At 36.7% G+C, this 144179-nt stretch overlaps 1 protein-coding gene across 6 annotated transcripts; it reads left to right on the top strand.

The window, feature by feature from the left end:
• The first annotated feature begins 56773 nt into the window (after nucleotides 1-56773).
• Nucleotides 56774-136600, top strand: LOC131044045 (aspartic proteinase oryzasin-1). Of its 6 annotated transcripts, XM_057977319.2 has the most exons (14): nucleotides 56774-56847; nucleotides 57043-57390; nucleotides 108119-108179; nucleotides 109036-109130; nucleotides 109229-109341; nucleotides 109766-109934; nucleotides 110038-110077; nucleotides 110171-110235; nucleotides 134839-134952; nucleotides 135183-135247; nucleotides 135394-135553; nucleotides 135639-135758; nucleotides 135951-136039; nucleotides 136179-136600. In XM_057977319.2, the coding sequence occupies exons 2-14, from the start codon at nucleotides 57064-57066 to the stop codon at nucleotides 136261-136263; spliced, it is 1503 nt and encodes a 500-aa protein (XP_057833302.1). In that variant the 5' UTR covers nucleotides 56774-56847; nucleotides 57043-57063; the 3' UTR covers nucleotides 136264-136600. The 6 variants fall into 6 exon arrangements, with proteins under 6 accessions (XP_057833302.1, XP_057833295.1, XP_057833319.1 ...); XM_057977312.2 differs by lacking the exon at nucleotides 56774-56847 and having other exon boundaries at nucleotides 56890-57390; XM_057977336.2 differs by lacking the exons at nucleotides 56774-56847; nucleotides 57043-57390 and adding an exon at nucleotides 107401-107500.
• Nucleotides 136601-144179: the final 7579 nt, after the last annotated feature.

Raw genomic sequence — 144179 nt, 5'->3', positions numbered from 1 at the left:
TGAGTACTGATGTCAGAACAGACAGATAGAGGATATCAAACATTATATGAACCATCAAAGAATAAGTACCTACATCCATTAGCACACACATTGACACATGATGGGATCAAATCATCAGATGATAGTGGGTACACTAGTAGGTGCAAATACAAGTCTTAGAGCATAAAGTCTCTCATGTAGCAGTTGTGATAGTTTGAACACTTCATAGATAATGAGTAAGAAATATAACAACATAAACAAGGGTTTCATAAAGAATAATGGACAGTGATGAAGACCTTTTAAACATATACCAGTCAAGAAAGGTTTTGTCACAATCATGTGAATAACATAAGCTTTGATCATAAAGATACAAAAAAATACAATGGTAAATCCATAAGAATCGTGAAAAGATTCATTGGACAATGAATCACTCTTGAGAGGATTTGCAGTAAAGGGTCATGGCCAAAAGACATTCATATTTACATGTATGATTGTAGACAATCACAGATAATTCTAAGACAACCATAACATAGTCCAAATACATTGTCAAAAGGGTCTTGATACCTATAAACACAATGGAGCCCAATAACACTGATAACAAAGTTAGAATACAAGATAGTCACAGGGGATATCAAGCATTTACAATAATCATATGGCAAGGCATCAAGAACACAACAGTCAAGCATAAAGCATGAACATCCTTCATTGCCCAAAGGAAAGCATTCATGGAGTAGCCATATGTTTAAGAGTTTTTACATGCGTTCAACAATATGATATTCACCTACAGCAGAGATACTTTTCTTAACACTATGAACAGTCCCTAAAAGTGCATTAAAGAATGCATATATGATGAAGTAAGTTGTAATATCAACTTCAAAGTACAAACTAGTAAGATACCTATGTACAGAGACAACCGATATTGTTGGCACTTTGGAGGAATTGAGTATTTGTTGCATTGATGTCAACACTAGATGTTTTTTTGTCTACCAGGTTCCAGTAGAGTGGTTGGACTTTGATGATGATCTAAAAATTTGTCTCCAGTATGCTCCAGTTGTTGGAATTGGTTTGGATTGGTTATTCATGTGTTCCTGATGCGTATCTCATTTAGTTGGTTTGGGATTTGATGATCCAGAAGCTATCATTTGTTATAGTAAGCCTTTTGGTTACCGGTAAGGGTTTTACTGGAAAAGCTTTGTTGAAGATCTTTTAATGAATCTGATAAGTGGTGATGGTGCAACTTCTAGAAGGTTATCGAGATGTTGGTGGTTGTCATGTTTGTGTTCCAGTTGATCGGTGGTGTTTCATTTGGCTTATGGCGACCTATTTTAGGTCTGGTCCTATTCTGCTAGGTTATGGACATGTTTATGTAATGTGTTGGTTGATGCTCTCGATGCGTTACTGGTTGGATTTATTGATTGGTTTATGTTGTTTTGGTCTTAGGCCGACTTGGTTTATCATTGGTTTGTGGGTTTATGTAACGGATTTATTGTAATATCTTCTTGGTGACCAACCTAATTGTTTAGGTCCTAGATTGGTATATATATGATATAAGATCTCTTTGTAGATCATGGTTATAGATGGTTATGGGATTATCTATGTGTGAATAAAGTTTTAATCATATGCAAAAAAATTGGTCGATCATAGGTGATCGAATTGGGTTTGTGTAAGAGGTATAAGACCTCTTGTATTGAGCTTAACCAAAACTATACTCAAGCATAGAAGATGTTATTCTTGCAGCTCATTCATCTTTCCGGATTCTAGTCTGGATTTCTTTTGTAGTCAGTGAGGCTCCTTTGTAATGAGCAATGCGCTCTAGGTTGTTGGCCTTCTTGCATATGCAAGCCCCTCTTATTGTAATCACATACTTACTACAAAAGTATTATTTGACTCTGGGTAGGCTTCCCACCATGGTTTTTCCCTTTATCAGGTTTTCCACGTACAATTCTTGGTGTTATGTGTTGTGGATGGATGGTAAATGTTCTGTGATTTATGTTTATGCTTAACTTATATATTTGCTATTCCGGTATTTCATTTATGTGTTCTGGTAGAAGGTTTTGTGTGCTTAAATTTTCATAATCTATTGACAACTGATTCCCCCCCCCCCCTCTCAGTTGTCCACCAGTTATCCTAACAATTGGTATCAGAGCTTGGTCCTCTTTGCAAAAGCTTAACCACTTGAGGAAGATCCTATGGCATCTAATAGTTCATCTACAACTATTTTTTAGAGAGAAACCCCTGAGCTTGATTCAATAAATTACAGAGTATCGAAGATTCAGATGGAGACTCATTTGAGATGTATTGGGAAAGAGATTTTGGAGATCACTCAGAAAGGCTATACCCCTTATAATCTAGCATCTAGCAATCCTCCTCCAACAGACTTGGATAAGAACATTCAAAATGATTGTAGAGCTAGAGAATACCTCTTGAGTGCACTTTCTGATTAGCAAATAATGGGATTAACGGACAAATAATCTACAAACGCTATATGGGATAAGTTGGAGACTCTGAATGAAGGTGACCCTTTTGTTAAAATTTCTAAACTTGATGGTTACCAAGTAAGCTATGAGAACTCGAAGATGTGATGAAGGGATGTTTCTTGGTTATTCTAATGAAAGCAAAGCATATAGATGTTATAACAAAAGATTGCAGAGAATTGTAGAGAGTACTAATGTCAAGGTGGATGAGCAGTAGAAAGGTCAAATCAGAACTTATGCGAGAGAACCAGAAGTGGAGATGATCATAATTGAACCGGTAGCACTTGTACCAGAACAAAATGTTGAACCAGTTACCCTGGTAGTATCAGAAAATTCAACAGTAACTGAAGATCAGAACAAAGAAATAGAAAGTCAGAGGACTCCTAGGTATGTAAGGTTAAATCATTCAGAAGATCAAATCATTGGAAACAAGAGAAAAGGAGTAATGACAAGAAGAAGGTTGGTAGCTGAAGATGTATGTTTAATTTCTCAAGTTGAACTGACATCAGTTATTGAAACTTGTAAAGATGAATGTTGGATGAAAGCTATGGAAGAGGAATTAGATCAGATAGAAAAGAACAACACATGGAATTTAGTTCCCCAACCTAAAAATAAGAATGTTATTGGAACTAAATGGGTCTTTAGGAATAAATTGAATGAGGATGGACAAGTTGTGAGGAATAAGACTAGATTGGTATGTAAAGGATATTCTTAGAAGGAAGGAATTGATTATGATGAGACTTTTGCTCCAGTAGCTAGGATTGGAGCTGTGAAATTATTTCTTGCTTATGTTGCACATAAGAAATATACGGTTTATCATATGGATGTTAAGTGTGCATTTTTTAATGGAGAACTTGAAGAGGAAGTTTATATTGAGCAGCCTGATGGATTTTCACTTTCAGATGACAAAAACATGGTTTGCGGGTTAAGGAAAACTTTACATAAATTGAAACAAGCCCCTAGAGCTTGGTATGGTAGATTGGATAAATATCTTTTGAAGCTTGGTTTCACTAAAGGTAATGTTGACAGTAACTTATATTATAAGATCACTGATGATGACACATTGATTTTGAAGTCTTTGTTGATGATATCATTTTTGGAGGTGAGGATAAGTTATGTATGGAACTCTGATAATATGAAGAATGAATTTGAGATGTCTATGATTGAGGAGATGAATTTTTTCTTAGTTTTGCAGATTACTCACAATGATAAAGGTATTTCCATTTGTCAAACTAAGTATGCTAGAGAGTTGTTGAAAAAATTTGGTATGGAAAATTCTAAACCGGTTGGTACTCCTATGGTTACAAGTGAGAAATTGACAAAGAAAGATGCATCAGCTTTGGTAAATCCTACAAGGTATAAATCTATGATTGGAGGTTTGTTCTATTTGATTTAGACTAGGCCGGATATAATGAATGCAATTTATATTGTATCAAGATATCAGAGTGATCCTAGAGAAAATCATGAGAGTGTGGTGAAAAGGATTTTCAAGTATTTGCAAGGGACAACCAAGTATGGTTTGTGGTATCCTAAAGATGATGACTTTACACTATGTGCATACACAGATGCAGATTGGGTTGGAGATGTTGATGACCAAAAGAGCGCATCTGGTGGAGCTTTCTTTCTTGGAAAGAAAGTTGTTTCATGGATCAACAAGAAACAATCATGTACTTTATCTATAGATGAACTTGAATATGTTGCTACTGCTACTAACTATACACAAATTATGTGGATGAAGCAAATGTTGAATGATATAAGGGTAGATTGTGATGAACCGGTATTTATTCACTATGATAACTCTATTGCTATTGACATATCAAAGAATCTGGTATTTCATTCTAAGACTAAGCACATTTCTATCAGGTATAATTTTTTGAAGGAGAAGGTGGAAGCAAATGAAGTCAAACTGGTTTATGTGAACACTAAAGAGAAGATTGTAGATATCTTCACTAAACCTTTGCTTAAGGAATCATTTGAATAATTCAAAGACAGATTGGGGTTTTTTGCCCCTCTAGTAGTGACTTAAGTGATGTTTATTGGCATCAGTCTGGTATGCATTTACCAGAGCTATCATTCATTTCAAATTGATGTGTTGGTGCTAGTACTCAAGGGGAGTAGTCAACTATGTGGTTCAAAGGTTTTTATGATTTTTTTAATGTTTATGTAATATTTTTGGCATTGATGTCAAAGGGGGAGAGATATATATGTGAAAAATAGAGCTTGACAGAAATATCAGTCATTGGACAGAGATCAAAGCTTAACCGAGATATCTTTCATAAGGGGAGTTTGATCTATTGGTTCATAACTTCATTGTCATATCATTATGGGGAGATTGTTGGATGTCTTCCATTGGGGGGACTTGTTTGGCATTTCTTGGAACTTGGATGTTTTTCACATCTAGTGTTGCCATCAATGCCAAAGGGGAAGATTTTTGGCACTTTGGAGGAATTAATTATGTGTTGCATTGATGTTTGTCATTGATGTCAACACTAGTTGTTTTGCTTTCTACCGGGTTTCGGTAGAGTGATTGGACTTTGATGATGATCTGGAGATTTGTCTTTGGTATTCTCTGGTATGCTCTGGTTGTTGCAATTGGTTTAGATTGGTTATTCATGTGTTCCTGATGCATATCTCATTTATTTGGTTTGTGATTTTGATGATCCGAAAGCTATCATTTGTTCTAGTAAGCCTTTTAGTTGTCGGTAAGAGTTTTACCAGCAGAGCTTTGTTGAAGATCTTTTGATGAATCCGATAAGTGGTGATGGTATGGCTTATAGAAGGTTATCAGGGTGTTGATGGTTATCATGTTCATGTTCTAGTTGATTGGTGGTGTTTCATTTGGCTTATGGCGACCTATTTTAGGTCTGGTATTATTCTGATAGGTTATGGACCGGTTTATGTAACGTGTTGGTTGATGCTCCTAATGCGTTATCGATTGGATTTATTGATTGGTTTATATTGTTTCGGTCTTAGGATGACTTGGTTTATCATTAGTTTGTGTGTTTATGTAACAGATTTATTGTATTATTTTCTTGGTGGCCGACCTAATTGTTTAGGTCCTGGGTTGGTATATATATGATGTAAGAGGTCTTTGTAGATCATGGTTATGGATGGTTATGGGATTATCTATGTGCGAATAAAGTTTTAATCATATGCAAAGGTTTTGGTCGATCATAGGTGATCGAATTGGGTTTGTGTAAGAGGTTTTAGACCTCTAGTGTTAAGTTTAACCAGAAATATACTCAAGCATAGGAGATGTTATTCTTGCAACTCATTAATCTTTCCGGATTGTAGTCTGGGTTTCTTTTGTAGTCAATGAGGCTCCTTTGTGATGATTAGTGCACTCTAGTTTGTTGGCCTTCCTGCATGTGCAGGCCCCTCTTATTGTAATTAGATACTTATTACAAAAGTATTATCTAATTGTGGGTAGGCTTCCCACCATGGTTTTTCCCTTTATCGGGTTTTCCACATACAAATCTTAGTGTTATGTGTTGTGGATGGATGGTAATTGTTCTATGATTTATGTTTGTGCTTAACTAATATATTTGCTATTCTGGTATTTGGTTTATGCATTCCGATAGAAGGTTTTGTGTGCTTAAAGTTTCATAATCTGTTGACAACTGATTCACCCCCTCCTTAGTTGTCCACTAGTTATCCTAACAAATATAATCATCATACACTACAAAAAGGACAGAGATCATAGTATCAAATATGGTAAAGGAACAAGAATGGATGACAATTAGAAAGATATAGTCCTAAGCATGTATGCGGTTAGCATAGAGGTCATGGTATGAATTAAGCATCAAGCCATGATAATTAGCATCATGAGGTCATTAAACCATATGATTCTCAAAAGAGAAAAAATCAGCATTGACAATCAACTCAACATTATAGTGCACTCATAACACCTTATAAGTTCATGCAGTTATAACACCATTCGTAGTCAAGAAGAACAAAAGGAGAAGATCATAGTCATTAGGACTATTGTAAAGTAGACTATGGTAACGATGAAGTTAGATACAATCCTCACAGAGGATATGATACTAAATACAATCCTCACTGTGCAATACTAATATAGTAATGCACAGTGAAGCATTTTTTACAATCCTTAGGGTATTTTGAAGATACGATGATCAATACACAGTGAGCATTTTGGAATTCAAAACCACAAAGCAGCCAAGATGACCTTATAGGTTGTCACATCAAAGTATTGAAAATCCATGCAAATAGAAAATGATATATTCATTCGATGATGTCACAATAATAGACACCAAAAAATCACAAAAGGAAGTGTAGATAACAGTCATGATCATTAAAGAGCAGTTTGGTTGCAACCTTCCATATCATAAGAACAAGCTTCAAGAGAAATATCAAATAAGGACAATCATCAATAATATGAAATAATGCTCAAGGCACCATACTAGTTATAAGGAGGTCAAGCATCAAGGTAGTTTGGATACTGAGCAGGGTGTTGAAGAGCTCAAAAGATATGAAAGGCGGTCTAATGGTTTTGAGACTTGAGAGCCTCATAATGACAATAAGACCATATTGTCACAAAACCAAGCTTATCAAAGAGAACACAGAAATTTAGAAGTACTATGTACAAATACCTCATCATTATTGTAGTCAAAGAAACATTGAAAAGATAATAATGTTGCTGCTAAAAGGACAGTAACCACATCTACAATAGTCTAGCATCAGGGGTTTGTATGTTCAAAGTTCAATAAGTCCCAATAGTCATAAATTAAGTGATCATGACCAACACCAAATATAAGAGAATAGTCCTATAATAGAGCAACCAGCAAAAGGGACTGTTTTTCTGATTTGCAGCTGTGACCAAATTTTCAATCAAGGTTGTAAAGGAGAAGGGTTTTACCATGAATAACAGTCATAATATAATATATGAGCACATAAAGTTTTCAAGGATAGTAAATAGACCTATTCTAGATAAAAGAAGCCTTAGCTCAAGTAATGATGGCTTAACACATACAAATGGAGCAATTCATTAGCAATTCATCATGACAGTCACTCTCAAAGGGATAATTATGAGGTTCATAGAGTATTGGGAATGATAAAATGTGAGCAGCCTTGAAGAATAGTGATCCTAGAATAGCAAAATGTTTTTTTAGATGCAATAAGATCAACCAACAAAGGAGACTATCAAAGACAGTCATCAAAAGGACACATAGTAGATCATAAAGATGCAGTCATCTTATTAGGGCAGAAAGGTTGTAACAAGTAGCACTCACAGAGGTTATTGTCATCATCAAATATTTAAGGTTTCACATTATACAAAAATAACATTGAAGAAAATCAGTCACCTTACAAGAAATATAGCATAATTTCCCAAATAAAGACAGTGATGTCTGATACACTTCTTGAGCAGCCAACAGGGGTTTCTATGTCATATTTGAAGTAATGGTAAGTGTACAAGTCAAAGATAAAAATGTTTGACCAAATTTTTTCAACCGCAAAACAAAAGACTGAAATCTTTAAAGCTATAGTAAATTCATAGTCACATTCTTAGGCGACAGTCACAATATACCAGTCAAGGAAAGATAGATTTGCATCCAAATAGAGAACAGGCTTAATTTTGTTAGAGGTTATTTTCAAATAATGGAAGTTTGATATGTATGATATCAAAGTCACCAGAGGAAACAAATGAACCTATAGTAGCACTAAATATTTCAGTCAAGAAGCCTTCGGAAAAAAGACATAACAATGTCATATAAAAGATGAAGCCAAACAGCCTCTCACAAAGCAAGTCACAACCCAACAGTTGTAGTTGAAAAAAACAGGCTAGTTGATGCATCAAGCAAAGTTTCACAGCCTCAAAGCAATGATTTATTTAATGTGTAGGAATATAAAGACTGTTACAAACACCTTATTTGTTGTCCAAAGAGTAGAACAAGGTGTGAGAGGCTAGCAGCCATTCCAAGGAAAAGACTGCTTTCACCCTCATCTAACAATCAACAATGTCAGTACAATCACAAACCTATTACCCAAGAAGCAAAGGTTACAAAGTGGAATGCCATAATAAAGCAGTGAAGTCATGAAGACAGTCATTAATACACAGAAAGGACAGTAATGTCAAAGGAGGGCAGCTAAACAATGTAGACAGTCTTCACTCAATCAAAGTAAGGTGTAAGAGAGATCACAGTCTTAAATCAAAGGCTTCATAATTATATATTTGCAATCATGCATTAAGTAACAGTGAATAAAAACATGACTTATATAGTTGTAAGCTTTCCTTTTGCATCAAGAGATAATATTGAGCCTGATAATAACAGTCATATGTTGAGATAATAGACAGTTGATATAGCAAAAATCATTTATCAAGACAGTGAATATCATTCTTCAACACATGAAGTAACCCTCTTTCAAAGATAAAAGGTGGTCAAGCATAGTCATAAATCTTTTCAAATAATGAATAGTGCAAGGCTTGAAGACTCCTATTAGTTGTAAAAGTAGCAGTGGTTTATGACAATTAGGAAAAGCACAAATAATATGTCAAAAGCATCAACGAAAATATAGATCAAAGCTACAATATCTTACAAATTTGTGACAAATCACAGAGATGGCCATATTAATCAAGAAGTCATGGCCTTGTGTCCATAGTTATGTGTCATGGCTAAGTCACATAAAAGGTTCTTGAGAGGCTTAACAATGTCAAAATGCTATGGTTTCAAAACAAAGTTATAATGATTGTTCAAAGCACACAGTTCTATGTAAACTTGAATCTATAACATAACCTTAAAGATTCAAAGATAAGATGGTGAGTATATACTCAGGAAGTGATTACATACGATGTGTCTCATTATAATGAAAAAGCAGAGATAGAAATTCAAGCCCTAATAGCGATATTATCCTCAACATAGTTCATGATTATAACTGATAAATAGTGATAATCACCAATGTTTTGAATGGCCACAATCTCAATCATAGGTCTGAGATAAAGAACCTAGGTCTAAGATACTACAAAGGAACCGTGGATACAAGAAGTCGAATAGGTCATGGTGAGCTTTCCTTATGGTATATATGAATGCACATAGCCATCTAAAGAGTGTCCAAAGATCCCAATGAAGAAAACACCGGCTATGACACAGCTTAAATATAGTGGAAATAAAGAAGATCAAGCTACAATAAAGACTTATAATATGTCAATGACCATCTAAGCACACATCCAAAGTCATGAAGATCAAAAGCTTATACGCTGTCAAGGAGATGGTGAACATTTGTGACACTAGATCATAACCCTGACCAGTCCCTTGTGTGGGATTTGAATATTGTAGGTGCAGTGAAAGGAGCCCTTGTGATATCAGAAAAAGAAATGATTCACTGTTAAAAAGAAGCCAATACCATAGTGACATTATGGAGTATAAAAGAAATCATCAACAAGGAGAAAATTCAGTGCATACTATGTCTCCTCATGCAGAAAAAAGCTTTCCAATTTGACTCAAAATATGAAAAAGCCCAATTCAGGCCCGAGTCCTAGCTTGAAACCTTGTCCAAAGCCCTAGCTTGATCAAAGAATCTTGCTTGGTAGCCCAAAAAGAGGAGTCTTCTCAAAGAAGACAATGAATAAACAAAATGATGCAACAGTTTTTAGGGTTCAAATATTTTTCTATTGCATGCCCTAAAACTTATGCATGGGGGATTTTTTATTTTTATAAAAGAAAATGCTTTATGGATGAAAAGAATGCCTCTTGCTCACGGCTTAAAATGTAAATAACATAAAGCTAAAGGTTTTTAGCTCTTTGTTTATTATATATTATAATTTAATATATATTAATTAAAGATTTTTAATAAATCTTAATTAAGATATATTAAATTATAATAATTATATGGAATATAATTTAATTAAGATTTATTAATTAAAAATCTTAATTTAATATCATTATAATTTAATATGTCTTAATTAAGATTTATTAATTAAAAATCTTAATTAAAATATATTAAATTATAAAAGATAATTATATTTAATTTAATATAGTTTTATTAAGATTAAGTCAATAAAGTAATCTTAATAAAATTATATTAAATTAATAAACCATGCAGATTTCAAAAAAAGAGATGCGTTTTTTAAAAGCTATATTTAGCTTCAAAATACATGCAAGACTACAAAGAGGGGATTTCTTTCAGGACTATATTTCGCAATGCAGCATGCAAATTAGAATGGGGACACTTTTTTAACTTTTTCTTTATGGTTATATTTAGATAGACAACATGCAGATTTTACAAGCAGAATAGTGTTTTTTGAGGGGGTTATTTTTGACTTTCCATGCAGCATAGAGTTCTTCATGCATACAGGTTCAGTTGGGGAGCTATTTTTAGCAACAGAGGCTATTTTTGAAAGAGTTACACATGTATTTTGCATGCTATTTTAGGCAAATTCTCCTAGGGTTTCTTCATGCAGACTTTCAGTTTAGAGTTCAGTTATCTTCTATATATTATTGTCTTTTCTTTATTATTAAGGAGTTATTTGTCTTTCCTCAACATGATTGTGTACTATTTTCAGACCCTTTCATGCTAAAGGATGGCATTGTAGCTTGCTTTTTCTGAGTTTTGTAATAGCAGATTCCTTGATTTTCAATAAAATAGCAGCAGATTCCTTCCTGGTACTTCTTGTGTTATATGGGGAATGAATGATTTGATGATTTTCTATGATGTATATCCTCTAATTTGTCTCATTCAATAGCTTTTAGGGTAAGGAGATACATGGTGAATGCAGGTTTTAGATTGTGTTAACTGGTTTTAATAGCTTGAAGTTGTGAAAACCTGTCGATTTCCTTCAAACAAGCATTAAATCCAACCCTTTCTAAGAATTATTTATGCATCACATGTTCAGTTGACTTGTGAAACTTTAAGGGTTATTTGTTGAAGGTTTTTGTAAGTTAAACAAGTTGTAGGTTTCAGGAATAATATTTGGTGCATCACCTCATAGGATAGGTTTAATTTCAGTTTCCTTCTATATCTTTTCTCAAAAGAGGTTAATTGCAGGAGATTCATCAAACAGGAAGCTGGTCTGATCTCTAAAGGTCTACTTTCACGATAGGCATAGCCACAGGCCTGAAATTATTCTCATATTTCATAGGATTGTTGACTTTTACACTTAGGACATCAGGTACAATCCTTTGTGACAACAACAACAACCTTCACCAATTCATTTTTAGATAGAGCACTAAAGATACCATACCTTGGTCACTCATTTTCTTCATAGGATTCAATCTCATTTGGTGTAGTAGGTCCATTTGTCGATAATATATACTTTGTCTCCACAGCTTTCAAGGTCTTGTAACTTAGAGAAATCAAATATCCTCAGATCTTTACTTTCTAGAAACTATAGTCACATCCTTCAAAGGTAGGAATAGTCAATTTATGTGCCATCGGATCTCCTCAAGCAGTTAAACTCACTTTCTAGGAACCAAAGCTCTGATACCAATTGTTGAATATTTCAGACAACTGAGAGGGGGGCTGAATCAGTTGTATATTAAAAATTATATTACTTTTCCCATAGAAATAGATCTGACAATTTAAAACTTATCTTACTTAACCATGAATAGACATGAACATGAAATAACACACACATGAAATACCAGATATGACCTGGAAAACCCAAGAAGGGAAAAACCATGGAGAATGTTAGTTCTCAATATTAAAACACATGATAGGGTGACACTAGTTAAGGTAATTTTTACAAAGATGGCTCACTGTCAGAATTATCACTGCAAGTGGGCTCACTGCTTGGCTAAAACCGCCAAAAAAAGGAGGGCTCATTGCCTAGAGGGCTCATTGCCTAGAGGGCTCATTGCCTAGAGGAAGAAAGAAAGAAAGAATCCACCACAAAGCCACAACAACCAAACTATTGCAATGCCAAAAGAAAATTTAGGATCAAACAAAATCAACATAAAACCATATTGATCAACTACTTTGCATCAACAAAGATATATCTTCTTGTTACAATTAACTTCCTTTTACAATTCATTCTCCTTATCATACTTCATTACAATTGTTCTTTTTATATATATACCGATCTCCAAACTAGATTTTCCAAGTTGTCTAAGGAGATAAAAAAACATAATTCAAAATAGGTCTTCACTAAGCATTCTTGCAGTGGAAACGAATGAGAAGTGGACCACACCACAATACAATTGTAGCATCGTAAAGTGTACACCCTTGCTAGGGTGGTGCAATTCTACACTTAGTTTAGCACCCACCTTAGTGTGTTTGCATCTTGCATTGTAATTTCTCTTTAATAATTTAATTAATTAATTTAATTAAATCTAAAGTCATATTTCATCACTCCCCACATCATAAAATTGGTCCCTTTACCCTAAGTGTGCCCCTTTTTATTTTATTCCTCCAATAAATCATTAAATCATAAACCTTAATTATGTCTTATTTCGACCTTTAAGGCCCGATTTCGCATATAAAAACATCTAGAAATCAGCTGTAACTTTGGGATTCACTCAAATATCATCATATCTAATGGCCCTAAAAATTTGGTGAAAATTTGGATGGACCGGGTGCAAGTTTCTCCCTGACATTTTTCTCAAAAGATTTCGGGAGCGTAATTCTATGATATTATAATGCTTAACCCCAAGAAATTGGCAATAAATTCAAATACTAGGTCAACCTAAAGATGAAATTAAGATCTAGGGTTTCATACATAAGAGCTCTCTTTCTTCATTTGAAGGCGTCTACAAAAAGGAAGTTTTTGGCTAAGCGATCACATGGAGCCTTCTATGTAGTGAAAGAGAAGCTTATGTAGAGTCTTCAACAACATTAAACAACATTTATCAAGCTTTCATCAGGTATTCATCATGAATTAGGAGCCTTGAAGATATTGAAGAATAATAGGAGATCAAGTGACTTATATCTCTCCCTTGGGGATTGGTATGGTTTCATTCTATTTTCATGTCTTTGCATGACCTTCTTTACACTCATCTTCACATTTACATTCATTCTTTACATAATTTAGCATATTTGATTTAGAGAATTCTCATTTACATTTACATTTATATTTACATACATTTAGGGTTTACTCTCCAAAGTGTGAGGTAGCTCTAGTTTCTTATCTTTCTCATTTTAGGGTCTTGCACACACACAAGATTCCTGCACACACTATTTTACTATACAAATCGGCTATTTGTTGAGGTGGAAATAACTAAAACAGGGGTTTGACTAAGGCAAAACCCCATATAGCCACTCAAAACCCTATTTTCAGTCATAAGTGCAGGTATAGAATCCAATCGTCGCTGCAAATTTCAAGTCCGACAAAGCACACAGACACAGTCCTAAAGATCAAATTTGAGCATAAATCACTGGGACAGGGGCATGGGGCCCTGGTCCTGCGCCTTGGTCCTCCCTGGGCACCCTGGCCCTACACCCTGATCCTCCTTGGGCATCTTGGTCCTCCTTGGGCATCTTGGTCCTACGCTCTGGTCCTCCCAGTTTCAGGTGAAATTTGGCAAGGTGAAAGCTCGAAACATCAAATTTGTAAGCCTTTATTGCAGCTTTCTGTCAAACAAAACAGGACCAGAGCGTGGCATCCCTATCCAGGTCAGTTTGGTTCATTTTTCAACACCAGGTACACATTCAAATTCCTTCAACTTCTCTTCTTTCAATATCTCAGTTTCAATCCTACAAGTTTCTACAATTTTAGTTCATATATGCTTCATTGTTCATCTCCTAGTCTAGTTGATCAATCACACCCTATTTTTCACATCTTCTCTTCATATACAACAATATGAATAGAAACCCTAAGGGATCATCCTTGTCTCTCTCTTCCTTGCAATAAGTAGCCAAAGTGAGCTATCTCCCTAGGCTCTTTCATATTTCCAATGTGTTGGCAGAAGTGGGATTAGGTCCTAGTCACCCGGTCTCGCTTTTTCTCCTCCACATTTTGGTGAACTTGACGTGGATCCAATATTCTTTAATTATGATTTATGTTCTCAGATCTGAGTGTTTTTTCTATTTCAAATTCAAATTTACATTTACAAGTTTCAATTCCTTACAAATTTCAAAAATTTAGAGGTCAATTTTGTTAAAACCCTAATTTTTCAATTCAAAATTGAACTTGTGGATAGCTTAATTTGGATCATTAATTTAAGATCTGATTTGAGAACACATTTCACAAATAAATTTCATTTTCTAAATCAACATTTAGAGTTCTTGTATTGGTTAAAATTGAACATTTCCTTCTATTTTGTGTATGTTATTATTTGAAAGAGGAAAATTATTGTCAAGATGCATTCATGTCATAAATGTGATAATGGGTTAGCTTCCCTTGCTTAAATTTTTCCATCTCTTAAAGAACCTCCTCCTATCTATGACAATATTTTAGTACCTAAAAGATTTGTTACCAACCCCTTCAAAACTCTCTGATGCTCTAAGGATGAAGATTTGAAAAGTGACCTTGACAATTCTCCTAAAATGTGCCCTTGCCATCTAGCTATCTTAGATGAAGAGGATGATATAATAAATACCTTTCTTAGTGTTACTTTACCTTCTTTACATTATTCCTCTCTAAGTGAAAAGGTATTGATGGACATTTACTTATCTCCTCCTAAATTTGGTCTTACCAATGGCGGCATGTTAGTGCAACAAGAGGTTATGAGCACTTCTTTCAAAGATCTCCTTCCTAAGCATGAATCTTTGGAGAAATATGTTCATCTCCCTCCTAAAGAATACTCCCCTTGTGAAGATCATTTTGTGCAAGAAAATGGTATTATCCCTACTTTTCCTAGTGATGGCATTTCCTCTTTTAACTTCAACAAAATTCCCACTAGAGATGATGCATTAATGAGAAATGGTTCTCCTTGCCCTGAAGCTTGTCTTACCCATAAAGATGCCTTAGAAAAAGAAGATGAAATCATAATCAATTTCATTAATTCTCTCTCCCCTAAATATCCTATTGAACACATTTTGATGAAGGAGGATGATTTAACACATGTAATGATGCTCTCCCTCCTAAGGAGGAAGAATTAATGAACAATGTTATCCCTTCTCCCAAAATTGGCAATAACAATAAGGACATCTTTGTGCAAGATATTTCTAATCCTTTTTTCAAAGACCTCTCTATTTGGGATGAACCATTAGAAGAAGGTGTTGATTATTCTTTACTCTATGAGAGTAACTCTCTCGATATCATCTCACCTTCCAAGAATCTCAATATTTTTTCCTCTAAAGGTAAGGCATCTCCTTCCCCAACTAGGTTCTATTCATAGGGATACCCTAGTTCAAGAAGAGATTGTTAACATCTCTTTCAAAGGTCTCCCTCTCAAAGGTGAAACTTTAGAGAGTTATGTTGATCCTTCTCCTAGAGAGTCTATTCCCCATGTATATCCTTTGATGATAAATGATGATATGACCTTTCCTACTAATACTATTCCTTCTAAAACATCAATGCCTACTCCTACTCTAACTCCTAAAATTTATCTTATCCATGATAACATTTTAGTGCAAGAAGAGACTATCAACAATTCTTCCAACAATCTTGTCTATCCTTCTTCTAAAATCCATAAGGATACCTTTGATATTCCTAAACCATATTCAATCAATTTGATACATGTGAATGAAACATCTAATAAACCCTTCTTCACAATTCAAGGTGCTTGTCCTTCTCAAATTTCTCAATGTAAGCCTATCTTAGTGGTTCAAGGTAGTTATGCTAATGATTCTTTTTTCACTCCTCAAAAACCTATTATTAATGTGCAAGGAGGTTATCCTACTAAGACCCCTTATGAGTATGCTAATAAAATCACTAAAGAGAGTTATCATACGGTTTATCATACCTACAACAAAAGAAACAATAGGCAACCTAATCCTCTTCCAGTTATCCCAACTTCACTTCCTCCCTCTCAACCTACTCTTCCACAAATCCCTCGTATATCATAGACTCTTAGTAAGGAGTATGATCTCATTGAACAACTTAAAGCTACTCCTACCAAGATTTTTATTTTTTATTTGGTTCAAGCTTCACCTCTTTATCATGGGATGTTACAAGATGCTTTAAAAAACTTAGATGTCCCACCTGCAGTGACACCTAATAACATGGCTTTTTTTATTTATCCTACAAACAAACCCAAAGCTCAAATTGTATTCATGCAAGATGAGTTACCTTCTCATGAAATCCAATATCAATATGATCCTCTTATGTTTGTGGTTATTATCAACAATAGTTCTATAAGATGAACCCTTGTGGACAATGGGTCTGGCCTTAATATTTGTACTGTGGACTTATTGGATAAGATTAATGTGGATCATTCTCTCATTGAACTCGCTTCTATTTCTATTAGAGGCTTTGATAATGTTGATAAACAAATTTTAGGTGTCATAACCTTGCCTGTTAAGGTAGGTCCTATTACTTTATCTACACCTATTCATGTCATGCCTAATAAATTGACATATAACCTTCTATTAGGGAGACCGTGGATTCATAGCATACAAGTTGTCCCCTTAACATTGCATGGGCAAGTCAAGTTCATTTATGACAATAAGACACACCTTGTTAGCCGATTCCAATCTTCCAACTCCATTAAAAGCTAGATCTTATTATTCAACTACTTCCCATTCTTCTCCCAATCCTCCTACTTCTTCAAATACATTTATTTCCTTTAATGATCTTGTTCCTTCTAGTACTCCTAATTCTTTTACTCAATCAGAAATCTCCTCACAAGGATATCTTTTCTCCCGAATGAGTGATCTCATATGATGAATTAGGATCTGTAGACTTTAACCCTACTTTTATAGGAGAGTATAGAGTATCTTGGAAAGAATCTAATACTGAGAAGGAGAAATCTAAGGAGGAGCCTAAAGAGAAACCCACTTTGTCTAAACAACTAAGTAACCACTTTGTGGTTGCTTCTAATTTGAAGAGTCTTCAAATCCTTCCTCTAATTCATATAGCATTCAGACCTATGAGGCATAACCATCTCTTTCTGATTTGGCATCCCTTTATGGTCCTGTTTTAGCTAAGAGTTGCTATAATGGCAATGGTTGTGGCTTAAATGAACAAGGAATTAAAGTTCCTTTAGAACATAACACACATGAAGCTTGATTTGGACTTATATATAATCCTTATAAGCCCACCAAAGCATTTAAAAGACCATTTCTAAATGTGAATGCTATATTTAGTAGTGATGATGACCTCACCTCAATTAAATCATCTTCTACTTCTTTCAACACTCATCCCCTCATAAGGAAATCTTGGTGATAAACAAACCTCTTTATGAATCTCCTCAAGATATTTCTAATCCCACTTATGAGACTTTATCTTCTAGTCATTCTAAAATTCCTTCTTCTAGGAATAAGGCTCTAATTAATTACACTTATCCCTCTCCTAAGATTTCTTGTGTGCAAGAAAAGTATGACTTAGTGGCCTATTCTTCTCCTATAAACTTCTCTCTTTCTAAAGACTTTTAACATTCATCATCTTTTGCATGTTTTTAATCTCACTTATAGTAGAGCATTTAACATGTCATATTCAAATACCTCATTCAATCTATCACGTCTTTAAATAGCATTAATGGCTATTATGTTGCTCATCATTATGTGACATTGGTAGCTCACTTACTGGGGGGCCATTGTCATTCATGATGGTACAATTTCACGTCAATCATACTTTCAAAAATAGCATGATAGCATATTTCTATCTCATCTATTCTCCCTATATATGGGGGGCAAGAGTGATTTCAAACATCTCTCTGATGGTATGATGAACGAACAAGGATCCGGTCAACTATTGAGAGGGGGGGCTGAATCAGTAGATAGAAAAAGTGATAAAACTTCACCAATCTCAAAATCAATCTCTCAAAGTAAACTTACAACTATCAATGCAATATCTTTGTCAAGATAAAAAACTGACAAGCTAAACCGGTTGACTGTTACAACAGATAACAATAATCAACTTGTAACTTACAAATATAAAAAGAACCTTGTCTTACACACATGAACCAAGCACATTGAATTGAAGTATCATTTCTTGAGGGAAAAAGTGCAGAGTAAAGATGTCATCTTAGAGCATGTTTCTACCAAGGAGCAGCTTGTAGATATCTTTACTAAACCTTTGCCTAAGACTACTTTTGAGTATCTTAGAAGTCAGCTAGGGGTTGTACCCCTTCATGACATAAATTGAGCATGATGTAGATTACATCAGTCCCGGAGCTACTTGCAGAATTTTACAACAGGATTGGTGTAAAAGTGGAGTTATTCCACGGGGGGAGCATCAAGTTGCAGGTTGTTGATGTTGCATAGTGAAGTTTTACATTGCGTGTTTTACTTTCTATTTGGCATTATTGTCAAAGAGGGAGAAGAACTATGTGATCATTGTGAGCATAATTGTATGATTGAGAAAGGCAAGATGTATAGCCAACTAGTAACTGAAGACAAGCCGGGGACAAGGAGAGTACATGGTAAAATGTAAACCAGGATTCCTATTCACTAGCTCTTCCTACCGGTTACAAAACAATATTACAACAACATCATTACCGGTTAATTGACATCAATGACAATATAATAAATTAATGGAATCTTTATGCAAATGCCAACACTCTCCTTCTTAAGATTAAAATTTCCCCTTCGTGAAGTAGTGTCTTCTATAAGAATTTCTTATTGATTGTAGAGGTGTATTCATATTTGAATTCCTTCTCTCATATTGGAACAAGCATCCCTAATGGGGATCTTAAGCATATATCCTCAATTGAGACCTCCTCCTTGGTGTTGAAAGTCTTTGATCATTCATCAATTTATTTTCTTTATTGAGTAGTATCTTTTATAATAAACCCTTCTATTTTGTGAATGTGCATGTCCTTGATGAGGATCTCTTGCCTTCTTTTAGAAGAGTGTTTCTATAAATAATCTCTCTTTGATGTCATTTAAATCCTCCATTATTTTCCAATTTCCTTTATGGAGTTGCATATTTGTATTATATCTCTTGCATTTGTTTCCATTCAACTCTTTCATCTTATGTTAGAGAGCTCTCAAATCCTCACACTCTTTGTTGTGTTGGAATTGAGATTTAGTCCTCTTTCTTACCAAATGATTCTCCATTGGTCTTTGATCTTGTATCAAATATTGTTGTGACCATTTCTCATCAATATTATTTCACATTTACATTTACATTTACTTTCATTTAGCGTTTACTCTCCAAAGTGTAGGGTAGCTCTAGTTTCTTATCTTTCTCATTTTAGGGTCTTGCACACACACAAGATTCCTGCACACACTATTTTACTTTACAAATCGGTTATTTGTTGAGGTGGAAATCACCAAAACAGGGGTTTGACTAAGGCAAAACCCTATATAGCCACCCGAACCCCTTATTTTTAGTTGTAGGTATAGGTACAAGATCCGATCATAGCTGCACTTTTTTAGGTCCAGTAGAGCACACAAACACAGTCCCGAAGATCAAATTTGAGCAGAAATCACTGGGACAAGAGCGTGGCACCCTGGTCTTGCACCCTGGTCCTCCCTCAGTGCCCTGGTTGTGCATCCTGGTCCTCCTTGGGCACCTTGGTCCTCTCTGGGTGCCCTGGTCCTCTTTGGGTGCTCTAGTCCTCTCTGGGCGGCTTGGTCCTCCCATTTTCAAGTGAAATTTGACAAAGTGGAAGCTCAGAACCTTCAATTTTTAGTCTCTCAATTATAGCTTCCTATTTCCAGAAACATGACAAGAGCGTGGCATCCATGTCCAAGTCAGTTTGGCTAATTTTTCAACCCCAAGTACACATTCAAATTCATCCCCCTTCTCTGCTTTCAGTATCTCAATTTCAGATCTGCAAGTGTATGCAATTTCAGTTCATATATGCTTCATTGTTTATCTCCTAGTCTAGTTGATCAATCTTTCACATCTTATCTTCATTTACGACAAGGGGAATATAAACCCTAATAGATAATCCTTGGCTCTCTCTTACTCACAAGAAGTAGCCAAAGTGAGCTATCTCCCTGGGCTCTTTTGTATTACCAATGTGTTGGCAAAATTAGGATTAGGCCCTAGTCACCTAGTATCGCTTTTTCCCCTCCACAACAACAACACGTTATCAAAATGCTGCAATCATCAGACCAAAAGATAGAGCATTCGAGGTTAGCTAAACTAGGAAATAACATAGCCAAAAACACAATTCTGGAGCGCATTAACACGTGGTGAATCAGAATAACAAAGATACGTGCATGAGTAGCATAAGCCCAAAAATGCAACAAGAGAACTGAAAAATGTGGAGCTCTGCAAACTTTGCTAGACAATTAACATCACCACTACATAGACTTCCAAACACAACTTTCAGGCCACCGAAACTTGAGAGTAGCATCTCAAAGCAATATCCAACAACATACCAACACATTATTAATATATCTACAACAAGTCAATGATTTCAGAGCAAAAAACAAACACTGAAACACAGAATCAGTACGTTGACATCAATAACAACCATATTGATACATCAATAAACTTCACATTTGAAACATCTTTGGCATTCAAAATTTATGTTAAATTCATTGTGGTCTATGGTGAGAGTATTCTTACATCATCTTATTATAGAATCTTTATTTGATTGAGTAAAAGTGGCGTGAGAAACTATTTCTTATAGAATAGATCAAATTCAATCTTGTAAACTTTGTGTTACTTTTCGGAATTTGAGAGTTAGGAATTATGTGTGGATAACAATATAAAGAATTTGAGTTGTATATTTCTATCTTGAGGTAAATCAACATGGGGTTACAAAGTTATTTATAAAAGGTTGATTAGATTCTAGTGTGTAAAGACTTTGGGCTTTCATTACTATTTTGTCATCCCAAGAAGTAATAGAAGACTTTGTGCTTTTTACGAAAAACTTTTCTTCTTTGTTGTCAAAATCGCATTGGTATGCTTCTAAGTAATTTTTCAATAACTTAGTCGTTTATCGATTACTATTTCCCTCAGTTGAAACATCCTTTTTGAAATAAGAGAAAAGGATAAGAATCTATTATGGAAAAAAGAGAATTAGATGATATAATACCCCAAGATTAGATTAGGATAAATAATCATAATTTTTATTCATAAATTGTTTTAGAGCAATAAGTAAGCAACCTCCCCTCTATGAGGAACAATTTAATCTCAAACACTATGGCAAAAATCACCATTTTGTAAACCTCACAAGTTTACAAAATTTTCATCCAACAATATGCATTGATGGTGTTGATAGGACCCTTATTTGTACTTGCTTAGTATTTCATATAAGATGATATCTTATATCACATTGATGGCGTTGATAGAACTATCACCTATACTTTCTTTGTATTATTTATATTGATGTGATTAGTATATTTATGTATTGATTGATTATTGTGAATCCCTCATGTTTAATTTATTTGAAAAAAAGGTTTATATATGAGATGTGATTATTACGTGTGTTGAACCACCTTCTTTTATGTGATTTTTGTTGGACTACCTAGTCAATTGTCTCCTAGTTTAAAATGGTGGGATTAATAGCTCCACATGTTGGGTGGTATTCAACCATCATTAAGAACCTTATAGATATGCTCATGAGTGCATTCATTTATGAAGCTTAATCCTTTAGTGTTGTTGCGTTCATCTTTATAAAAACTAAAGAAAATGTAATGACCTACTCCAATTTTTTATACCAAATTTCCACATTTTATTACATAAGCATTTCATCAAACAGTTCATGTACATTATTTTTGAAGAATTTTCTTACTACAATGTGTTGGATAAATAATATTTATAATATTGTCAAGTTTCAGTTATATTTACATTCATAAATGTTAAAGGAAATAAATCATACATTGGTTGCCATTAATTACAAAATCAACAATAATCAATGAAAGATTATATTATTTTTTGCACACATACATTAATAATAATTACTTTTTTGACCTTTTTATTGGCAGATATGAGCATCAAGCAATTATTAGGAATAAATCACCCTAAATCCAAGTGTCTTTAAGTCTTATCTTCCTTGTTATCCCTACAATGCTTTATGGAAAATATTTCTAGCATTCACATTAGTCCCAAAATCTACCATTTTTGTAAAAATTCCTTACACCCTCCTGGTGACTAATGCCTAGTTAATGGATTTGTATGGTGATCAACAAAGTGTAGTCTACTACCTAATCCACTAAATATAACCATCACTCAACTATATATTTTCTCCTTATTGGTTATGGCATCCCAAACATCCTTTTGAGTTTAGTGGGTATGTGCACCAAGATGAGGGACCAAAAGGGGGTCTTAAGATGCCACTTTTTTTTTTCTTTTTTCTTTTTTTTTTGAAATCAACAAAGTTTAAACTTTGATAAGAAATTGAAGATAATAACTACACTCAAAATTTGAAGATGCAAAAGGAACAAGATTTCTAGTGCTCTTAATATACTTTCTAAACTACTACCTTTTTTGGCAAATGGTCAAGATTAAGGGTTCCAAAAATGGGGGGCACACAAAGTGGTCCTGTTCTTACAAGAAAAACATAACATTACATCTATTGTAGCCCCCCTAAAATGTTAACTTTTTATTATAATTTTGAAAATTTATCTAGTGAGAAATTAACTAACACCATGTAGTTTTTGCGAGAATTTTTAGCTAATTTTTAATGAATATATAATTTTTTACTAATTTTCAAAGTGGAACATCTTGAAAAGTGGAAATTTGAGCATTGTCCCCCCTAAATTTTTTAAAAACATAAAAAAAAAATCTTCAATATGTGTAAAATGGAGTCTAGTTTTTAATAATTTAATTTATTTAAAATTTGATGAACAAGTAAAACATTATGCCTAAACTAGCACATGTTAGTAATCAACATGCTCATCTCAAACTTCTCTTGCTCTCTCTATCTCACTCTCTTTATCTCCTCAAAACTCTAGATCTATCTCTCACCTCTCTCTCCCCTCTATAGATCTCTCCCACCATCTCTACCTTATCTTCTCTCCTTACCTAATTAAAAACAATTTTGAAATATCGAAAAAATATTTTCATATTTTTTCTAGTTTTTTCTACATGTTAGTAATTGGGATTTTTGAAGGCCTTCAGGGCATTTTCAGCCCTTGAAACTTTGGTCAGTCTGTTAGATAATTTCCATAGGCATGCTCTTTTAGGGCTTCACCTTCAACTCTTGGAGACCTTTCCAACGAGTTAAACGACTCGCAATTTCGAGTCCTAAGTAGAAAGTTAGGTCTAGTCAAATTTAGGACAAAATTTGATATAGTTTTTTGAAAATTTCATAGTTTTTTATTTTATTATGTAATAAACAAATATGACTATTGAGTTTCAATTCTCAAGGGGTTTTGGTGACCCTTGGAATCTCATGAATTGTTATATGTTGGATTTTCAAATAGAATGGATTACTTTTTGGCTTGCTTCAATTCTGTGTTTACCTTGTTTGTGTAAGAAAATTCTTAATACCGCAAGTTCTCACTTAGGGGTTGTTATCCGAATCCATAATCTAGATCAATGGTATCAAAGAAATTTCTCTCTTGTATGTCATATCGCATGTGGTCAACATATCAAAGATTGCAGTTAGAAATAAGAAATCCTTCAGACTACCTTCCTTTGAGACGCACACGATCGCAGATGGCTAAGTTGCAGACCGACAATGACATTATTGGGATATGAGAACACTAAGAGGGGGGGGGGGTGAATCAGTATTCTACCAGAATCAACAATATTTAACCTTCTAAACCATGCATGTATGTACCTGTAAACAAATAAGCATATAACAAGAAGTAAATAAATCATCCACATAAATGAACACCATAACACATAGAATTTATACATGGAAAACCTCAATGAGGAAAAACCACAGTGGGATTTGTAACCCACAATATCAATTCACTAGCCATATGAAAGGATATTACAAAAATAGGGGCCTGCACTTGCAGGAAGGCATACTGCCTAGAGCATACTTCTCATCACTAAAGAGCCTCACTCACTACAAGCTTTTTGCCAAAGTAAATTACTGAAAATGAACTCAAGAGTGCATCTGCTATGCCAGATAGAATTTTGGTTCTGAAACTGCTCTGTACTGGTTCTCAATCTTGAACTATTACCAATATTGCTTCTCCTCCAAGAGTGCTTTCCTAGCTATCCATAGATCATTGCATGATACAATGTTCGCATACAAAAATGATCTCCATACATCTATTTCGCATCTCACAGTTATGCTATATGTATATCTCTTATACCATCATATTGCCGTCTATGTCTGTTTTCTACCATCTATGTACTTCTTTAAATTGACCTAGTGGACTAACTTATATACCTATTACATATGATATTCCTTATGTCGGCTTACAATGCATTTACAAAAGATATTCAATGTCAGCCTCGACAATAATTACAAAATGATTTACAAAATAAATCTTCCTTGATGTCGGCTTCCTGAAGTACCGATGCTGGTATCGGTGTCGATGTCGGTGTAGCCTTGAATGCTTCCAATGTCGGTATTTGTCAGTATATGCCTCCTAATGCCGGTTTGTGACTTCCATCAAGTCATGTTGCCTTCTATCTGATCTTGTTGCCATCAATGACAACAAAATGAATCCAATGAGTGTCAATTGCCAACAATCTCCCCCTTTGGCATTGATGGCAACACTCATGTGAAAAATGGATTCCCTGTCTATGTGCTCCCCCTAAGAAATACACTTCAACTGATAACATATTCCTTGATATTTTTCACAAATGTATATACTCCCCCTTTGACATTAATGCCAAAGACCGGTGAAAGAATAAAGAATGAAAGAATACAGTCAGAGTCATTCTAGCTTAGTCATCTTTAGAATTTATGGGTATCCTTTTTGCAGTAACTGAAGATATGTGTCCCAACCTGGTTTGAAAGTGTCTAATATCGATGCAAGTCCATTGAGTAAGTGGGCAAATGATTCCTTCTCCTAGGTATCTATCAGTGTGGGCTTTGCTATCATATCCATGCATTCTCTCTTGTGAACACCCAAAGAGTCAAGTCTTGGACTCACCAGTCCTCTTAAATTTCTTTCTCTCCTCAGTATTTTATCTTTTTCTTTCTCAAATGCAAAAACTTAGTTCTCCAAGGACAAAATTTGTCCATCAACAGATGTAGTTAGCCCATCAAAAGAATTAGCAATAGTAGCCATTTTGTCATATAATTATTTCAATCCATCATTTATATTGGTTGTTAGACTTCCTATATTACAACATACTTTGTAAATATTGGTGCATTATTTCAAACAAACCACAATAGAGATAAGTTTTTCCTCTATATTCTTCTTCCCAGTTACTATAAGCTGATCAAAAGCTGCTCTTTTTGCAGTAGAGAAACTATCCAAATCCTGTCGGTCTGCAACCTGTCTCAAGGATATAGTTATTTGATATGTGTTCTGTTAAAGCTTTGAGCTTACCAGAAGGGCTTGATCCATCCTCTATTTGATAGTCGGGCATTATACTGTGTAATACAAAGACCGATTTATCAATTAACCATTTTTCTACTGTTCCTTCCTTCAACAATTTCAGAGTGGCCATCATCATTAGTTCTATTGGACTTAACTTAGAAACTGATTTCTTCTCAACCTGAGAAGTGTCAATTGCCAAAACTCTTGCCAATGAATCTATTTTGCCTGTCGGTATGGACTCAATTGATTTAACCTTGTCCATCTCAACCTCTTTTTCACTGGTGGCTTTGCCACTTGGTGCAATATCGGTTACTGTCGGTGGAGTATTATCCATAGTATTTCCAGTGTCATGTACACTCTTTGTGACTGTCGGTTGTGGTTGTGTGCCTGTAGTTATAGCCAGTTGTGATTGTGTCAAAATTGGAGTAGAACTTCCTAAAATACCCTTTCCTTTTGATTTGTCAGGAATTGTAGGGGATGTTGCCTTTTCAAATTCTTTCTGAGATGTGTGAAAGTCTGGGTTTTTTCTGAAAGAATTTTGCCCATCCCTTCCTTGTCTCATTTACCACCTCATTTACTCTACCCAACATAAGACTTATATGTCAGGTTTTACTACTAAAAATTGTCCTATTAGCACTATCTATACATCTTTTCATCTCTTCATGGTTTATAGAGCCACATTGTTCCAAAAGTGCAACTTCCTTGATCTCCTTATCCATCTTGATAGCATCAAGTCTCCTAGATTCAAGTTTATTATATAGAGATAAAGGTATTTCTTTCAAAATTTCAACTAATACCTTCTTATAGATATCTATATATAATAAAATAGCTTCCTCTAACTCATTTTGCTCACTCTCATCAAAAACTTCATAATATTTTGAAATATTCTTTAATATCCCATCTTTTGTTACTTCATCAATAATTTCAACACATGTCATTGATGTCTTACCAGATTTGGTATCATCACCCTTTTGCTTTTTGCTTGTTGTTGCCAGTGTGACTGGTTTCCTCTTCTGCATAGGCTTCCTTACCAGTGGTGGAGGTGCAGTAGGCTGAGCTGTCTTTCTGACAAGTCTCCTCCTTGGTTTCACCTTTTTTTGCTCTACTTGTGGTTTTACCACATTCTTTCTTTTCACCCACCTAAAAGCCAGAGGCTCATTATCCTTAGGGTCAGAGTCATAAGTGATTGGGGAAATGTGAACTTGTGGCTTCTTCACTTCTTCAGTAGAAACCTCTGCCAGTTTGACTGCTTGTTTAGATTGGGAACCTAGCTGAGTGTCTATCTTGTAAATCACATTTTGCACATATGCAAACATTTTATCAATTTTCTTCTCTCTCCTTTTTCTATTGAAACCTGTTTTCACTTCAAGAGCCTTTTCTCTTGCTGTACCGAAGTGCTATGTCTTGTCATCCAATGGGGCATCTAACAACATCTTTGCGTAAAGCTCAAAAATATTGTCATCTACCTCATATCCTAGCTCAGTGATCCAGATTTGCCTGGGTTCAACTGCTTCCATGAGTGTTTCATCAGTTTTCACCATGAAACATATGTCAGTGAAATACTTCTCCACAATGTTCTTAGAGATTCTTTCCCTTTGCCTCATATTTTCTTGAAATGTCTTGAAGTAACCCCAAAGCTTTTCAACCAAGACCGGTGATAGCCATTTTGATTTGCATACCTATCGGTATTTCATGAGCCCATTGTTTCTTTCCTAAACCGGGTAGCTCATTCAAGAAATAGAGCATCAAACAGACAATTAAGTTTCCATATATGAATGTTGCTTTCTTGGTTCCTTTGATCTTTTTAAGGTTTAACATTAACTCACTCCTCATCCATTCACATGTCATATTTCACATTATTTCTCAATATTTGATATGCGGCATGAATGCATGAACTTGCAACATAATTCAATCGGTTGGATTGAGTTACCTTATATCCTAGGATCATGCTTGCAAATTTTATGTCAGAGTTGGTGATTGTGCTTATCCTTATTGATTTGTTATCTGGTGTGGAACCAATAAGTTTTTGAACCTCTGTGTTGGAGATTTTCTTACCAGGTTCTTGTCCAACCCTAGGTAAGTCGATGACATCTTGTATAGATTCCTTTGTGATCATGTAGGGTCTATCTAACCAAATGAATTCGTTGTGAACCCTGCTCAGGACGTATCTGATAACTTCATCCTTGAATTCTGGTATGTACAGAATATCGGTTAACCCTAGATCCTCAATTACCTTAAATTCTGGTTTAATATTTCTGGTGTCTTCCAGTATCACTGATTGATACATGCTTTTTATGTCTTCGGTACCCAAATCCTCAAGAGTGCAATGGATGTATGCCCTCACATCTTCAACATACATTACTCCTTCAGGAACCCTAGAAAACACTCCTGCAGAGTCTTCCTTCTTTGCAATTTTGGGAACCTCCTTAAAGACTAGGCTTAACCTATCCTTAACTTCAACGATTGTCAGATTTACAATGAAAGTAGGAGTGGAAGATCCATATGCCATTGTGAAAAATACCTGAGTGAATGTTAGTGGTTAATTGGAGTGCTTCAGATAATTGCTCGAAATCCTCTCTCAATGCTTTTGCTCGCTATTAGTTTACCTTTACTTCGCTCTGATTGCTTGAATGCTTGGTGAGTGAAAATGAATTCACTTAACTTCCTTTATCAGCAAATAAAACCCTAATTTTTTGTCATTAATGCTTCACCAACAACCCTACAAATGTCGGTCTCACAGTTAAGTGTCGGGGTAACCTTCATCGATGATAAACATAATTTTTCAGATTTCTTTCCAGATCTCCTTAGATCTCTTCCAGAGTAATATGCATAATTTAGCAGTGACTTTGCCAACTCCTAAGACTTATACCTCAGTTACCAGTGGAATTTTTTGTCGGTGGAGGAATACTTTGTTCTACCAGTGGATTTGTCGATATAGATCCATCTCCACTTTGTTCTTCATATTTTCTAACCCATCTCTTGGTGTGATCTTGATGTATTTCATCTACCTTATCCTTTCCTTTCTCATTGTCTTTATCATTATTATTCGGTTGAGTCTTGCTTTTGCATTACTTAGCAATATGACCTATTTTGTTACATACATAACATGTACCATTGTTCTTCTGAATTACCTTGACATATCCAGTATTATTATTATTTCTTGACCTACAATGATTAGCAAAATTTTCAAATTTTCCACATGCATGACATTTAACATTCATTCTGCAGTCTTTTGATTTATGACCATATTTCTTGTAGTTTGTGCATTATCTGGGAACAAAATTGTGGTTTTGATTTGCCTTATTTCTACATTATTTAGCCATATGACCAAATTTATTACAAAAAAAACATCTACCAATGAATTTATAAGCATTAGATTGCCTTACCGGTTTCCTCTGTTCTAATGAGTTCTGCATACCGGTTGTCTGATCTTCATTAGCAGTACCAGAGCTTTCACCTTGTACAAATCCAAGTCCTCTAGAATCATCAATCTGTCTTTATCTTTTCAGTAAGTCATCCAATTGTGTAGCATTGATCCTAAACTTTTCTTTATATTCTCTTGTAGTAGTCAGATCATTTCTCAAAGTAGTTATTTGCCTTTCAAGTTCTTGTTCATTGTTCCGGGAGTGTGCCAAATCAGTTCTCAACAGATTATTCTCATGAGTCAGTCTTCCATATTCATCAAACTTGTTCTTCAAAGACAAAGTAAGGCTATCTTTCTTCTTCTTTCTGTCCTCAATATCTTTTGATAACTACTAATGTCGGTGTCGGTGTCGGTGCCGGTGTAGCCCTGAATGCTTCCAATGTCGGTATATGCCGGTATATGCCTCCTAGTGCCAGTTTGTGACTTCCATCAAGTCTTGTTGCCTTCTATCTGATCTTGTTTCCATCAATGACAACAAAATGAATCCAATGAGTGTTAATTACCAACAGACATTAAAGTGTTGGTTGCAGATGCATTATGATGGAGCAATTCAAGCAAATGCTTGAAAGTTGTGGGTCACAAGCAAACCCACCATTCATAGGGTATACACCATTCAAGGTGTAAGTGAATTTTGATATACCCATGTTTCAAGAAAAGATTGATACATATGTTTTTGATGATTGGGTTTAAAAATTGGAAAGGTATTTCTCTGTCAACCAGTTCTCAGATGAAGAGAAAATTAATTTCCCTCTTCTCAAAGCTGAAAATCACGTGAAATATTCGTGGGAAGCAAAGTTAGCCTCCAAGGCAGAAGAAAATTGCAGTACTTTTATTTTTTATCAAAAACCCACATGGGGAGAATTCATGGAGCACGTAAAGGAGAATGTTTTCTTGTAGATACATATGAACATAAATATATGCAGTGGCAATTGCTTCGACAGAAAAAGGACCAAACTGTTCAAGAATATACTATTATGTTTCATGCTTTAGCAACAAAGCTTGGCATCAAAGATTGTGAGAAGAAGTGAGTTATGAAATATCAAAGTGGGCTCCATAGGTATATCCAAACCGAAATGGAATTCCTGAACATAGAGACTTTACCTAGTGCATATAAATCTGCTACAAAAAATGAGGAGAAATTCAAACAAAAAGGAAGGAGGGAAAACTTCGCAAACAACAAATGGAAGGGTGAAGGTGGCAAAACTGCATGGAAACAAACCTCCAAGGAATCTTCTCCCAATTCACCACCGAAAAAGGCATGGGGTATGAAGAAGGAAAAAGAGAACTGTATGTGGTGAAAATTCCATAAAAGTCCCTCTGATAACACAAAAGATTGCAGAACTATAAAAAATTTAATGATGGAGACGCATGAGGACAAGGAAGAACCTAAGGTGGTAAAATCTTGCACAAAAGAAAGTCATGAACAGGTCATTGAAGTTGATCCATATGCAACAGTAGCTACTACAAAGATATTGCCTCAAGAGGATGAGGAAAGATTGTTCCATTCACAAATGTGGGTCAGAGGAAAAGCACTACACTTTATTGTTGATAGTGGAAGTCAAAAGAACCTAATATCAATAGAGACTGTGAAGAGATTGAATCTGAAAACAATAGCACACTCACAACCCTACTCAATGGGATGGGTAAGTAAAGGGAGAGATATTCAAGTGCACCAATAGTGTCACCTTTAATACTCTATAAAGCCTTTCAAAGATGAGGTAATATGTGATGTAGCTCCTCTAGATGTTTGTGATATTTTGTTGGGACAACCATATATGTACTAGCGCCATGGTATATACGAGTCCAGACCTCGTAGCATGACAATCAGATTGAGTGAGCAGAAATACAAAATACCAGAGGTAATCCCTACATACTCTACATCTTTGATTAGTGCTAAGTAATGTAGGAGGTTGGTTGCCAGAACATGAACATTCATATTATTGATGATTTGTTCTGAAGAAGAAAGGAAATTAATATATAATTCCCATGCCATCACAAACACCACAACACTGCAGAAAAAGATCAATGGATTAGATTTTGATAAAATATGAGAATTTGTTTAAGTTACCAACTGGGGTACCTTCACACTACCAAGTGAGACATACTATTGATTTGATACCGAGAACTCCATTGCCTAATGAACCAGTCTACCGTAGATCAGTATTAGAAAATATTAAGAGGCAAATACAAGAATTGATTGACAAGGGACATATTCGTCCAAGTGCATCACCCTGTGGTAGTCCCATTGTTCTGGCAAAGAAAAAGGATGGAACTTGGAGACTTTGTATTGACTATAGGGCCTTGAAAAAAAGTTTCAGTCAAAAATAGGTATCCACTTCCCCAAATAGATGACCTTTTGGACCAGCTTAGAGGGGCCCGATTCTTCACAAAATTTGATTTGAAATTGGGATACCATCAAGTACCAATTGACTCAACTAATGTATGGAAGATAACTTTCAAATCTAAAGGGATTGTTTGAATGGCTAGTGATGCCTTTCGGTCTAATAAATGCCCCAACGACATTCATGAGAATGATGAATAATATACTTAGACTGTTCACTGATTCCTTTGTGGTTGTATATTTGGATGACATACTCATCTTCAACAAAACTTGGGAGGAACATTTGCAACTTGGAAAAAATTCTCTCAACTTTACAAGATCATGGGCTTTATGCAAACAAAGAAAAGTACTACTCCTTTGGTATGTAAAGTATTGGATACTTACGGTATGTTATTGACAGTGAGGGTGTCCATGTTGATCCTAAGAAGATACCAAGTGATTAAGGACTGGCCATCTCCTAGAAATCTCACGGAGTTACGAAGTTTCCTCGGGTTGGAAAACTTTTATCGCAGATTTGTGTTGGGGTTTTCCCATTTGTCTTGGCCTTTAAATCAATCATTACGGGGGGGAACACAAGCAAAGTTCAAATGGACAGGTGCTCAACAAGAAGAATTCGAGGAGTTAAAATGAAGGTTATGTTCTGCACCAGTTTTTTCTCTTCTTGACTTGCAACAGTCATTTGAAATACAAACTGATGCATCAAAATATGCCCTAGGAGCAGTCCTCATGCAACATGGTCACCCAGTTGCATATCATAGTGATACTTTTTTTGATATAGCGCGTCGATATGCCACCTATGACAAGGAATTGTATGCTATCGTTCAAGCTTGTAAGCAGTGGAAACATTATATTTTGGGTAAGGAAACTGTCATCCACATAGACCACAAACCTCTTCAATTTTTGCAAACATAGGGGAAGTTGCAAAATGATCGACATCAACGATGGTCACCCTATCTTCAACAATTTCATCTCAATATTTGCCACAAGAAGGGAAACACTAACAAAGTAGCATACTGTTTGAGAAGACCTCCGATTACAGCTATAAGTATGGTATTGGACTCATGTGGTCATCAAACTAAAGCCTGGGCTCGCTTGTATAAGAATGATGTTGAGTTTGCAGATGTTTATAATCGATTGGTGAAGGGAAATCAAGTGAATAACTTCTATTTGTAGGATGGAATGCTTTGTCACCTTGGCCAAATCTATGTGCCCAGTGCAGAACACAAAAAGCTGATATGGGAAGCTCACTATAGTAAGTTTGCTGGTCATTTTGGCATAGGTAAGACTACTGATATACTTCAGAGGTATTTTTATTAGCCAAAGTTGAGAAAGGATGTCATTTCATATATTCAAGCTTGTATTGCATGTGTTATTGCTAAGCCTGCCAATTATGAACTTGGACTATATTCGCCACTTCCTGTTCCTGAAAAACCTTGGCATTCAGTTTCTATGGACTTTATGTCTGGTCTTCATGACACCAAAAGAGGCCACGATTGTGTGTATGTTGTGGTAGATAGGTTCTCAAAAATTCCAGTAATAGTGGCTTGTAAAAATACAATTTCTGTAGAGGACACTACAAAGCTTTTCTTTGAACACATTTGGGTTCATTTTGGTCTATCGAATACCATTATTTTAGATAGGGATAGTAGGTTTCTTAGTAAGTTCTAGTCTACATTATGGGAGAAGATGGACACAAAATTAACAAAGTCTACTAGTTTCCATCCTCAAATAGATGGCCAAATAGAGGTAATGAATCAGATGATCATTCACATCCTACGCATGTATCACTCAAAACATCCCCACACATGGGATGAAAGTCTTCCATATGTTCAACATAGCTACAATAGGGCAATTCAAAATTCAACTGGTCACAACTCATTTGAGGTTTGTCTTGGTTATCAACCACTTGAACCTATGGATGTTGCCATACCACTTATTCAACCTGATCTGGTTCCATGTGTTGATAAGGAGGAAGATAAGGTAGCACAATTTATTGATAGAATTCATCATCTGCAACAACAAGTTCATGAAATCTTGGAGCATACTTGTATATGGTGAAAATGGATACAACAATAATGATATTGAAAGGCTAAATGAATTCAACCACAAAACCCTAGCCTAACAACAACAAAGATCCACCATAACATATGAAGATTACCTAAGACAATGCAAATCAAATGAAATCACAAAGATTATACCATCACATGTCCAATAGGGTTTGGATCTCCATTCTTCCTATCTCCATTGATCTTGCTTGATATATTTGCTCTCAGATTTTATGTGCACAAGAGCTCACCAAAGAACAGAATGTGGTTGCAAGTAGGATCGCATATGCCAAGTAGTCAATTGATCAAGTAGTCAAGTCCTTAGGATGATTGATTAGGGTTTGATAATGAAGGAAGCATCTCCTTATATAGAAGACACAATATGAAATGGAGGGATAAGATTGAGAGGTGCAAAAGGAGGTCGGCTATGATTAGAGGGTAGGTAAGAGAAATAATAAAATAATTAAAGGGGTAGGTAGTGTATGAATTAAGAGATGAATGACATGTGTCATAGGTATAAAAGGTTAATGAATTAATTAAATAAATAAAGATTTATTTAATTAATAGAAGAAGTGGGATAATTAAATAAATAAGATATTTATTTAATTTAGGAAAAGGATAATTTAAATAAATAAATGTATTTATTTAAATGAGAAATGAGGCTAGAAGAGGATAAATGAATTAATTAAATAAATAAAGATTTATTTAATTAATAGAAGAATTAAGCTTAGATAATTAAATAAATAAAATATTTATTTAATTAGACTGGACAATTTTAGGTGTCTACATTTTGCCCCTGTTGGAGACAATGCGACTTGTCACGTTGTTTCAAAGAAGATAAGATGAACTGATACAGAGTTGCCCCAAGATGGGAATGATATGCCCCCTCGAGAGATTGGATGAAAAAATATTTGAAAAGATCACAGACAATCTCTCAATAAGAAAGACGAGATAGAATGGACTGATCGAATGAAGTGACAGAGTCACGGGATAATGAAGACTGACTCAGGATACGAGGGCTAGGGCTAGGGTAGTCTATAAGATAGACCACAAGGGAAAATACATCCTCATTGTCATCCACACATCCATGAGAGTAGAGTGCAGAGCGAAAATAGAGCAGCAGCAGTCAACAGTGATGGCTTTTGTTCACATATTCGACTGCGTTCACCAATTCCAAAGGCCAGCAGAGGTAGGAGAGCCGGTAAGTACCGCAAAACCTCCTCGTACTTTGTTGCAATTATTGTTGTCATTAATGCATGCTAGATAGGGTAATAAATGCACTCTAGATTAGGGTCCAAAAAAATGTCAAAAACGTGCAGGCGCGTCTACGTTGGTACCAGGCGCGTCTATGCTCGCTAGTTGCGTCTGTGTTTGTGCCAGGCGCGTTTGTGCTGGAAAACACGTCTGTGCTTAATGCGGCCGTGTCTGCATTATGCAGGCACATCTGTGCTAGGAAGGCATGTTTGTGTCATCCAGGTGCATTTATGCAGAGCATAGGCACGTCTATGTGCTTCAGGCGCATCTGTGTCAAATAAGCGCGTTTATGCAGTCTCTAAGCGCGTTTATGTCAGGAAAGCGCGTTTATGTCCCAAAAATGTGAATTTTTGTCTTCTAGGTCAAATCGGCAGTTATGTGATGAACATACGCTATCAATTGGATAAGCTATTGAGAGGATACACTCAAGCAGGTCCTCTAAGGAAGACTAGGATTGCAAATAGGGCTAGGATTGACAATTTTGTGATAGAACATACGTTGCCAATTAGGAAACTACTCAAGAGGATTCACTCAAGCAGAGGCCCTAGGATAGGATAGATCTAGGCACTTTGTGATGAACAGTGAGTACCAAGATATAGTACTTTGTGATGAACAGGGAGTACTAAAATATGAGCAACACTTTGTGATGAACAATGAGTGCAAATGTGAGCAGCACTTTTTGATGAACAGGGAGTGCAAAACACGTAGTACTTTGTGATGAACAAGGAGTACCACTAGGAATAGAAGCAACACTTTGTGATGAACAGTGAGTGTCACTAGGATAGAAGCAACACTTTGTGATGAACAATGAGTGTTACTAGGATAGAGTACCATATGCACTTAGATAAAAAGTAGCATTTTGTGATGAACAGTGAATGCCACTATGACTGACCTGATTGATTTGCTTGACTGCAGGAGTATTTGCCTAAGTTGGAGTCATGGGGGAGATTCCCATTAACTCAGAGATTGCGACCTGAGCTGACATTCGAGGACCAAGCTGCGATTGAGGCTATGGGTCTGAGACATATTCTATATGTGCCTAAGTTTCGGGCGAACATGGGACTGCTGACTGCACTGGCGGAGAGGTGGCACTCTGAGACTTGGACATTTCATTTGTCGATGGGTGAGATGATAGTCACCCTAGAGGATGTATATAGAATCCTGAGGATATTGATTGATGGGGAGCTAATTCCCTATGATCAAGATGGAGACCGGGAGGCACTGAGACGAGTGTTTCAGGACCCAAGACTGGAGATGAGGGCAGGGCATGTGGCATGGGATACCATGACACAGACAGGATTGGCACTACCGACAGTATTGGCAGGAGTTATCAATGGATTCCTCTATCTGGATAGGGCGACACGAGGATTGGTTGTGGGCTGGGGAGGTGCATTGGAGACACTGGTGACACAACACACCAAATATGCCTGGGGACTGTGCGTGCTGGCACACCTATATTACGAGCTACATCAGTTTGTGTACCATGGGTCAGTGGGATTGGGCTGCGGGGTCACATTGTTACAGGTGTGGGCCTATGAGCATCTATCGGTAACGAGACCGATACACTTCAGGGGCAGAGGTCACGGATGTAGTTTCGTGCATTTGTACGACATGATCACCTCGCAGCCACGGATTGGCAAGTTAGAGCACTGGCGGCGGGTTATAGATGACATTGATATGGTTATATGGAGGTCGTACCTGGGATGTGAGCAGTGGGAGGATGATGCAGTAGAGCTGCCCTGCACCTTCTGGAGCAGGTATCTAATTGGGTGGACGCCCTATGTACTGGAGTGGCAGCTAGTGGACAGGGTGGGCAGGCAGTTTGGCAGGATTCAGCGGATGCCACGGGGTTCAGGCATGTATGCACGGATTGTCAAGGATTAGGTGCAATTTGGGCCGCTATTATCATATGATCAGGCTATTACACAGCTAGTGGAGATGATGCCCTTACCCTGGGACATATGGCCAGAAATCAAGGATGCCGACATGGATGCAGAGTACACAGCATATTGGGTCGAGCATCCATTCCCACGCCTGACAAATCCAGGAGAGTTACTGGATGGAGATGGTGGTGGGGATGGTGATGATGATGGAGATGATGGGGGGAGAGGCCGATGGAGGAGGAGGGGGGCAGTTGGAGAGAGGAGGGTGGCACCACGGAGGGAGGGTGGAGAGGACAGGCAGGCTCAGGTGGTGAGGGGTCGCGGTGGATTACCGCTATAGGTGCCAGCAGCATAGGGTCCTAAACAAGTGCAAAGATAGGGACAGGTATACGGATAGGTACAGGTGCAGCCACCAGAATTGGCATAGGCACAGGCACAGGGGCAGGCACCCGTACAGGGGGAGGCACAGGCAGAGCCACAAGGGGCTAAGGGAGATCTGCCAAGGATAGGCAGATGAGATCCAGGACTTGGAGAGGGAGAGAGATAGACTCAGGAGACGGCTCAGAGATACTGAGTGGGAGCAGGACCAGGCCATTCAGTGCTACATAGAGGCTGAGACAGCACTGAGGGCTGGGAGGCAGGCGGCAGAGGACACAGGGGCTGGATACACCTATGTCCTACGGACAGGGGAGGAGATTTCCTACTGGCGGGATCTCTATTATGGTGCAGTGCCAGCTGATCAGCGGGCGAGGAGCTTCCATAGACCATCATGGACAGCGACAGCTACGGCAGGGAGCTGGAGGCGACAGGCATCCAGCAGTGGGGTTATGGGTCCTCCACCACCACTAGATAGAGGAGACAGGAGGGATGATCCTGAGGCAGGTCCTTCAGGGGCTTAGATTCCATCGAGGCCAGCGGCTCTGAGGGAGGGAGTTCATCATAGCCGTAGAGGGCTCCCTATGTATCAGTATTGTACCATTTTGTATGATGATGTAGACACCTGCGAGTGATTGTAGCCATATGATTTTGACATCATTGTATCATGACACTTTTGATTTATATATATGAGATGATTCTTCTTTGCGGTAGCTATATGCATGTGTACCTATGTGATGTATGTTTCATGATGTATGTTTTTATGTGATGCTTATGATATGGATGCAAATATGTACATGATGCAATGTAATATTTTTGTTCTTTTATGTTTTATATGTGTATGCATGATGCAAATGTGAATGTATGTAATGCAAATGGATATGATAGTGCAAATGTAAATTGTGCTAACAGGTGTTGTGTGCAGGATGTGATATCTATATGTATGTATGAAATGCTTATGTGCGGTAATGCAGGTGCAACTACATGAAATGCAAATGTTTTTGGCGTGTCATTATACTCAGAGATGTGATAGCAGGATACACGGACTCGAGAAGGACAATGGAAGTCAATCAAGAAAAGGGAGATGGAAGATAGAAGAGATGAAATTGAAAGAGCTTCTTGTGCATTATCATCATTGAGCTTTATTATGGCAAGTAGGTTATGACAATTGAGGCATATGTTCAACCCAGAAAGACATTGTACCTGTTTGCATGGAGATAAGACAGTCACAAACAAGGAATGTCCTAGTTCACACTTAGACTCACAGTGTCCTCATATCCTTGGACAAGTCATAGCATTACTAAGAGACAATCCACAGATAGCAAATACAAATAGGTGACGATACCCCATCCTCGCCTTTCTAGTCAAAGACATCCTGGAGATAAAATCTCTAGTCAAAGACATCCTGGAAAAGCTAAAAGACATGTCACCAAAAGATAAAATCAAAAGAAAACCAAGACTCGACACCAACATCCACTGTAGTCCTCAAATTTAGTGTCTCTTGTCACTTGTATAAGTCTTATTTGATTATGGTCACAATGTTTACTTTCACAGAAAGGATAGATAGCACTGAACCATATGTTGTCTGAGTCTGTTGAAAGATTTGATTTGTTGAAGCCCATTGTTGCTGCTATGTCTCATCTGAAACTGACTGAATCCATGAAACTGATACTTTATTGTGGAGAAGATGAAACTTTATTGCGGATTTGTGATGCAAATGTTGCTTTATTGCGAATTGTGTGCGGATATATTGAAGGAAGCTGGAAGAAACCATACTCCTTGAAACATGTGATGTTCTCAGTTCCACACCCATCACTAGACGTAGGATTTGCCTTAGCCACTAATAGGATCTGATTTATTATGGATGGAAAAAGGATGAAAATGAAGGTTATTATGAATGGCGAACCAATCTTGGGTAGATCAATAACAAGCCATGATGGGAATGGGTAAGTTTATTATGGATGAATTGGTCGTGAGTGTGTGCAAAGTGAAGTGATGAAAGAGAATCCTGAAGGAGGGAGGAGCAATGTCTCTACACATGGCACTGGTGACCCAGTTTTCACCATGGTACTTGCCTAGGGCGCCACCAAAGTGGTTTTCACCGTTGGATGAAATTATTTCTCTTTACTTTTTTTTATTTTTCAATGTTTTTTTGTTGTCACAAGGCGTCTGTTTGCCAAGTTTTCACCAAGTAACGATTTTTTTGTTTTATAATTTTTTTGTATTTTTGAATTTTTGATTTTTTTTTTTTGTATTTTTTGAATTAGGATATTCCAAAGAGCTATGTGTAGAACCTGCGAAGGTGCATGCTGTTGATAGGATCCTCCGAAGGTTCACCTTTTGTAGTTGAGAGATGATATGCACCAGATCCATATGTTGTTGTAATGATGTAAGGTCCAAGCCAATTTGGTTTGAACTTGCCCTTCTTCTCTCTGTCTTGTTGATTTTTGAGGTTTTCTCTGAGAACCAAATCACCTACCTCAAATGTGCAAGGCTTGACCTTGTGATTGTAGCTGCGACTCATTCGTTGTTGGTAAGCCTTGAGATGATTAAAAACAGTTTGTCTTCGTTCATCTAGTAGTTCAAGTTCTTGTAAGCGAGAGACCCTATAGTCTTCATCACTGATAATGTTTTGCAAAGAGACTCGTAAAGAGGGTAGCTCGACCTCAATAGGCAAGATGGCTTCAGCGTTGTAGACAAGTGAATAGGGTGTAGCTCCTGTAGGTGTACGGACACTTGTACGGTATGCCCAAAGTGCAGGATTAAGTTGGATATGCCAATTACGGCCAGCGTCATCGACTGTCTTTTTTAGGATTTTAAGTATTGTCTTATTAGACGCCTCAGCTTGACCGTTGCCTTGGGGGTAATATGGCATGGAGAAACGATGGGAAATATGGAAGCGGTCACAGAGTTCATGAACATCCTGATTTTTGAAGGGATGCCCGTTATCAGTGATAATGGAAACAGGAATACCGTATCGGCAAATGATATAGTTGAGGATGAACGTAGCAATATGTTTTCCAGTGAATTGTGTAAGAGGCACGACTTCAATCCATTTTGTGAAATACTCTGTGGCAGTGATAATGAATTTATGACCATTGGAAGAAGGAGGGTGAATCTTGCCTATGAGATCGAGTCCCCACTGACAAAAGGGCCAAGGAGACACAATTGGTTGAAGTTCTTGCGCTGGCGCATATATGAGGTCTCCATGGATTTGACATTGCTTACATTTCTTGACAAACTAATATGAGTCTTTTTCCATATTGGGCCAGTAATATCCAGTCCTGATGAGTTTCTTGGCTAAGGTAGGACCACTAGCATGTGGACCACATATCCCTTCATGTACTTCACGTAATACAATCTGAGCTTTGTCACTTTCTAAACATCTAAGAAGAGTGCCATCTAGACCTTGCCGGTATAGGATATCAGCTAAAATGACATATCGAGAGGATTGGCGAATGAAAGTGCGACGTTGGTTATTGGATAGATAAGGAGGTAGGGTATTGTCACGAAGGTATGTGAAGATGGAACCATATAACTGGGACTCAAGACCGACAACATATATCATCTCAGTAGGAATGATTTCATATGAAGGAACCAAAAGGTTATCCACCAAGAACTCATAGCGGGTCTCATTCGGAGGTAGATCGATCAGTGAAGCAATTGTAGCCATGGCATCTGCGGCTTGATTCTGCTCTCTTGGTATCTGCTCAAAGTCTATCTTTATGAAATGTTGTTTCAGTTTATCCACCATTTTTTTGTAAGGCATTAATTTTTCATCCTTTGTTTGGTAATCATCAGTTGCTTGACAAATTACAAGTTGAGAGTCCCCAAAAACATGAAGTTCCTGGATCTTCCACTGAACTGCAGTCCGTAATCCAGTTGTTAATACCTCATATTCTGCTATATTATTAGTGCAAGGAAATGATAAGCAGTATGATTTTGGTATAGAATCCCCTTGAGGAGTTATAAAGAGGATACCAGCTCCTGCCCCATGCTGTGTATATGAGCCATCGAAGTACAGTTGCCATGGCTTTGCATGTGACATTGTTAAAATGGATTCATCTGGAAATTCTGAACTTAGAGGAACATCATCTATCATGGGTGCATCTGCTAATTGATCTGCAATGGCTTGTCCTTTTATTGTTTTTCTGTCCACATACTCGATGTCAAATTCACTCAGGATCATTACCCATTTGGCTAGTCGCCTAGTAAGTGTTGCTTTATTGAGAAGGTATTTCAATGGATCAATTCTTGCAACCAACTTAGTCTTATGAGTGAGCATGTAATGTCATAATTTTTGTGAAGCAAAGACCACAATGAGACATGCACGCTCAATTGGTGTGTAGTTTAGCTCATATCCCACCAATGTGTGATTGATATAGTATACTACTTTTTCTTTGCCCTCAGCAATTTGCTGTGCTAAGAGTGCCCCCAGTGTTGTTGGAGTAGCTGATATGTATAGTAACAGAGGCTGATCTGGAACTAGTGGCATCAGAACTGGCGGATTCAGAAGATAATCTTTGAGTGTCTGGAAAGCCTGTTGATAGTTATCATCCCATTTGAATTTGATGTTTTTATGTAGCAGGTGTTGAAAAGGATTACACTTATCTGCAAGTTGCGCTATGAATCTTCGTATGGACTGGAGTCTCCCTTGTAAAGACCGAAGTTGACTGATATTTCTTGGTGGTTGCATCTCTAGGATGGCCTTGACTTTTGCTGGATCAGCTTTGATTCCTCTTTTTGATACAATGAATCCTAGGAGCTTCTCGGAGGTTACTCCAAAGACACATTTCTTGGGGTTTAATCTTACTTTGTATTTTTCCAACCGATCAAAGATGACTGAAAGGATGTCCAAATGTGTATTTCTATCTATTGATTTGCCCAAGAGGTCATCAACATAATCTTCCACAGTTACGTGCATGAGATCGTGAAAGATAGTAGTCATGGCTCTTTGATATGTAGCACCTGCATTTTTTAGCCCAAAGGGCATGACATTCCAGCAGAAGGTTCCCCAAGGACAAGTGAATGATGTTTTATGTTGATCCTCAGACGCGATCTTTATTTGATTATAACCAGAGAATCCATCCATCAACGATAACATTTCATGACCTGCTGTGAGATCAACAATCAAGTCAATATTTGGTAATGGGAAGTCATCCTTAGGACAAGCTTTGTTGATGTCTCTGAAATCTGTACATATTCTGATGTTGCGATCTGGTTTACTGACTGGCACTAAGTTGGAGATCCATTTGGGATAATCAATTGGGCGTATGAATCTGACATCCAATAATTTCTCAAGCTCCGCTTTGACCAATAATGCGACTTGTGGATGCATCTTTCTTAATTTTTGTTTCACTGGTTTTGCCCCCAGTTTAACTGTCAAATGATGCATCACTAAATCTGGATCTAATCCAGGCATATTAGCATATGACCATGCAAAGTTGATTTGTCGTTCTTTGAAGAAACTAATGAATTTTGACCTTTCTGACTCTGTCAACGATTGGGCCAGGAATATGTTGTGTGGAACTTCTTCTGTACCAATGTTTGTTTTGATAGTCCCCTCTACCAACATGGATGACTTTACCTCATATGATGCTGGGAGAATGTCGAGCCTTCCATCTTCAAGTGCCTCAGAGAGGTTTTCGCCCTCAGATACGTCCTTTCTTTTTACTTTTTTGGGGTCAGACAGCGCCATAGTGTGGTTTTCGCCATAAGACCCTTGGTTTGTTCTTATTTTCATATTTTTGCGACTGGAAGGTCCAACGCCCTCACCAAAATATGCCATGCTATTAAGTTCTATAGTGTATCCCGCATTATGGTCCCCAGGGGGAAGATCATCTTGTATGCCAAGATAGTCAATAAAAGCTTCATCATTTTGGAATGTGTCAAACTGTGCAGGTCCTTCATGATCCCAATCAATGAGCTGGTGGTGAACAAGGGGAAGGCCTTTAATGTATTCGAAGTTAGTGGGGCTAAGAGTGAAATTGCAGTTATATTCAGGTATGTCAAGGTAATTATTGAGGTCATCGATGGCACCCTCCTCATCAGTCTCGATTGTGAACGAATCCAAATTATCATCACTAGTAGCGTATTCTGGGACGGGTGTTCTCATCCTATGTGATTTCAACCTAGGACCTTGAGACAAGGACTGTGTGGAATCCTCATGGGTTGTTTCTTGACCAACTTTGAATCTTTTATAAAATTCTTCTTCTTCTGTGGGTTCATCTGGCTCTCTGAATGTCTCGGTGAGCTCATAGTCACTGGAGGATTTGTCTGAACCCCATTCCCATTCGTTGGAGTCTGTGGAATAGCGATCCTCTTGTTGAATTTTGGCAGCTTTGATTTGTAAGGCTTCTTCTGTCCTTTGAGTGTGGACCTTGGAAGTCAGGAAACCAAGTCCCTTCGAGCGTTCCTTTTTGAATGTCAATTCAGGTTGTAAAGGTTCAATGATGCCTTCCTTTCGTAACCCAAGAGGGCTTTTTCCATCATACCCAAATTTTTGTAGAATCTTAAAGCCTTTGCCATATTTCTCACATGGTAGACTGATGTGATCTTGTGTATCATCTTCAATGTCTTTGTAAAGCATTTTGTATAAGTCTTCATCTTCCAGTTTGCCCCATCTTTGAAAGGTAGTAGGGTCCCATTTGAGTATAATGATGGATACTTGCTTGTTAGGATGTGGTCTTCCATATTCTTTTGGGGAACTCATGACTTGTTGTAAGTACATGGTCTGATTCAAAGTGTATTCCCCCATGCCCTTGTCTTGAAATTTGCCTTTAAGCTCACCTTGTTTTGATGTCGAAGGTTTTAATGACTCAGGATCAATGTATGCCAAAGAAGGAACAACTTCGCGATTAATGGGAATGATGGTCTCAGTTTTTTATCTCAGGTTATTGCAGTATATGAATGGATTAGGATCACCGTTAACTGTTACCTCCACTCCATTGTGAGGAAACTTAATGCATTGGTGATATGTAGATGGGACTGCCCTCATTTCATGAATCCAAGGACACCCTAGCAATATGTTGTAAGTGAGATCTAGATCGAGGACTTGACAAACCACATCCTTCATAACTGGCCCAACTCTGAGAGGTAAAGTGGTTGTGCCCTTGGATGAATGCTCTTCATCATCATATGCCTTGATGGTGATTTTGTTTGTAGAATTCACAGCTTTGTCGGAATATCCCAATTGTTTAATAGTGCTTAATGTACAAATGTTTAGACCTACTCCTCCATCTATCAAGACTTGTTTGATTCTATGTTTGTGTATGAAGGCTTCAATGTGTAATGGTGCATTATGTGGCTGACTCACGGAGGTGTCGTTGGCTTCTATGAATGTAAGGGAATGCGGAATGGAAAGGTATCCCACCATGGCTTGAAATTGGTCCACGTTCAAATCAGTAGGAACGACGGTGTCTCTCAAGATTTTGTCAAGAATAGCTTTATGTGCTGGGGATATGCATAAGAGCTCAAGGATGGAGATGAGCGTGGGTGTCTTCTCTAATTGTTCTACAAGGTCATACTCAGGTTTGGTTGATGAGGAAGCAGTGTTTTTGGCTGGAGCACCTTGCAAAGTGAATTTACCTCGACGGGTTGTTACATTACATTCAGAGGTTGGTTCGGAAGAAGATCCAACATCTTTTAGGACAATATTGGGTCTCTGGGTAGAATTCTCAGGGTTTTTGTCCTTGATGATAATGGTAGAGACGTAATTGTCCATTGAAATGTGATTGATAGTTGAATCATAATTATAGGTTTCTCTCGTATAGTTGGTTTGGTCATCTATGGCTTTAGCTTTTCCTTTGTCATGCTTTGGGAATGGTTCCTTAAACATTTCATGTTCTTGATTGGATGAGTGTCCCTCAATCTCAATGTCACCTCTATCAATGAGATCTTGTATGATGTTCTTCAGTCGATGACAATTTCCTGTCTTATGACCCTTGCTCTTATGAAATTCACAATACTCATCATCATTCCACCAATTTGGTTTAACCTTTGGTTCATATGGAGGAAAATCTGGAATTGTGATTACCTTGTTTGCCACTAGCTTCTTGAAAACAAACTCAAGTGGTTCTCCCAATGGAGTGTACTTCCTTCGTGATTTAGAAGTTGTTTGAGTATTCACCTGATTGTTTATAGAGCTTGATTTGGAAAAAACAATTTTGGGTTGTACTGTATTGGCATCAACAACACCATCATTGACTATGTTCTTGTTTTTATTCCAAAATCTTGGCTTGTCTTTTCCTTTAAAGTCATCTTTGTTTTCCTTGAATATCTTAATGACTCCTTGTTCAATTAGGACCTTTTCTGTCGCTAAACCCTTTTCAATGACGTCCTTGAAGGTGGACAAACAAGCTTTCCTTAGATCATAACCTATCTCTTTGTTAACATTTTGGGTGAACATTTCTACCATTTGTTTTTGTGGAATTTCACAAGAGCATCTGTTGGCTAGATTCCTCCATCTTTGTAAAAATGATGCAAAAGACTCTCCCTCTTTTTGCTTGGTGTTGCACAAAGTAGTGACTGATATGTCTGTCTCTATGTTGTAGGAGAAATGTTGAATAAATGCCTCTGCTAAGTCACCCCATGGCTTAATACCAGGTGGAAGTTGGGAGAACCATTCCATAGCTTGATCACCTAAGCTTTGTGGGAATAATCTCATCAAATATGTCTCTTCTACTGCTACCTCAATGCAAGCTGTGAAAAATTGTCTTATGTGTGCCTTAGGATCCCCTTTTCCTCTATACTTATCAAACTTAGGCGTCACAAAGTGTGTAGGAAAGGAGGCATTGGAATGCTCTTATCAAATGGATAAGGACATATGTCTCTCATTGTGTATGTTGGTTTCGGTGTATTTATGTCCTCCATTTTCTTTTGTAAGTCCCTGATTTGTTGCTCCAAATGGTTCTTAGGTGGAGATCGCCTTCTTGGACCATACCCTATGCTTGAGGCACCAATTGGAGGAGGAGCATGTTGCATACATGGATGATATTGATCATACACATGTTCATATGGAGGAGGTCTATAGTGATGCTGCATATATGGACCACTTGGTATAGATTCATATTGAGGAACGAAATATCTGCTTTGTCCATGTATATCATACTCTACAGGCATGTCATGTTCTAATGTGTTTCCCCAAATTTGACACGGGGTTTCCTTGTGTCCAAATTTTGAGCATGCCTTTTAATATCCAATTGCTTTGGTGGTTGATCCTTAGCATTAGTATGTGATTGAGCATATCTTTCTGCATAAGACTTCCATAATGGTCTGCAAAGGTGAGTATCATATGCTTGACCATGTGTATGTGGGACCTCTGGTTTTTGAAACAAAGATGATGGTGATTCAAGCACCATATGTGGTCCTCTATTGCCTCCACTATTAGGCCTTCTTTGATCCATGTTGGAGTGAGGTTGTTGCAAAGGTCTATGTTCCATTATTTGAGACATGTCAAAATCATGAGGGATCTTGGCTCCACTTTGTGCCATCATTTGTGAGAAGTATTGTCTATCCCTCCTCATTATTTCCTCAATCAATCGATTAAAGCGGGGGTCCATAATGGATTCTTCCACATCTGCTGAATGTACGGAAAAGTTGTCCATATTGTCATTGTGTGTATCATTGTTGTTTGTAGTGTCCATGTTCTCAACATTTGGAATGTTTCTATAGGCATCCATGTCAGGTAATGTGTTATGATCAGTATTGAAAAAGACATCATTGTCATACTCATAGACACTCATGTTTGCGGATTCTTGAGCCTTTTTAGTTTCTCTCCTAGATTTTTGAAGACGATTTTCAACCATGAACTAGGTATTGACCAAGATATGTGAGACTAGATGAAAATGGAAAAAGTATGGAAGACCAAGAGTTGGATGGAATGTAAATGAATTTGAGGTTTACTTGCAATGTCCAAAGTGTAAGACCAAGTATGTATGTAGTAGAGTAGGTGTGACTTCCAAAGAGAGGATAGTTTCTCTTGATGAGGTAAGTTGACCTTGACTCTAAGTAAGACCAAATGAGACCCAAAGGTGATAGACCTTGATGAGGGACCACTTAGCAAAGTGTTGTTGTATGTAGTGTGTTGACAAAGTATGATGAGGACAAGCAAGTGACCTTTTGACTCAAGTTTAGACAAATGTGAATGTAATGTAAGGTGTAAAGCAATGATGGACTATGTGAGACCCAAAGACAGGTTGAATGCTAAATGAAACCCTAAAGAAATAACCTAGGAAGCTCAAGAATTCTGAAACTGACTGTGTTTGTGTGCTGGACTGTAAAAGTTTTTCAATTCTGATCACAGACGCGCCTGTATCCTGCACAGACGCGATTTCCTAACAAAGACATGGTTTTGTTTAACACAGACACATTTCTGAGATTTTTGTAAAATGCACTGTTGATTCTGGAGACACAGACGCGTTTCTACCCTTCACAGACGCGGTTATGCAACACAGACGCTATTATGTCAGACATAGACACGTTTTCTGCAAAATTTGTGCAATTTTTTTCCAATCCATGAATTCATTTTTGTTGTGACCAAATCTGACTGTTTGACTGTTTTTCATGACAAGAGGACACAGTGTTGATGAAGACCCAATGTTTGCAAGTGTCTAGACTCAAAATGACTCCAAAAAGTGTGTTGTTTGATGTAAAAATGTTTTGCATACACTTGAAGACACAAAAGACACAATGTTTTGCTGTTTGGTCTTGAATGTTTTGAATGTTTAAAATAAGTCAAGCACAATTCTTATGGCTGGCCAAGGCAATAGTTGTTGATCCCACATGGGGTTTTACTCCCGAGGCTACGCTATTCAAAGCGGATACTTAGATGCCTGACCTCACTAGCTCCACCCTCGGCACTCACTTCTCGGGTCAGCCAAGCATCAGTCCCCATGAAAACTCCCCGTGGCAAACTTTGTATCTCTACTAAGAATCGTATGTGTGTGGGCTACTCCCAGAGGTCCGACCTCGTGCCCCAACAACTAGAAGGATTTGGGCTTCTAAAACAAAGAGGTGCTAGTAAGGGCATATGCTCATGTGGCCATACATGCGGCACTTTCAGCTCTGTAAATACAGAAGACTCCCAACCGGCAGGGGTTACGCCCTACAACTGATCAAATAAATTTGATCAAATGGGTTTATGGGGAGACATAGTGTCGGTATGAACTAATCAGCACATGTTATTCATAGTTTTCACCATGAATACAGTTATTTATAGTGGTTTGGAAGAAGATGGCTTTTCTTTTGCTACCACTTGGGTCGTTCTCTTCTCACTAGTAGCCCTAATGACCACACGGGAAGACAGGCCCTCCAAAGATTAAACAAAAAAGAGCCTATTGCCCAAGACACAAAAGACAATGATTCAATTTTAGTGCATCAATTGAAGTGTTTGCTAGTCTATTGAAAACAAAGCACACAATAAAAATCCAAAAAACCCTTGCCAAGGACCTGCAGCAAAGAGTTGTTAGTAGTTTGGATTGTTTCAAATAATCACCCCTTCCTGCAAGCACACAAGTTAGGTAAATTTTAAACCCAAAAGACTTTGTGAAAATAGGGGCCTTCAACAAAACGATTTTGCTTTCAAGACAATCTGCACCAATTTCGTTAGCTAGATCTGAAAATGTTAACTCAAAATAAACCAGATCTGAAACCTTAAATGCAAGACCAAAAACTAAATCAATAAACTCCAAAAATGAAATCAATGCACACAGACGCGGCTACCTTCTACACAGACGCGACTCCCTAATGCAAACACACTTCTGTGAGACACAGACGCGGCTCCAGAACCCAAACGCAACTTCTGGACATAGACACGTCTAAAAACACCACAGACACGACTGAGGAACACAGATGCGGTTTCTGGAATCTGCAAAAAAAATAAAAATGTTGTCAAAGATGCAGAAACAATTCCAGATGTCACAGACATGATTCTAGAACCCAGACGCAATCCAAAAGTTCACAAATGCGACAGGAAGCCAAAAACGCGATCCAAAAGTATGCAGATGCGGAAATATCACAATGTTGTCAAAAAATGTCAGATCTGCAACTTCAAAACACAAAATCTACAACAAAAATGTTAAATGCAAAAGGGACAAGAGTCCCATCGGGCGTGCCAAAATGTATATGGTGAAAATGGATACAACAATAATGATATTGAAAGGCTAAATGAATTCAACCACAAAACCCTAGCCTAACAACAACAAAGATCCACCATAACATATGAAGATTACCTAAGACAATGCAAATCAAATGAAATCACAAAGATTATACCATCACATGTCCAATAGGGTTTGGATCTCCATTCTTCCTATCTCCATTGATCTTGCTTGATATATTTGCTCTCAGATTTTATGTGCACAAGAGCTCAACAAAGAACGGAATGTGGTTGCAAGTAGGATCGCATATGCCAAGTAGTCAATTGATCAAGTAGTCAAGTCCTTAGGATGATTGATTAGGGTTTGATAATGAAGGAAGCATCTCCTTATATAGAAGACACAATATGAAATGGAGGGATAAGATTGAGAGGTGCAAAAGGAGGTCGGCTATGATTAGAGGGTAGGTAAAAGAAATAATAAAATAATGAAAGGGGTAGGTAGTGTATGAATTAAGAGATGAATGACATGTGTCGTAGGTATAAAAGATTAATGAATTAATTAAATAAATAAAGATTTATTTAATTAATAGAAGAAGTGGGATAATTAAATAAATAAGATATTTATTTAATTTAGGAAAAGGATAATTTAAATAAATAAATGTATTTATTTAAATGAGAAATAAGGCTAGAAGAGGATAAATGAATTAATTAAATAAATAAAGATTTATTTAATTAATAGAAGAATTAAGCTTAGATAATTAAATAAATAAAATATATATTTAATTAGACTGGACAATTTTAGGTGTCTACAATACCAATAAAAAATATAAGGAGAGACATGATGAGCATCATACTCCCCATAATTTTCAAGTCGGGGACAAGGTGTGGTTGCATATCGAGAAGGAACAATTGTAGGGTGCCAATAGGAAGAACTCTTGGAGACCTTTCAAACGAGTTAAACGGCTTGCAATTTCGAGTCCTGAGTAGAAAGTTAGGTATAGTCAAAGTTAGGACAAAATTTGATATAGTTTTAAAAAAAATTCGTAGTTTTTTATTTTGATATGTAATAAATAAATATGACTATTGAGTTTCGATTCTCAAGGGATTTTGGTGACCCTTGGAATCTCATGAATTATTATATGTTGGATTTTCGAATAGAATGGATTACTTTTTGGCTTGCTTCAATTACGTGTTTACCTTGTTTGTGTAAGAAAATCCACAATACCATAGGTTTTCACTCAGGTGTTGTCATCCGAATCCATAATTCAAATCATTACCCCCATCTCTATCCTTGCCCCCTCCCTCTCTCTTATTCTCTCTTCCTCTCTTATTGTTTCTCTCCCCTCTCTCTCCATTCTCTCAATCACTACATATCCCTCTCACTCTCTCCCCCCATCTCTAGGTCTATTTCACTCTCTTTATCTCCTCCCAACTCTAAACTTATCTCTCTCCCTCCCTATCTGCCCCGTCTTCCCTACTTACCCCATATTTATCCTTTCCTCCCTCCCTCTCCCTTCTTCTCTCTTCCTCTCTCATTATTTCTCTTCCCTCTCTCTCCATTCTCTCTAACACTACCTATCCCTCCCACCCTCTCTCCCCCATCTCTAGGTCTCTCCCTCCATCCCTCTTTACCTATATCTTTCTATCTCATTACCCACATCTCTCTCACCTCTATCTCTACCCCTAGGTCTCTTACCCCTCTCTCCCCAAGCTCTAGAGCTCTCACCTCTATATGTCTCTCCTCTCTAGTTATTTCCCTCTCTGTCCACCTATCTCTCCACCTCTCTCCTTGCATTGTTACCCCTCTTTCTCTCTTAATGAACTTCTCTCTCTACCTCACCTCTCTACCTCTCCCCTCTCTAGGTCTCTCAATCACTCCTTGTCTACCTCTCCCTTGCCTCTCTCTTGGTCTCCATAGTTTTATTTTATTTTTTAGAGCCTATTTTTGTATTTTATCCATTTTTTGTGGTTCTTATGTGTTATACCTAGGTTGGTTATCTAGAAGTAGGCTTCCATTCTCTCTGGCTAGGACTACAACATGTAATAAGACATTAATGCAAAAACCTAAAACAAGATACTTGCATAGGTATCAAACTCCAATGCCTCCCTGAGAAATGTTTGGACTCATGCTAGTGCCCCTTAGGTGAATTGGTTTCCTCTTTGCATGTTATAATCTCTAGCCTTCTTTCATCCTTGTATTTATTAGACAATGAGTACTTCTAGGCCTTTCCAAGGGAAACTTTCTATCCAAAAGTTGTTCCTATTGGTTGTGTGTGTGTCTTCCCATATTTTAACTCATTGATAGGTTCCTCCATTAATTTTTTATGTCAACTTTTGTATAGATAATCATTCCTTCAAATGGAAATGACCTCTTACCATCCCAAGTGTAGGAGGGCTTGTACCTCTTAGAGTTATCATGTCCTGTATGGGTTTAGTCCTTGTATTAGAGGTTTCTTCTTGGAAAATATTTTCCTCTAGGGTTGGTAAGTATATTGGTGTTACAATTGAATTTTAGGTATATAGTTCCCTCATCGTATTAGTGTATTGTAAGTCTATCAATTATGCCACCTAGCTTAGAGAAATTGTGATGTATCATGTAGTGTGTCATTATGTGTTTCAATGTCTTGTTATCCATTGATGTCTAATGCAACTTAGTAGTATCATGGTATAGTTTTCTAGTGTTTTATTTTTAAAAAAATATTCTTAGATAATGTATTGAGCATCAAAATTAGGACATTACATATAATAATTTTTCTCAACCAAGCCTAGCACCTTTGATCATTAAGGTGGAAACTACATGTATCTAGGCTTAACACCCTCATTATCATATGTTTACATATTTTAATTTGGATTTGGCTTGATATTCTCAGTGACAACCTCATATTGTAGGATGATGACCACATAACCATTGTCATTTAACATCTTTATTTCATTATTGGTCTAGTTGGGCTCTACATTTGGTGGTAATGATATTTCCAATTTAACATTTCTCTATATTTCATGCATTAAGTGGAAATGATAGTTGAATTTTTACCAAGATGTCTTTATTCAATACTATATCTTCAAATAATCATTTGTCCTATTTACATCTTTATTTTTTTATTGGCACTTATTCATGGATCACCAAGCTAGTTGGTACACTTTCATAAAACACTAAGCTTAGATAAAATTAATAATGTGTGAATTCATTTCATGTTTAGATTTATCTTATTTCTTCTAGTCATGTTCCATGACACATTTTGTTCCAAAGTAAAACAATGGCTATGTTTTTGTCATGACTTCTTTAATAGAGAGGAGTAAACTAAGGAGAAGGATGAAGAAAAGGTATGGGGCCTAAATTTCTCTCAAATTTACATATTCTTTTTATTGCCATATTTAAACTTATATTTCATGGTATATTGATGTAGTTTACTTTAGCATAATGTTTCATTTGGTTGCATGATTTTCTAAAGTGAGGACAAAATGAAAAGAAAAAATGCTTCAAATGTAAATTTTTCCTTCTTTATTTTGTAATCATACTAGTCATCACTCCCTTAGGTGTGTATTATAGGACTATTTTACCTAATTTTTATTTGTATCCTAAGTTTTAGATTGATACACTCGATGCCAATAATACCCATAGACCCCATTTCATACCCATAACTAATTCTAGAAGTTTTAGATAATTTTTAATATTTTGACAACTTGCATTATAGTGTTAGAGAGGAAAAATTACACACAAACACTAAATTACAAATCAATGTCAATTGATTTTAACTTTTGGGTACCAAAACCCTTGGCTTAGAGTTGCCCTAACTTTCTCTTAACGGCCATTTTAAATTAAGCCTAAAATAAAAGACAAATTATTGATTTCAAATGACCAATTTTCTTTTACAAGAAGTTAGGAAATGTTAGATACCAACTTTGAAGCCAATTTTACAAGTTTCCACTCTTGTTAACGTTCATCTACCCCATTTAATTGGTTACCCATTATTCTCCCCACTTCCATCATAACCATTGCAATTTAAATTCATCCCAAATAGTTTAGTATCTCCGTTTATTTCTTGTCCTCAATACACATGCACTGCTTTGTAAAATATAACTCCACAGGTTTTTGTTTTTATCACATAACCTGCACATACCATATTTCTATTACGCTCTAGGTTTGCACACACATACTCATTTTATCTACAACTAAGCTGAGGTTTAAATAAACTAAGTAGGAGAATAGCTAAGGTAGTATCCCATATAGTCGCTCTCTTTCATTTTGACCCTTAGATTGGAGCTTGCATATTGGGAGATATAAGACAACAAATAATTCAAGCTTGAATAATTTGAATAATCAAATATAGGGAAAAATCTTCTATAAATTATATTTGTCTAAGACATAAAATACTATAGAACTAGACTACATTTGTCTCTATAGAGGTAACCTATCCCCATGGTAGAACCCTTTAAAAGCTCACAGACAACCCCTAAAGCCCTTTCACCTAGTACTAGATCCTTGCCATGCTTTTTTTTAGGGTCCCCATTGCCCAAGTTTGACTTTAAATTCTTTTATGGCATCTAGATCCAACTCTTTTATCTACAATAGTGTCATAATACACTTTTGTCTACATCAATGCCTATACTCTAGAAACTTGTCTATTACTATATAGGAAAACCTAAGATTCTATAGAGTTACTCCATTGTTGTCCAAAATAATCACTCTCTACTCATAACATTTCCGAGGATTCATTATCTCTCCTTTATCCCTTTTGTATATATAGTTTGTGATTTCCAACTTAGCATGAAGTTGAATTATTTCACAATTTAAAGGAAAAGTGTTATTACTATTGTACATGTTTCTATTTTTTAGATTAGATACATTTCAAGAAGGAACCTAGGTTTTAGTTCAAATGCACTTAAACATCTTATACATAAACCTAGGCTATTAATGATAATTGTTCAACATTCACTTTGGCATATAATCTTGTGTCAAATTTGGGTCATGGATTGATCCTTAAATTCAATCCATACTCTACAAATTTTCATGCATTCCTTTCTTATTACACCCTATCCTCTTTCAATTCACACCTATTCTCATATATTTGTCACCTACACACCATTTATTGCACATATATTCATACCTATCCCATTACATTTATTCCTTGCCCCAAATTTTACACTTTGGTTGCAAGGGTAATTCTTGAACCTCTTAAGATTGATCGATCATATGGTGCTCAAGATTGATCCTATATTTCATGTTTTAATTTCTAGTTTCCTAACCTTTCCTACTAGATATTTCGAGGCAACTTGACACATGCTTGCATAATCTCTTGCTATGTCTTGGTAGTTTAGTACATCCAATGTGTAGTTAATTCATTAGTGACTACAAGGATAAACATTCTAATAAAATTTAAATTTGGATCCTACAAGAATCTTCTACATTAGAATCACATAAGTCAAATGATGTTTTCCTTGATTATTTACTCATAATCATAAAGCTAAAGCAAAAAAGGGGTTTACTTAGGTGAACATGACACTTGCATTATAATAACTTCTCCAAAGGTCTTTTTGAATTCCACCTATCCTTGCAAGCATTCAAATATTTGAGATTAGTGTCAAACATTTTTTAGAAGTCTACATCTTATTAGATTGATCCCATGAGTTACCATGTTAATCCTACATTAGAGATTTGTTCCACAAGCTTAGGGTCAAACTTGAGAGACTCAAGATCAATCAAAATCAAAATTTGAGTTTGTTCTAAAGGTCACATGATTAGTCAAATAATATTAAATTTTTATACCTAGATTATTAAATTTTGCATGACATTAACATTATGATTGTAATCGGGTTTCGGGTCCCTTAAAACCTGTTTTTACTTAATCAAAAACATTATGTCTTCATCGTTATTTCCAAAGCCAAGTGCCCCAATATACTTGTATTTAAATTTTTAAAAATAACAATTCAATTTATCAAATCTCATGCCTTAGTTAAATCTAGATTAGTTGGGTGTTTATTGTATGTATTTATTTAATTAGCCTAGATTTAAGAAATGAAATAATTTTTTTTAATAATGTCCACAAGACCAACTAGTCTATGAGACCAAGATTCACATTCCTAAGACATATTACAATCATTTTCGATGTCATATCTTCTATGGTGGATCTTGATTCTTCCTCAAATAAGGTGGTCAAATAAGGTGGTCAAATTGTCTAATTTTAGCTTACTTTCATACTTGATATGAATGCCATTGTTGGCTATACACACAATGATGAAGTACAATTTACCTCCACTACCCCCTACTATAGGACAAATGTGTTTTCAAATCCTATTCTCCTTTAGGAGTAGTTCATTTGTGAGTATCACACTTAAGATGATGTGATCTAGTCCTCGAACATGAGAAATTAACATCTTTGCATCCCCTTTACTTTCTACTTAGGTACGTATGCATTTTCATGATGTTTCCATTTGGGGTTAAACTCTTTTAACATAAAGTACTTTCTTTTGACAAATTTGCTTTGTTCACATGGTAGTTTTAAAATTTTCTCACCTTTTTATTTCTTTATTAGTGTTTGGGAACTCTTGTAAATTAATGTCCCATATAGTCATTCTTTCATTAATTAATTTCATTCTCGTGTCATTCATTTAGCTTAACTCCTCCATCACCATTTTGGGCCAACAATGGTTTTTGGGCAATTTTTAGATAGCTTAGTATTTAAATTGTTACTATTTGCTTCCAATAGGAAACTATCTATTTCAACTAGCATAATATTAAATGGAACTAACCTTATTTTTCTCTTGGCTTTTTTGTAACTATCTCTATTTGTGATTTGACATATTGCTTCCTTAGACTCCATAGTCATAAAGGAGAATTAGTGTGACAACCAAGCTGAAATGAAGTTTTTTTGGTTTTCTAGTCTCATAATTCAACATTCCTAAATCTATTTCATGTGTAGTATAAAGCTTTCATCTTATCGTTTTTGTTTTTTTATGTCTCTTGAGCTTCCCTCAAAAGAAAATTTATTTTTTCCTTTTTTCCTTTTAGATGAAAAAATCATGACTTTAGTTTTGCTAGTGTTTGCTTACATTCTACCTTTTTGACAGAATAGTTCAAATATTTTTTGAATTATAAGGTTTTTTTTTAATAAAAATAAGATTGTTAGAAACAAAGAATAACTTACCATGCTGAAACATGCTAAACTTCCCATCCTTAACTTCTTTAAAACTAATCTTTAAATTTGTTGGAATAAATACGTAAGTAAAATGAAAAAAAAATAGACAACCTTATTTAACACCAATATCATTTGTAAGCATTGTAACATAGCAGAGGCAGGGAAGAGTTGGTTTATTTCCCTTGTAAAGCTATGCGTGCGATATCAAGCATCGAACGAGAATTGGGTGGGTAGCTTACACTCAACTGCATTTCTTGGCTTACACACCTGCTACTGCTATTATTTTATAATATAATATTGTCTACCATACCAAACTCAAAAGAGCGCACGCATAAGCATAGGATTCGTGACGTGTGCGCAATGCAAGAAAAAAGAATAGTTTTACGTACAAGTCTGGTGTTGCCAGCTTTTAATTAAGTAGTTTTTACCAACTAACCAAATGCGTCCTTCACAGCTTGCTCCAACTATCGACGGCGTTTCATAGCCTAACTTTGTAAGACTACTTCGACCCTTTTAAATCTCTCTTCCCTTGCTAGCTTATTTTCTGAGAATGTCGTCAAGTTTGTTCAGCGTGCTTATTTGTTTTTTCGGTGATAATCGATGTTCATAAGTCCAGGGATTTGTGCAATTTGAATTTCGAGTCTGATAATTTTCCTTAAAAGTTTTATGGTGTATGTGTTTCTTTCAGAAAATTGGGCAATTCTCTATCATGGGAAGGCAGCTTCTTGTGCGTTGTCTGCTTGTGTGTGTGGTGTTTTTTCCAAATGTTCACAGTGAAGTGGTTAGAGTTGGATTGACAAAGAAGGGATTGGACAGAAAGAGTTTAGAGTCTTCAAGGATTGCAAGCAGCCAAGATGCAAGTTCCTGCGGTTTGCCTCAAGTAGGAGGTGGAGGTACTTATGTGGGTCTTAAGAATTATATGGACGCTCAATACTATGGACAAATCAGCATTGGCACCCCCCCTCAAACTTTTACTGTTATATTTGACACTGGGAGCTCCAATCTCTGGGTACCTTCCTCCAAATGCACATTCTCGGTGAGTCCTCATTTTGTTGGAGATTTATTATTTTTCACTCTGTGACAAAGTAAGGCCACCATAATATATCCTCTTACCATGTATTTTTCTTATACCTCTTCCTCTTCATATCATGCATTCATAAGAAAAATTTCTTATTTGATCTGTAATTAAGGCTAAATAAAATTGTGCTTAATTTAAATTACAGATTTATCTCAATCGCAAACAGAATTGCGTGGTTATGTTTTTTAACCGTTGAAATTACAAAAGCTAAGTTCACTTTAATCCTTTCCAAAACTTAATAATGATAATTAATAACTTAAAGAAGAAATCAAAATGGAAACAAATAAAAGAGAATTAGAAGACAAAAGAGAAGAAGGATCAAACACAGATTGATAACGGAGTTCGTCTAATTAGGACTACGTCCCCAGGTCCGCTTCTCAATGTTGGACCGCTTTATTAAGATTGCCAAGCACTTGAAAATATCTTCTTGCAATTCTCAAGCTTCAAACCTTGCATAAGAATTTCTCACAATCTCTCTCCTTTACAATTTTTGGTGTAATAATCAACACCTTGTATTTCTTCTCCAAGAATTCTCCACTATCAAAAGCATGAAAATTCTCCCAAGTTATCACCACTTCACGAATTTTCCATCCTACACTACCCCCTTTTATACAAGAAAATTGCTCAAATTGATATAAAACCAATTGATTTTGCAAAATCACCTTATCTCTCCATTTTTACATATAAAATCTTGAAAAATCTCCTCTTAACAAATACAATAAATCTCGTTTAACATTAACCTCCCAATTTGTTTTAAAACAATATGCTATTTAGCCCTTTATGGAGGTTATCCTTGCTTTTACATTTGAGAATTTATTTTTGTACTAAATAAGGTTTTTTAATCCCCTTATTAATAGGGGAAGGAGATTTTAAAATCTTTTGAAAGCCATTTAAATAGCCTCTAATATTCTCCTAATAAAATGGGCTTATATAACTTTATGTTTAGGAGAATTAAGTTTTATTTAAAGATTTATGTAAAGGAGGGATTTTCCTTTTATCATAAAGAATAGTAAGGCAAGAGGATTTTAAGGCATGGGTTAAGGGATTAAATCCCACCAAATCCTCCTTAATTTATTTATTTTAAACCATATATTTTTTTCTTTTAATAATTATGGTTTAATCCATATTTGTGCCAACTCACTACTCTTGCCATATCATATGCCATGTGTCCTGCCAAGTGTCACATTTTGGTGATGCCACATCATCATTTTGACCAAAACTTTGACTGGTCATAACTTCTACATACGGACTCCTCTTGAGCCCGTTCAAGTTGTGTTAGAACCGTGTCAGCGAGCCCTACACAATGATGTCATTTTAGTGAGATTTTGAGACTCTGATGTTTTTAGGTTTTTCTAGATCCACCTGAATCAATATTACAATAGAAGCACACCCTCCAAATTGAAGTAAAAACTTTTCCCCTATGTTCTCTCCTCCTCCTCTGAGTGGGCGATGCAATCTATCTCTTACCTTAATTAAAGCATATCTTGGAATTTTTTGTTTTTATTAATTAGAGCTAAATATTCAAACCGAAATTAGAAACGTACGGGCCACATGGAACCACACCCATGAAGAATATTTGATTTAAACAATTTGATTTTAAAAATCCCTCCACCGGATTGAATTTTCTCAAGATTTTTTTGCAAACAAGCTACTGTGAATAAGACTACAAAGACCTGAATGAATTTTCTGAAAATGTATTTTGCAAACATGCCTACGATGAATAAGATTGTGAAGTTACCAGTATGATCAAGAAAGATTCTGAAATATACTACGACTCTCAACATAACGAATCCACGTGCCTTTTCCCCTGATAGAGATTCATCAGCTCGTGCAGGATGGGTTACATCAGACACTGGAATTGAACTTTTGCTTGTTGCTAGGCTCTTGCCACTAGGGAAAACCTTTAATGCTTGAAAAACTTCTTGACAGTTGACACAAACCTCATTTTTATATTTTCAGAAAAAGAATTTCATCCAAGTTAACAATGGACACGTAGGTCTATGTTCTCAAAGGTTATCTGTGAGCAATGTAACGTTACACACCCAGCTCCCTACAAGCATGTAAATATGGCGTTTTTAACGAATATGAAATCTGGTATTGCATGTATGCAACTATTCCATTCAAACGAAGTGTGCCTGAACCTTGAGTTTTGATATCATGCCTTTTCCTTCTGTGTTTTTGGGATTGTAACTAGCCCCATCTAATATAGTGGCCCTTCAAAAATTCACCTGGCTTTATCTCGAGATGCCACAACTATTGGATAACTCCAAACTTACGTTGTGTCAACAATAAGCACTCCAGCATCCCAATACAACACATCTATCTGTTTTTATTGAATAGTTACTGAAATAAGATTAGGCCACTCATACAGAATTAGGAAAAGAAAAAGGTTGTTTCCCAGTAAGATTTCCAACCGATTGTTTACATGTATAAAAATGTTGATTTTTCGTTCTTTAACCAATTGTACTGTAACATACTTTTAGTTTGGTAATAAATTTAATTTTTCTCAGCCTTCAAAAACTGGATTATCTGATTACAGATTTCCAAGACACTTCTTCTTGTATGTGGTGAAGCTTTTTGTTTTCTTATATTAGGGTGTAATTTGGTCATTTAAAAAATGCTGGGTACTGGATTTTAGGAACAAAAGAAGAAAAGTCGATATTCCACATCACTTATATTTGTAAAATGTGTCATCGTAAATTACAGCAGTCAAGGAGGAAACATAACCGATCTTTAATCATACCCTTCATACCCTTTTGTAGCTAAATAGTTTCTTGTTTGCCACATTTATTGTCCGTAACAATGTGGAAGACCCTCAAATTCACCCTTCTAATTTCCAGATGGGTTAATCTTGAGATTACTGCTCTATCTTCATTCTATTGCTGTTCTGAAGTTATTTACTAAATATCCAATAAAGTGGAGGATATCGACTTAAATATGTCTAACAAATATGATGAAATAAGCATGTGTTGAGCTGTGAGATATTTAAGCCATTATAACGTGAAATTGTGGGTGTAAGATGCTACTTTGGTTAAGACTCAATATCCAAAGTGAACTGTTGTGACTTTCAATGATATTTGTATCTGCAAAGGCATTATTATTTTCTACTTCACCCAACCTAAATAGACAAGGAACAAACTATGATTTATAAGGGACAACAATTGATCTCATTTCAATTGGCTCACTTGAACATTTATTTGAGTTAAATTAAGCTAGTATGAGGGAGATGAAAGTCTGTTTTGTGATTCAAGAGTAGAGAATAACCTTTGAAATATATTTTTAGATTAAAGTCAATTGTATATGTTGGGTCCCAAAACCGTTGCTCCACTTCTTAGAACTAAATTTCACTCACGAGGCCAGGGTTGTCATTAGGTGAGTGAAAAGGGTTCATCAATAGAACAATGCCAACTCAACAAGAGTGGGTTCTCTTTCCTATACTTTGAGATCGGCTTAAACTCAAGAGGGTGTTCCTAAACACTTGTGTAATAAAAGATAATTTGGGATGACAATTAACCCTTATTGTTGATACAACTCCAAAGATTTGTCATTGAGCACAAGAGCAACGAGTTATTTTATTACCTCTATATAGCCGATTGAACACCATGGCAATGAATATTGGGTGTGAAGGCAAGATACATTATTCATAGAAATTGATAAACACTATTCCTTGTATACAATCTTATCATGAACTGCACAAACTTAAATTAGAACTAGAAGAAGGGTCTTCAATAATTTGTTTTGATCTTGAGTGACTTGAGTAAGTACATGGGATACTAGTGCCAATCCAGGGGGACATAGTCACAACTAACAAGAAAGTAATTGCAAGGGAGAATGCCAAACAACAATTGATCTAAGCATTTAAATGTATCAATATGTGTTATTATTCAACTTTACATACTTACTAATCAATCAATGAACTGCACAAATTCATATGTAAATACACAATGATCTATCATAGGCAATGTAACAGGTTTAGAATGTTGTCATAATCATCAAAGAGTGTTTACACTCATAGAAACAAATTTGTTGAGGAAATATTTTATAATAAAAACGTATTTCTAAATTGGTCCATGTTGATGAGTTCTTATGCACTATGCAACACAAAATAAAATACTAAGTATCCTATCCTCTCTTGAACAAAATCCTCCCAAGTGCTAAACTGTGTGATCAAATGGGATGACTCCAAGGTTCCGAATGTCAGGTGTTGGCGTGCTCTTGGATAGACTCAGTGTGTATGATGTGATATTGCTGGAATCACAAGGGGGCCTTGTTGGTGTACATTTTATCATATACTGAACATTAGAATAAAGTAACCAAAGATAATTTATCCTCTCTTGAAAAATCACCACTTATGCTAAGATTGCTAGAAGATCATATGGTGATTCCAAGGTTTCTTTTGTTAGGTCTTGACGTGTGGATAAGCTCAAATGGGCATTGTGATATGTTGGTAATACACAAAGAGACTTATGCTTGAATCGTTCAATTCACAATGAAGGTTTAGACAATGAAGCTCTATCATTTGGGACTTGGATCATGAAAACTAAAAAGGAGACAAGGGTTTAGAAGTTCTAATCTATTCCTAGGAATTCAAGAGACGGTATTGATTTGGTGAACTCAATAAACCACACTTTGCTTCGCCTCGCTTAGGACAACTACACAAAGCGGATGCAATCTTCTAGGGATGTGTTTATGATCGAAAGTTAAATATACACAAAGAAAAGCTCAGACTAACTTTACATAATGAACAAAAATCATCTGTTCATCAAAAGTATGAGCGAAGATTCACCACAAATCAATACTTATCAAATCTTGCATTCATCTAACATACATGGAATAAAATCTAAACTATTGTGCTGAGGAAGTTGAAAACCTCGCTAATCATTCAGATAAAAGAGATTACAAGGCCTTAAGAGAAAGAACACAAGTAATGTATTATCTAAAAATGACCTTCTTGCAACAATATTTCAAAAACCTCACACTCTCCAAATGAGAGGAGGCAACCTTATATAGGAGTCTAAAAATTTTGAATGGTAGAGATCAAACAACGATCGAGGGCCCAGATTGAAAGATCAAAACCCTAATTAGGGTTTCCTAAAATTAACTACCCCTTGACCAATGAGAAAATTACATTTGGGACACTTGTCCTTCTTGCTAAATATGAACCGACAATAAAAATAGAAGGTTGTTGCATTGTGAAGTGTGCCCTAGACATGTTGACTTGGAACAATCTGATTGGTTGGAAGACGACGAGGTGCCACTTCAGCGTGTTGGATGTCTTCCCTGAATTCTCCAATTTGTGTGAAGAAATTGTCTAAGTATGGAAATTTGATTCTTCTTGTCGCCATCTGATTCTGATTGGGAGCTTGTCTTTGATTCTTTAGGAGATGAAATCCCTCTAGAAGTTGTCATGATCACTTCCATAGGTCTGGTATTATGGATGAAATTCCTCAAGAAGTTTGAAGTTTTTTTCATCAAGTCCAAGGACTTTTCTTTCTTGATGCCTTGAGATTCTTTGAAGTGCCTCGAATTTGGAGAAGAATTCCCCTATGAAGTATTTCTCATAAATTAGCCAAATTTTGGCCATCTTTATGCTCGGATGAACCTTGCTCGTGGACTTGTCTTCAATTCTGAATTTGGCTTGAAACTCCATTTGATGATCCCACCTTAACTCTCATCCAAAACCTGCAAAACCAAAAGAAATTAAGTTAGAATCCTCATTTTGAGTGTGAATTTCAATGGTTTGATGGCAGAGTGTGCTCTGATTCTTCAATTCCTCAGAACTTTTAGCCTTTAACAAGCTGTGAACACTTAGAAATTTTAGAAACCCTTGAAAACTCAATCTGATTTGAAGGTTTGGGAGTGAAATTTGTCTTTGATTACTCTGAAAATGAACAACTTAGTCCCAAAATCTATGAAATAAATGTTGAAATCAGATTTGAATCCTGGAAAATATGTGAAAATCAAACAAAGTCCCTGAAAAATCCATCCAAAATTTGAAAACAAGGTTGAAAACTCAATAAATCTACCTTGAATACCCTTGTCACCTTTAGAATCTCAGAAAATTTTGAATCTGCACTTGGAATGTCTTTAAAATGCTCTTGAAAACCTTTGAAATCCTCTTGAAATCTGTACAAAAACTCTTAAAATCTTCTCCTCCTTGTGTCTTTCTCTTCCAAGTTCGAACTTCAAATGAATAAATGAGGCATGCACAAGGTATTTGTATAAGAGTTCGAATTCTTAATTAGAAACTCAGAAATCATCTTAAAATTTGTTTCTATTTCATCCTCAGTTCTTCGAATCTGCAAAGAATGTTTCTAATTTGGTCTTCAATTGACTTGTCATCTCTATCAAGTTCGAATCCTTCATCTTGTTTCACAAATGCAAGTTTCTAATTCAGTTTTCAGTTCATAATTCGAACCAAATCTGCAATATTCTCCTTTTAAAAAAAACTTCTATTTCTATCCTAGTTCGAACTTCATCTTCAAATCTTGTTGATATCACTCTCTTTTCCTCCAATTTGGCAAGTATCTTTGACTGATCTTATTCTCTTTACTTGGGCGGACTTGTCTTAACTTGTTTCCATTTGCAATCAGAGGTAGGGCGGACTTTGCACAACTTGTGCACCATCTAACATAATGCTGGGCGGATTTCCTAGAAGTCATGCACTTAGACTTAATTTTTAAGGTAGACTTTGAGAGATGTGTGCACCTTAACCTTAACCAAATTTCTCTCTCCTCAAAGTGGATTTCCTTGGTTCTTTCCTTTCTAACATGTCATTCTTCTTCATTTGAGCGTACTTCACTTCCAATGTGCACTTCATATGTCCCCCTCCTAGGGCAGACTTCTCTCATTTCATGCACCACTCAATGCATAGTGGGCAGACTTTACCAACTTTGTGCACCAAAACTCATGGCGAACTTTACTGATCTTAAGCTTCATGAAGGCAGACTTTGTTCTTTATGTGACCAAGGAGGGAGGACTTCCTTGTGTCACATTCATGATCTTAGGAGGGTGGACTTCACTTACTTCATGCCACATTGCTTCATACCCTAACGCGGACTTCATGATATTTAGGAACCTTTCTCATGCTACCTTCATACCCTTGGGCGGACTTTATCACTTCCTTGCACCATGGTGAGGGCGGAGTTAGATCATCTTAGGCACCTTTCACGTAGACAAAGGCGAACTTTCTCAACTTCATGACCCATTGCTATCACCTCCGAGGCGGACTTCATGAATTTCAAGAACCAAGAAGGGCGGACTTCAAGAAATCCACGCACCATGAGATCAAAACTTTGAATCTTCATAACTTGAACAATACTCCTCGGATTGCCTTGAAATTTGAAAACCCTACTTCAATCATCCACTGAATTCATCAAGATCTCTAAAATTTAGGAATTTGGCTTTTTCAAACAAAACTTGAATTTTGGAGGAATTTGTGATCATTTTCAATTTAACTCAGAGACAATAGTGCAAACCCTAGATCCCTTTCCAAAAATAGAAAAAACAAGCATCCCTAAAAAATAGGAAAAACTTTCTAAAAATAGCCATTTCGAGGATCACGCTTAAAATGCCAAAAATGAAACTTCCTAAAAAATAGGAAAAGCAAAAGAAAAAACTTTCCAAAAATAGAAAGTTGTCCAAATTGACCCAAATCAATTGCAATCTTCGTCCTTCGGACTTTCTAGACACATAGAAGACATCTAGACTCTGTTCTAACCATTGCTTGACAAACTGATTCATGACTTTCAAAATTTAGACCATTCAAAACTGACAAACTTTGGCAATACTGATGCCGGAAGGTTGCGAGGCTCTAACAAAAACCCTAGAAAGTAGGAAAAAGGGAGGGTCCCCATTTGCAATGGGGCGATGTGTGAAAAAGGTCACAACAAGATTTATATTGATACTTGAATGCTTGAATGCCACTGGAACGTGGAATTTACTTGACTTTAAAACAAAAGATAAAAGAGATAGGGTTTAAGAAGCTAATATAATCCTAGAATGTAAGAGACTATGAATGAATTAGTGAAATTCAACTAGACCATGCAAAGCAACAACTCTACAAAGTTTAGTGTGATCTTCTAGGGAGAGAAAAATGATGTTTAAATTACCACCAATGACATTGACACCATCAATGCAATGCATATCAATGAGTGAGTAGCAAATGAAGTTAATCTCATGAAGAGAGATTTGTTGACCACGTAAGATATTTCACAATCAGCGAAACACTAGTAGTATGAACATAAGAATATATGGTCCATAATAGCTTCCATCCATCTAACCAATATGAAAATAAATGAGAAGTAGAGACCATACAAAATGTTGAATTAACACATGAAGTTTGCTATATCTTCGATGAAATTAACATGCTTCTTGCAACAAAGTCTTAGCAACAATCTCCTTTTCTCCTACTCAACTCTAGCTGCTATCTAATTATTGAGTATTGATTATTACTGAACTATTAACCTTTACAAATGAGAAAATTGAGCCTTATGTAGATAGCTCTTTACAATGAATGACTCAGATTGATTCTCAAATCAATGGCCAAGATTATGAGATGAAACCCTAATTAGGGTTTGTTACACCCATTACATAGTTTTTAATGCTTGACCAATGGTAAAATTATAAAAAATAGGATGCATGTCCTTTAAATTTTGACCAATAGATGATAAGGGTAGGTACATCAAACTTTGTGCCCACAAGTGGTAGGTATCCACCTCGTTAGATGAGTTAGGTACATTCAATCTAGACACCTTGACTTGAAATGATGAATGAAGGTGAGTTGGTGATGACTGGGCGCCACCTTAACTTACTTCCCATCATAACTCATCACAAGAGTTTGTGATTCATGCAATATCTCTTGATACTCAACATTTCCAAGCACCTGAGGTGATTGAGGTGGTGGTGGGAGATATTCCCAAATTGCATCATCTCTCTGACTTGATCACCTTCACCCAAAGCCTCTGTCTTGGATTATTCTTGGTATATTGGCAACATTTTCTTGGATTTCTAAAGGAAATTCAAGGTACTTGTGAAATTCCCTCCTTTTAGCACCTTCACCTTCATTATTGCTCTTCGCTATCTTCTTCATCTTTCATCCAATGGCATCACTGTAGAGCAATCCTTGAAATCTCCATGATGTTGTTGATCTTGTCCTCTGCATTGCTTAAGGTTGTGATGCCTCTCTCTTGCAAGGTTACAATGTTCCTTGTCTTTGCTTTGAGCATGTTGATGCTGATGTGTCAATCCTCCACACCTTGGCAAATTTGATGTTGTGAAGCACCCTATCTTGGATACTTAATCTTCTCAATGTTGCAAAGTCCTCATTGCCTTCTCTCATCCTTAAGTACCTTGAAATGTGAATGTTGTCCATCTTCACATTGTTGTCCTTTTTTAGTATCCACTTCCTTGAACTTGAACACCATAAGATGATCTCTTGCATGTCTTAATCTCCATCAAATGGTGAAGTTCCTCCTCCCTCACTTCCATAACTTGAAAAGAAAACACACCTTGATCAAGATATAGAAGAGAACAATGTCATTCTTTAAATCTAGAAATGAATTCCCTTTGTTTGATCTCTGATTTTCACATTTCAAGGTCTGATTAACTGATATTTTGAATTCTGATTGCTCATACTTTCAGTCCGAGAGTTCACTTTTTCAGGTCTGATTTTGGGATTTCAGCCAGCAAGGAATGTGACTGGACCTTTTGGGAGGTCAAGTATATCATGACTTGTGATGGGGGATTTGAGTGGCTACTAGAAGTGAGCATGATGGTCAGGGATTTGAGGGGTCACTGACAGTAAGTATGATCGGACCTCTTCATGTGTAATGGAAGTGCCGATCTCTTCAGGTTATTGACATTAATCACTTCTGCTTTTCGTTAAACTCCCTCTTTTACCTGATAAAACACCGGTGATGATGTATTTTCACCGCCAAATTAAGGGAAAATCAGTCATAGTCATGAATTTTGGGGTGAAGTGGGACTGGTCAAGGAAGGTCAGGCTTTTAGGCCTCTACTAGAAGTGGCATTTAAGGTGGTCAGGCTTTTGACCCTCACCTAGAAGTGCTACGTGCTTGGTCAAGATTTTCAGCACCAAGTGGAAGTGTTCTCAGCTGATCAGACTTTTTGCCATGAAGTGGAAGTCATCTCATGCAGGTCGGGCAACTAGAAGTCTCCATCATCTTGCCAGAGATGATTTCCTTTGATTTTATTGTGCCTTCTAAACAGAAATCACACCATACAGGTGCACCCAGCAATGAGGGTATACGACAAACTTTTTGCAGCAACTGTATAGCTTAAAGAAGCAAGCTAATGACTAAAGAAAATCACCAACACAATAATCTCGATCTGCCAGTTGAAAACCCCTTTGGATCTACTCGGAATGTCCACGAAACTTCACCAATAAAGTCCAATTAGAACTCCTGAATGAATCTCTCTTGAATGCCAAATTCACTGGATATTTCACCAACTCAAATGGCTGCAACATTGAAGATTTTCCGTTCTCCAATGGTTGTTCAAAGCATGAAACCCTCAGTCTCTTCTCCCAAACCAAGTTCAAAGAAAATAGATGCTTAACATAATAATCAAACTTCTCTTTTTTCATGCTTATATATTCTCCATAAGAAGTTCGAACCTCTCCCAAAAAGGCACATTTAATCATTTAAATGAAATATTATTTCATTTGCTCATAAATGAATAGACTTTGGGTTATGTGCCAAATAATTAATTAATAATTTGGCCCCTCTTTAATGATGAAAATGACCCTTTCTTTATGAAATAATAATAACTTATAACATACAATTAAATGGCCTCATAATAAAATTTATTAATAAAGCTATCACTTTATTAATAATCAAATAGGCATAAATCCATGATTAATCAATATTTCTTCATTTTGTCTGCATCGAGGAGTTGACCATTTTATCCTTTGTCCAACCCACTGACTTACCAAAAATAGAAAGGGTCCCTCTCGATCATCTCTTGACTTACTATAAATAGTAAGTATATGAAACTGAGCCCAAACAAAGTCTAATCTGAGCCAAACGAAGACCAAACTGGAACGTACTAAATTTCAGGGAAGACAATAACCCCCATTAACCAAGCCTCTGCCTCAAAAGACCCCCTATCCACAATTATTAGTCTACAAGGGTCAGAATGATAGACTAATCATCCGAAATCCATGTTTGCTAAAATGGGGACATTACAGTCCGCCCCTCCTGAAATTGCTTGTCCCCAAGCAATCTCGTTTAAAAGTAAGCTCCCCCACCTGGATCCCAAGTGAGGACCTATGTAATGTCCTTGTTATCACTAACCAATTCTTGCAACACCATCAACAACACAACTGACAGGAATATCAAGTGTCGCAAGAACATGAACATCAAGTGGAAGCAACTATGAAGATTGAAAATGTTTGCTTCCCAAAATTGCGCAAGATAAGTTGCCATACATATCATCTAACACATGCACAATTGAACTGTGCATTTGAAACAAATCATGTACATGAGAACCTGAAATGAGAATACTAACGATCCACACCATGTACATGCATTAGTACTCTCCAATGAACACAAATTGGAACCCTGATGCACACAAAGGATCCCTCAACATACGGGCAAGTGTCCAACATAATATACCGGAATCCCAAATCTAGGAAAGAAGTCTGCCATCTAAACCTCCCTCAGACTTCCGCTGGTCAACATTGATTCCCACTTCGCCATGCCAAATGTGGTGAAGCCAACCCATGGGACCTATCCAAACTGCAACACTAACTCTGTTGCTACCTGGATCCCAGTGTAATCTATACACACATCCATCCATATTGTGGAGATAGGAATATGTGGAAAGATCTACTACGTAACATCTCTCAACAACCTCTGCTAAGCTCTCATGGATGTGATACCCATGCATGCCATCATGCCCATTGCCACCATAATGTCTCTGAAACCATGTATCCAAAGATAGTCTCGATGACACAAAAGTAAAAATATCCACCAAATACACATCAGCATGATGAGAAATTGAACACTGCTCCAGCAAGTAGCCACCAACAATCAACTGAGTTGGGTACTTGCAACTACTAGGTCCATCTACTAAAGATGGTAACTCTCCATCCCACAATGGATGGTATAATCCCAAAGCCAATCCACACTGATGCATCATCAAGTCCTCCACATGTGGATCAAAAGAAAAGTGATGAGCACTCCTCACTGTGTAGTTGCGATAAAATGCTCCAACCTCGTCAAGGGCTCATCTCTAACAATATTGGAATTATGTGATGGCTCCAATCTCTGACCCCGAACAACTGAGTGGGTAGGGGCTCTAGTAACCCTCTCTGCAAACCCAATCACAAAATCTCTATCAGGAAGCATTGTATTCAAATTATCTACAATTACTCCCACACCACGTTTGATGGTATCCTTCGTGGCTCCAAATGAACCATCTCAAACCTCAGGACTCTCAAGAAGGTACTCAATAAATGAATCTGTGTAGTAAAAACAATATAAGGCTGAGTCAACCTTATCCTCTGAGACCTACAACTGATCACTTTGACTTTGAGACACAACAAGGTGGCGTCCAAAATCAGTTGCATGGGATGAAGTAACAGATTTGCTTCTAGGAGGGGGAAACAAATCTACATGAGAGCCATTCTCCCAACCCGATGACACTCTACGAGTCTCATGTGAAGTGGATGGAGTAATGTTGTGTACTAACACAACTCTCTGGAGAGTTCACCATTGCCACACAAGAGCTATCAACAATCTGACCTGCATCATCGGTCATAGTACTAACCTCGGGATATCCTGATGCAACAAGTGGCTCTCTGTTGCTCTCAATCGAAGTACTCATCCTAGGTAAGTCACCTATACCTGCATCAGTGATGGATGTAGCCACATCCTCAATACATCCATCACTACAACCCGTGGGTGTAAACTCATCACCAAGTGCCGCTATAGGAAAGTCAACTGTATCCACAGATGGTGAAGACTGTGCTAAACTTAATGCCATGGTAAGCTCGTCAACCTGTGACTGTGACTCATGAAGGGTTGACTGAGTGCTCTCCAATGAATCCATAGTCACCTCAAGCTCATGGGTGAGCTCATCAACCTCCTCCTTTCCTTTTAGTGCATCGTAGCAAGTGCAATCCCACTCGAGAAGATAATCCCTATCAGCTAGTAACTGTAGGTAATTTTGTTTCATTATCCCAATAGCTTCTCGAAGTGCATGGAACTTTGCTAGGGAAAGGCTCCTATCACCGTGCTCATGTGTCTTAGGAGTACTCCAACCAAAGGTCACCAACATCTGTTGGGCGAAATCAAAATGCTCCAAAGCTGTAGCAATCATATCATCACTAACCTTCAACTGCCTATCCAGATGGTGATACCCTTGTGACTCATTCTTTCCACCCAAATTTGCACTATGGTATGAGGCTGAATCAACATCACTCTCCTCATGATCAACAACATCATGTGTGCTATCATCCATGCACACCTCAACATCTAAGGTACTGCTACTATGACCCTCAATGGGTGGCTTAATTGGTAAGGAAGAAGTTGCTGATATAACATTATCTTCAAACACTTCCACTTCGAATGTAACTGCATGACCATCCAACTCATGATTCTGGGATTCTATGCCAACACATGAATCTTCAAACTTGTTTTCTAAGGTCTGATCTGAAAAATCAGACTCACAATGACATGAATCTACATCACACATTACACAATTAGTACCCAAATCTCGAGTACCCTCGTGTGACAACTTAATAGAAGCATCTTGCACATGTGTAGTCACTGCTCTCTCATGCTGATGCAAATTTTCATCACTGCTGTCATGTAGATCCGAACTGTTATGGGTCAACCTTTGGATGCAATTTTCATTCTTGGCACTAGTATCATGAGTGCCAACACCCAATTTCACTCCCATAACATCTTTTGGACTTGCCACAACTTTCAACTCATCTTCATGCTCGAGTGGACAACTGCTATCATCAAAATCAGACTTGTTATCATAACTGATAACAACTTCTTGAGTGCTAAAAATGTTCGCTTTCTCCTCAAGTTTCACCTTCTTATCCTTCTTCTCTGCATTGATAGGATTATTTGCATTGGCGTTTTCTTTCTTTTTCTTTGCAAACAAGGGATCCAAAAATTTTGGATGTTGTAAAAACCTTGTTAAATTCCTATCATAGTCTTGATAGGCCTGCATGAATTCTACCATAATTTCCTCAATGGACTTTGTCTTTCCAATGACTGAAACAAAAACAAGAGTGTTGGTTACTCTAATATCAACTATGGGAGCTCAATTATTTCCAACCCCAGCAGGATGGCAGGAAACCGCTCTAATACCACTCAAATAACCCTCGCCAAATCTGTCCTTAAAATGTTGATTATAGGCTCAAGGAATTTATCAAACACTTAGCATACAATGTATAAAACCGTTGTTATGAATTTTCTGATTGTCTTCTTGAGTTTGTAGGCTGCAAATGAAGTTATTGAAGACTTCTAACAATGCAATGTTGTTATAGAAATGATATGCTAGTTGTTTTAGACCTTTACACACACATGTAAATGACTGAAATTAACTAGTACAACTAGTTGACATTAAGACAAACACTTGCCATGCATCCCAATGTACACCTACAACCACTAGGCATTCAAGCAAATAGTTGGCGTACAAGCCATATACTGATAATAAACCAAATACAAATAACCATAAAGCTTTAATTGTAATGCAACTCAAGATACATGGCAATGCAATAAACAATAATCTGAAAAGTCTTTATTGGAATGTAGCAAACAACAATGGTAATAACAAGTATGGAACCTATTAACTATAGCAGCGACCATAAACTTTATTGTTTCTTTTTGATAGACTTTATCTTGGCCCTCCAAATGTTGCGTTTATTCTTCTCTTATATCGGCATTGTCAAAGATGATTTCCTTTTATTTTATTGTGCCTTTTAAATAGAAATCGCACCATATAGGTGCGCCCAACAATGAGGGTATACGGCAAACTTTTTGTTGCAACTGTATAGCTTAGAGAAGCAAGCTAATGACTAAAGAAAATCACCAACACAATAATCTTGATCTGCCAGTTGAAAACCCCTTTGGATCTGCTCTTGAATGTCCACGAAACTTCACCAATAAAGCCCAATTAGAACTCCTGAATGAAGCTCTCTTGAATGCCAAATGCACTGGATATTTCACCAACCCAAATGGTTGCAACACTGAAGATTTTCTGTTCTCCAATGGCTGTTGAAAGCATGAAACCCTCGGTCTCTTCCCCCAAACCAAGTTCAAAGAAAATAGATGCATAACATAATAATCGAACTTCTATTTTTTCATGCTTATATATTCTCCATAAGAAGTTTGAACCTCTCCCAAAAAGGCATATTTAATCATTTAAATGAAATATTATTTCATTTGCTCATAAATGAATAAACTTTGGGTTATGTGCCAAATAATTAATTAATAATTTGGCCCCCTCTTTAATGATGAAAATGACCCTTTCTTTATGAAATAATAATAACTTATAACATAACATTAAATGGCCTCATAATAAAATTTATTAATAAAGTTATCACTTTATTAATAATCAAATAAGTATAACTCCATGATTAATCAATATTTCTTCATTTGTTTGCACCAAGGAGTTGACCATTTTATCCTCTATCCAACTCACTAACTTACCAAAAATAGAAAGGGTCCCTCTCGATCATCTCTTGACTTACTATAAATAGTAAGTATATGAAACTAAGCCCAAACAAAGTCCAATTTGAGCCAAATGAAGACCAAACTGGAACATACTGAATTTCGGGGAAGACAAGAACCCCCATTAACCAAGCCTCTAACTCAAAAGACCCTCTATCCACAATTATTAGCCTACAAGGGTCAGAATGATAGACCAATCATCCAAAATACATGTTTGCTAAAATGGGGACATTACAATCTTAGGTTGGACATTTTGCTGCCAATTGGAAGTCACCATCCAGCATGTCAGGGATTTAAGCTCCAATTGGAAGTCACCATCCAGTAGGCCATGTATCTTGGGTGCTACTAGAAGTGAGCATTAGCTTGTTGTGGATTTTGAAGGTAAGTGGTAGTGATCATCAAGTAGGTTGGACTTATCACTAGCAACTAAAAATGCCATCAAGTAGGTCGGGGATTTCAAGTGCTACTGGAAATGAAGAAGGTAGGTCATAGATTTTGGGGTCTACTGGAAGTAACACCTCCCACCCTTAAGCATTTGCATCTCTTCATCAGCTTGATCACCGTACTTGCTTAAACACTGCAATCACTTATTCTAGCAGCGTAAACATTATGGTCATGACCTTAGGCAAAAATTAGGTTGGTTGTGGATTTGACCACCCATTGGAAGTGATCAAGAAGTAGGTTGTGGATCTAAGGGGCAGGTGGAAGTGGTCATCAAGTAGGTCAGACTTTTACCCTCAAGTGGAAGTGACAACAAGGGGGTTGGGGTTTTGAGAATGCACTGGAAATGATTATCAACAAGTCGTGGTTTTGAGGGGGCACTAACAGTGACTCTAAAGTAGGTCGGGGTTTTGAGGGGTCATTGACAGTGATTCTAAAGCATGAGTATAACCAGCTCATTTAGCGTTTCAATGACTTTCCACTCATTCCTAGCAACTTCACCAATCAAAGACAATAATAATCTTCAAAACCTTAAGCATTCACCTCAATCAACATTCAAATCACCAAAATATGGATGTATTCTTCTTGATCGGACTTTTGACAAGCAACTGGAAGTACTTATGAGCTGGTCGAAGACTTGAAGGGTCAAAGGAAGTGACTTCATTTATTCCATTTTGCTACTTCATTCATCCAAGGGCTTTCCTTTCATTAACAAGGTTTATTCATCATTGTTTTGTGCCTTGAATACCCTCTCCTCAAGCATTTCACTTTCTTTGATAACTCTCCATACTTAGACTCAATATTTCCATCTATGGTCTTGAAGGCACATGATGATCAAATGAAATGATCATCCTAAATCGCTCATCACCAAGGCATTGAAAGCTAAACTGACCTCAATTCCAGTTAAAGGAGACATAGGACTCGATCGCTTCCTGACAAAGTAAGGCACTACATCTCCTCAAGTAAAACGTTAATAGCTAAAAGTTAAAACTGTTGCCAAGGTAGATGACTAAATTAAGACAACTAACCTAGAAAGAAAAAAAGTGGGGGTCCCGATTCGCAATGGGGTGATGTGTGAAAATGTCACAATAGTCCACACATTCATGGAGAAAACTGAAAAGTAACCTCATAATAATGTCTATACTGATCTGACATTGTCTTGGCCTTCTTGTAGCTGAAATGAGAATGCAATTTCTCTCTACAACACTTTTTATGAGTTATTCTTCTTCTCTACCTACAGCCCAGTATTGTCCAATGATTACTAAAAGTCAAAACTTCAACCATATACCTAGAAGGACAATAAACCTAATCACCACACTATAGCAGTAAAAAAAATCTATGGTATGATAAGTATTTGCACTCAAAATGGGCACCCCAAATTGAACGAGAACACCTTCAATAACTTATGGTAGGTAAGCATTGAATTTGGGTAGGTGGGTGAGCATCTATAGTGATGATGATAGCTGGGAGAGCTATTAGATTCATCGCGACTAGGTGAGGAGTAATATTTCAGCGCCATTACAATTAGTGCTAAAAATCTCATAAAAATGCGCCTTTGAAACCAAGCTCCTTAGCTCCCAATTGCAAGCTTCCTCTTGGTCGTTTTGGTGCTTTCTCTGATTGTTGACATTTTACCTTGGCATTTAAACCATTATCTACAACTTGGTGTGGTTACAAAACCATTATAAAAATCTGCCACACATGTCACAACTCTTCTTTTTCTATCTATGTTTACAAATAGGCAGGTTATCAAAACTATGTGGACATTCAACAATGGTTTCGAAACCACACAAAATTTTCAACAAACAGACCCCTGAGCCATTCCACTTGTGTATCAAAAAAGTTATGGAAATCTTGTTGGGCCTCAACAAGGTTGTGAGAACCTTGTTGGTAGATGACATTAGTTCAAGAACCATCAAAACTTGCTAAAAAATGCACTTAGAACCTTTTCATTTCTCTACTTGGCCATTGACAAAACAAGGTGGTAGCTGAACTACTTTCGACAACCCCAATATGTTTGGGAACAACACTAGTCTTCTACCAAACAAATTATCGTGCCCAAACCATTGCTTTTCAAATGATTACAACAATAGTGTTGGGCTTTGACAAGGTTGTGAGAACCTTGTCAAGAATCGACACAAGTTCTTGAACCACTTCCAATTGCCAATGGACAAAGACTTATCATTTCCTTTAAGAAACAAAGAAGTTATGAAACCAATATAGGTCCCCAACAAGGTTGTGAAAACCTTTCAAGAAAGGTGTCGACTTTTAAACCTAGACAATTTTGGAGAAACAAGAAGTTAGACAACCTTTGTTAGACTTCGACAAGGTTGTGAAAGCCTTGTTGGCTTCCGAGATAGGTTTTGAAACCTCAACAAAATGTCCAAACTCAAAGACAACTATTTCAGAGCTTGCCAAAAGTTTTGAATGAAGGGTAAAGGGCCAATAGACAAAAGGAAACCCCACCAATGCTTAGGCAAAGAAAACTTGGGGAAAACACTTAAAAATATTTCAAGATTTTTGAAGCCCTAACAGTATATACATAATTCCTAGCCATACACTTATATTTCTTCCCATGTTATCTAACATTTATCTCATCCCATTTCCTTCTAACATTATATAACAAATACTTGGAAATATAATAGAAATACTTGATAATAATAAGTCACTTTCAGGGAGAAAACTTTCAAAAGCATTCAACAAGAAATATAATTCACTATATGATGATGAACTATTACTCACTGTCTCCTTTTTAACCTACTTATCTCTTTGATACCACCCAAGTCATCTAAACTACCTATATAATACTATATAAATGATTATATAACTTAATCAAGGGTTATGCTAGCCACAAGTTGGCTACACATATCTCAATACAATAAATGGTTTAAGGGCATAACATGCCCCCCTATTCACATAAGTGTTGTCCTTTGGATTCTTTTGAACAAAATCTTCATTTTCGCACATAGAATCTTTAATTAGAGAATTCTTCCACTTGATCAAATACTTTGTGATCCCCCGCTTCCATAGCCTCTTACTACAAAATCATTCTACACTCTTCATCATGCTCTAGTAACTTAGTATGGATTGAAACTCTTTGTTCAATAACCTTCTTCAAGCAGGAAACATGTTTTTTTGTTGACATAGATAACTCAATTTGTATGCCATATTTGTCAATCCTTCACAAAACCTTGTAAGGGCCATAATATTTGGGTGTAAGCTTGTTATCCTTCTTCTATTATTCTAGTGGCGTCTACTTATATGGCAGTAATTGCATAAAGACTCAATCTCCTACTTCGAAAGTCCTTTTCATTGTGGTGTTGATCAACTTGCCACTTCATTTTGTTTTGTGCCTATGCCAAGTTCTCCTTGAGACTAAAGAGTATATTGTGTTGGTGTTGAATGTGTTCTTATACTACTCTAATCTTTGGGTGTGCCCATAATAAAGAGATAATTGATGGTGGAATGTTATCCATATAGTTCCAAATTTGGAAGTATTTTGGATGAAGTGTGGAATAAAGTGTTATACCACCATTATGCTAGTGGCAACCATTGTACCCATCTTTCTTGTTTATCTAAAATAGAACATTCAAGATATCCCTCTAAGCACTTGTTGACCACCTTAGTCTATCCATTTGATTGGGGATGATATGACAAGCTATGAGCAAGTTGATCGCCCAAATATGATAATAAGTCAGTTTGTGATTTTTGGAGTCCCATGTAGCTTCTGAAGGGTATCCATAAATATTGTTACTCTAGTACTTGCTATAGATGGGTGTGCCTAAGCACAAAAATATGTATATTTGGTGAGTTGATCCACAACCATGATAACAATTTTTCCTTTAGACCTAGGTAAACTTGTGATAAAATCCATGCATACATCTTCTCACTTTGGCTTGGAATAGATAAGGGTTGCAAAAGACTTGGAGTCTTAATTGTCTCGTTGTATTTTGTTGGTACACCATGCATTCCACTACAAATATTTGGACATGCCCCTTGAACCCATTCCAAAACAAAACTTGATTCTATGATAATTCTTCAAGAATCCTGAGTGCCCACCTTTTGGAGAAGCATGTAGCTTTTCCAAAACCTTAAACTTGAGGATTGAGTTATTACCATAATTACCAAGAGACGTGTCTCTGACCCCTTGGGACTCATCTCGGGTACTAGAGACATTCCCAAAGACGTCTTTGTTTGTAGGAGACGCCCACAAACATCTCCCAACATCTCCTACATCTATTGTTATTATTATATATTAAAAAAATAAATGGCATCTCCAAGTACACCCCTCCCCTATTTTCAAAAATAGCCATACTGATATCAATACTAGTATTCCGTACCGGTACTAGTATCGGTCCCCTGGCAACCTTGGTTATTACATAGGTTACCCTTGTATTCTAGAACATTTCATTTTTCATGCAAATTGATTTGATACACTTGTATTCTATTGGAATTTTTCAATGTGAATTTGAGTATCCATGTCCTCACACTCTTCTCATGCCTTTCCACCCAATTTACCTTCAATATGGACACAGAATACAATAGCGACTTTGTGAGCTCATCTCACCTAGATAGAGCATTTTTTATGTTAGAGGTCAGAGCATGACACTTTTAAGAACTCCAATCTCACCAAATGAATCTTCTCCATTTATGACAGCTAAAATTTAGACAAAAATATTATCCACACATAAAATATCAATGATCTAAAAAGGAAAGATTTAGACAATTAATTGTTATTTAAACATTCAAAGTGACTTTGTAACCATGAACATTGTAGTTACATAAAGCTAACATAGATTTTTCTTATTATTAATTTATTTATTTGCATGATTACAACATGGACTTTTCTAACTTTTAAATGGAAGTATTGGCGGCATAATCAAGTTTTGATTTTCATTCATTACACACAAGCACTTAAACAATTTAATCTAGTTTCAAACTTGAATGACAATTTTTGTAGCATAAATCTGACATCAACTATGATTTTAATTTATGTATAAATGACACATATTTAATAGCCTCTAGTTTCAACTTTTTGAAACTCAAAAAATAATAAAATAATGATTTTGAAAGCTATAGTATCCTCATCCTTTGAAAATAATATAAAATATTACTTTCTTAACTTGAGCATCCATCTAAATAGAGGGGTCTCATCTTCAATAATTACTTTAATTTTCTTTAAATGATCCTCGTCACCTTCGAAAATAAAAAAAATATTGATATTGTATGAACAAATTTTAGAATTTTAAAATGCAATAACTCTCCCATTCTAAAATATAATGCAAATGTTCAGATACAATAAATGGAGATTCAAACAGATGTGTAAAATAAATGAAATAGAGTTGAACTCAACTGTGAAGTGGAGGTGTTCCAATGGATGTGGTCGCTCAACAATCTACTTGAAAATTTTGGCAGCATATACATATGTTTTCAAGTTCATCAATTTTAAAACAATTGAACTTTTAGATACAACAAATGGAGATTCAAACAAATGTGCAAAATAAGTGAATTAGAGTTGAACTCCATTTTGAAGTGGATGTGTTCTAATGGATGTGGCTGCTCGACAATGTACCTCAAAATATTGGCTTTATATATGTATGATTTCAAGTTCATGGATTTTGAAACGATTGAAACTTTGCTTATAATTTTTTGAAAGGGAAGATGAATGGTGCAGATTGTCTTAGAAAATCGATGGTGGAGAAATAAAGAAGTTTTTCCTTGGATCACAGAGCAAGTGAAAAAATTATTAGAAGGATTAAATGATTCTTGTTTCTTGTGTCATTTAAAAATTACAAATGAATAATAAATGGAGAAATTTGTATGGGAGTGTGAAGTTTTTGATTAAGGATCAAACAGGTTTTGAAAGGACCGGAAACCCTAATTACAAAATGCTGCCATCAACATAACAATAGTAAAAAGGCAGCCATCCAACATCAAAAAACACAGAAAGGAAAAACCAACAAAAGACCTAATTAATATTCTTTAAGGCCTCAGTAGCTTCAGCTTCTAGTTGGGTCATATTCATAACAATTTTCTCGAAACCTTGGATCTCTTGGGATAGATTGCTCCACAACCCTCTTGAGGTTGCCATGGGTACGTTTGCACGGGCCCAAATCCTCATCCATCAGTTGTTTACCATCCTCAACGTCCACATCCACCACCTGATTCTTACTTTGATACATTTTCTCAAGTCTATTAACCATAGTATTAATGCTTTCTGCTTTGCTCTTGACAACCTTGTGGTGAAAGGCAACCAAAGTGGTAAGATTGTCATTAATCTGCTTCGTTGTTTTCTCCAGATCCATGATTCTGCCCTCCTAATCCAATTTCATGGTCGCAACGTCCTTGACAGTTTTCTGAAGTGAAGCAACCAGATTTCTACCTTCATTGTCATCACATGGGAGCTTCCCAGCCATTGGAAATAGATCGCAGCTTGAGGTTGATATCCTTAGTCTCATGGAACACCCACTTGTTCATACAGAAAGAGTCAACAACCACATTCCTTGCAATGCCTAATAGATCATTGGGACTTTCCTGCTCCAAATTAAGAAGGGGGGAATCGATATTCAAATCCTAGGGAAAAGAGGTTCTCCCCTCACGGTTTGTATCAAGCATGGAATCCCTTGAATCACTATGAATAGATGGATCCGTCTACTCCTTCTTGGCCGAAACAGGGGAAATTCTTTTCTTATTCCCTCCCTGGCTAAAGAGGCATTATCAGAATCATCATTCATGCTCCAGTCATACCCTTCCAAGTATAATCTATTAGACCCCTCTTCCTCAAACCTTGTGGAATCCTCAGGCGAAGTAGGGGGAGTATTAACAGATGGGGAGGGCATAGCTTTACAATGCTAAAGAATAAGAAGCATAAGCCCCTCATCAAGAATAAGGCTTTTATGATTCTTCCTGTGATCCTTAATGCTAGAATCCAGCAAGGACCAAAGATAAAAAGGGAAAGAGATTTTGCTCTTATGCCTAAAATCGTTAAGAAGAACAAAGTGATGGCCATACATCCTAGTGAAACAACCATCTAGAGATAAGTATTGCATGAGTACCTTAAGGACTACCGCCCAGAGCAATTTGATGGGGCTTGTGTCATTCTCGCCTTTCAAGCTCTTCACTAGTCTGTTCTTCTCCTTTCCTTTCAAAAAATTGTTGGTAGCAGCTTCAGAGAACTTTTTGTCTTTGAAAAATATGATGCCATTGATAGACAAGTCAATCACTTTGGCAATGACCATGGGGTCAAAACCATGGAGTTCCTCCAGAAAGGGCATAACACCCCCCTTGTCGAGGATTCTCCAAATGGTCACATTCTTCTTCAGTTCATCACAATTCATGGGTTCCAAATACTTCCTATTGCTGCCCATAGTTCTAGCTTTGTGCAAGACCTCCATTAAATAGAGACACCAATGCAAAACCACAAGGCCCAAGCTGAGAATAACCCAAAAAATGTGTGAAATACATTTCAAATTATTACTAATCTCTTCCAAAATCTTCCACCTCATCATCAGTAAATGGTCCTTCAACATGAATTTAGAAGGCATTCCCATCAAAGTTAAGTAAGTTTAGTAGGATGCGCGTGTAGCCTCTCATAGGCCACTAGTTGGCCAACATCCTCTGGAACTCGATCAACGTCATTCCAAAAAATGATTTTGTCACGTTTAACACCATAATTAGTAGAAAGGTCAGTAACCCCATTCCCTTCTCTATAGATATGGGAAATATAATATTTCTTAAAGGACCTTATGATATCTATGGAGTCCTCAATCCAATAAGAAATGGACCATGAAGGCTTTTGCTTTCCTTTTAAACATTGGATAATATTATTTGAGTCACCCTCTATCCACACATGGGTGTAGTTCAATTGTCTAGCAAGACGTAAACTATGGTAAGCAGCAATAGCTTCGGCAAGGTGGTTAGTCTGACTTTCCAAGGGGAGCACCATCGTTGATAATTACCTACCATCTTCATCTCTCACCACTCCCCCACACCCTGCCAGCCCAAGATTCCCTTTAGCTGCCCTATCAAAGTTAATTTTCACCTAGCTAGAGGGAGGTGAATGCCAAACAACATTCTCTCTAGACATCTTGCGAGGATTGATAGAACAAGAAATGTCACATTGAATTTTCCAATTACCAACCACTATAGAATCATACTCAGAGCAAGAAGTTTTACCCTGAGGATTAGATTTGGCAATCCCAACACTAAAATTCTCCATAACGGCTCTACAAATCTTTAGAGGAAACAACATCAGCAAGTAGAGCAGAGTCCCTAAAGACTCTGTTGTTTCTTTCCTTCGAAATACCCCAAGCTAAATGCGACAACAATAAGGACCACAGGAGGACCAAAGAAGAATTAGAAATTGGTGCAACCCACTGAGCTAGAAGGTCCTAAAGAGAAGAGGGAAAAACCCAATCCACTTGCCATTGACAAAGGAAGAAACTCCACACCTCCTGCACAAAAGAACAGTCAAGGATGAGATGGGTCATCGATTCCAAATTCTTACAACACAAAAACATTTGTTGGCCAAAGGGAAACCCCTTTTACACAAGTTATCCAACGTTAGGGCTTTGTTTTGAATCAAAATCCAAAATAAAATATTAATTTTTGGAATCAGCACAAAGTTCCACACTTTAGCCTAGAAGGGAGGAGGAGAAGGGAATTTGTCAAGGGAGGAAACAACCGAAGCAATAGAGAAATCCCTAGGGAGGAAGCAACCCAGACAAGCTTGTAAAGAGGAGCTTGAGCCGAAATTCTCACAGAATTGAGGACACACTAAAGAGGAGACAGGTCCTTGTTAACCCCACAAAGATCCTTCCAAACACCATTTGATATGTAATCAAAATCGTAAACCCCAAAACTATTAAGACAATCCTCCATGAAGGGTCTAAACTCTTGGCACCTTATAAGAAGCTCTTGACCAATCCAACTATCCTGTCAAAAATGAACCTTCCTACCAGATCCCACACTCTAGCAGACCCCTTTGTCAATAATATATTTAGCACGAATCACATTGTTCCTGTTGGTTGAAAATTTTATACACCTAGGAAGGCATGCAAAATTATGGTTTTGTTCACAATGTGTGAGTTAAAAACCCACCTAATTCTAAGGGAAGGCTCCCCCTTTCCTACTTTTCCTAACTATTACAAATTAACTATAATTTATAAATACTAATTTAACTTGGGTGGGACAACATCCTTTTCTCTTTTTTAGAAAGATGATATTCTTCTCTTTTCTCAAAAAAGAAAATACAACATAGAGTAGCAAATTCAGAAACTTTCAAGAATTCTCAACAACTACAAAAATGCTTATATAATAGGAAGCAGAAATTCCATAAAAGCACAAAGTCTTTCTTCGCTTCCCTGGGACGAGAAAATAGAAACAGAAGCCCAAAGTCTTCAACTCTTCTACTATCCTATCAACCTTCTAAAATGATTATTATGGTAACAACATACAATATACATCAGCTCAAAGTCTGTTAATATAATGCACTTCTAAATTGTAATGAATGAGAACAGTTACAAGCACAAAGTCTTGTAGCTTTTCTCTATCATGAACACTTAACTATACTAATTTAACCCTCACTATTTGCATCATAGTCTGCAAGAAATCAGATTAAATCTCTTTCCAATAACCTTACTAGAATCTCAAGTATATGCAGAAAAGTATATCACTGTGACATAAGAACACAATGAATATATGAACAAAGTATCAACACAAAGTCTGAAAACTCAAATGTTCTTATATTGCTTGAGTGTCAAATTTACAAGTATAAAACATAGTTTTTATCGTTGTAAATTTCTGCAGAGTATTTCTTGCTTGCCAAAAAGATTCCTATTACATAGAGCACCCTCCAATATATAGGAGAGGGGCTAAGAGCAAAAAGTGGGAGAAGTACAACTAACTAAGACTTATTCCACAACTAATAATGACTCATTCCAAATTACAGTCCTATTGTCTTTCAACTTGTAATTTGTTTACATGTAATTACAAGTTACAAGAATACATGTAATGTGACTACCTGCAATTACAATTTTTGGCATTACATGTAATTTGTCAAAGGGAAATTACAACTTACAACAAAACAAAAACATGATTTAAGTGTTTGGAGACACTTTTTGTTCCTTTCTATTTTTGGCTATAACAACATGGAATTTGCAAGTTGACTCTTGCAATTCATTAGGATCCGGACCCGCTATATTTATTGCAACAACAACATTTTTGATGATGACATTACAACTTCTTATTGCTGCTACTCTATGTTCCTCAAGAGCAGTTTGCATCTTATCAATAAAGACTTGGTAATTCATAAATTTATTGATTGAAGCCACTGTAAACTATTCAGATTCAAGCTCTTGATGAAACCTTGACACCAACTTAGAGAGTATCATATCTTCAGGAAGTAGTTCTCATCTTGACTTACCACCTTGCAGGACATTTTCTCCAAACTAGAAATAATATTTTGCTCCACTTTAGTACTCATTTCTAGAGCGGCTTCCACATCTTTAATCAATTCCTTGACAACTAATGACTTGTTGATCATGAGTTCATCAAATTCAATGTATCTTTCTCTAGTTGGTATCATAGTAGTCTCGCATAGGATCTCTAACTTCACCTGATCCATCTCATGCCAAATTTTCAAATCATTTTCCATAGATTCCAAAATTTGCTTAAAAGCTTTAGAAGTCTGGTTTAGCTTCATCTTTGCTATTCTCACATTGACCAACACCTATAGAGCTTTCTTCACCACTTGAGTACTTTTATTTGTCAATCGATCTACCTAAGAATCAATAGCCTTTCCCTGTGACCCAACTCTTTCAACTTGTTTGATGGATTCTTTGGAAGTGGAAGAAGTTAAGGGATTGACCTTTTCCGAAGGTTTAGTGATCTTTTGGATCATTGAAATGAGTTGTGCATTCTCCTCCTTGATTTTATCCTTCTTTGCTAAAAGCTCATTATAACTCTAAACTAATGAGGCTACATAATCTTGAGCATCATGCATCACTCCAACGTGCATATGCTTTCCTAGCTCCACTCTTGTAAACCTATAGTCAAATAGCTGCATTTCCCCTTGTGGCTTATTAGTAAGAGGTTCTGCTACCTCTGCATACTTCATCTTGTTACAATCCACAACCACTCGTGAAATTGTTTTGGCTTTCTTGGTAGCCTTTGGCTTAGATTTTCTAAGTTGTTGAAAGTCAAACACATCAGGAGAAATTTCCTATTTTTCTCTCTTAGGAGTGATTGAGATCAACCATGGTGGTAAATCTAACGAGCTTGCCTCAGTAACAACTGTAGTTTAGGTAGAAACAAGCTTAGTCTTTACTGCAGTTGTTATTCTAGGGGAGGCCTCAGTTTGAACAACAATAATTGATTGCTCGGATGCCATATCATGACAGGCTTCAGACATGAACCTATCAAAGTTCATAACAGAGGTGTCTGTAATATTCCCACTAATTTTTTTTTGTTTTTCGGAGCAATATCACAATCAGCAATCACCTGTTAGGGTTAGAATAGTGAAAACGGTAATGTCCCCTTTTCTAGGTGACATGAGATGAGCAGGGGTTGACCTACCATTCGAGTTCACGTAGGTCAATGACATGGTTAGGGGACTCATTCTGAGGGTCATGGAGCTTTGCAGGGGCTCTGTGAGCCATTTTGGACCTTTGGACGATAGTTCCTATTTTTTAGGGAGAACTGGCAGTTAACTGAATGACCACCCGGGGGACCAAGGAGTAGAGCAGGATCCTTTTGAGTAGTTACAGGTGTTTGGAGAGAGGTTCCTACTTTTTAGGGTGATTCTCTACTTTTTAGGAGATTGTGGCAGTTTCCATATTTGACGTTCCACAGGACCATACCATGGTTTCAGTTTCAGGAAGGTTGGGTGTGTTTCCTAGTTTCTAGGAGTATCCCTAGATTTTAGGGATGGGACTGCCAGTTGGCCCATCTTGTCCGGCATTAGTCACAGATAGGTGATGAAGTCAAATTTATGTTTGGTTGGTTATTTTGCGTTATTATTGGATCTATGGAAATATTTTAATATATTTAAATATTTCCTAAGTTAGCGATTAAATAAATTAAAATAAGGCTATGTATATAGCCAGTTTGGAGTATTAAGGGGTTTTTGGCTTCATCTAGTTTGATATGCCTACGTGTTATAGCTCGTTGGAAAGGTCTTGAACTTTGCTACATGATTCTCACCTCCCGGAGTCTTTTTGGATGCTTGAAGCTATTTATTCATAATAAAGTGATATTTTCCTATAGTTTGACATCATAATTGGGAAAGTGTCACTTTAATTATAAAGCGCAAGCTTTATTATTCTTTAGGGTTCGACTTGCAAAGGGAAAGGAGTTATAAGGAGATGAAAACCTAATTGATAGCATCTTTGATAATTTTGAAACTTGCGAATTTGGGAATTGCTCTGGAAGAGTGATTTTGATCTGGGACGCAAACCCCAGGTCTGAGCTTGCTGGGACATAGCCCTTAGCAAGAGTTGATAGTGGATTTATCCAGGATTGCACAAAGATTGTTAGAGGTAGAAGACACATCTTCTTGGCCTAAAGATTCAGTGTGCATATTTGGGGTTTCAATAGGGCGACTGGTCTATTTCAGCTGGCACGTGATTTGCAGCAGCTTCTACGCCTCCTTTGCAACCACGCCTTGTTTGTATGTTGGCTTGAAGGGTTGTATTCAACTTATTTGGTCTTCCTTGTTTGTTTCCAGTAATATTCCTCCATCTAGCATCAATCCAGATTGAGAACAACTCCAAATAAATGTATGGATTCTTGTTGAATACAAAACTAGGTTATTTCTTGGTATGATTTGCAAAATTTTCAGATTGCTTAAGTGTTCTTACATATGAACATTGTTTACTGTTTTATTTCAGTTGTTGCTATTTATCAATTACTTTACTTATAACATCAAAACCCAAAAAGAAACAATCCCTTTCTGCAACTTCTGTTTATTCTATAAGATCACCGGAAAATTACAAAAATATAGTATGTTTAATTAAGAATTTACAGCAGCAACAACAAAATGATCCGTTTGGGATCTTTCAAAAACCATACAACTGGAAGGAACCCTACACTTTTTGATCACCAAGAGCCAAGACTGGGAGGGTGAGAGCATACGGTAGCAGGGGATCGTTAGATATAAACTGCTGAATTGTTGAAATACAATAACAAGCGGCAAGCCAGCCCCTTCCGCTTATCTAGCGGGAAACAAGGAACTTGGCGGTGAACCAACCAAGAGAATAACAATGCAAACACAAATCTCTCTACCGCAATATTTCAGCGGGACAACTGAATTACAAACTACTCAACGCAACCGCTTATGCAGTGGGAGGATCATTACAACCAATATCACTCAACCGCTTATGCAACGGGAGGACTAAATTACAAATTATCAGATATAGGTGGCAAGCCAGCCTCTTCCACTTTTCAGTGGGATATGAAGATTACAATCCTGAATGGGTTAGTAGTACTACTACTTAACCTTACAATAGAGAGGAAAGTGAGAGTAGAATTATATTGTTGAACACAAGAGATAATGATCATCAAACTAATTCAACATCAAAACAACAGGCTGGAAATACATAACCAACAACCCATAAACTCACCAAATTTCTCATATCTCACTCAAATCTCTCTCAGTTCACTCCAAATCACTCCCAAACCAACACTAGACAAGTAGCAACTAAGACAATCCAAAATAGAGCTCCAAAACACTTCAAAAATACCCTACACGCATCCCAATGCACTCTCCAAAACCCACGCCTAGCTAGGATATTTCGATTTGCAATATTAAATTCAAAACTCAGAAAATGGTGCTACAAACTTACAAGATGTATCTCCAACAACAAGAAGAAGGATTGACCCAGTACCCAGAATGATCAGTCGCTCAGGCAGGGAGGTATGATTGAAAACTTGCTTCAGCCACAGGGAAACCAGCAACTCTAAAAATCACTCCACACTCCGAAAATACTGAAATATGCACAGAAAATGTCATAGAATACATCACACAGCTAGGTACTATATCTCAAGTACGAAACTGGAAACACTAGGGAGTCGCACTCCGAAGCTTCAAAGTTCATACGCCAATCCGACAACATAATGATGCAATTTTTAAAGATGGTAAAATGAGAGCCCAAGACTCATATTTATAACTCCAAGCTCCCCCAAATTAAAATGCAAATGGCACCCAAACTCAACTCAAACTCTCTTCATTTCGTTTCAAGTCTCCTCCAACATGGTGCCCACTTCCCTCTTCCTAGGCAAGTTCGAACTTTGCCTTATGGTGACATTTTTTTGCAATATAAAAATCATAAAACAAGAGATGTTTTATCCATCCAAATTGCCACCCAAAATATGCCATTTGACTTAGGAAAATAACACATGGATATCAATTAATTAGTTTTCCCTAAGTCGTCCTCAATACATTTAATCAGTAAATGCAATTATTTAAATATTAAACCTTAGACAAGGAAACAATATTTAATTAAATCACTTATGCCTCCCATACCGATCATCAACAAAACCAGGATGAAGCGGAGTAAAGAAGACCATAGAATTGCTGCAAGATTAGGACCCTGTCCACTGCCAAAATAGAAATGCTCCATACTACCACTTACTAAAAATAGTAAGTCATGAATTACTACTCCGAAAAGCATGATATTCGCACCCAGTGACAGAGCATGGAAAGCTCAGTAAGACAGCATCATCCAAACATCCAACCCCTAACTTACTAAAAATAGTAAGTTCTCGCTTCACTAACGTTTGAAACCCTAATTCTTCATTCCACATAGCCTACGAGTCTTTGGAATAGGCCAATGGACCACTGAAAGCAAATCATTGAGAAGGGGACATTACAATGTCAATCTCAAGAAGTGACATACTTGATAAGATGGTATATGAAGGATTCGCATCAAAAACATTCTCCAAGTTGTCATGTGAGGCATCCAAAGATAATTATGTAACTAATGATGAAATGACGATGCAAGTGGATACACTTGGTGCAACAGGAACAACATGAACTATAGAAAAGGAATCAACATCTGAGTCTATTGGAGACATAGGGACATCCAAAGACATTTGGGGAAGGGCAGTATAAGGAGAGTCTGTGCTCAAAGTAGTGGGAGATTTTGGAGCATTCTCCTCTTGTTGTTCATCCTCAGGATCAATAACCTAGATTTGCATTTGAGGCTTCTCTTTTCCTTTCAATGATACCTTTTATGGAGGAACAACCAAAGCTCTACTGACTCTAAGCTTGATTCTGGTACCAGAAGAAGCACCCTCTTTGGTCTTGGCTCTTACTTCTGATTTACGCCCAACAGGTCATGTTGAATCATCCTCTACTCCAACCTTAATCTTTATGGTTTTAATATCATTCCTCTTCAACCAAGCATTGGTATTAGCGAGGATAGATTGAAATCTATCAACAATCGAGGTGCATTCTTTCTACGAGCACTGTATAGATGGGAGAGAAGCTTCCATAGTCCTTTGCTCTATATACTTTGAATTGAGTACATTTTCGTCATTTATCATGCCTTCTAGAATCTCATTCATATTCAGATCTACAATCTATTCCAAGGTGAGCCTACTATAGTCCATCTTCCTAATGTCTTCCTCTATACGAAGATTGACCTAGATATCTCGATGCGATGAACATGAGTGAAGGCCATTTTGATTTTATCTTTCATACCTTGGTAGTCAAAATCTTTCCTAGCTTTGAACTTCTTTAGCTTAATTTCCTAAAGCTCTGTCTCAATTGCCTTGGCTCTTGCTGAAGTTGTCAAGGAGTATCTGCCAATTTGTAGTGGATTGTGTGAAGATATATTGACACTTGATTTATGTTGAGCTAACTAGTATGCATGAATTGCCATCAGTTGTCTCCCCAATTCCATCAGGATGATCCTATTAGTAGGATATCTTGCAAGCATATATGGATGACCTTCAAAACAACCAACTCTCATGTAAGTAAAAGTTTGGAACTAGAGGAACAAGCATCTGTATTCGTTCACTTTTCTCCAAGCTGCCTCAGACACTCTTTTTCTTTTAAGTGTCTTATCAAATAGACACATGAAATGACCAAAGAAAGCATCCTGCACTCTCCTATAATGTACCCTGCTAGGTCTCAAGGTGAGCTGATCATAGTATTCTCACACTAGTATTAGTGACCTCACACTAGTATTAGCGACCTATCACCCCTGGTAGAAAGACTTGGAAACCATCTTAGTGACGATGCTATGTATACCAAGTAAGAATTCATGTAGAATGTGAGAGTGGTTGGAACTTGTGATAGTTGCTCACATAGATTATCACTGATCACTTTACCCTAGAAAATATGTGTCTAAGCCTTCCTCATAACCATGATATATTTATACATCCAGACCTCAAATACATTAGATTGCTTCAATCCCATTATCCTACTTAGGATTGTGATCATGTCACTGATTTCTTCATTGAAATCAGAACGATACAACCTGGGCCATCGAGACAAGCAAGTTTTGGGTGTTTTAAGCCACTTGGAATTAATGTGCCTTATGCAATCTCCCTTTTTCTGATTATAGTGATGAAGAGAACTCTTCATGGTTATGTTCGCATACACTGGAGCAGTAGGAACCTTAAAGATTTTGTCAATGGTTTATGCACCCAATCTAATGACAACATTGTCGTCATCGTCCTAGATCCCTTATCAAAATGAGCAGTGCAGGCAAGGACAAACTCTGGTTCCAGGGCAGCTGCTAGGAAAGTGGAAACCAAGTGAATATGACTATTAAGAAGCAATTGCATGCCATGATCTGTTGAATTTTCCGTTCTCTCAAGAAATTCTAACATATCAACATGCCCAATCTCTATATCTTTAATTTCATCAACAAAAGAACTCACTTGAGAAGGAGAAATCTCATTCTAGTACTTGTCATATTTGTACTTCATCCTCTTGTTTGAAGGGGATGTTGGTTCCTCTATCATTGAACAAGAATCTGTAATGCTATGATGAAAACCCCAAAGAGTTAAAACATCATCACAGGCTATTGGAGAAGCCATGATACCTTCTTCAGATGAAAGCTTTGTAGTACAATGCCCAAATCTTGACCTACCATGATATTTTATCATAGGGAAGGCAAAAATGAATGGACTAGCTTGTATGATATGATACAAAATTAACACACATGGAGACAAAAGGCAAATTTTGGATGTTGGAGGCAAAATGCAAGCGCAAGTGAAATATGATTAACTTGGAATGCGGAGTGTGAAACACAAATTTGGGAAGAACAAAGGAATTAGAGGTGTTTGCACTTGCAATTGGGTTTTGGAGACCCGATTACAAGTGAAGATGATTGCATAAGGAAAATATTAGCTTGCAATCAGGTCTTCAAAATCTGATTGCAAGTGCAACATATTCTACATTCTTGCAATACTGGCTTGCAATCGGGTTTCTAAAACCTGATTGCAAGTAATCATGCAAAGGCAAATAGAAAGGCTTGCAATCAGGTTTTAAAAACCCGATTGCAAGTAATCACAACTTGCAAGAAAAGACAAAAACCCATGGACCCTTGCAATCCAAATGACAACAAAGACAAAGAAACATAGTCATTATTGCATTCGACATCCCCAGAAGAAAATGTGATTTGAAAAACAACAGACTTGCAACAAACAAGAGTTTGGAACAATGAAGGATTGACACAAACGCTCAAATGCTAAGAAAGAGAAACAAAACAAAACAAAAATTCGAAGTCACCTGGAAATGAACCCTTGAAGAGCTGAAAAATGCTTGCAATCACAAACTACAGACACACTCCAAATGAAAGTGGCTAAATGAAGATTCAAAGCTCCATATAAGGGATCAAATAAATGTTTTGAAGGAGATGCAATCCTTTTGTGACACAATGACTGCGTTTTAAATGAAGCTCCTCCTTTAACACAGGCTTCAAAAGAGTGCAAAAATGAAACAATGAAAGGGAGAATCGAATCGGGTTTTGAAACACCCAATGCAAGCTACTTTATTTCATTTCCCTTGGAGAGCCAACATGTAATCAGGTTCTAGGAACCTGATTGCAAATGCACCAATACTTAATTAAAACAAGTTAACTTGTAATCGGGTTTTAGAAACCCGATTACAAGTAAAGTCAATTAACTTGCAATTCAAATTAAAAGTTCTTACTTGTAGAGAGGGACTCAAAACCCAATTTTAAACAAAAGACTAAGAAAACGAAAACAAAGGTCAACCAAAACTTGGATAACGATAACAAGCACACCCACTAATGATTTGACATCAACAAATACCAGTTTTAAACCTCATAAAATGTGCCTTAGAGAAGAAAACTATGAATTCTGAGTAAAAATTTGTAGGGGTTTTCAATTTTTGACAACAGTACCAGAGGGCAAATTTTGAATGTTGATGAACTCCTCCAAAGAACCCAAATTCTGCAAATACTTCACCAAATACAACTCCATTCCCCAATGGAGTTAAAGAGCCTCTAGATCTACTTAGCCAACAAAGCAAAGTTGAAATCCCTTAACTTCCTCAGACCCAGACCCCCAAATTTCCTAGGCCTACAAACACTCTCCCAAGCCACCAACGGGATCCTTTTTCTATCTTCGACTCCAAACCAAAGAAAATGCTTCTGAATCCTTTCCAAAACCTCAACATATTTAGAGGGAATTTTAAACAAACTCATTGCATACTTTGGTAAATTTTGAAGAGAAGCCTTCAGTAGTTGAACTTTACCATCTTGACTTAACGTATCACTTTTCCATCCAACCAACTTGGAGTTAAATTTATGAACTAGTTTCAACTAGAAGGAATCAAGGGCCTTAAAGCACAAAGTTAATCCAAGGTAAGTAGAAGGAAGCACATCAACTCTGCATCCCATGTGAACAATATTTTCTGTCTAGCCTTAGGAGTATTAAAAAAGAATATACAACTTTTATTCAAACTAACTTTTTGGCCCAAACCGACTTCATAAGTGGATAGAGCTTTTTTGAGATTCCCTGCTTCAACAATAGAAGAATCACCAAGGATGATGGTATCATCCACAAATTGGTAATGTGAGAAAATAGAAAGGCTAGAAGATGGTCTTAAACCCTTCAGCAAACCCCTATTAATGAGGCTAAGAACATATCTTCCAAGAGTCTCAACCATGATAATGAAGAGGAGAGGGGAAATAGGATCCCCTTGTCTTAGGCCTCTAGAGTTACTAAAGAAGCTTGACAGAGAACCATTGATAATGACCAAGGTTGTGGTGGTAGAAATGAACTGCCAAATAATCTCCTGAAACCTTTTGTTAAAACCGAAAGCTCCAAGAACTTTAATCAAGAAAACACAATCCACCCTATCATAAGCTTTCATGAGTTCCAGCCTCAACAAGAACCCCTGCTTCTTATCAACTTCCAGATAATGAATGTTTTCATGGATTGTAACAATGGAATCTAAAATCTACCTACCAAGAACAAAACCATTTTGTTGATCAGCAATAATATGAGGAAGAATGAGTTGAAGTCTAGAGGCCAAAAATTTAGAGAAGATCTTGTAAACAAAATTGCACAAACTAATAGGCCCAAAGTTCTCAAAAGAGTTAGCCCTAGGAATCTTAGGGATAAGCACAATGAACGTGGACTTAAATTCTTTTAAGATCTTCCTGGACCCAAAACATTCCTTCACAATATCCCCAATATCAGCCCCAACAATGCCCTAGAAGGTCTAGAAAAAAAACATTGGAAACCTATTTGGACATGGGGCTTTGTTCCCTTCAAAAGAAAAGACCTCTTTCCTAATTTCTTCCAAAGAAGGAATCACCACCAAAGATTTATTAGTACTCTCATTGATAATGTTGGGGATAAACTCAAGATCTTGCTGACAATTAGCATCCAACTATGCATCTGCAGATAGGAGATTATAAAAAAAGTGAACAACTTCATGCATGATATCCTCCTCCTTATCAATTTTATTCCCATTGAACATAATATGTGAGATTCTGTTCAACGCCCTATGTTTAAGAGTGGTCATATGAAAGCAACAGGTGTTCCTATCACCAAAAGACAACCATAAGGCCCTTGATCTATGTTTCCAAAACTCTTCCTCTTTAGATATAGCATCATGCAGTTGAGTAAGGATAGCATTCTCTTGGGCAAGAGAAACATCCGAATAACCATCCTTCTGAATTCTTTCTTGGATAGTCTGAAGCTTAAGCTACAAGGCAGACTTAGTAGCGAAAATATGACCAAATGAATCTTTATTCCATCTCCTCACCTTAGATTTGATGAAACCAAGCTTCTTAGCAACACAAAACATAGTTGTCCCTCTGACATCCACATTCCACCATTCCCTGATCTTGAGTTTGAGTTTGTTAAATTTAGGTGATCAGATTAGATAGACAAGAACTTTTTACAATTGTACAAAGATTACCCTAGGAAAACCTTCCTCTTGAAGGTGAAAAACCCAGTAATGAAAGATATCTTTATTATCTTAATTATCCTAATAGGCTTCACAAGAATTTTACTTCACACTTGAAGCAATATATGACAACAATACATATATAGAAAGTCTGATCTGCAACAAAGTCAATCCTCCTTGATTGACATGCAAACTACTGTAGATAGATATCTGTCTGTTGTAGATGAATGTCATGAACTGCTATATGAACAAATACTGGAGAAAGTATATGCTTCAATCTGCTTAAGGTGTATATTTGATCTTTTAATGTATTCGTTGTGGCTGAAGAATGAATCCGATCTGCTATGTGAAGACAATCTGTTGTAGGTAGAACACATATTGCTTTTCACTTCTATTCAATGTTGAATGGAGGAGATATAGACTCCCTTTTATGTCCCACGATAGTGACCCTTCCTCAAGGGTTGGCTTTCTTCACAAGAACACGTCTCAATGCAATGAAAAGTTTTTGGTGGACTTACAAGTCAGCCTAATACAATATTAATTAATCATTAACAAATTGCATAAGTGTTAGTATCATTTCATATAATTAATAGATAGATAAATAAAGGCAAATTGGTATAATTAAATTGTCTAAGGCCGACAGGCCAAATAGACAATTTAATTGTCTATGTTGGCTCACAAGGATTCTGACCGACACTATCACATTAACACTCCTTAGCTAGGGAGGAATCCTTCTCAATCTCTACAAGTCACATCACCTCATCATGATGACCAACACAATGACTGCACTCATGTGAATGAAGGAGGCTTATCACCTCAACATGATAGCATATCACCTCATCGTGATGTTTGACCACTATGGCTCGCATAAGTGGAAAAGAAAGATATCGCTCATCATGATATCAACCATCATGGCTTCTCCCATGGATGGTGTAAGAATAGATATCACCTCACCGTGATATCAACCATTATTGTGAGATCATCACCTCACAATGATGGTAAAATGCACAAGTGTTCATCAATGTGAGATCGTCACCTCACAATGATATTCACCATGGCTCATCCTAGAGGGTGAACACACAAGTACAAGAAAATCATCACGAACTCTCTCACATGATGTTGTCATGGTGTCACACACATGACATCCACCATAACTCATCCCAGAGGGTGGATCCACCATGGCTCATCCCAGAGGGTGGAAATAAGGGCTTTCACCTCAAATCTCTCTCAAAGAGAAATGCATTAACAAGAGCTTACACTTTTAAACTTCCCTCTAAAAGAGAAAATGCATTAGTATGAAATATAAATAGATCAATGATGCTGAGACTCAATCTTAGCTAGGGCTTCATTCTCCACCATACCAAGCTTATCTCGAAAGTACACAAACTTTAACCTGGAGAGAGGCTTGGTGAGAATGTTTGTTGTTTGCTCATCAGTACTAATGTATCTCAACTGAATAGCATTTATTTCCACCATGTCTCTAACATAGTGATACTTGATCCCCACATGCTTTGTTCTATCGTGAAACATGGGATTGATAGAGAGCTTTACACAACTTTGATTATCACAATGGATAATTGTAGGCTCTAAGGATTGCCCATACAATCCTGCAAGAAGCTTCTGAAGCCACTCTACTTCTCGTGCTCCTACACATGCTGCAATATACTCGGCCTCTGTAGAGCTTAATGCCATTGAAGATTGTTTCTTGCTGCACCAAGAAATCATGGCATAACCTAAACTAAAATAACAACCAAAGGTGCTCTTTCGATTAGTGACACACGCTGCCCAATCAGAATCAGTGTATCCATGCAACTTCAAGTCCACATCTGAAGAATATCTCAGGCCATATGCAACTGTGCCACACAAGTATCTCAGAATATGTTTTGCTGCAACTAGATGTATTTGCTTTGGTTCACACATGAACTGGCTAAGTGCACTCACTGCATAGCAAATATCTAGTCTAGTATTGACTAGGTACATCAAGGATCCAATCATCTGCTTGTATAGTGTAGAATCCACCAGATCCGAAATAGCTGCAACCTCTCTTAACTTATGCAAGTTGGTCTCCATAGGAGTGGACATAGATTTACAATTCATCATACCAAATCTCTTTAGAATGTCAATGGTGTACTTTCCCTGACTCAGAATGATCCCATCAAATTTCTGCTAAACTTCTAACCCAAGGAAGTAGTGCAATAAACCAAGATCCTTCATCTCAAATTTAGAAGCTAACTCCTTCTTGCATTTGATAATAAGATGATCTTCTCCAGTGATAAGTAAGTCATCAACATAAAGAATTAGGATTAATGCTTCTCCATTAACTACCTTGAAGTACAAGTTTGAATCTGCGTCATTCTTGGAGAAGCCCAAGCCTATCAGGTAACAATCAATCCTTTCGTACCAAGCACGTGGAGCCTGCTTAAGGCCATACAATGCCTTCTTCAGCTTGCAAACATGAGACTCCTTTCCATGTACCACAAATCCTTTAGGTTGCTCAATATATACTTCTTCCTCAATTACACCATTTAGAAAAGCCATCTTTACATCCATTTGGTGAATCTTCCATCCTTTAGATGCTGCAATAGCAATGATGGTCTTGAAGGAAGTATATCGGGCAACTGGAGCAAAGGTTTCCTCATAGTTAATTCCCTCCTGAGAGAATCCTCTAGCCACAAACCTAGCCTTGTATTTCTCAATACTACCATCAACAACATGTTTGATCTTAAAGAGCCATTTAGAAGAAACAACAGATTTACCTTCCGGTCTAGGTAAAATGTCCCAAATATCATTCTTTAGAATTGATTGATACTCTTCTGCCATGGCATCTTTCCAAACCTGTTGACTAGTAGCTTCCTGAACACTGGTAGGTTCAAATTCAATGATTTGACTCATCAATGCAACATAGCTAGAGAACTTATGAGGTCTCTTACTTTCTCTAAATGTTTCTCTTGTGGTTGCAAAACTTTCATCTTCTTGCATCATTTTTCTCACCCAAAGAGAGGTCCTTTCTTACCAATCACAATGTCAGTAGGCCCATCAGTAGGTTTCAAGGGCTCATTTGGATCATCTTCTTCTTCAGGTTCATGAGTCTCCCTTTGAATCTCAAGAGTATGGTCATCTTCCATATTTTGAGGAGGTTCTTGATCTTCATTGCCCATCTCATGGATGCCCTTGGATTTTTTGAATGCAACATCCTCTTCAAATGTCACATCCCTACTTAACTCAATCAATTTCTGCCCTGGAATATAGATTATGTAGGCTTTTGATGTTTCACTATAGCCTAAAAATATTCCCTTCTTTCCAGAAGGTTCCAACTTTGTCCTTTTATCTTTGGGTATATGTATATACACTGGACAACCGAAGATCCTCAAATGACTTACATCCGACTTCACCCCTGTGAAAGCTTCTTCGGGTGTCTTATTCTCCAAAATACAGTGAGGGCATCTATTTTGAACATAGACAACAATTCTAGAAGCCTCAGCCCAAAAGGAAGTTTGAAGATTTTGATCATGGATCATGGCTTTGGCTGCTTCCACAATAGTTCTATTTTTCCTTTCCGCTACACCATCCTATTGAGGATTATAGGGAACACAAAACTCCCTCTCAATCTAAGCTTCAATGCAAAAATTACGGAAGCTATTGAAGGTGTACTCTCCTCCATTATCAGATCTCAAGACTTTGATCCTCTTCCCGGATATGTTCTCTACTTGAGCTTTGAATTCGTTAAATCTCATAAGTACCTCTTCAGATTCTTTACTCTTCAAGAAATAGATCCAAGTCTTTCTTGAGTAGTCATCAATAAAAATAACATAATACAAGAAACCACTCAAGGACACAATAGACATAGGACCACATATATCTGAATGAATGAGCTCTAAAATACATTTGGATCTACTTTCACTACTATGAAATGTACCTTTAGTATTCTTACCCAATGCACAACCTTTGCAAGTTCCTTTATGCTCCTATTTGAGTTTTGGAAGGCCTATAATCATCTTCTCCATTGTAGGTAGTGCATGAAAGTGAAGATGACCCAATTTTCTATGCCAAATCTCACAAGTACTTAATGAGTCACGAAGTAAGGCTTGAGGAGGATGAGTACAAAGTCTGTAAAGACATCCATGATGAACTCCAATGACTTGACCCATCTTGATGTTTGATTTCTTCGGCCATGCAAGGACTTTGCCATCTACGAATACAATTCGATATCCTTTGTCTTCCAAAGCTGATATGGAGACAAGATTTCGCTTAATTCCTGGAATGAATAGTACATCATTCAATTGCAAGGAAATGCTTGAATCTAAGTGAAGAGAGGAGGTCCCAACTCCTTTCATGGAGTAACTAGTATCATCTCCAATGATCATTGTTCATTTGAATTTCTCTCCACCAAATCATTTAGATGTCCTCTAAATTCTGTAATGTGGCGAGATGCACCACTGTCAATTAACCAAGTATTGTGGTCGGTAGGCACATTACTTGAAAGGGCTGAATAGAAAATGAATCCATTTGAATCCTTTTGTGGAAGAGTCTCACCAACATCCGCAATGGAAGCTTGAGGCATAGGCCTAGTTGGACATTCCTTTGCATAGTGACCATATTTGTCACATCTAAAGCATTGGACTTTTGAAAGATTCTTCCTTCTTTTGAATGTAGGAGCACCATTGGATTCCTTATCTTTCTTCCTTTTGAAATGTCGTTTCTTACCTTCTTCTTTGAGGAGTGAGAGGCAAGAACATGAATATATTCATTTGTAGAGCTTTGGTCGATGCCTCTCGTAGCCAATCTTGACTCTTCTTGAATGCAATTTGTCTTCAATCGGTCAAACTTAGGGAGTTTTGATATTGCACTTATCCCTTGTATAAATGACTCCCATGATTAAGGAAGACCATTAAGTGCCAACATGGTTAATTCTTTGCTATCTATAGTGTGTCCAATGGTAGAGAGTTGATCTCTCAATTCGGTAATCCTCATGAAGTATGAGATGATGCATTCTCCTTTCGTCATCTTGATATGGTGAAGTTGTTGCTTCAATGCAAGAGCTCGACTCGTGTTGTTGATCTCATACATCTCTTCTAATGTCTTAAACATGTCATATGTTGTCATCAACTTGGAGATAATTGGCACAATGTGATCTTTCACAAAGTCAACCAACATTTGCTTTGCTTTGATGTTCTTTCTCTTCCATTGAAGCTTCTCATCCTCTTCGGTTGGTTCTGGTACCGCTTTCTCCACAAATTCGTCTAATTCATTTTCCTTCAAGGCAAGCATAACTCTAAACTTCCAAGAGACAAAGTTTGATGCACCCTCAAGTCTGTCTTCAACTTTAAGTCCGCTCACCATCTTGACATTGATAGATGTAATCAAACTCGAGGGCAATAATGGAGGATAACCCTGCTTCTATGAATCTGATATGATCTTTTCTCAAGCCTACTTTGATACCATGTTAAATTTAGGTGATCAGATTAGATAGACAATAATTTTTTACAATTGCACAAAGATTACCCTGGGAAAACCTTCCTCTTGAAGGTGAAAAACCCAGTAATGAAAGATGTCTTTATTATCTTAACCATCCCAATAGGCTTTACAAGAATTTTACTTCACACTTGAAGCGATATATGACAACAATACATATACAGAAAGTCTGATCTGCAACAAAGTCGATCCTCCCTGATTGACGTGCAAACAACTGTAGATAGAGATCTGTTTGTTGTAGATGAATGTCACAAACTTCTGTATGAACAAATATTGTAGAAAGTATATGCTTCGATCTGCTTAAGGTGTATATTTGATCTTCTAATGTATTCGTTGTGGCTGAAGAATGAATCCGATCTTCTATGTGAAGACAATCTGTTGTAGGTAGAACACGTATTGCTTTTCACTTCTCATCGATGTCGAATAGAGGAGATATAGACTCCCTTTTATATCCCACGATAGTGACCCTTCCTCCGGGGTCGACTTTCTTCACAAGAACACGTCTCAATTAAAAGGTTTTGGCGGACTTACAAGTCGGCCTAATACAATATTAATTAATCATTAACAAATCACATAAGTGTTAGTGTCATTTCATATAATTAATAGATAGATAAATAAAGGCAAATCGGTATAATAAATTGTCTAAGCCTGAAAGGCCAAATAGACAATTGAATTGTCCATGTCGGCTCACAAGGATTCTGACCAATGCTATCACATTAACAAAGTTGAGGGTGAAAAAGCCACGTCTTTTCAAATCTGAAGGGGAAGTTCTTTTTAATAGATAAGGAATCCACTGAAAAGCTGATGAGGAGGTGATCTAACCCAATTCTAGATAGGGCTGAGAGAGAACACATGTAATGCATAAACCATTTAGAGGACACAAGGGCCCTATCCAACTTGACCTAGATGAGATCCTCACCCATACATCTATCAATCCACGTATAAGAAGCTCCAGTGAGATCCAAGTCATGAAGAGCTTGATTATAAATAAAATCCATTAAATCAAACCGACTATCCAGCTGAATTTGAGAGCTGCTAAACTTCTCTTCCTTCAGAGATGTATTAAAGTCAGCATTGATAATCCAATTTCCTTCTAGATGAAACAGTCTAAAATTAGCCAAAACCTTCCAAAATCTTCTCCTAGAAACTTTACTATTGGGGGCATAAATATTAGAGATAATCTAGGAAAACCCATCTCTAATATGAGTAAATTTAGTAGCAACATGGTTGGCATCTTCCCAAATAGTAGAACTCAAGATGTACTTCTGATTCCAAAAAGTAGCAATATCCTCTGACGCACCATCTGCACTATTGCAGTCAATCCCATTCTCATGGAACATTTCATCTTCAGCTCCTCTTTTTGCATCTTAGTCTCTTGCACCAGTAAAATATCAGGTTTATGATCTCTTGCAATATTACACAAAGTTCATGCTTATGAGAGTTATTTAACCCTCAGATGTTCCAGGAAATGAACTTCATTTTTCTGAGGTGTGCTGCTGATGCACATCTCAAGAATGGTTTTTTGCACTCCATCAACTATGTCCAGTAGACTTTCCTGCTCCCTACACCATTTCATTGGCTTCCTCCACCATTTCATTGGCTTCCTCCTAGCCCAACACTCCTTATAGCTCCACAATCAACTTTCGCTGTATTTCTGGTTAAGACTCCCATAGCAGGAATTTTCCTACTCTGCCTCTTTTTCACTACTATAAAGGTAGGTGATCCATCATCCAAATTAGTTTCCTCTTGGCTAACATTCTCCTTTTCAATATCCATATCAATTTGCCTCTCATCTGAGATGGACAAATTTGGCGAATCCCTCAACGCCTTTCTCAGGGTTGGAGTCCATTTGAAATAGCCATTTGTATTAATAGGAAAACCATGGTCCTTATTGTCATCACAAAACTTCTTAGAGCTTTCCACCATTCTACCTGGACAAATTTGGCGAATCCCTCAATGCCTTTCTCAGGGTTGGAGTCCATTTGAAATAGCCATTTGTATTAATAGGAAAACCATGGTCTTTATTGTCATCACAAAACTTCTTAGAGCTTTCCACCATTCTACCTGGACAAATTTGGCGAATCCCTCAACGCCTTTCTCAGGGTTGGAGTCCATTTGAAATAGCCATTTGTATTAATAGGAAAACCATGGTCCTTATTGTCATCACAAAACTTCTTAGAGCTTTCCACCATTCTACCTGGACAAATTTGGCGAATCCCTCAACGCCTTTCTCAGGGTTGGAGTCCATTTGAAATAGCCATTTGTATTAATAGGAAAACCATGGTCCTTATTGTCATCACAAAACTTCTTAGAGCTTTCCACCATTCTACCTTCAATAGTCACATCTGGCATTCTTTTATCAGATAGAATACCCCTCCCACCCATGACATTAGAATCCACCCCGTCTATAATCACACCCTTATAAAGTTGATCCTGCATGGTGGAGACAACTATGTCTTGTGAAGGAGAGATCATCTCAGGGATGCGACCTTCCCCTGAGATATCAACTCCCTCAACAATCACTTGGACTTGATTATCCCCATTCTCAACAGGTCGCTCCTCCTCACCAATCACTATGTTCGCCTGAGGGTCATTGCCATTAGAGCTATCCCTCTTTCTTGTGTAGTTCTCCATAGATTTATGCTTCTCCTTCCAAATTGTTTTAGTCTTCAGAGAGGCCTTTGGAGGGCATTGCTTGGCCCAATGTCCAATTTTATTGCAAAGAAAACAAACAAAAGGCAAGGATTCAAACTCAATAGGTTGAACCAAGTCCCCAGCTTAGAGATAAAATCAATGGAGGATAATAGATCTACAAATTGGCTAATCCCCACACAAATTTTGGCAAAACCCAACCATTTCCTTGTAGCCATCATGGGATCAATAGACAAGAGTTCCCCAAAAGAGCTGGCAATACCCCTAAAAATATCCTCATTCCAAAATTCCAAGGGCAAACTTGGAAGCCAGACCCAAACAGGGATGGCATTGGAAGACTCATCAGAAAGATTCAGATTAGGTTTCCATTTCTTAAGAGCCAAAGAGGCTTTACCAATCACCCAAGGACTCACATAGAGAATAGCCGACATATCCTCTTCACAAGAAAAGGTAAATGGGAAAAAGCCCTTTGGCATAGCAGACACATCTACTTGACCTTTAACCTTCCATTTTCTCCGGACAAGAGATATAACAACCTCAACATTTGGCCTTGGCCCCATAAACTTGCCCACCAGAGAGAAAGCCATAAGAGAGATATTCTGATCTATGTCAGAATTCGAGATAGATATAGCAAACTTACCAATACCCGACTTCAAGATATTCACCACCGGGGTGTATTAAGACTGATAAGAGGGCTTAACCCCAAAAAATACAGCCCATGGTTTTGGACCAGAGGGACCCACATTCTTGAGATCTGGAACTCCCTGCTTCTTAGGGTTTCCCCTTGAATCCAAATCTGTTGACAGGATGTTGTTAGCAGTCCCTTCCCCACCGTCCTTCACTTCTGCATATGCATTCCTCGTACTTGGATTCCCTGGGATCCCTTCCTGTCCACCTACAATTGCAGATGACGAACTAGACTCCCCCGATTTCTCCTCTCGTACTATTCGAAACTCCCGCTCCCACTCCCGCTTCTGCTCGCTCCATTCGAAATTTTTTTGTCTATGGGAGTGTGAAGTTGTTAACTACTTAATGAAGTAATTAACTCAATGCAATTAGTTTATTTATTTTTTGAATGGAGGGAAGATGATAATGAGGTTTTAAGTATTTTGTTGATGTAGTTGGTTCCATTAATTAATTTATTTTAAAAGGTTTATTTATTAATAATGATGAGAGGGACTATGGGAGGTAGAACTAAAATTTAATTTGGGTGTGAGATTGAGTTAGGATAATTAAATAATATATATTTAATTAGTTTGATGATGAATTAGATTATCTAGATAGTATGATTATTTAATTAATTAGTAGATTAGATTAATTAAAGAGTATAATTAATTACTTAATGATGATGAAATGTTAAGATGAAGTGATTTAATGTGTGCACATTTTGCAGCTCTTTGGATGGTATTGTGATTAGTGGAAGCAATGCTATTCCAAAGAAGATAAACATTAACATTTAGTGGGGTGGAACTAGTGGTAGGATGCCCTAGCCATTTAGAGGAAATGGGTTAGAGATGCCCCCACAAGAGAGTAGGTGGGTTGACACAACCTAGGTGGTCTTTTGAAAGGAGAACTAAGTCTAAAGAGATGAAGGATGGATGGGGTTTGAAGAGATAGGAAGGAGGGATGGTTAGATGTATGGATATTAGGATGTGACGAAAGGAAAAGATGATGTTACTAAAGAATAAGATGAGGATGGCGATGAGCAGGATGATAGAATGAGTGATGAGGATGGTGGACTTTATGAAGAATAAATGTGATGACAATTGGATATAGGTATATGCTGAATTTATAGTAAGTAATAGGTGTTTGTCGTAGCACTTGACACTATACACCAAGGTATAATGAACAAGGTGGCAATGTGCCAAGAGTGTTAGCGGCTGATATCTAAGTAGGCATATGACCTAATCCACCATGTCATGTAAGATCATGATGTGATGTTGGTCATGATATGCCTCAAGGATTGACTCAAAATGAAATGATTTTAGGATGATTTTATGTCTCTATAAATATGCTTTATTTTGAGCATCAATTTGAGTTAAGGGCTCAACATTGTTTTTCTCCTTTATTTTTGTTTCAATCTTCACTTGAGCGCATATACTAACTTGGGCATCACTTTTCCTTTGTTTCTATCTTTATTTTGGCAATATAACATGCTATGTCGGTGTCTAGAATAACTTGGGTACCCAATCGATTCTTTTTAACTCGATCTTAGCATCATAAAACTTTTTATAACTTTTTAATCCGATTCTCATTAGGGATTTTCTTATGTGGACACCAGTTTTGAATTACCTTGATTTTGATGCTCATCGAAGATTTTCCCCAATAGATGCCAAATTAGGGATTTGGATTGCTTAATGCCAAATTGATGCTCATTGGGGATTTTCCTTATGGATGTCAAATTGGGAATTCCATGCCTCAAATGCCAAAAACAAAAGTTGGCCCTCGTGAGGAATGTTCTCCAATGGACGCCAAAATTGGGAAACTAACGGCTTAGACGCCAAAATTGAAGACTTTAAAAATTGACACCAAAAATGAACAATGCATGGGCATTTGGAGTGCTCTTTGATGATTTCATAACACTACTTAATCTTTCATTGAATTCGCTCTATTTTTCTATTCGTGAACATTGTGCCATTAAACCTTTGACTTTGACGAGTTCTCCATCACTCTATTGCCTTCTAAAACCATTTTTACTTAATGAAGCTTGAATCTCTACTATTGACCCTTTTCCTTTGCCATCTACCCCTTTTTTGTCAAAAAAGAAAAAAAGGGCAAAAAAATCAACTTTCTGAAAATAGAAACTTGTGATTGTTGTGCTTGTACACTGAAAGTTCTTGTCGTGGAATTGGACTCTTTGAAGTGATAACTTCATGGTTGGAAGACAATCTTCATGTATTTATCTCTTAGTGAGTTGGAGAAGATCTACCTTGATCATTTTTGCCTCTACCTTGTGTGTGCCACTATACTCTTTCTTCCCTCTACTTGTGCTAGTGTTTCCTTTAGAATACAGAACTTGACAATCTCCATGATGAACATCTTGCATGCATTGTTAGTGGACCAAAATAGACCAACTCCTAAGGACTTGGCTATTTTGAGAAAAAAAAGATAACTTAGGTGACATTGATGTGACAAGAATGACCTGACATTTGACTACATATATGGTTGGTTTGATCTTGAATTTTTTTAGGGGTAAGAAATTTGGTTACCATCACTTTAATGAAAACAATTGGGCCACAAATCCATCTACCCCCTTGTTAAGTATCTTTGCATTTGATTGGAGCTTACCATCTAAGAAGACCTTGCATGTAAAATTCTTCGTTATACTATCCTATCCTCTTTGTGAAAATGCAAGAATAAACTCTTGGAAGTTCATCTAAGTTATTCCCAATTTATGAAGTCACTTGAGTCCCAAAACAATCTTTGTTACACCCATGAGATAGAAAACATAGGGCAATTTATTTTGTAATCTCCGTTGGAAAGTTTTTAGTACTATGGCATTTCCTTGAACAATTGATGACACTGCTATCTACAAGACTTGAAATTTTGGAGCCAAATAGGTATAATAATTCAAACGAGAAAACTTATAGTTGATGAAATTGTGAGTTTTAGCTAAGTCTATCAACACTATTACTCTCTATTTTTTCATGAAACTTATCTTAAGAGATTGTGGGGCCAGAAAATGCATGACAAGAGATGGTTGGTTATCCCTTGATTCCTCATCTGGCTCATTGATGATCCTTTAACAATTCTTCTTTCTCACTAGGCCCTTCAAAGTAGAACAACCTCTTCTTAGCACATTTATGTCCTTCAGCTATACTGTTTATTACAATTAAATTATTAAAGCAACTCTTTGGCTTTTTTCTCTTTGATTTGTTAAGGACTTAGTCTAGTAGGTTGAGGGAATCATTGTTTTGGAAAGCTCCTCTCTTCTATGCTCATGAACCCTTGCCTTCTATTGGCCAAAACCTTTTCCTCTACCTACCTTGCCATAATCAATGATTGAAAGATAAAAGTTGGATTGAACATGTGTAATTCATAGTTGATGTGGTCCTTTAGCCCCCCACAAATATAGTTTATTTATATTTTCGTCTTAACATGCTCTACTCTTAAATCCATGGTTTGGAATTGTTGAGTATAGTCCATGACTATTCCTATTTTCTATAATTTGAAAATCTAGTTGAAATTGCTATTCATAAAATTATTGCCATAATATGTTGTGAGTTCCTCTTGGAAAATAAACCATGTGACGACATATTCCTTCTTTTTCCTCTCATACATAGCCAACAATACCAAATGAATTGATCAAGTTCCAAATATAAAGATGCCATTGCAAACTTTTGTTAACATGAAACATGATGAAGATCATATAACTGCTCCCTTTAGCATAATCAATTCACTAGATTCTTTTTATCAAATTTGCACATCTCTATACTTGGAATGAAGTGCCTAGAGTTGGTAATAGAATTATTTGTACGATGGTCTTGCTTTAAGTCAAAGTCAAAACAAGAAGCTTCATGTCCCTTAGCAAACACATTTGTATCCCAGGTCTTGTGTTGTGAATTGGCCTATTCAGAATCTATATAACTCTAGATATAAGTTAATTGCTTACAACCTCTATCAAATCTCTTTATTGTTTTAGACATGATTTCTTCCTTAACCTTGTTGGTTTCTTCATTTAGAACTCCCATGGTTATGGGATCCATCTCCTTTATTATTGGTTCGTCTCTGTAAAGAGTCTTTTAAGAAGTGATTGGGTTCCTTCCTTTGCCTCTTATTGAAGGCCTACCATGTTGTAGCTAAAATAATTTAGCAATAACTTACACAAAATAAATCCAAATAAGCTGAAATTTTTATTGTAACTTGGGCCTAGATCTCACTTTTTTGAAAAATCTCTAAGAAATTTGCTATTTTGTAGTCTTAGGAGTGAATTTGGTGAAATTTTTTTATTTTGCAATAACTCCTTCAAAATTGCTTCAAATGTCTCAAATTTGGACTCTAGTAGCTTTGATATGTCCTTGATCAATTATCTAAATTATAAGAAAAAAAATGCCAAATTTAAAGAGACGTGTTTCACAATTTGAGCTCCTAAATTGAAAAAAATATTTTATTTCTTGCCTTTGAGACGATAAGATCATGCTTTGATACCATTTGTGATGAATTAACTTGCACAATAAAAGAATGCCATATAATGATGAACTACTCACTACCTCTTATATATATATACCCTACTTATGCCTTGGGTGCCACCCAAACCAACCAAAATACCTATATAAAAATATATACATGATCATATAAGTCAATTAATGGTTATGCTAGCCACAAATCGGCTACACAAATTGATGGGTTAAAGGTGTAGCATAAAGGAAATCAATGCACTCGATTCATCTTTGCAGTATGTATGATGATTTGAGCTATAATTTATCTGTAAAGGGTTGCCTCATACAATTCAAGTGTAACCGATGATTGACATTTCTGAAAGCACCACAAAAGGGCTTTTGCCCACTTGACAAGTACTGTTAACTTTTTGAGACTTCCATGGATCGATATTAGCAGTACAAGTTATTCTTTATGTCTTTATCACAGATTATAATTTTCATATTCACGTTCACAAATAAAGTGGTTTGTTTCTTTAGATTGCTTTGCAAAGCCAAGTTAAATTTCTGTTTACTTCTTCCATGTCGAGTTTTTTTATTCAAAGGTTTTAAAATCATTTGAACATTGTCTAGTTGCATGTTGCCTGTTGCCTGTAAGGCATAATCAGTTCTTGGTTTCTTCTGTTCCATGTATTTTTCACTATCCTGAATTGTTGTTTGGAACAGATTGCACTTTTCTCTTATTTTATCTATTGTATCTTGTTGCATGTGATAATTGGTCATTGGCCAATGTTAGTTGGATATCTATGTTATGATTTGTCTCAATTAATTTTTTTGAGCTCGACATAGAGGAGTTATGTTGATACTATAAACCAATGATGACTGACACTGATTTATACTTGGGTTGTTTTGCACAGGTTGCCTGCTATTTTCATTCAAAATACCATGCAGATAAGTCAAGCACGTACAAAAAGAACGGTGATCTCTTTTCTCCTTTAATCTTTTTTGTAGAAACTAGGTTTAAAATTCTTTATGTAATTGTTATTCAATTAATAACAAGTTTATCTTAGTTATCGGGCACAAAGATTTATTAGTAGTGATCAGAACTACTGTAATTCACGACTCTTATTAAATGTCTACTACAATCATTTTCATATCTTAATTCATAAGGAGGATAGAATACAGTGAATAGACATGAGGTGATCATTTCCTCTTCATGCTGAATCCAATGGAGTCTTCGTTGAATTGTTTGGAACATTGGTCTTCTGCTTATTACCAGATTATCAGGACTGAGGCATTCTTTCTAGTGCATAGTAGGGCAGGTCCCCATGTGGCTACTTAGTTTATTTTTTCTAGCAGCCACTGCCCAATATTTTTAGGAGCAATTTATGTAGCTGGTGGTCCCATGGATATATAATTTTGCTGCTTATGTTTTAAGCAATTATTTTAATTTCTATTTTTAGATGAAATCATTAATAATAATTTCTGTGGAGAAAAGATTGGAGGCATATAAAAAAGAGGGAAAAAAATTTATGGAGCCACATTTTTTTTTTCAATAAACAATTGTTGCTTATTTCCAGCCCCTCCTTTTTTTTCAAAGCTTATTTTTAATTTCTAAGCAGTACCTGCTCTACTAAAATAGGGAGAGATTCCAATTTATCCTTTTCCTATAAATAAAAAATTGCGTAAGGACATAAACAGATAATGCACTTAAGCAGCCACATGGGGACATGGGGTAATAATCAGTGTCATATCTGTCATAGAAATTGTATATGATTTGAAGATCTCATATAAGGCTGTAGAATTGTGACACTAGTTTCATTTACTTTGGTAGGTAAAAAATTTGAAATCCAGTATGGAACTGGCTCAATGTCTGGATTTTTGAGCCAAGATCATGTCAGACTTGGGAACATGCTTGTCAAAGATCAGGTTAGTCATATGCTTACGAGTTGTCATAAATTTATCAGCCTAAGGCCTTTGATGACAAAAGAATATATAAGTTCATCATACTTGTTATCATGGTGTAGGTTTTTGCTGAGGCTACAGATGAACCGGGTCTAACATTCCTAGCTGCTAAGTTTGATGGTATACTGGGCCTCGGGTTTCAACAAATTTCTGTGCAGAATGTTTTGCCAATTTGGTGAGCTACCATCATTGCATTTTCTGTAAAATGAAAGTATTGTGTTATTTCCTCAGATAGAAGAGTGTTCAAGCTAAGATTCAACTTCTTTAACTGATTAATAGATTATTGAAGAAAGAAACTGATTTTTATTTTCTACACAATTTAGATCCCTTAGATTAGGGTCCAAATCAACGAATTTAAATAACCCAAGATTTTACTAAGTTTGTCAGATCTTGTCGCAAATATTCAAACATAGTTACAGTAGAAGCTGCTTCATATGGATTGAGTTATTATCTCATGTTTATCGAATTCCTTCTAAGTTCCTAGGTGTGATCATATACGTATTATCTTTTGTAGAGGAAAGCAGTCAAGCAGCAATCATTTTGGCTAAATTTTTCCAAGTGAATTAGGTAATTGGATTTTTAGTTTTTTCTTTGAACAGGTATAACATGATCAACAAAGGTCTTGTGGAAAATCCCATTTTCTCTTTTTGGATGAATCGAAATACTGATGACAAGGAAGGAGGAGAAATCGTGTTTGGAGGTGTTGACCCAAAGCACTTTAAGGGTGAACACACTTACGTTCCTGTTACACATCAGGGCTATTGGCAAGTTGAGTCTTGAGAATGCCAATTACCATTATTATCTTCGTGTGAACTATTGAAAACTGGAATCACTCATTTTACTTATGAAATGCTTATCACGTTTTTTGCAGTTCAATATGGGAGATGTGTTTATCGGTGGGAAATCAACTGGTAATGCATATGTTTCCAACATATTTAAATGACTTGCTCATGCATATTTCAGGAAGTAAGACAAAATACTGAGTAGAAAGTTCTTTTTTGCAGGTTATTGTTCTAGTGGTTGTGCTGCCATTGCTGATTCTGGAACTTCATTGTTGGCTGGACCATCTGTAAGTTTTTATTAGGAGTTTTGGATATTTAAATCAGCATGCTATTGAATCTGGATGGGCCTCTGGCGAAACTATGCAATGTTATTTAAAACAATGGGTTGGGTTAGTTACAGTGAGCAAAAGGATCACAATAAATTTCAAAAGGAGAAATTATTGTGCATCAAAGCTGCAGAATGGGGCATTGGGCAGGGCCAGAAGCATGGGGCATTGGAATAGGAAGGCTTTGATTGACTCCCAAAGGGATTGGACTGGATGGGTCCTGATCAAGGTAAGGTATCGGGTACATTGTGGCGATAGGTCCATGATGGATGGAGATGATTTATGGCCATGGCTCTGGCCCCTGGGACTGTATGGGTCTTTGGCATGAGTGCATAGATGATTGTACATTGGGATTGTATTGATCATTCAATTTGACTGAGATTTCTATATGTGAACATCTCATCTTAAATTTTGTTAAGAAAAAACAAAAAAAGTAAAATCAAATATCAACTTCTCTGTATTCTGCTTCTGGTATTTCTCATACGTGACAATGGTTCCATTGCAAACCAGAGGCTTGTCACCTGTGCATCTATGATTAAAGTAGATGATGACCATGTGTGAAATACACACCAATAGAAAATTAGATTTACTGAAATGTATGATAATTGAAGATTGAATTTTAAATAGAAGAACACTATTGCAAGTCAAAAGCATAAATAAAAAGTATCCTGATTGAGTAGAGGAGATAATCATTGTCAGATTAGAATAATAGAAAATGAAATGGTACATTGAAGAATAATAATCATACAGAACTGAAAGACATATAAGCAAATAATGGAATTCAGGTATAATAAGAATATGAAAGAGCTTGGAGCTCCCATCTACCATTCCAAGTTTCATGCTCTCTTCAACTATGAGCCATCTCCTCTCACTTTAACAACCATCTCACACCCTTGTTGGTGTTGGAAATAAGCCACACCTGGACCGATGATGGACTGGTCCAAGAGGGGCCAGTAGCTCAGTGGTAGAGCACTCCAGCAGCATATGGAAGGTCCTAGGTTCGAGTCCTAGCTGGTCCATGTCTCAACATGGTATCAGAGCCAGGTCCAGGCTAGGAGCCCCAAGCACACGAGAGGTGTGGCTTAAGGGGGGGTGTTGGTGTTGGAAATAAGCCACACCCGGACCGACGATGGACTGGTCCAAGAGGGGCCAGTAGCTCAGTGGTAGAGCACTCCAGCAGCGTATGGAAGGTCCTAGGTTCGAGTCCTAGCTGGTCCATGTCTCAACAACCTACATCCCCAGCTCATCCCAAGCATGATTGGAGCACACATCTAAACCTTTGTGGGGAGCATGGTCACCTTAGAGAGCATTCCCCTCTAAATTTAAAGTCTCATTTCAAATCATTTGTTTCCATGATACAAATCAAATTATTGAGAAAGGTTTGCGACAATCAATTCAGCATTGTTCATATGGAAAGATTATTTGGTCTCCTTTCCCCATCAAGAAGGAAAATGGCTATTGTCTTAGGATGAAAACCTGACCAAAGGTAAATATTCCACAAATGAAATAGATAATGAATTCTGGCTTCTCAAAAAAAGTTGTTCTTCGCATATTTATGAGGAAACATTCAAGACCCAAATCATTGAAAATCTACATGTGATAAAATTGGTAATTCTCAACACTTGTAGATGTTCTCATGATGCTAAAGGGATACTTCATGGCCACCTTCACCATCAAACAAGAAAAATGTATGATTTTATAAGGAGGCTCTTGGAGTATGGAAAACAACAGGATTTTTCATGAAACATTTTCCCCTACTTATAATGTACAAATGATCCTCGAAGTGTAGTTCGAGTATGGGTTAGGATAATCATACTTGGGACCAAAGAAACAAATGCTCTAACATAATTAGGTAATCTTCTTTCATCAAATCTTGATCAAATGATTTTTATATTAGCAACTAATGCTTAAAAAATAGTAACTAGATACATATCAAGGGAAAGGAAAAGGCTTAGCTCAAAGTTGAATCCATGATTCTCCAACACAAACACTTCTTAAAAAAGCGAAAGTCGACAAAAATTCACGAAAAGTACACCCATGATTCCAAGTATGAGGAAGTTTGGAGAGGACATGCCATATATGAGTACAAATGGATTTAGAAGAAACACCCTTGTAGATCCGTAGGGAGCTGATTTATAAACAAGGCAGATATTCCGCTCTTTGCTTTATCAACATGAATCTTAAATGCTCCAATCAATGAAAAGAATGAACTATTTGTTGTTCTAGGAATAGAATGTGTGAATGAAGGTCCTAAAAGTCATATAAATAAAGTTGTCTTAGTAAATTAGAATGCAATGTCCTTGTTGGACGAAAACCCAATATGTTGGCTAAACCTTGGCGATGCTCCTCCGTCATGCTAGAGGGCATGTATTGAACCAAATTGTGGGGCCAACAACTATGTGTCCATGAGGGGGATGGCTTGCATTGGCACTGTGGTGGAACAAAAGCTCTACTCTTGATGCCGGTGGGTGCCATTCACCATCAATTCGGGCTTTTGGTGTAGTGGTTGCCTTGCTTGGTATTAGAGTTGAGGTCTTGAGCTTGAGCCCTGCAGAGTGTGGTGGGTATGTAATGTCCCTATTTGATGAAGACTCAGTATGTTGGCTAAACTCCGGTGGCATTCCTCTGTCATGCTGGTGAGCATGTACTTGAACCAAATGGTGGGGCCAACAACTACGTTTACACAAGGGGCATGACTTGGACCAGCAATCTGGTGGGATGAAAACCCCACCCTTAATGTGCCATTCACCATTGGTTCGGGCTTTTGCCTTAGTGGTTGCCTTGTAGTGGGAGGAAAACCTCACTCTTAATGCTAGTGGGTGCCATTCACTATTAACGCTGGTTAGTGCACAGTTGGATCCATTGTGTGAAAAACCGTAGAAAAGCCTTTTGCATATGTCTAAGTGCCCTTTTTACACCACGTTCTTTTTTAATTTTTACTTTTAGTAGGAAGTGGTAGTGTAACTTAAAACCATGTTTTTATTTCCATCGCTTGCTATTTAGCACATATCCCCATCATGATTACCACTCTATCCCTTCCTATGCCTTGTGAGTATTTTGTGTTGTTTGGTGTATGTTCATTCATTAGTGGGCGCTTACCTTCTAGCTGCCAAACTTCACATTATGCTATATCACTTTGGCTGTTGTGTGCTCATTGTTGGATCTTGCATTCCCCTACACCTATCATCGATCTTTTCATGTGTCAACTGTCATGCATCGCTTGTTCCATTGCATAGTGACAGATTCTCATTAGCTCAAGTCAAATCTGTAGCAAGCTCATTTGAAAACATGTTCTCCTTGTCCTTGGTGCCATGTAGTGGTTTCTTATTACCCAGCGACTATTGTATGTCAAGCAACCAACCATTTAAAGCTTCAAATTCCAAAAGCTTGATGTGTGTTGGGTGTTAAATATTCAAGGCATATAATACATAAGTTGTGGGCCTGATTGGTCTTAATTGGCAAGATAAACTCATTGGTTGAGGTTTTTAAAAGAAATGACACAGTGCTGCTCTGTGTATAAAACCACAAAACAATAAGATGCCACAAAGTATATGTCTTAATTCATGAATCAAGGCCTAGGCATAATGTAACATCCAATTAAGCAAAGCATGCTTACCTAGATCAAATTATCTGGATAGCAGCTAAACTGCTTCTTAACGGGCAGTCAAATTGCTTGATTGTTTAGAATGGCCACTATGTATTGACTGTTTGATCAAAAGGCCAATATGGGAACAAATATGAGTTGGTGATCAAGGTTGAAAATTTAAAAGACTTAGCATCTGAAGTGATTAATGAGTAATCTGATTCTGTGCACTATAATATCCTCCACACAAATAGAACCAATCCTCATTAATGAGAAATATGATTCTGTGCACTATAATATCCTCCAACTAAGCAACTATATTCAATTTGAAGCTTAACTCAAATACTCATGAGTTCCCTAGTTTAGCAAGGATTTGAAGTTGGAAATTCATTGAAGAATACGTGAAAATGAACTAGTTGGAGCTTGGGTTGTCCTAAAGAGTTCATTCGTGAAGAAATTTTTTCTCAAGCTGCTGTGTAGTTTGGACCACACCAAGTGTCAGAAGATTGTAATTTCAAGCATCTCAATTCTGGGTAAGTCCATTTGACCTCTTTGTGTCAAAATTAATTCAAGTGTCAATAAAAAATACCTTGGGTCCCCAATAATTTGATTTTATTGGTTTATGTGTTCTATAAGGGATTTTGATTTCTTTGCTTCGGATTGTTGGTTGGTGTATCTATGTCTTGGTATTGGCTATCCCTTTTGTGTTGTAAAAACCCTAGTTTATTGTCATTACTTTGTTGTAAGGTTTGGTATTGTCTAGAAATCCTAGCTTCATTGTTGTGCAAAAATTCTAAGATGGGATCTAAAGAATCTACTTCCGAGATCACTACCAAAGTCATTAGATGGGCTTTGAAGAAGTATAAGAAAACAGCTGGTAAGGGAGCCATTCTTATTGAGCACTTTGTGGATCTCAAGGAAGTCATGAGAGATGCAATGATAACCATTCCAAGAAGAGACTTATTCGTGGGGACATTTTGCAAAAGAAATATGCACAACCTATAACAATTCATAGCAGTTGGGTTCTGCAAAGTGCAAAGGTTGTGCTGCATAACCATTTTGTAGATCCTGGCATTGTGGTCTTGGTTGCCAAGATTATGATTAGAAGCAGAGGCAGATGAAGGACATTGGTGGTAATGTAATGTTGACTTTCAACACAACTAATGTAGAGGGCTTCAGGGATTAGACAGGATGCCACCAAGGCATTAAATATAGACTTTGGGTACTCTATATGGAAAATATTACCATCTTTATTAAAGGCCTGCAAATTTACCTGAAATGGGCCTAGAGAAAGGGGGGCACAACTAGTTCGTATTCCCAAGGATGAGGTAGAATTGCTTAGTGCTACTCTATTTGTATACTACTTCTAAGAGATCTAACAAGGAATGTGCCAAGTTGCCAAGTTTTATGCACAGATGTAGATGTTAAAATGAATATGGAGATGTTGGCCTTCTATGAAAACAATCAAAATGTGTATGTTAACACACTGTTTGATTATGGGATGTTCTTGGCCAGACATTTTGTTTAATGACTTGACATACTTGAAACCATTTACTACTGGCATATGTGATTAGAGATTTAAGAGGTACTCCATGTTATGTTTCCTCTTTTTGTTCACCAAGGTTGGGTAATTTGATAGAAAATTGGTTATTAGATTCAAGTTTTCAGATATTGATGGAGGGGGATTGAAGAAAATTCAACTATGGATAGTAGATATGGTAGGAGTCACCCCCATGCTTCTTTTTGCAAATTCGAGGATCTCTTTGCAACTCTAGTGTAAAAAAAGTTAGGTTTTGTTAGGTTAAGATTGTTAGATGAAGTCAAACTGTTTCTTAGGACTTTGCAGTTTGTACCAAAGAGGAAATTGCAAAATAACTAAGGAAATTGGTTTTTATTCATTAAGAGTACAGTTCTTAGAGTTTATGGAGCCCGTGTCTCCCTATGTGCTACCTCGTGATGTTCTAGACAAAATTGCTTATCTAGAGGCAACAAGACAAATGTGTTCTTTAGATTTTGAGTACTTTAAGAAGTACAAGGCTGGATTCATGCCACCGAGCATTCAATCGGATGTCTTCCAGATATTTGGCAAAGAAGGGTTTGAGAAGTTGGACGAGATCCTCAGATTCCTATACATGGCTATTGCAGGCCACAAGAACTACAACCTTGAGGACTTCATTCACAAGTCAAGAAGCAGGGGATAGACTGGATATCAACATACTTTCCATGAGCATAGCACTTAATAATAAGTGTGAAGATGACATGGAAAAGAATGCTATTGAAAAAACATAAACGTATATTCAGCATGCACAGAATAAGATGATGGAGTTGGACCTTGATTACAAAGGTGCCTATCATGAGATTGAGGATACTTATGAGAGTATGAAAATGAAATTGGAAAAAGTAGAGGGTCTCTCTCTCAAAGGCCCAAACTACCAACAATACCATTGCCCAAGACTTCAAAGAAGCAAGCTGAGCTTTGCCCCCTACCAAAGACCATTAATATTTATACTCTAACTGCATCAGTGATGCCACCATTGGATGTTGGCCATGAATAGCAAGAGGGTTAAACTTTCCCACGATTGTTGACCAACCATATGATAGGTTGGCTTCACCACATTTGTCTATGATGGAAGTACAAAGGGAACAACATGTGGCAATGGAAAAAATCCAAAGTGGAGCTATTCATTTTGCCCATTATGAAGTGATAGTGTATTGGAGAAGTTATTCCCCTAAGGAACACAATGATTGTGCAAATTTGACCTCTTGAAGAGGCCAAAAGCAGGAATTCTAGCTCTCCTAGAATAAAAACTCTAATACACGGATTTTTGAAACTACAAACTTGAAAGATGTAAGACAAAGGGCTCGCAACATATTTCTTTCTAATGACGCCTTTGTCAAGACGAAGGAATTCTATTCTTTTTTATTATTTGTAGAGTAAAGGAGAAAAGGCTCCTAGAAGACAAAAGGAAATTGAATGAGTTATTGTGGGAAGAGGAGCAAGACAAAAGAAAATTCAAAATCACCCTAAAAGTTTGATTTAAACATTAAGAACATAACTTCGGAGCAAGGAAGGAAAATGATTAGAGAAAGTGGATGCCTCTTGCTACTAGGATGGAGTATTAGATGCCATGGTGCTTGACATTATTAAAAAGAGCTATTAGTGGCTAGGAAGAGGCTCACAAATTCCTTGAGCGTTCAACATTTGATCACCAAGGTGAAGCCTTAGCACTATGGGCATTTGCTTCTGCAGAAAATAAGGTATATGTGGACTACTTAACTCAAGAAATGTAGGACAATTTGTTTGTAAACAGATTTGGAGAAGTTTCTGCACTATAAGTTGCTTCTTTAGTAGTATGCACAGCCCAATTCAATGAATAGACTACCAAAAGGCTAAACAAGGAGCACAAAGAGACTAAAGCTGAAATATTAAAGATAAAGCTGGCCTTGGCTAATGAATAGTGAATGGCAAATAGACCGACTGAAAGAAAAAAATACAAGGATTGGATAGAAGGCATTGCCATCTCCTCCTAGCATACTAGAAGGTAATAATTCCTTTTTAGGAGGAAGAAAATAGATTAAAGGGCCTACGACATAAAGAAAAGAACAAGGAGCAAGAGATAAATGTAAAGTCCAAACAAAATTCTACGAACATGGTATAAAATATTTCGAGGCTAGAGTTCAAAACATAATAAGAATGGCTAATGAGTTGTGGAAAAGCCATGAAAATGTCATCAGGGCATCCAATAATAAAGTTTTGATCCCAAGCTTGCACAGATTGATTTCAAATGGATATATCTGATCCATGAGAGATTTATACAAAAATACTAAATCTTCTAGGGGGAGGCCCCAGCTAATGAATGACACCTATGAAGTGACCAAGTTACTTTGTGAGTTGCAGCCTTCATTAAAAAACTGTAGATTGACTTGAAGGAGAAACTTCGCGATGTTTGGAATCTGGTGAATTTAGGTGTTATAGAAATATTGGATGTCAAGGGAGTAAAATGGATTATGGATTTTTAGAAAGAGGACTTCAGTAATCTTGTCCCTACTTTTATAGATATACTAATCAGTGATGAAGTTGATCCAATGATGTTGAGCCATCAAGTGGATAAACTAATAGCACTAAAAATGAAGATGGTTAACTTCATTAAGGATGCAAAGGTGATGTTAAATTTCAAGTACAAAACCAACATGAATAAACTAGAGATCATCATCAATGTTGATTGGCCTATAGATGAGGAATGGGAGCAGGGAGTACATAAGTATAGAAAGAAGTATTGAATGGTTTGGAAATTCTTTATTCTTTTGAATTCTTGCTTGTGGAGGAAATTTGTACTTTGTTAACAAGTTCCATCTGTTTTATTTGTACTTTCCTTTAAAGTACAATGCAAAGTCTAGTATGCACCTAAATAGAAAAGGAAAATAGTGTTGAATTGGCATTACTTACCTATTGTAGTGAATAGTCTAGAGGGGAAAAGTACTTTCAGTTCAAATGGCACCATATGGTAGGATGATGTGATTACATTTGGCGGTTGCTTATAATAATGCAATAGTAGTCTGAAAAGATAGCATGTAACATGATTGAATTGAGAACCTCGTAACAACTACAACAAGGGTCACATGGCAATTTGAGATTTTGAATTGTATAAGAGTATGCAGCTGTTACACTTTCTTATAGAATTGTGACCAATTTTCATTTAGGTGTAATGTGTCCAAGTCAGCACTAAGGTTTGTTCAAAGAATCATGTAGTTTCAAGAATGTGAATTTTTAGTTTATTATTTTCATATTGATTTTTTGAGTTTTTTGTGCTTTCCATTGTTCCATTAGGCTTCTAGATCTTGGGTGGCTATCTCTATAGACAAATCTTACTATCAGTCTTCTGTTAAAATTATTATTCTCTGTTCTGAGTTGATATCAATTGATTTTATGTTCTTGGTTGTCATATTCATTCAGCACTTGTGTTAAGTTGTTTTTAAAAAGTATTTTGGCTGTTCTGTTATATCATTGTAGTTTTAGTGTAATTTTTGTGTAGTACTTTTGTTGGTTGAAAATTTTGTACACCTCAACAACTGTACAAAATTGTGGATTTCAGCCACAACGTGTGAGTAAATACTATCCTAATTCTAAGGGAAGGCTCTCCCTATCTAAATTAATAAAAACAGATGGGACAACAATTTTCGTCCTCCTTTCAAGAAAAACTATATTCTTTCCTCTTCACAGGAAACAATAGCAATTAAAAGCAAATATCAGTAATAACTTGTACCATGAAAAAAGAAAGAAGAAATGAAGTTTCTTGAAAGCCCAAAGAAATCCGTCACTTCCTCCGGGACGGGAAAACAATATCAAATTCAAAGTCTTGAATATTTGAGATCCTATCAACCCTTTGTAATGATAATTTTCAGAACCAAATGCAATATATACCAGCACAAAGTCTGCAAATAGAATGCATTTCTAAAGCTAATCTATTTGAGAATCTATCACAAACACAAAGTCTTGAGATTCTTCTCAACTCTAATTGTAATCTTTAAACTAATTCCACTTCCAATAGCTGCAACACAAAGTCTGCAATTAAATGAAGTGAAGCTCTTTCTAACAGCCTTCCACAATCTTCAAAATAAACACAAAGATATAACCCAAGATGACATAAGAACACAAAGAGATAAAGGAAGACTTCAACATAAAGTCTAAAATTTCTCACTTCTATTGTATTACTCAAAGATAGCAAATTTGCAACTATAAAGCTCAAAGTCTTTATGAGTAGAAAATCCTGCAGAGTTTTCTTTCTTTTCAAAAAGATAAAAAGATACAATAGACCCCCTCAAGTATTTATAGGAGAGAGGGCTTGAGAAAACGGTGGGAGGATCCCAACTAACTTGAGAAATCTCTCAACCACCATGACTTATTCCAACTACTAACTAAGATTTATTCAAGATTACAAGTCCTATTCTAAATTGACTTGTAATTACCTTGTATTTTCAAAACCACAAGTGATCAACTTGCAATTACAAAAGTGTTTCTACAAGTAAACTTGTCAAAAGAAAAACTACAATTCTGAAATTACAATGCTGAAATATCAACTAAGTGTTGAAAACACTTATACGGTAGTATGTTTGGCCATGTATTCTTCGAACTTCTGGATAATTCCTCGTAACTCATCAAGATTCGGCTCATGAGTATTCTTAGCAACAATCACTGTTTTGACAATAACATCGCTGCAACCAAGAATTGTAGAGTTGTGGTTCTCAAGAGTGGACTGGATTTCCTGCAAGAAGATTTGGTACTTCACCAAAGCTTGATTCGATGCAGCTGAAAATTGTTCATTCCTCCATTCTTGATGAATCTTCCTCTTCAAATCAGTGAGGACCTTCTCTTCTGGCAACAACTCTCCATTCTGATTCATAATATTACAAAAACCTTTCTCGCAATGAGAAACAACATCTTGCAACACTTCAGCGCGCAATCCTAAGGCCTCATCAATTTCTTCAATGAGTGCCTTTAGAACAAGGGCTTTATTCTCTAGAAGTTCTTTGAATTCTAGATACATGATTCTAGAAGAAATGATGCTATTTTCTTGAAGAATACTCAACTTTTCTTGTGGCATCTTGTGCCAAACTTTCAAGTTGCTCTCGATCCTTACCAGATTCTGTTTGAAAACTTTAGAAGTTTGGTTCAAATTTTCTTTAATGGTCTCCAACTTAACCATTACTTGAAACACCTCCTTCAACACTTGAGCACATAGATCAGAAATCTGATCTACCCAAGAACCCAATGCTTATACTTTCTGAGCAGCTCTTTCAACTTCTTGGATTGATTCTTTCGCATTGAAAGAAGTTGAAGGATTATTCTCCCCTTTGGAAGACTTGGTAATTCTCTGAATAACTACGACAAGCTGAAAATTTTCCTCCTCCAACTTATCTTTCTTCACCAGAAGTTCCTCATATCGCTGCACCAATGAAGACACTGAATGCTGAGCATCATGCATGACAACTTTAGAAGTTTGGTTCAAATTTTCTTTAATGGTCTCCAACTTAACCATTACTTGAAACACCTCCTTCAACACTTGAGCACATAGATCAGAAATCTGATCTACCCAAGAACCCAATGCTTATACTTTCTGAGCAGCTCTTTCAACTTCTTGGATTGATTCTTTCGCATTGAAAGAAGTTGAAGGATTATTCTCCCCTTTGGAAGACTTGGTAATTCTCTGAATAACTACGACAAGCTGAAAATTTTCCTCCTCCAACTTATCTTTCTTCACCAGAAGTTCCTCATATCGCTGCACCAATGAAGACACTGAATGCTGAGCATCATGCATGACAACTGCATGTGTTTGTTTACCAAGCTCCACCCTGGTGATTTTGTAGTCAGAAGCTTGCATCTCTTCAGGTGGCTTATCTACCATTGGTTCAACGACCTCTGCAACTTTTATCCTGTTGTTGTCAACTATCACTCTAGAAACTGTCTTAGCTCTTTTAGAAACCTTGGATTTAGTTTGCTCGAGCTGCTGAAAATCTAAGATGTTGGGAGAAATCTCCTGCTTCTTTCTCATAGGAGTGAAAGAGCTTAGCCATGGAGGTAAAGCCGTAGAATTTGGCTTGGAAGCAGCTGGAGAAGTAGTAGTTTCGATTTGAACTATAGTAGTCATTTTGGGAGAGGTTTTTGTCTGGACAACAACCATAGCCCGTTCAGTCACTGGAGGATGTGATGCTTGCAACATGAATTTGTCAAAACCGGAAGTAGAAGTATCAATCTCCGATAATATCAAGCCAAGCATAGAGACATGGGTAGGATTATCCTCAAAGATATTCAACAGATCCTCCTGTGTGTGATCAAGAGATGGTTTTGTTGCTGAAACTGAAATGACCCTCTCTGCATTCATACTTAATGGAACAAGATCGATATGAATGGTGGAAAAAGAATCCACATCTATGTCCAAAGGAGACATAGACAAATCCAAAGGGATTTGAGGAGGAACTTCATGAGGAGTGATGCAGGAGCATCCCCGGTTCATAGCAATCTTGCATCAACCAAAAGCATTTTCTTTTTGTTTGCAGTTTCAGCTTTTCTTTTTGTGTGTCCTGGTTTTGGCTCACCGGATCCTATGGAGTTGGATTCTACTTGAAGACTTGATCATCTTTCTTATTTCCAGACCGCATTGCATTTGGATCATTTTCTAGCAAGATATCGCTATTGGTTTCCTTGACAGTTTCCTGTTACTGGTTGACAGTTCTTGTTACCGGTTGCTTGGACCTATTTTGGTGATCTACCAGAACCTCTTCCGAAGCTTGTGGAGCCTTGGGCGTTGATTCCGATGTTCCTTGGCGTGTGGCTGACCTTTTCCTACGATCTACACTTCATCCTTTGGATTTTTCAGAGGAATCTCTTCGCAGAGGCCGACCTTGTTTATTTTCACGTATGGTCTTGTTCTTCGGGTTTTGATCCCTTTTGGCCGACTGGATCCTTTGGATCGATATATATATATATATATATATATATAATTGTAATTGCGCATTAGAATGCAATCAATCGAAAAATCAAGTAGCGAGACTGTGCATAGAAGATAGATCTTAAGATTCAAGGTCTCGTTTGTGACCTATTGTGTATGTCCTACCAGGCTCGTGAGTCGGTTATGCTGTAACCCGGTTGTTACCGGTTGGTTGTAATCAATTTTCATGAAATAAAACAGTCTGTTTTGCTTTGCCTCCATCATATCTTTGTGTTTAATCTTGCTGACCGGTCTGGATTGATCTCTTTGAGGTCCCTCCTCACCGGTGACTGCTTCAAGGAGACTTTGAGGTTGTGGACTTGTTGATGTGTTTTTTATGCACATGCGAACACAAAATAAAATACCAAGGTATCTTATCCTCTCTTGAACAAAGTTTCCCCGACTGCTGAAGATCTCGCCGAAGGATCAATCGGAGCAACTCCAAGGTTCTGATATGTAGGGTATCTACGTGTGGATAAGCTCTTGCGGTATGATGTGGTTTTGCTAGAATCACAAGGGGACTTACGTTGATGACCTGAGCGTTTGATTTACTTTGGATATCACTGGAACGTGGGTCTTTACTGATCCTTGATTTTTAAAAAAGGGAAAAGGATAAGGGTTGGAGAAGGATCTAATTCTAACACTAAGAATGTAGGAGCAATGGATGACCTTTGATGAAACTTTAACTAAGTCTTGCTTTGACATGCTAGGATCATCTCCACAAGGTTAGTGCAATCTTCTAAGGAAAACTTTATGATGTTCAGATCACCGCTACAAGCATAGACACTGTTAGGTTGATGCATATCAATGAAGAAGCGATAATTGAAGTTAAGCTTAAGTTGAATGATTCCAGTTGACTACGCAAGGCAAGTTTGCAATCAACAAACCGCTAGTAGTATGGATATACAAATTTCACCATTGATCATACAAATTTCTTCCATTCAATTAATAACATGAAATTAAATTTGAGAAGTATAGAGACCATGCAAATTGTAGAATCGACACATAGAATTCACCATTCCTTCAATGAAGTTTACATGTCTTTTGCAACAATGTCTTGACAACAATCTTTGCCTTCTCTTTTTACTCTACTCTAAAATGCTATCTACTATTCAGCTACTAATTATTGACTATCTCTCTTTTGCTAACTCCTAACTATTCTCTGACTATTAACTTTTACAAATGAGGAGTCGGGGCTTTATATAGAGAGCCCTTTACAAATTGATGGCTCTGATTGACTTAGAATCAATGGCTAGGATTACAAGATAGAAATCCTAATTAGGGTTTGTTATAACAAACTTCCTTAGCCAATGAGAAAATTACATTCAATGAGTGTGGATCCATAGGAAGCAGGGGTAGGTACACCGAAGTTTGTGCCGTCCCCGATGAGTCAGGTACATTGAATCTAGACATGTTGAGGTGGACCAATCCGACTAGAGGAAAAGTGACTGGGATGCCACCTTGTCTGATGTTTGTATCTTGGTTGATCCTCCTCTGTCCTTGATGCGAAGAAAGATGCACTCCTTGATCTTCTATGTGCTTGATGAGGCTTCCTTACTGTCAAGTTTTCTTTCTTCGGTAGCATACCTCGCCTTGAAGTGTTGTTCTTCTATGTCATCATGTGGTTTCTTCATGTGGTAGAATGAGGTCTTCAGGCTAGCTTGCAACTCCTTGAACACTTGAAGTCTTCCAACGCTTCAAAACACCTTGAGTCCTCCTCCATGCCTTTGAAGTGTCCTTGATAATGATGGGCTTAAAATAGGTCGTCCTTGTCCTGGCCTGATTTTCTTCCATCTGCAGAACAAACCAAAAGGTGATTAAGTACAAATAAATTCATTCTAACATAGCATTTCCTTTCATATCTTTGACAAGAAGGCATTAGAATGAAATTCTCTCAAGATCCTCTCCAGCGACAGGCCCTACAATAAAATTCGCTTAGGACCCTTTGGAAGGGTAAGGAGCGAAATTTTGCATTTTAGGCTTAATTCATATTCCTTTAGCCTTAAACTTCTCTTGACCTTTGAATCGCTTTCTCCTAAAGACATCATTGATTTGACCCCCAAAAAGACCCAAAAAAAGGATTTCGCTTTGGATCTAGGCCAAGGACAGGACCTATAGAGAATTTTGCTCTGGACCCTTTGGAAGGGTCAGGAGCGAAATTTGCATTCTAGGACAAAATCTTCACATTTTTTGACCACAACTTGATCAAATGCATGCCTAAGGATCCTCTAATCTCAATTAACAGTAGGTTTGATGCAAAATTGGGAGCAAAATAGAGGTTTTAAGGATTTCGCTCTGGACCCTTTGGAAGGGTCAGGAGCGAAATTCTTCCTTAGGCTCAAATTCTATCATTTCCTTACTCCAAGTTGCCTCCCAAGACAAGCACATGCTAGCCTTCTCTCCACCAAGGCCTAGGAATCCATATCTTAGTCTTCATCATGAACAAACTAGGTGATTTTGAGAATTTCGCTCTGGACCCTTTGGAAGGGTCAGGAGCGAAATTCAAGATTTGCTTGTTTTCCTTCACCTAGATTCATTCTTCATACCTTGTTTTCCTTTAACACTCAACTTTGGATCCCTCTCTCATGAAGGAAACACCTGTTTGACCCCTAAGAAGGCCTAAAAGGAGAAATTCGCTCCAAATCATGGCCAAGGACAGGACCTTTAGAGAATTTCGCTCTGGACCCTTTGGAATGGTCAGCAGCGAAATTCAAGTTTTAGCTCAATTCCTTCACATTTGATGATCACAAGCTACTCAAAGGCATGCTTAAGGACATCTTCAATCTTAATTTACCCTGATCCACACTTGGCTTGACACAAAATTGAGAGAAAAAGGAGATTTTGGGAATTTCTTTCTGGACCCTTTGGAAGGGTCAGGAGCGAAATTCATGTCTTGAGCTCATTTCTTCATTTTTTCAACTCCAAATTACCTCAAAAGGCAAGGACATATCACTTCACTTCCATCCATGCCATAAAAACCAAGGATTTGACCACCTCCAAGGGGAAAATAGGTGTTTTCAAGAATTTCGCTTTGGACCCTTTGGAAGGGTTAGGAGCGAAATTCAAGTTTTAGGACAAAATCCTTCACTCCTTCACATCCCATCACTTCAAAAGGCAAAGACATGTTAATCCACTTCCAAATATGCCCAAGGAACTAAAATGTTGGTCTAAACAAGGAAGAAAATGAAGTTTATGGAGAATTTCGCTCTGGACCTTTTGAAAGGGTCAGGAGCGAAATTCAAGTTTTAGGTTGATTTTCACCATTTCATCGCCTCAAACCTTCTTTCAAAGGCTAGAACACCTCAAGGTCACTCCAACCATGCCTTAGAAGTCCAAAACTTGGCCATGGCAAGGAAGAAAATGAAGGTTATGTGAATTTCGCTCTGGACCCTTTGGAAGGGTCAGGAGCGAAATTCTTACTTGGGCTCATTTCTCACCTTTTTCCTCCCTTCCTTGGCTTGAATATAACTTCTTAGGACTCCTTCCATCATGATCAAGTGAATTTGCTCCTCAAGTTGGCATCTAGTTCAAGATTTTGTGAAGAAATAGGGTCTTATATGAATTTCGCTCTGGACCCTTTGGAAGGGTCAGGAGCGAAATTTGCATTTTGGGTTGATTTTTGACTCCATTTCCCACATTTCTTCATTTAAACAAGTGAATTGCCTTCAATAATACCTGGGACATGGATTAGCTCATGGCTTTGGGCAATGTAGAGTGTCTTATAGAGGAACTCGCTTTGGACCCTTTGGAAGGGTCAGGAGCGAAATTCCTATTCTAGGCTCAATTCACCTTGGATTTGACTTGACTTTGCCTTAGACTTGATCCTAGATCCATTTCCTTCCCTATCCTTGCAAATTTGCTCAACCATTCAATGACTTAGGTGAAATCTTAGGTCCTTTGTGAAATTTCACTTTGGACCTTTTGGAAGTGTTAGGAGTGAAATTTGATATTTTGGCCTCTCCGTTAGGATTCATATATGGAATATAACATTTAAGTATAAGTGACATTTCATACTTTAAGTTATATTCCATATATATTGTCAGGATGTTTGAGAGTGGTTTTGGACCTCCAGGAGTTATAATGCAAAATCTAGTTTTTGGAGGATTCTTCAATTTTCTAGGCTTAGTCAAATTTCAGGATCAGGATGACATTCCAGACTTAGCCAAATTTCAAGACATTTGAGGATCATGATGACATTATGTATTCAACCAAGGTTTGATTTAACAACTTGAAGTGCGACCATATAGTATACAAAAAACACCCTAGGAATGATCTAAATTACCCCTAATCACTCAATTGACCTGACCTCTTGAGTAGATCCACCTGACTCAAGCAGAGCCTGCTATCCTAATGAGCCCCCTGGTGACCCTTCAAATGCAAAAGCTCAATAGACAAGAACCTAAAAGACCTAAAAAGCAAACCCTAGAAAGTAGAAAGTAGGGGTCCCCATTTGCAATGGGGTGATGTGTGAATATGTCACAACAGGACCTAGGAGCATCATCTTCTTGGTACTCTTCTTCTGGATCTTCAGGATCAATGACATGGATATGAAGCTATGGCTTCTCCTTCCCTTTCACCGTCACCTCTTCAGGAGGAATTACCATTGCTCTGTTAACTCTCAACTTGATCCTTGTAGGAAGAGGAAGCACCTTCTTTGTTATCAACTCTAACTTTAAACTTGCGTCCGATAGGTCCTGTAGAATCATCTTATTTTCCAATCTTGATTTTGATGAGTCTAACACCATTGCTTTCGAGCCAAGCATTGGTGTTAGCTAGGACAGACTGAAATCTATCAAGAATGGAAGTGCATTCCTTTTGTGACCATTGAATCGATGGAAGTGGGGCTTCGCCAATTCTTTTCTCAATATACTCGGAATCGAGTACATTCCCATCATCAACCTTTCCTTTCCTTCAGGAATACTAGCAAAAGATTCAAATCAACAATCTGCTCAAGTTTGAGCCTGCAATAGTCCATCCTATGAATCTCTTCTTCCATGCGAAGATCAATCCAGATGTCCTCTATGCGATGCACATGGATGAAGGATCTTTTCATCCTTTCCTTCATGCCCCTGTAATCAAAATTTGCTCTCAGTTTGAACCTTTTGAGTTTGACCTCCTGCATCTCAGTCTCCATTGCTCTAGCCTTTGTGGATGTCATGAGAGAGTATCGACCAATTTGTAATGGGTTGTTAGAAGACATTCCCATTCCAACCTTATGTCAAACTAATTGCTGTGCATGAACCGCCATGAATTGTCTTCCCAATTCCATAAGAATGATTTTGTCAGTTGAATATCTTGGAAGCATGTATGGCTGCCCACTCTAGCATCCAACTCTCAGATAAGTAAATGTTGGGAATTGAAGAAAAAGACACCCATACTCATTTACTTTCTCCCATGCAACATTTGACACTTTTTTGTTCTGTCAAATAAGCACATGTAGTGGCCATAGAAAGCATCTTGGACTCTCCTGTAATGCAATCTGCTAGGTCTCAGAGGTAGCTGATCATAGTAATCCCACACAGGCACAAGCGAGCGATCACTCTTGTTAGAAAGACTGGGAAAGTGTCTGAGTGATGCTGCTATATACACCAAGTATGAGTTCATGTCGAACGTCAAAGTGGTGGGAACTCTGGCAAGCTGCTCACACAAAGTGTCGCTAATGATTTCACCCCAAAAGATGTGTTGAGATTGTCTGATGAGTACAATGAATTGGTACATCCATGGTTCAAAAACATTTGAGTGCTCTAAACCCATGATTCTACTCAAAAGTGTAATTGTATCACCAGTTTCCTCTTTGAAATCACAGCGAAACAACTTAGCCCACCGAGTAAGACATGTCCTAGGTTTTGGAATCCACTTGTTGATATGACGCTTACATTCCTTCTCCCTCTTCATGTAGTATTCTGTTGCACTTTCCTTTGAAATCTCTACATAAACAGGAGCCATGGGTATTTTGAAAATCTTTTCAATAGTTTCAGCATCAAGACGGATAACTACCTCACCCTCATCATCTCTAATAGTTTTGGTTTCTTGATCAAAGTGGGTGGCACAAGCAAGAACGAATTCTGGCTCTAGGGCAGCCACTGGAAAGGAGGATGCAAGATGAAGATGACTATCCAGCAAACGCTGCATGCTATGATCCACGAGATTTTTAACTCTCTCGAGGAAGTCTGACAAATCTACATGCCCAATCTCTGTATCTTTTATCTCATCCAATGAAGAGGAGACTTGAGAAGGAGAGATCTCATTCTGATACTTGTCGTATTTATACTTCATCTTCTTTTGGGAAGATGATGCCGACAAATCAGTCATTGAACATGAACTTGGAACATTGTGATGAAAATATAGAAGTGTTAATGCAACATCACGATCTGTTGAAAGAGCCATATGATCTTCTTGGAAGAGGAAAATCTCAACTCTAACCCTAAGGCTTTTGAAAATGGAAGGATGGATAGACGAGGCTTTAAAGACTGAGCTTTTGACTGATTTCGGATCTTGAGAGACACATTACAATTATGCAAATGGGAGAAAGACGTACTTGTAGTGGGGTTTTCAAATCCCGATTGCAAGTAAACTTGTAATAGGAAAGGAGAATGAATGTATGACAAGTGGTAAAAATGGGATTTTGGCACAAGGGAAATGAAGCTTATGACAAAGACGAGTGTGGATGGTTATGAATGAATTTTGAAGAACTTTTTTCATTTTGACCACATGAAAATGGGAAAAACTTTCACTTGTAATCAGGTTTTTAAAACCCGAAATTGAGTGGATAGGCTTCATAACAACTTTGATTTTTGAAATTTTGGCAAAAGAGGATTAAGTCTTTTCAACCAAGGGGAAAAACTAATATTTCCATCTTACTTGCAATTGGATTTTTAAAACCCGAATGCAAGTAGATACAAAGGGGAAAAACAATGTAATATCCAATTTGCATTCAAGATTTGGGTAAAATGGGAAGAACTCTCTCAAACCCGAATTGAAACAAGAACAAAATACAAACCTATCATGATCAATCAAGGAATTACAAAACAACAAAAATAAAATAAAGACAAACTGAAAATAAAACATACCTTGCTTGATCAAGATGCCCTTCAAACAGATGAAATAACTTTGAAAGAAACAATCAGCTCCTTAAATAGAAGGCAAAATCAATACGTTGAAACCCTTGTTGCATCCAAAACAAACTCGGATTGAAAATTCATGCACAAAAAATGACATGAAAGGAGGAAGAAAAACGCCCCCAATCGCTTTGCAAATCCATGTTGGGAATAAAGAGGGAAAAACGCCTTGAAAAGGGAGATCAAAACGCACTAATCACGTGCTGGTAAAAATGTCCATGATGGGGTAAAAACGTGGCCTCCAACCAGCAAAAACGCCTCCCAAATAGCAAGAAAACATGACCCATAGACCAGCCAAAGAGGAACAAGAAACATCATGCCTCCTTCATTCAATGCATTCCTCCATGAAAATTGGATTCAAAGGAACAAAAATGCAGGTCGGGTTCTTGAGATGCAAATGCAAGTCAAAAATGCCCTCCAAGAGATGTAATCGGGTTTTCAAATCCCCTTTACAAGTTTTAAAAACTTCACTTTTTTAACTTCAAAGGCAAATTCAGGTTTTTGGAGAGAGAGAGCATAAAAATAAAACATTGACTTGCAATGGGGAAATAAAACCCCTACAACAACTTAAAAGAAAATAAAGACTTAAAAACTTGTAATAGGGAAATAAAATTCCCATTTCAAGTAAAAAATAAAACATAAAAAGACTTAAAAAACTCAAAAAGGACTTGTAATAGGGAAACAAAATTCCCATTACAACTAAAAAGCACTTAAAAACTTGTAGTAGGGAAATAAAATCCCTATTACAACTTAAAAGCACTTAAGTAGGAACTTTTATAAGAAATTACAAGTTCTTATCAAACTTATAATTTTAAATTCACTTGTAATTTGTCCAAAAAGTTCCTACAATGACTTAAATGACATAAAAAGCAAAGGGGAAAATAAAAAGTTACAAGTTACAAGTTTACAATAAAGTGCACTTGTAATTGTCTTAAAATTTCCCTACAACACAAAAATAGAAAAAAACTCCTAACCTACAATAAAGAGAAAATTTCCCACCTGCAGTTAGGAAGAAAAAAACCTGAAATTGAAGGAAAGACATAGCAAACGAACTCAAAACGTGATGAAATTTGAAACGTGGATCGAGGATAGACCGAAGATCAGTCCAGTTTAACTAGAAGCGAAAATTTTGCCTTGGGGAGTGTGTCTTAGAGTAAAATTTTTCATTTTTCAACAAAATTTTTAAAGGGGTTGTCTACTTTTGTGAATACAAAAATATGAACAACAACTTTAATATAATAAAAAATAATTTTCAACTTGAATAAAAACTCTAGAAAGAGTTGACTTTGCTTGTTTCCCAAAAATACTAAGTTAAACTTGGGAGTAGTCAATCACTTTGGAAGAGTGTTGTTGCTAGTGGAGTTATTTGTTCATCCCCACAAGCCCATGAATCACCTACAAGCAAAATACCTATCACATTTGAAGAGAAGAAGCCATGATTAATGCTATGCAACCTTGAGAGAGATTGATCCAAAGAGGAATCCAATATGTAGATTAACTTGTAATGAAATTGAATAGATTGTAATGAATGAATGAATGACTTGCTTTATAGAAAGGAAGAGAAACTTAATCTAAAATTAGGAAACTAAAGTTAACTCAACGGACTAAAGATTAGCTCAACTAAGTGAACTTAATATATTATTAGCCTAATCTAATAAAAGATAAAAAAAAACACCTAACTTTATCTTAAGTGAATAAAGTAATTAAAGAACCTAATTATAGAATTAATTAGATAATGTCCTAATCACTCGAACACCCCCCCTTAAGATTAACTTAGGGGAAAGCTAAAGAACTAATATGAAATCAAATATGCAAGTATGAATGCATGGATGGGTTCAGGCAACAAGGCCTGACTAGGTACCCATGTACAAATCAATGCAACTCTCACAAACAGAGAAAAGGAGAAAAACCTAGTGGGAGGAGAAAACTCTTCTCCAAAGAGAAAAAAAGAAATGAAAAAGAGTACATGTGACGAAGCATGAAGGACTCCAAATGCCCCTTTAAATATTGAATCGGTCACATAAGTACAATCAATATCCCGTCATAGGAGAGAGAAAATGAGGATATGAATCGCCCCAATGAAGAAGTAACTCCTGTGCTAATGATGAGAGCTTGAAGAAAGAACATGATCCACTACCTACAAACAACATTTCTCTCCTTAGGAAGAAACAAATCCACTAGAGATATGAGAAACAACTCCTGTGAATTGGAAGAAATAAGAATCTAAATTTAAATACTATGTGCCTCTAGAAACTACTCAAATATTGCTATGTCCACGAAAGATGATGATGCCACAAACTAATCAGGTGCACGCCCAATCAATGTAGGAAGTGACAAATCAGGACTCTACGAAAATTGATGAAGAACAAGTTCCATGGGCGATGAAGATGGGTTGACAACACTAATAAGGTTATCAACAAAGAGGAGATGAATGTCCTCAAAATAATCTTTTAGATCTGTAATATGAGACTCCACAAACAATGATGATATGTTTGCAAGATACAAATCCCAAGTAGTTGTGTCTGAAAGAACAATGTCCTATGCACCGAATCAATGGGGGTCATGCAAGAGCCAATGCCAATAGGATTAAGAACAACAAAAGATGAAGATTGAGATGGTGTCTCAATATGAGTGAGAACTAAGAGACAAGTCTTGATCCATCGGGACATGAAAGATTTGTGATATACTTAAGCATCTCAAAATTACCATTAGCATAGGGTATACAATCTGCATGTGCAAGGGAAATAAGACAATCCATTGCAGGATCCTCTAGCAATGGAGAGATATGAGGGTCTCCATAGATGTCTCAAAGGAAAGTCCAAAGTGTGCGGGGACATTCAATATCCAATAAAGAACACCTAGTATCAAAATCAACATTAGAACCAATCACTCCAACAAGGTCATTAATGATCCTCCAAGCATGCTTACCCCTCTTTGAGGTTGGTTGAGGGATGAGTACATATAGATAAGGCAAAATATCATGCCACCTAAGATATGTCAAGATGCCCTTTTGCTAAGACTCATAATTGCCCTTTGCCAAGCTCATAATATAAGGATGAATGGAAAAAGCCATGATACCTCCTCAAATGAAATAATCAAACCCCAAAAACCTCAGTACATGTAAAGCACTCTCCATCAAATAGATCCATTCTAGGTGCCAAAACATCCAAGTAATCAACCAAATAGTCAAAACACTAAAATCTAAATAAAATATACCTAGAAAAAAATCTCAAATAATTGCATAAATAGATTTAAAGAGCTTTGAATCATCTTTCCAACGCTGCAAGAATCACGAAAATTGGAGATACTGGTGAAAAAATATGAGCTCGGAAGTTGAAATTAAAGATTTGAATTTGACTAAGTATAACAAAAATTTGGAGCTGAATCTGATAATGAAAGCACCACCACTAGAAAGTACCTTTCCAATGATTTCTCGTTTTTCCAATTTTGAGACCATATGCAAAAGTTATGGAAAAAAGAAGAATAGGCTAAATTTAGCTAGCTGATAATGAGTAGACATGACTCTTCTAATTTTATTTCTACAAAATCTACTCATTCCATACTCATTCCATGCACAATCCAATAGATCCCAAATGGTTTTTTGGGGCAAAGAAACATAATTTAGAAATCTTTTTTTGCAAATTTTTTTTGAGAAGAAGTTATAGCCGAATCTTGATTTTTTGCTTTTTTTGGTGCTATTTTTAGCTTCCTTTTAGCTTTTTAATTTTCTCGCAATATTTGACTAATCTTGGAAAACTGAGAGCAACCCAAATGTTCTTTGGTGGTTCTAAAGAAAACCTAAAAGTTTTTTTTTCTTCAAGATGTGCCATTTTTTCTCTCCAAGGTTGGATCTCTCAGTCTTTGGACAAGAACTTAGTAGATTTGGAGCTATGATATCATGTTGGAGTTATTTCTTCAAACCCACAAGCCCATGAATCATTTGTAAGAAAAACACCTATCACATCTAAAGAGAAGAAGCCATGATTAATGCTATATGACCTTGAGAGAGATTGATCCAAAGAGGATTCTGATACGTAGATTAACCTATGATGAAATTGGATAGATTACAGTGAATGGATGACTTGCTTTATAGAAAGCAAGAGAAACCTAATCTAAAATTAGGAAACAAAGTTAACTCAAAGAATAAAGATTAGCTCAATTAAGTGAACTTATCTATTATTAGCCTAATCTGATAAAAGATAAAAAGTATTTAAGTCTAGCTTAAGTGAATAAAGTAATTAAAGGATCTAATTATATAATTAATTAGATAATGTCCTAATCAGTCCAACAGTTGCTATAGTAACACAAATTCAAAGGCTTCCAAATATTTATCTTACACCACAGACAAAAAATTCAGTCACTCTAATTATGAATTTTCTCGTTTGGACAAGCAATATAATAGTCAAGATAGCTCTAGTCAAGAAAAAGGACCTTCGCATGCTGGAAAATGTAGGCAAAGCTATTGCAAAATAATTAATTTCTAATGTGCACAGAAAAAACACAAATAATAATAATAATATTGAGTTCATATGGGGTTTTGCAATGCATTGTGCAAATGCTTATAAAGCATTGCATTTTTGTAACTTCTGCAGGCTACCTATGGGAAACTAACTTCTAATTAAATAAATATCTTGATACAAACATAAGTCACTAAGGGGACATTATTATGAATGTAAACCTTATATTCCAACATCCCCCTTAAGGTTTGCATTTCACACAACAAAACATGCTGCTCGAAAAAACACAAATACATATTCTTTAGAAGCTTTTCTTTGAAAAATCACTTACCAAACCAAGTAGAACTCCATCAAGCAACCTTGTAACCCTTGTAAAGGTGGAGCTCCCAAGCCCAATTCCTGAACTACAACCTCCTTGAGCTCGCGAATCATATATCTCCCAAAATATTGAACATTAATCCATGTTGAGCTACATCCACAGTGCTCTATCAAGTTGTCTCATGATTCTTGTGAGATTATAATTCCCACAAACTCTCTAACTATCTAGGAAACAATCCATATTTAATTTACACTAGATCACTTTCCTATCTTTGGAAAGAAAACTTCACAATATATGTATTCTTCAATAATGTTAGAGTAAAAAAATAAAACAAAAACACATGCTACTCATACAAAGCACTATCTTTGAGTGAGAAGCAAGCTCGAGATGATGAAAATCCTCCAGCCTCTTGCATCCGCCAACCTCCTTAAGTTCTAGTAGTTTGATGCAGCTTTAAAGTTTTTGAAAACTTTGTCTAGAATAGTATAGATAGCCCTAGCAATACAAGCAATATTTGATACATGCATGACCATAGTTAAAAGAAAGAAATGTTTACTTAGTTACTTATTTTTTGATTGATTGGTTGCCGTTACAAATACAGGCTATTGTGGCAGAAATCAACCATGCCATTGGTGCAGAAGGCATTGCTAGCAAAGAATGCAAAACCATAGCATCTCAGTATGGAGACATTATATTGGAGCTCTTGATAGCACAGGTCTGGTTTCTTTTAGTTCATCCATATAATGTTGTTTGGCTAATCAATATGTTTGGTGCCACCAATTTGTAGCATGGTATAGATGGATGGGGTTTTCTCATTTTGATTTTCCATATTTGAAAATGCCAATCTAGTTTAAAGGAATTTGTATGTGGTGCACATATGTTCAATGTGTATTTTAAGTACAAGTTTGTTAAAGCTGCTTCTTAAATTATGTTAGTGGTATGCAGGTAAAGCCTCAAAAAATCTGCTCTGAAATTGGATTGTGTTCATTTAACGGTGCTCATGATGTCAGGTCAAATTTCCACCATCTCTTTAGATCAATTTACTAAACATTGTTTGCATGAAGTATTCTTGGGAGTGTTTCAATCTCAATATGTCGAGTATCAATCATAATCTAAAATTGGAATACTGGCAATGCATGGATTTTTCATCCTGCAGTACGGGAATCGCTAGTGTAACTGACAAAGATTATGGGGAAGAACCAAGAGCTTGTAGCATTAATGCTATGTGTTATGCCTGTGAGGCAGCTGTAGTATGGGCTCACAATCAACTTTCTCAAAATCAGACAAAGATCAGGATATTGAACTATGTCAGTGAGGTAATACTGCCTTAACAAAATATTATTAGAGACAGAGATTCGAAACAAGAGAGTTTATTCTTCACATTTCTTTGATGTGTCATAGCTCTGTGACCGGTTGCCAAGCCCAAATGGACAAGCTTCTGTGGACTGTGACAAAATGTCGAGCATGCCAACTATTTCCTTTACAATTGGGGACAAAAAATTTGACCTCACACCAGAGCAGGTATGTGCATGCGTTGGGAAAATATTCCCATGCTCAATGTCATTACTATCAATGTTTTTAGTTTCCTCAAGTAGTATTACTATAATTTGATGTTCTGATTGTGCCAGAATAATATCTTAGTTACTAGAAATTGAGAGGTCCAAATTGGGATAGTTCTTCTGGTATTTATATTTAAATCATATACTTTGACAGTACATTCTTAAAATTGGTGAGGGATCTGCAGCGCAATGTATAAGTGGCTTCACTGGATTGGATGTGCCTCCTCCCAGAGGACCTATCTGGTATGTAAAGAAATTGGTTTGAAAGTCTTTGGTCAGGTGTGAAATCTATTGTGCAGAGTACAGCAGAGTTCTTTTTCTCTTTTTCAAAGTTCTAAATATAGAAGTACTATTCAAAATAGATTTTTGTGGTATGGTGCAGGATTCTTGGAGATATATTCATGGGTGTTTACCACACTGTGTTCGATTTTGGAAACAATAGAGTTGGGTTTGCTGAAGCAGCTTAAAGGAATAATGTGACACCACCACTCAAGATTTCTTTATAGTTTACCTTGGCTACAGTCGGGCTCTAAATCTGATATGTATTATGCCAGCATCCAGTATAGATGAAGGATATTGGGTGTTCTAAGTATAATTTGATCATGTGAATAGCGTGTAGTATAGTTATCTCTTAGTATCATACCACAGATCAAGCAATATTAGTATTAGTCGCCATATGCTTGATGAAGACTATGACAGATGTTATTGAACATAACGGTGGGTGTTATTTCATATTTCATGTACTTCAGCAAGGTTAATAGGCAAATTATTGTCGAATGAGAGTAGACCTTTTTGGAATGTTTACTGTATAGTTGCAAATTGCTTCCCATAATTGAAATTGTGAAGCATGCCACTGGATTGGAAAAGGATGTCTTGAATGTGACGATATAATTGCTTTTCTCATCATTGTCAAGAAATAAATGTTTGACATGAATCAGCAGGGTAAATAAATAAATGCCATCAGTTAAGCAATAATCACCCTAGATAAAAGAGCTTAGACAGATAACAGCATTAAAAGAGCTGGGACAAAAACTAAATGTGAGATTGGAGTATTTCGCTCTAAAACCAGTAATGGTAGAATGATTTTATGATGTTCTAAACTCATTTCGCTACTATCACAAAGTTATTTGTGTTAGTCTGATGATTGTTGCACAATTTGAATTGGTAGAAAATAAGTAGATCGATCCCAAGCCATGCAGGTTAGATCCCAATTGCTGTACGGAATTGATTTGTACCGTGTGGGATTCTCTGAATCTCTGACAGAATATGTACACGAAGATTCTCTCACTTTTCATTTTCTTGCTATCTGAATTTGTTGAGATGAGGGAGCATCTAGAAACACCACTGAGGAGGTCGCTGACTCGATAAGTTAACAGGTTTCCTAGGTTAAACCCCTTGGTAGGCCAAATTAATGCTGACGACTGATATTGAAGACAACATATGAAGACGTGTAGATGGCCTATATGATGATGCAGATCTGGTTCTTTATTTCTCTTTAGAATTGAAGTGTGCTAATAATTAGCATATTTTGATCACTTATTTTCTCTACTCCTTTTAAAATATAAGTGCAAATTGAGTATCTTTAAGTTTAAATACTGTGACACAGTGACATGTCACACAAACATGCCTTAAGCTGTCTCATAACAGTGAGTATGGGGGGGTGAGAAATTTTGAGTTTCAATTTGAGGTTTTGAATTTTGGGGATCATTACCAACTTGCTTGGGATTGACTTAGGCCAACCCCGTGTTCTTCGTAAATGAACTTAAGGGATAAAGTAGTTGATTTTGAGGTGAGGAACAAATGTTTGAGAATTAGTGTAAATGGGCTGAAATAGATTAGCTGGGATGAATAGGTATGGGATTGCAAGCCAAATCTAAAACAAAAGTATGTCATTTGTCAATATGTTATTGCACTAAGAAACTCCCACTATGAGGGCACAAAACTAAATAGGAAATGGCATGGGTATGTTAATTTGACCGTTGAATTTCGTCTCCGCTTAGGTGGGAATGTGAATCTAAAATGGCATGCATTTCAAAGTATATAGATATTTTTCTAAACATAAAAAGTAAATATTTAGACACTTATAAATGATATCATCTTTTGAAAAGAATAGAATGATTGTTCTTATACTCTCCTCCGGATGAGTGCTCCACTAAAATTTATAAAACATTAAAGAAGTATGCAATGAGTAGCATCTGCCATATTGTCAAAATAATCATGAAATAAAATTTGCTTGTACTATCTAAAAAAATTGAAAAGAGAAGCAAAAGGATATTTTGAAAGTAGTATTAAAAGCTCCCTATTATGCAAAAATGTAATGATCATTTGTGCAATGGGACCATGTAATAAAGGTCCACGCAATGTGGTAATGCAACAAAACTCCAAACAATGTGCTGATGTATTGTGATAAGATTCCATGCAATGTAATGAGAATCCACACAATATGGTGATGGGATGCAATAAAAATTCATGTGATGTAGGCGTCTTTGCAAAATGCTATATTTCTATTTGAATATGTTGACGAGCCTACATGTGGCACAAGATGCGATTTCAAACCTCAATCATAAAAAATGTTATTTACAATATATGACCCATCCAATTGGTCATATTGAAGGGAAGAAAGGAATTGGAGAGGAAAAGGACATATGATAATTATAAAATAGAAAAGTGATAAAGTAATTGTTAAAGATTGTGCAAACATAGCAATCCTGTAGTATTATCGATGAGTAACATTGTGTAAGAAAACACAAATACGAGATAAACTTGAAGGCACGTGTAAAAATGCTTTATCCCTAATAGAGGTAAATGGTAAGGAAAGCCCTAGTCTAGATAAGGATTAAAAAGACAAAAATAGGATGCAAAATGTTTGGGCATGACAAGTGTTGCATTTAATCATGGGCATGACAAGTGTTGCATTCAATCATAGGACCTAAGCATGATAAGATTCATTAGGTGTAGATATGATAAGATTCATAAAATGCAAATATGATAAAGGATCATAACTATGGAATCATTGTTATGCAAGGATCAAAAACATACAATTGTATGCATGACAAGGAAACATATGAAGTAGTAAGGATCATACATAGGCAAGAATAGATATGGCATATAGATAACAAGATGGAACATGAGGAACATAGAAACTTGATAAAGCATATGTCGTCATAAAATTGTGTAGCATAGGAAGATAACATGAAACATAAATAATAAACTTGAAAGTCAAATAAGGCATGTACGAAAGCATGAAAGCTTAAAATATACAATAAGCAAGCATATGAGCTTAACATACCACATAAGAAATCATAAAATCTAACAAGGAAATAGAGTTTTGTTTATATAAGCACAAGAAGGGCCTGGACCTGTAATAAGACAGCTGTCAAGGCAAATGGAAATCTCTTTCACCACACCCAAAAGAGTAAGGGGAGAAGGACAAGATTATTTCCTCCTACAAACAACAATCCAAGCAATGCTATCATTTATCACCCCATTACTAGGGGAAACATGAGATGAACCCCCATCTAGAGGATCGACGACCATAGCTAGAGGAGGGACATCAAGTTGATGAGGCAGGGAAGAGTTGATGACCATTGAAGGAGACTATAGCTATGGGCGAACAACTTGCATGGCTAGAGACATGATAGCAGTAGGCGAAGGTATAATAGATACATTCGGGCATGACAAAACCACAATTGGATCAAGAAGCACAATAGCATCCTAGGTTGAATCAATTATCGAGGAGGTGGGAACCTCAACAGTTAACTGATCTTCCTTAGCATCCTTCTATAACATCACTAATTTCACCCCATGCAATTCCATGCTACATGTAGTACCCCTCCTTGATCAGACTCTTTTTGTATGTTTTGATTGACTTCAGTGGAACATTATTGTATATTGATTCAGATTTTATGTGATGCTATTTCATGCTTTATTTGGATTTGTGGTGCATGGTTTTATGCAGTATCTTAGTGCTTATGATTAATGTTATTTTATGGATCATTATCATGGACTGACACTCTTACCTTATATGTGCGATGCGTTATTTATGTGTTGCGTGTTTGCATGTGTATGGGATGCAAGGAGATGATTTTCCTTCACTCACTCCAGTGAGATAGGGAACGTTACGACTCTCCTTCATCGATGTGCGTGTCATCTCTCTCATCTCTCTCTCTCTCTCTATATATATATATGTCTATATGCACGTGTGGTTCTTTGGTGCAGGACATTGCAGGTACAAGTATCGGGTAGGTACGGGGTATCGACTCCAACTAGTTTCATAGGTCTGAGCGTGCCTTATATGTCCGATGGGAGTGAAGGAGATAGTTGTTGGACCCTAACTTGACTCGTAGTTACACTCGTGTGAGTGTTGTCAATCGGTTGTCTTTCCCATCTAGCTGGTATGCGAGTCATAGTGCTTTGGTTTGGTCATTTGTGAGTCGTCATTTGATCATTCTTCGTTTTGCGTGCTTTCGTTCATCTGAATGGTTATTTAATTGAATGGATGATGTTATCTTATGTTGGCATAATTAGTTAATTATTATGTTCTGAGATTATTGATTTAATTAAATTAATTATTTGCTAGATTAAATGGTTAAATGTCTTACTTCATTGTGTAGAGTTGCATTAATATATTTTGTGGAAGGAAGTAAATAATTTCCTAGCCATTTAAGTGTTAAAGGATTATGTTGAAGGAAAATATTATGGAAAATAGAAAATAAAATTAAAAGCTTTTTTTTTTACCTTTCCATTTGACTTTTGCATTTTAATTGTTGGAAAAGAATTGTTTTTAAAAAAGAGTAAATCTGATTGCTTTTTACTTTTAAAATAATTTAATCTGATTGGTGGAGAAAACTTTCAACCTAGAAAGTTTAGGTTGAAAATATTTTCCCCATATATTTCTGGAAATTCACGGGAAGAGGAGGTAGAAATTTTAGAGAGAAATTTGGAAAACCATTTTGAAGGAGGAGCTGGAATTCAATTTGGTTTGCAAGGATTTGGATTCTCCATCATTTTGCTTGCTAGTTTGCTTCTAGGTTGGATGTGTAGACACATACAAATTTCCATTAATTTGTCCTCATTTAATTTCAAATTTCTTCGAACATCGGGCGAGTCCTTATTATTACATTATTATTTCTCCATAATTCATTATTCATAATTTCCATCTTTTATTATATTATTATTAATATCTCATCATTTATCCATTAAATTTATTAAATAAAACACTTATCATATTCATTTATACGCCTTCATGCATTCACCTTATATACATTTCCCTAATTATGTAATAAAAACCCCTTTAAATTCCCCTCCTACCACTTACCATTTCCCATTTACCACTCATCTTCCCTATACCACCCATCTTGCATTATCCCAAATTCATCCCACAACATGAAATTGCCCGGAGAAAATCTATTTAAACAAGCCTCCCTCTCTTATTTGAGGATCTCATCTTTATGCATTGAACTTATGTCAGTTTGCATTCCATTATCTTGACATCTTATCTTCTTTCTTTGCATTCTCAAATCTCCATTTCATCATAGCTTTTTGCATAAGTGCTTCTGAGAGAAAATATATCAAATGTGAAATCTTGAGGAATAGGAGTGCAATGGAGTGAATTTTTGTTGCATGCATGTGTGTTTTAGCTTAGATATTTGCATTTGCATGTGTGTGTTTTGCAGGTACTTCATTGTTGGATGTTGGAAGATTCAATCCGTTTCCTCCATCTACAATTGGCACGCCCGGTGGGACCTTGTCCTTTATTTTATTGGATTTTCATGTGATCAAAGGTCATTTGTCAATGCAATGTTTTTATCAGTATCAGTTTTAAAGTTTGTCCCTGTCTTAGCTGGTAGAAATTTCAGCGAGTAATCACATTTTGGGTCACTGTTGATGATATTTTAACAATGTTTTTGATCACATATAACATTTGGTTTGTATTATAAACTTTTGTCTACACATTCTATTATTTTGATTGTTCCTTTGAGCATATTCTGTTAACACCACTCTTTGAATATCACCATTCTAATGTTTTTTGCCAGGAAATAATAACACCTTGATTTGCAATTTGATCATTTGGTATTGTAGGTTTTAAACAACAAAATACATGCCCCACATTTTTTTATGTTTTGAAACACATTTCTCCTGCGTGCCATACCCTAAACTGCAATGCACAAACCATCCTCTATGCAATTATTCGAGACCTTCTGAGCTGAAAAATCTACTTTCCAAACAAGCTATCTTGTACGTATTCTGCAATTATTTCCACACACAGAAATTTTCTGTAAAATAGTAAGATGTTTGTCAATGCTTCCCATTTGCATGCCTTACATGTGCTTCTATCCTATGCATTTGACATTAAACGTCTCTAAAAATTCTTCATGTTCCACAAAGGTTCTCTCTCAAATAGTTCTCATGCCTTATCTATGTTTCTCATTTTGCATGCATTGTGCTGTTTGAAATTTTTAAAAGCCATTCAATAACACATTTCAGTTTTAAGGGAAGCCTTTTGACTTTACAGCCCACGTGGGGTCTTCCCTTCCTTAATATAGGATTTCTTTTAGATTAAGTTTCTTTTATTTTTAGTTTATTCTTTAGTTTTTAATTTTTGTTTTTTTACAGTTTTTAACTTAGTTTTCTTTTAATTAATTTTTATGAATTAGATTGTTAATTATTATTTTTAATTAGTATAGAATTAGATTGTTAATTACCTTATTTAAATTAGATAGTTAATTAGTTTAAAATTAGATTTTATTTTATTTTTAATTTTAGTTTTTTTAATTTTAATTTTAATTTTTAGATTTAGCTTTTAGATTAGATTTTAAATTTTCATAATGTTGATTTTTTTGATTATATCTTAATTAGATTTTTAATTTGTTAATTAGATTAGATTTTAATTTTTTTTAAGTAGATTAAATTTTAAATTTTTTTGTTAATTAGATTAATGTTTAGTTTGATCTTAGTGCGTTTTGATTTCTTTTTGTGAGCTAATCTTTGTGGATTTGTGTGCTTGTGCAGGTTCCCTCTTATGGCATCCAATCTCATGCGTTGAAGATAATATCTTGAAACTACTAACATTGTTTGGCATAGGGCGCATGTCAAAGAAATGGTGATTTGAAACCGATTGTCTGATTTTTAGATTAGATCACATTTCGAATTGGTGCTTTAAAATTAACCAGTGTCTTTCATGTTTTGAACATTAGGCTCTTTTGTGTTTACCTTTTTAGAGGGCCTCCCTCCCGAGAAGCCCTTAAGGCTTGGTGAGAGGAGACGACCCAAGTGGTAACGGGCTAAAGCCAAGCTCTTCCGAACCACTATAAATAAATGTGTTTGTGACGAAAGTTGCAAGCAACGAGTACTGATTAGTTCATATCGACAACATGTCTCCCCATAAACCCTATAGAGCGCAACCTCTATAGGCTGGGAGCCTTCCTTAACGGAGTGTACGCCGCCGCATGTATGGCCACTCGAACAGATGCCCTTACTAGACACCTTTTGTGTTAGAAGCCAAAATCCTTCTAGTTGTTGACGCAGGAGGTCGGACCTCTGAAGCAGCTCACATTCTTACGGTTCTTAGTAGAGATACAAAGTTCGCCATGGGGAATTTTCGTGGGGACTGATGCTTGGTTGCCCCAGAGAAGTGAGTGCCGAGGGTGGAGCCAGTGGGGTCAAGCATCTAAGTATCCGCTCTGAATTGCATAGCTCGGGGTAACCCCCCAAGTGAGATTCAACAACTATTGTCCTGGCCAGCCTTAAGATTGTGCTTGAATGTGTTTTTATTGCAAAATCAAACAAACAATCTATCTGCCATGTTTTGTGAATGTGTGCACAAACAAACAAGAACATTTCACAATCAACACCACACTTGAAATTGAAACACTTTACAAAAACCTTGGTCTAATCTTTGAAGTATCCATCCACATTGTAAAACAACATTGTCCTTGAAACGTTGAACTTGTGTTCTCAAAACAATCATTTCAAATCTCTTGAGACAACGCTTTTGAAGTTCTAACCTTTTAGGTCCTCACATAGTCACATCATTCTAGCTTTCAATATCTTTTAGGTCCTCATATAGTCACATCATTCTAGCTTTCCATACCTTTTAGGTCCTTGCATAGTCTTCACCTAGTTTCACCTTTCATCCTTGCATATCTTATTTAATCATACCTAGCCTTTGCATATCCCCCGCTAGATCAAACCTATGCATAAACCCCTTAGATCATACCCATAATATTTGCATAGCCTTTCCATCATTCCTTTAGGACATAACCTTAGACCTTGCATAAGTTCCTTAGGTCATTTCATCATTGGTCCTAGAATTTCATTATTATTTGCATACCAAAAGCCAAAAACAAATCCAAAAAAAAAAAGAACCAAAAAACATTGCTTG

The sequence above is a fragment of the Cryptomeria japonica genome, chromosome 6, assembly GCF_030272615.1.
Source record: "Cryptomeria japonica chromosome 6, Sugi_1.0, whole genome shotgun sequence".
Classification (NCBI taxonomy): Eukaryota; Viridiplantae; Streptophyta; class Pinopsida; order Cupressales; family Cupressaceae; genus Cryptomeria; species Cryptomeria japonica.
This window is presented reverse-complemented; position numbering and strand designations above follow the sequence as displayed.

Excerpts from the sequence above, each read along its gene's own strand:
- LOC131044045 (XM_057977312.2), top strand. The coding sequence starts at position 57,028 with ATGTGTTTCTTTCAGAAAATTGGGCAATTCTCTATCATGGGAAGGCAG. Across the intron at positions 108,180-109,035 it reads AAGCACGTACAAAAAGAACG|GTAAAAAATTTGAAATCCAG; the intron begins GTGATCTCTTTT and ends TTACTTTGGTAG. Across the intron at positions 135,248-135,393 it reads AACGGTGCTCATGATGTCAG|TACGGGAATCGCTAGTGTAA; the intron begins GTCAAATTTCCA and ends TTCATCCTGCAG.